This window comes from Seriola aureovittata, chromosome 10 (genome assembly GCF_021018895.1).
Source record: "Seriola aureovittata isolate HTS-2021-v1 ecotype China chromosome 10, ASM2101889v1, whole genome shotgun sequence".
In the NCBI taxonomy this organism is placed as follows: Eukaryota; Metazoa; Chordata; class Actinopteri; order Carangiformes; family Carangidae; genus Seriola; species Seriola aureovittata.
The window spans coordinates 6,739,042-6,883,220 of record NC_079373.1 but is presented as its reverse complement, the minus strand read 5'-3'; the positions used below and the strand labels follow the sequence as shown (position 1 = coordinate 6,883,220).

Below are 144,179 nucleotides of genomic sequence, written 5' to 3'. Positions count from 1 at the left end.
AAACCGAAGGGAATTTCATTCATCAAAATCACTTTCCTATCCTAGCTGACATTAAAGAACAATTTAGAGCATGGGAAATCAAACTATGCCATCTCTCCTCTGACTGTTGTTCAGAAATTAGGTTCTCCAAATCATTACACCAAGATAGAAACAGAAAATATGAGGGTTCTTTCCCTCAAGGGTGGAAAAACATGTTATTTCTTTCCTGTTCCGTTTCAGTGTTTTCATACAGACTGGTGACCACCTCTAATCTTTTGGTTACAGAACTGAACAAGTGCCTCAGGTTAAAGAGGAAAGTAGCTCAAACAATGTAATCCAGCTGTAATCTAGACCAACATCTGCTGCTCTCTTGATGCACCCAGACTGGAAGAGTACTAAGCGGACAGGCTGCTGAACTCTTTAACACCCTTCACTCAACCCATACGCAGTCGGGCAATTTAAGTTGAGGACGGCGCAGGGCATTCATGTAAAAATGCATGTTATTAATACATGGCATTATGCAACAGTTGATGAACATCAGTGTTCTTATGCAAAAAGAGATAGAAGAGAATCTGTAATGTAACGAAAAAGAAAAAAATGAAATTGTGGAGCATAGACATTTTGTACATATATTTATGTAATTTTACAGTTAAGAGTATGTGATATTTTGTACTATGAAATCTCAAATTATGATTTCATCCTTTTGGTACCACTTTCTAAAGAGCCAACTTTCCCAGAGGATTCAATTGTTGCAACCGATGGCATTGTCAAATGTTAAAGATTACGTCCACTCAAACAACTGTTCTCATTTTGCAAAATGATGTATGTTCAGAGTCTGACATCAGGCTGAGAAAGTTTCTTTGTGTAAAGTCAATTTTATCCACAAAGGTCAAAACCATAAAGCACAAATTTGTCTCAGAGGGCTTGTGCTCACCTTAAATCTGATTTTAAAATGTGTATGTACAATCATGATGCTATGACTTGTGCTCCAATATGCAAATTAAGTGTAAAATTCGTAAGCCTCCAGTGCACATACACTAGCAGCTGTCCTATTGCAAACATTAAACAACAATTACTTTTTCAGATAAGCGCCACATTAATAATAATTAATAAACCACAACAAAGAATGCCTTATTAGATATGACACATCTTTTAATATTCTATATGCACAAAATTGTCCAAATGTGTGAGCAGCTCCACAAATGACATTTTTAAAATCTGATCAACTATGATGGTTCGACATCAGTGCCATCTCAGTTTACATTTTGAGTAGTAGCAGTTTTTCAACTGAACCTACAACCTTGCGCAAAAACTTCCACAGTATCATATTCTTTGCTTAAGCTATTTTTTCTACCCGCATAAGCATGTAAGTCCCAGGTGCAAAAACCACTTTAGCTGTGATAAAGGCATTAAACTATTTATGAGTTGTGACAGTTTTAGGACATGGGTAATGAGAGGAATGAAGAGGCAGTGGAACATTATGCATGTGTGTGTGTGTGTGTGTGTGTGTGTGTGTGTGCATCTGTGTTTGTGTCCACGTCTCCAGGTTAGTTATAGGTATTGCATTTTGCAGCGTCTGAGCTGGGAGGGTGAAAAATGTAGTCTGACCTAACTACTTTTGTCACCACGTCTACCTGCTGAACATAAATTTGCAGTCACAGCTGCTGTGGTCTTTTTCTCTTTTTCTTCCTTGTCTTTGTTTATGAGCCAACTGAGACTCAATTAATCGTCTTGTCATTCCTTTCGCAGACATCAGTGGCCAGGTTTGCCTGTCGTCATGATTAATATGGTGCATTTATGATGGCTTTTGTGTATGTCTGTTTGTACCGGCATGCATTATGTCTGACCCTAAGACATTTGTACTATACGCCTGTGCATGCAAGAATGACTGAGCATGGAACTGATTGATGTATTGATCTGTTTACAAAAGCAGCAAAGATCTCTTCACCAATTTTTAATGTTTGTGTGTTGGATGGCTCTGTCAGTGGCCGTGCCTCTTCTTCTTGCATCACTATGAGATTGACATTTGCTGTGAATGAAATGTCTTACAGTGGCATTTTTCAACACAAAGGATAAAGAGTATGATTTGCCTTTTATAGTTTTACTGTTATCATTAGGATCAATGTATTTCGTCCTTATATGAAAGGTTTCAATACACAATAGTGTTAAAATGATAAGTCATGTGGTGTCTCTGGGATCTATAGATAGATAGATAAATAGAGTGTTATTTTTTCCAGTGATAAAAGTAATTGCAGTGATATGCAGCTAAGCACATTACAAAGAGGTTTTATCCAACTTAGTTGTTAGAAATGTGCTTTGTGTGCACATATGATATGATTGCATTATCACATCAAATCCCTTGGCAAACACAGTATATAATCACAGCTAATACAACCAGTCGCTTGGCCCAGTTTACTTAATGATATTAATTGATTTAATGGATAACAGAATGGGCAGGATTTAAAAGCCCAGGTGGGTAGAGGAGCGCTGTGTTTAATCTATATAATTTGATGTAAAAAGTTTTTTTTTTTTTTTTCAAAAAGGAGATGAAGTATAATCTGAGAACAGCAAAAGAAAAAAAAACCCTCATAGATAAAGATCTTCTGAAGAAGCAGTGGCAGGTACTTTCACAGTGGGGAAAGGCTTTTTGCTAGACAGCCGGATGTTTATCTTTTTACAGCATGTCTGGATCTCTGTGCACACACACACACACACACACACACACACACACACACACACACCACACACACACACACACACACACACACACACACACACACACACACACACACACACACACACAGAGGGAGAAATGTGTTTGTCATTTTTAGCAGTGCTGAAATTTCCAGGAGGCCTAAGGGAAAGAAAAACACAAGACTAAGGCAAAACTTTGTACTATATGGCTGGACCGTGTGACTATGGTCAATGTGTGACGTAGCTGTGGAACTACTTTCAATGCAAAGCAGCTAAAGCCTGCTGGAGAAGTCGTTAAATGTCGCCAGGTAACGTAAGCTAAATAGCACATTCATAACGTCATTGCATCATATTTTAATTTTTCTTAATGCCACTAACTGAACTGAGTCGACAGATGTGCCCAAGGTTTGTCCAAAAAGTCAACAGATTTGTCGCTTGGTGTTTTTGTGAAAAAAAAAAAATTTACGAAAGGGGTCTGAAAATGAAGACGAAAATGTTAAATCATTTTGAAAAAGCAACGGCCAAGGGGAAAAACTTCATCACAAACGCAATGCACTCACTCACTGACGCAGACAGACATTTTTTAATTTCCAGTGAAAACTTATGACAAGCAGTGGTAAGGCTCTAAGATCAAATATTCAGAGTGGAAGAAAGAAATGTCCAACCAATAATATGATCCAGAAGTTTTGTGACTAAAAATGTTATAATTTACATAAACTTTCTGTGTATATACAATACATAAAAAAGACAAAAAACTACATTATAGGTCTGTAGATTCCTTACCGAGTTTTATGCTCCTTCAGATACTTTCTTTTAGTTGGAGGTGAGCCATGCTCATCTCCTTGAACTGTTCTAGAACAAGTGGCGAACAGTAATTAATACAGTTTTCCCCTTTTGTTTCATACAGTTTTACTTCAACGCTACGCTGATATGTTTTATATAATGTGAATGGTGACACTCATTAATGACAAACCTGCATAAAATTATTACCAAAAGGATTTCAGAGCATTTAAGTGTGCTTTGGTTCATTATTTTGGTTTGTGCACCACACCTTTACTGTTTTGGTTCACTCTTTCCGCTCTCATCATGTTTTCCAGCCTACAGCCTGAAAACATAAATAAAAATGATCAATAAATGAATAAATAAGTAAAGCTCCAATAAAACATCTGTATGCTACTCCCTCAACACCAAATGGCAAATAGATCTGATTAACATTGACAAGTATTTAGCTGCCAATGAGTCAGACCTTTTTCTTAGAATTTGGCAGAATTTGAAAACAGCTAAAATTGGACTGAATATTGGATTTCAAAAAGTGGCCAGAAACACAACTCCAAATAAATGCTGCAGTTAATGCATGATGAAATACTTTTACCTGACCTGTACAAGCCAAGAATTCATATTAGCAGACAGAATATGTTAAATAAAAGTGTTTAATCAACATAATTTGAGTGGAATTTGTTTTCTCACTCGGCGAGTCATACGAACAAACCAAATGATCTGCTGAATCGATGAGAGTGGAGAGCTCAAGGGAACATCGCTCTTCAAAGTGGAACACTTTAAAAGTTGAGGTGCTCAGGGATGAAAACAAAAACATGTGGTACACACTCACACGGACATAAAGCATGGCACACAGAGTACAAATAGTTTCAAAACCATTGAAAATAAACAGTGTGGTTACCTTCCTCCACTGGTCGAACACAGACACTAGTGCACTCACTTTCATTCTCTAAAATGAGTAAACCTACAGTACTTGATGTGAGCGACTTGTATCATATTGAAAGGTAAACCAAGGGCTATTTTAATCTATGAGGTAAATGTGGTAGCCAGACATTACACTATGAAAGCTAACGAACACTTCTGCTTTGTGTTTATTCAGTGTTCCCATTTTGTTCATTGGCGTATATCCTGTGCAAATACATTATGGCAATCTGTGTTGACATTGGGAATACACAGAGAGGGGAGGGCATTATTTACCTAGTTTTAAAAGGTCAGCTGAAGGTGCCACGTAAAAAGAACCACAGCAGGCTTCATCAAGTTATGTCTTATAGCACAAATACAGAAAATGCTTTTAACATCACAAAAAAGAATAAAGGAGGGAAACTGAGATACATGTTATAGCCTGATACTAAAATACCATAAAGAAAATATAGTGTTGTCATCATGGCTATTGTTAAAATGATGATGGCCTTTACATGTCAATGAGAAACTATGAGAAACTCTGTGGGTATGTTGATTTTTTATCAATTCATAGGAATGTTGGGTACGCAGCACTGCCATCACTTAACACATTCTTCTTTCTTGTCAAAACCTAAAGCCTACATTACCCACAATGCAACCCGGCCACCGGAATTCAGGCAGGTGTTTAACGGTAGTGGTGGCTAATCTAGCCTCAGAGATGAGAAGCAGCCACATAGGTCTGCTGAACTCACTTCTTTCTACCTCCACACCCCCAGATTTCTTCTTTCTTTCTTTTTTTTTTAACCAGTAGTGAATCGTCTTTGACTCATGTGATCACTTTATCAGATTTTCAGATTTCACGAAGCTCCCTCCGGAGCCACAAAAGGCTTTTTCCACATATGAGCCACTGCTTCCCAAGACCTGTAAACAGACTCTGGCGTGTAAGATCACATGAAGTTCCCCTTTAATTTAAATATTACTGGCTGCCGTGCTTTTGTTTTGCATCTTGTGGTTGCTTCTTTTTGGAAATTTAAACACAAATGTTTTTGGTTTGGGAATTCAGCGAAGCAGTTTTTACTGGTAGCTGGCTTAATGATAATGAGAAACTGTGGGCTCTAGAAATCCACTAGAGACCACTATCTCAGACTACTGACCTGCCTATCCAAAGGTTTCCATCATAACTTTACTTTTTAGGAGTTTTTCCTTGTCTTTTCAGAGAGCCTGGGGTGGGTCAGGAAGCCATGCTGTTGTGGGCCTTTAAAGCCCTTCGAGACAGTATAAATGAAACTGAGCTATACAAGTAAACCCAGACATGACTTGACTACTGCCTGTTGAAAATGCCAATGCGCAGGATATTTAGGCAAAGCAAGGCAAATGACAAGACAAACAGCACATTATCATACACAGAGGTCGTTCAATGTAGTTAACAGAAAATAAAGGAGGCATAACAATGGGGGTAAAAGGCATAATAAGAAAACAGTGTAGTTCTTAGAGACTTATGAGTATGTACAGTCAATATATTCATGTGAATATGTCATGTCATATGTGTTTAAATGACCCAATTTAATTATCTTGTTGACACTATCTTTTTTTAATTTTTATTATTAAGTTTAATATTATCTTCCAGACCGTTCAGCAGGGAATTGCTTTAGTTCTATTCTCTGTTGCTGCTTCAAATTTCTTCCAATTTAAAGTTTAATCATATCATGATTGCTACATTTGCCATTTTTTTTTTCTTTTTAATCATGCAATCATAGAAGGTTTTACATCCTGAGGGGTAGATAATACAAGGGAATGTACTTTTATTTTTTACTTTTCAATATTTGTTTCTCCACCAAGTGCAATTTCCTGCTCTGCTGGAATTATGCATCAGGTCCAATGAATAAAAAGAGATATTTTTCAATGTCAATTTTATCATCCAGTGTTAGCGACCTATGTTATATTATTAAACATCTGCTGTTCATGCTACAGAGAGTGTTCTGGCCTCGACCCTAGGAACGCACCGCATTAAAGCAAATTCCAGCAAAACATGTTTAAAACATGCTCTGAATAAGAATTACAGTAAGAAAAACAACAAATCTGTCTGGATGCCATTGACCACATCCATCTGCTCTTGTGTTTAAACTCTCTGAAATGTATTGACATCTCAAGTGAAGTGCTTAATTGCAGTGTTTATATTAAAGCCTTAATCCATGAGTACCTATTCGTCCACTTTGCTTGTCATGTGGCGAGACACACCGGCTTCTAAAATTTCAGATATGTAAACTGAACCCAATGTTACAGGCTGCAGCTTCCGTGCCATCAAACATTTTTTATGAGATGAACGATAACATGACACACTTTAGGAAAGCTGGAACCATATGAATTTGGATGACCTTAGATTCAGCTGGAATACTGAGATCTCCGAGGACTGAATGTGAAATCAAACAGGATTTGTTTAGTCAAGCTTTCGGATATACAGTAATAGTGTGTCAATCTATCTCCAAAAATGTCCCTATAAATTGCTGTGAGGCCCCTGCTTTTTTTTCCTGTCTATTCAGTACAATGTGCCAAAATTTGAGTTGAATGGTTGTGGAAAAATGACCCCCAAACCATTTATTCCATTTTATTGGCCCTGACCAGTTCATGAAATATCACAAATGTCCCACACACTTCCTTCCCCCTGGGCTCTCGGTTCCTGTGGTCAAAAATATAAAAGGCACCACTAAATCATGCACTTGGAAAAACATTTGTAACCCCCACTGGAGGTACAACAGACAAGCCTGAAATCAAGAGATTTGCATTAGAGAGATTGCAAATTTAGCAAACACTAGCTTTCCCTTCAATATCACATATTAGTGCAAACATTTTCCCTTGAATACCCAGAAATCATGTATCGTAATCTCAGAGTAGTGCACACATGCTCGTGTTTTCCACTCTGGCAACTTGACAGAGAAAGCTTACAGTGAAGATGTTGGCAAATTCATACAGAGTCGCAGGTACACTCAGAGCCTCAAGGTGGATGATAAAAGGCGGAGTTTTAGCTTATACACCGGGAGCAGCAATACCAGTAAGGCAGTGATGGGTTAAGCACAATGCCATGCTTAAAACGGTGCGTTTGATGTATTTTGTGGCAGAAGAACATGTGTGTTGGGCACTTCTTGGGGACAAAGAAGTGTGTGTGTGTGTGTGTGTGGGTCTGTATTGTGATCTTTGTGAGGACCAACTTCAGTTTTAAGCAATCCTAGTGAGGCTGATTCTGCATTGTGAGGACATCTTGGCCAGTCTTCACTCAAAGTACTGTGTGAAAAGATTAAGACATAGTTTTAAGGTTCAGGTTAGAACTGGATTTAGGTTAGGAATCTGTTCTTAGTTGAAATTGTTTAAGTTAGGGTCAGGGTTTGAAGAATACATTATGTCAACAAATGACTGTTTGTGTGGTATTTACAAAGACAAAATGCATAGACACAGTACCAAACAAAAGTAGATCTGAAGCACGTGCAAAAATGATTATTTGGATATGTCGGCTGCGATAAAATAAAAAGTGCATTGACATTTTTTTTAACCGCCGACTCTCCTAACTGGCAGTGCACTGATCTGAATCTACTGCAGGTAACACACCAACTATGCGTGACTACCTCACACAACCCGAACCAAAACTTTGATTTGGTATTCTTGACTTGAGACTTGATTTAGACTTGAGTTAGATCACTTGACAGGACTTGACTTCTTCTTTTAATAAATATTGTGATTTTTTCAAAAAATTTTTAAAAGATACATTACATTTAGTTTTTGAAACATGATTGGGTGATTTCTAGTGCAATGCCTGCAAACCAGCTATCATAGGGACGAGCTAAGTCCAAAAACAATAGAATTTGGATTGCAGGAGGAAAGAAAACAGCATAATGCAAGTTTCACATAGGGATGTATAGTAGTAGAATGGCACTCAGTAAAGCACATACATGCCAAGGCCAAACAATTCTACACATTGAGGGAAGTGATAACATTTCTGGATCTGGATGGAAATTTCCTTGGATCCTCACCAAAATGTAATGAGTTCTTCCTTGGCCCATGCTCATCCCGCCACCAGGTTTAGGGCAAATTGGTTGCGTAGTTTTTGTGTAATCCTGCCGACAAACAAACACAGGTGAAAACATAACCTCCTTTGCAGAGGTAATTATAATAACAAAATTAAAAATAATAATTGTAGCAGCGGCTAGTAAGATTTATGAGGTGTGATTTGAGTGTGGAAACTGGGGTTGATCAAAAAATGTGTATAACTTTGTCACTTGCTTGATCTGCACAGTGACTTGTCATGCTTGACTTACTGCAGGGACTCGGCTTGCTTGATTCCGACCACAGCAACCTGGGACTTGCATGAGACCTGAAGGTTAACACTTGAGACGTGCTTGTGACTTGTGGCATTATGTGTGACATAACTCCCACCTCTGGTATTTAGGTGTTGGTATTATTAAAGAGTAACAGTAAAGCTCAGCCAACCTGCTCAGTCATCTCGGGGAAACGTGGCTTTTTGTTTTATCCAAAGGTACCACCAGAAGAATAACACAGGTTCAAATCCATCCTTACTTTAAAAGGTGTCGCGAGTCTTTCAGCTGAACTGTTGTGACTGTTATTGTGTCCCACACAAGATGAGAAAAAAAGCAGCTTGTGACCTTTCCAAAAAAATATTTTATCTTCAACAGCTTCTTTCGTGCATCCATCGATGGTGTTAATCATCAAGGCACAACAACACAACTGAGATGCTCTGGAGCCCCATGAGAATGGTCAATCTTTTGTCAAAATTCAATAAGCTTGTCCTTTTTTGTTGCAGATCTGCGGGCTAATGACGGGGGTTGTACACACAGTCAGGTTTTTGATAGTATCTCATTTGTTGTCATTAAAGCGGTATTATTCCAGGGCATGTATGCCTTGTGATAAAAGCTATAAATAACCCAGATGAGAGCAGCCACAGACAGTCCCTTGTCTTTGCAAGAGTCAGTGCTGCTCCTGTAATTGATCCAATCAGTTTTCATTACATTTCCAATATGAGGGCTGTGGAGGACAAAGCGTGTTTTGTTAACAGTGTGGCTGAGCGTTACTTGTCCTGCGCTGAATAGTTTCTGCACACATTCATCTCATGATTGTCTCACTTTAGGAAAGCTGGAGAGACGGCAGGTTACTCAGCCAGGGTTTGCATTCGGAAATGCTGAAAAGTAAGGATTCAGAATTCATTTAGGATGAGCACTGACCAGTGTGTCGAGCAAACAGAATCGTGTCGTTGATGACTAAGCTACTACATGATTGAACAGTCAGTGTTTTGTGGAAGAGTGTGAGCGAAGAGTAAATTAATCGTCTTGTGACTCTCAGACCGGCCTTCAGATCTCAGACAGACAGTGTCCATGAGCAAGAAACTCTCTTCCAGCTTCAGGGCCACTGCTGTATAGCTGACACTATGACTTAATTTAAAACTTAAATCTTAATGTAGAAATTAAGATTTAAATTTTCTTGATCTTTTTTATTTTAAGTGCATGGTACACACCTGTCACCAGTCTTATCAATAAACAGACTTATATTGGTTCCTCTTATGCCGGATTTGCACAAAATAACTTATCAAGCAATTTCACTGTCACAAATTTCCAGTGTTAGAATAAAATCATGGAAGTTTTGCTAGAGTTGTGGCGGGCTCCCATCATTTCAATCATTTGTTCTTAAATCTTTTTTTGTGTTGAAGATCCGATAAAATCAAACACTTATATTTCCCTAATATTATTGTAAGTTTTCAGTCTTGGCTCATTCAAACAGTGACATTCAGTGACGCTTTTTCCAGCACCAACAGGAAGCAGCAAAACGAGTTGATAGTGAGCATGGAGGTGAAAGAGGCGCAAGAATGTGAGTCGTTTGGTGCCAGGCCGGCATTAAATACATAAGGGAGGCAAGGGTAATTGGTCACGAGGAAAATCCTTTCAAAATAAAACAGGAAATAATAAATACAAAGCCAAAACAAAATCATTATAGTGGCAGATCATGACAATTATAGTGTTGCGTTACTAACTTTATGCAATAATAATATTCATGATAATAATGATAATAATGATGTATAATAATGATGTAGAATGTCAAACAACAAAAAGTCTGGAAAAAAAACACTTGCATCCTGTAAATTTCCACCAGAGCATGATGGGAAATAATCTCAAATAATCTCAGTTTTTACAAAATTTTAGAGTGTGAGACTAAAAACTCAGTGATATATGACACATTGTCTTTAGATGTGAGAGGGTGTCAAACTATAGTCTTTTAAAAGTCTTTCTTGAAGTCTGCTGTGTACGGCAGGCATTCAGTACTAACATGTGTGCACCCAAAATAAAACCACATGAAGTAATCTATAACTTTTATTGACCTCCGCATTGCAACAAAATCAACACAGCCCGTCTTCGGTTCAAGTCATATTTTCACAATACTGATGAGAAAGCCTGAGTGAAATATTGTACAGCAGAGACCAAGCCCCAGGAAATCAGAAATATCTGGTGATATTTCTCAATACAAAAACACTTAAAAACAAAAATAGATTTTGTCATTTGCTTCTTTGGCCTGAGGACACATGCGTGACACAAGTGTGCTTCTTCCTAACACAGAATACAAGCTTCAAAGTGAGTACAGACAGACAACACTCTCTGCATCTGGCAAAACAGTCATTGCGTCATTGCTATTGATCAATGACAAGGAACCCTATTAAACCTTCACCAGTGTATTATCATCTGCTCCTATGGGACAAAGATAATTCTTCACAGCTTCCAATTTACATGGTCAGAAATACTTGATTGTCAAATCCACGTTGAATTTCTTTTTTCTCTTTGAAAAAAAATCATCAGAAAGTGGCCCTGGATCGTTTTTGCAAACCTTTGTAAAGAAAAAAAAAAATCATCATTCAGGCTCTCTTTGACAGATTTACTATATTCTCATGGAACATTCGGCAGACAAAAATTATATCTGCTACCAAACTGCTGATAGATGAGAGGCTTAACCAGAACCAGATTTTTCATTAAAAATGCCAAATTTCACTTCTGGTTTTATCTTCACCAAAGTTCTGTTGTTCATCATCAACACAAGCACAAAGAAAGTGGCGGGTAAGTTAATAATCTTTGTTTTCTAGGATAGTCAAAACAGAAAATAAACTTCACATCTAATCCTTGAAACAGCTTGAAGCAATCTGAATACTTTTAAAACTTTATTTCCGTGGAGTTCCCTGGATGTGCATGATGTTGTTTAGCGGTAAACTTCATAGTCACTTGACCATTGACTGAACTCCTCTCCTGAGCATCGATTATCCACTCATAGTCTTAGCGACCACAACTGTGCACAAGAGGCCCGTCAAGCCGTAGATTTCCCCACATGTTGAAGCAATGTTGTAACAGCGATGCTCTGTGATGCATTTAAAGGGTTTGTCGGGTGGTCCCTTTCTCCTCGCCTCTCCAAAGCCAAAAACATAAAAAAAAACAAATGTGTAAGGAATGAATGAAACTGTTTTCTCTTGCCTTATTTCCATTTCCTCTGCACAGATCATTAACTGGTGAGACTGATGCTGACTTTAACCGGGGACATGCAGCTTCAGCCTCTTTAAGCGTGATATCATGTGCTGTATGTAGCCACCAAGTGCTTACCCTCTTTTAAAAGATTCACCCTTTTAAACGAGTTGCATTATGTGCGACCACAACATAGCAACAGTAACTACAATACAACCACTCTACAGGAGCAGCTGTGATTTAATGTTCTTGGTGGTACTTCAACAGAGGTACTGATTCTATTATTTCTTATATTACTTTCAAGTCCTTCCACACTTCTTCCCTATACAGTAATAGCTACAGGAAGAGAAACTGATGAAATCTTGTTTATTTTAACTGTACAAAATGGTCACAAAATTGTTGCTGCCTGAACTGGCGAGTGAGCTTGAATATCACTGTATTCTGTATTTTACTTCAACAAGCTCAGACAGCAGAAACTATTAGATTATATCTGCATAAATGAATTGGTTTTGGTGGGCTGTGAGAAGTTTTTCCAAAGATCGTTTTTGGATTGTACGTAAAAATCAAATTTAAAAACTACTTGCCGGAGCATCTTTTTATTTTTTTTATTGACTGTAATAAATAAAAGTACTTTCTATAGAAGTCATGTAAAGTTCTGCTGCCCCCTGCTCTCTGTGTAGTGTATATTATTGGTTTGGAAGAGGTATAAAAGGTACATTAGATTTGGTAATCAGTCATAAAAATTGAATGTTTTGTAGATGGATTTGCAAAGGCCGTATGAACATCTGTCAACATGTGACGCTGCATTTGCACACATCTCTCTTTGTATTTGCGGTCAAGTTCTTTTACAGTCAGATAAAAGGCAGAACTAAGTGGAAACATGCCTCGGATGATGAAGTAGACACCAAGATGGCATGCCATCCTCTTCACCCATAATCCCCCTTAATCCCCCGGCCTCCTCAAGTCAAGCCTCATTCCAGATGAGCTGTCTGGAGGAGACAGCAGCTGTCTTCAGTGTAACAGGTCTGCCTTCGAGGCCCTCGCATCAGGAAGATTTCATGCCCATCACCTTCCTGCGTCTACCGCACAGTGTCAATTTACTCTTATTTATATGATAATTGAACACTGGTTGGGCCAAATTCACCAGCGGAAAGAGCAACAGACACATTTCATATGGTCCTAGTGGGATTTGAACTGGGCTTTTCTTCACCTCCTCTGAACGTTTGAGCCCCACAGGAGATGTAAATTTGGGATATTGTGAGTTTGGTGAGTGAATCCTGGACCCTGCGCTGGTATTGCACAACTCATTTTGAAACATGAAACACGCGGGAGGCCCAAATAAAAAGGTCAACGCAGGTTTGGCATAAATTGATGCAGCGAGAGGTAATCACACATGATGTGAGTTACCTGACCTGCTGTTTTAAATATAGGGACCAGCCTTCACTCGCACACAGTCACTAAGAACAAAGCATGTGTGCTGTATCATCTTTTTTTCTCAGTGTTTCTCCCTCTGTAAGTAGTGAACTGAAACCAGAAAAAGGGCGGCTTTCTCATTGACAGCTGCAATAAACAACTTGTTTGCCAGGTTTCTGGTATCGTTCTCCCATCTACAGTATTTAGCAATGTTTTGCAAGAACATGAAATATCATATATTATTTTTGTCGGCTTGCCAAGTTTTGACCTCTTTATCACACTTGATCATGATCTGCTGGGAGAGATAATGGAAGAATCTACATTAAAAAAAAAAAGAGCTCTCCTCTCCAGTCAAATCGTCACAAAGTTCAGGAATTATATAAAATACTGTTTATCCCACTCCTCTGGTAAAATAATCAGTTGATGGCAGAAGTAACAAAGTATACTTATTATTTGTAATACATTTATATCAGATTACAGAAAACTATTTTACATGCAAGACAAACAAGTTCATAAAATACTAATTAGGTTGAGTAAGCAATGGCTACAACATGAAAATTGCTCCTTACACATTAATGAATCCATAATAAACACTTTGAGAACAGTGATTTATTTTTTTCATTGTTTTGGCACATTAGATTTGAACGCAAGCAGTGACTATGAGGTGTAAGTGCCAACTTTCAGCTTCCATTTGAGGATCTTCACATTCATAACAGCGCGGTGAACAGCGTAGGACTTAATGTAATTGTTTTTATACAAAATCAGACAGTTTTTAGGACAATGTTCCTAAACATACAGACAAGTCATCTATGGGGACAGTGGGATCTTCACTGGCCAAGTCAGGCCTGGTAAATCACCACCAAGGAGGATATCAACAACCTGTTGTGACTTCAGATAGCAAAGAATTTGCAACCATTCAAATATATTTTAGTTTGTCAAATTATCATCTTTTCCTCACATTTGTGGGACTAGGTATAAAAAGGGCTACACATATATATGCTTACTTTTTGTAATGCAGTGCAGAGGTGTTTTTGATGACTTGAAATTTTGAATCAAACAATTCCTTGTAACATAACAAAGGCGACTTGTATTGCCTGAGAATGAATCCATCTCTGCAGCTCTATGCAGCTTTTAGCTCATAGTTTTGGTTTTTGGGCCCTCACATTTGCTGTGTGTTTGAATGTCACTGCTGTCATCAACACACCCATTTAAAACAAAAGGCTGATATATATCACCGCACATGTATCAGTCCAGAACACCGGTAAGACATGTTTAGTTTATCTTAGCTCAAGGTCAGAAACAGCGGATCGATCATGTGACCGAGTTCATGGTTATTGAAACCCGACTTCTCTGACTTGTCACACCTTTTGCATCCATAGGCCGGTCACTGATTCTATCTGGCAGCTGCTCATCTGACTGTGGGTTTAATAGAAAAAAGGTTTCATGGCTGTTTTGTGAACCTTAAATGTGGTCATGTAGGCTAATTTCATATTTGATCATCTCTAGAACATCGACTAGCGGTCCACTGCTGGACTACTGAAGTCAGTCATGCAGTGGACCAGCAAATTATAGATGCATAACAATCAATAATATCTAAATAAACATGAAACCGCAGAATGTACAGTTACTGAAGCGAGCAGTTTCAAGACTCAACACGGTGACCTCGTTTCCACAGCGCCATTCCAGTGTTTTCTGTAAATAGCTTGCATAAATGGATTACATTAACATGTCGGGCATTTACATTTCACCAGCTGTTAGAGCAGCTGAGCAGATGAGAGGAATGTTGGTGGCAAGAGAAAGCCTCAGTGGGTCTGAAAACACAGAGACAATGTGGTTTATTGACATCCTGTTGCTTAAGTGCTCAGGGGTGAAAGGACTATTGGCCGCTGTGTTTTGTTTGTCTGCGGTCACTGAAGCCTCAACTGAAGCCTCAACTTGGGATCTACCTGTGAAAGTTTTGCTTGTCTACGTCTTTCGAAAAAAAACAAAAAAAAAAAACAACAGTCAATCAATGCTCGGGGAGCGATATGTCTCTGACCTCTGCTCCGCTGTTGTCACCACTTCATGGATGGTTGCATGGATGACACATGTTTGTTGTTTCCTCAATGGTTTCATTGCTGGCTCTGACGAAATGAGGATTACACACTTGTTCCATTGAAGAATTAGTTGTATTCTTTCCAGTTCAATGAGCGTGCCAACAACATTTTCCCAAAACAATAATTCAGGCAGCGTGACTCTCATCTGTCCGTTCACAGCGGTAATCTGCTGGGAGCTGCTCCTTAGTGAATACCAGACTGATGTGCCCTTATAAATTGTTTCTTGCCATTCCCGAGCAGCTTTAATTTGCTCCAGAACAAAATGGATGCTGACACAAACGTGGGACTTTTGTAATTCACTCCCCTCCGCGGAGCTTTACGTGTCTGTGTGACAATGGCAGGACTGATTCTACCCTTTTGTCTTGGTTTTCAGTGAAAGTAGCAAATATTTCACAGTGCTTGATCATTTTGTTGGCATGAGTGCATGTGATTACTGTTTGAATCTAACAACAGTTGACACAAAATTTCAGGGTCTGCAAACACTCAGTACAACTTTTTTTTTTCCCAGAAACAAAAAAGGACATTATGCACCTATAGAAACCTATACGTGCACATGTGGCCAAAAGTGCAGTATGCTCACATGTGCACATCTCTCTCCACATACTTATATATACTTGGGTTTGTTTTTTATGGTTTCTTTTTTCTGCTCAAGTGAAATATGAACAGAAGAAAACAGCATACTGCAAACGTTGAGGCAAAAGTTTGGGGAAAAACCTTCACAATGCCACAGTGCTCAAAGTGAGCTTCATAAAGAAGGTATTTTCCACATTTGTTGTGGAAGAGCTTGACTGGCTTGCACAGACCCACGACCTCTGTCACTTCATCAGAAAAAGAAAAAACAGAAGTTTAAACAGAGTGGAACAATTCAAACGCAGCCCACATAGCTCATCCTAAAATGTGTTGTGGCTACAATAATTCTGGATTCATTTTCTATGACAGACGAGGCGAGGTATCTAGTCAGACAGCGGACCTGACTCTTTTAGGAGGTATTAATCGTTTATATCCTTGTTTGTATAGCTGGACGGCAAAATAGTACAAGCAGCAGAGAAGGCTGCTTGGCTCCATGTGAACTCCATTCATTCGTGGTGGCTCTGCAGCCTCACTTGAGTGACACGTTAATGTTACACATAAGTTGCATTTTACTGAGACAGAAAACAGATGGACTGTGAATTGTTGGAATGCCCCCCTGTTTGAGCACAAAGCACAGCTGTGGTGTGGTGGATAGTACTGTCGCCTTAAAGCAAGAATGATCTGGGTCTGAACCTCCCAGCATGTTCATGGATGTGAATGTGACAGTGACTGGCAACCTGTCAGGGGTGTGAGCCGGGATATATAAACTCCAGTAACCTCCAACTCTGCAGAGGATAAGCAGCGGGTATAGATAATGGACGGAGCCCTGTCCAACAGCTTTTGGGATGAACTGGAATGCTGACGGCAAGTAAGACCTTATCCCCTATTGGGTGTCCACGTACAGTATTTTTGTGCCATGTTGTGGTGATATGTGTGTGTGTATACAGGAAACAGTGCATATCTTACAATTATCCCCACTCAAATCCAGTGTGGGAAAATATATTTCCATCACCTAAAACAAGAAAAATATAATTGAAGTAGGGGTAGCAAAAATCGTCCTTGTTGCTCAGCTCTTTTGACAGTTTCTCCTTCAGCTTCCTGCGATTTAATCCTAATTACACTGTCTCTATGTTTAAGGCTCGGGAAACATTTTCAAGTGTGGATGCCCACCAGTCTCTTGCTGTGCCTCTCAGTGTTAGCCAGGCTGTCAGTGTTATTAGTGGTAAAAGAGGCCTGAGCTGAAGCGAGATGGGGCAGCCTAATGTGTCCATACCTCAGGAAATGTCTCTCTAAAAACAAGCTCTTAAATATTTAAACCAACTGTTTTGATTTCCTTCGGTTATGTACATTCGAAGTGAGTCTTATGCAATTTATGTCCAAATATTTTCCAATTATGTCTATTAAATATACATTTTACAAGGAAATTAGTGTCAGGCGTCATGCCAAACTCATTAATCTTCTATAATACTGTAGGGCTTAAGCCAAATATGTTATTACCTCAGCATGCCTGAGATTGTTGTTTCAAGTAAAAAGTAGGATGCCAAACTGTTTTTGTATTAAAAAAGTGTGTGGATTTTCATTATTAGACAATAACAGAAATCCTCTATAATAGCCACTGTTTCAAATTACAATAAATATTAGGCATCTTCCTCAAGAATATTGTATCCACAAGAGGAAAGCCTGGATCATCTGCCGTCTAATATGGTTAGATGGTTAGAACACATGCCACAAAAACACAATTAGGTGTGTGTGTGTGTGTGTGTGTGTGTGTGTGTGTGTGTGTGTGTGTGTGTGTGTGTGTGTTTAATGATAGATGTCCCATTTTTCATTTTAGTACAAACTTAACCCAGGAGCAGATGACTAATTTCTTCGATCCATCCTGTCACATCAGATCTTCACCCTTCACTGATATAAAAGACATCTCACAGCACCATTTCCCAGCACACTGGCTGCCCTACATGCTGTTTAATCCTCAAGTGTGTATTTTCCCAGACGCGTTCACACTGTGTATTCTAGAGACTGGACTGTGAGGTTCTATAGCAGATTAGAATGGCATGGAAGTGATGAACCGGCATGTGAACTTTCATCTCAAGTAAAAGAGAAAATAGAAAAAATGGTAACTCAACTATGTGTTACAGGTAGCGGGAGATCCCTTCCAGGTCACCATGGGGTTTAGTCACGCCTACTTCCTGGTTTTAATTGTTTGGGGAAGGCTATATATTTACCCTGATGCTGCTGCGTGGTGATCCTATAGAGTGCTGTCTCTGCGCCATGTTTGTTCTGTTTGGTTATTTTGTTAGTTTAGTTATTGTGTTTTAACTGTCTGTTTAGTTAACGGTTTTGCTTAGTTTTGTTGCTTGATACAGTGCTTTGCACTTAACGTTTGGCTCATTTGGTGTTTTGTTTGTACGCTGTTGGCCATCCTGGCGTTGATTTGGTTATTTTGGTTGTATACCCCTGCTGTGATCTAATACGTGTTTTTCTGTCCCTGTACGAGTGCTGTAGATGCAGCAGCGAGCGTGTCTGGCCCGACGGTGGAGGGTTTGGCAGTAGAGTTCCTCACCTGTGCTTCACCACCCCCCATAATAGTGTGTTTGGTAAATTTTGCACTTCCTTCACTATTTGTTTGCATCCCTTTTTGTTGATTTGCTGTGTGAGTGTGTAGGGCACTGAAGTGTGGTGAGGTGCTCTATCCCAGTGTGAATATTCTCCCTTCCCTGTCTGTGGCCACAGCTGCTAATCCTACAGCTCTCTCTCTCCTTTTATTCATTTAAACATTGGACAGATTAGTTCTTGAAGCACCTTTTTTACAATGTCTATAGTTTTGTTTTTTTTTAATTACCAACTTTAATAAATAGTTTTTACATATTGACCTTTTAACCTTTTTCTTGAATAAGTTTGTAATCTTGGGGGAAATCCTTGTCTCAGTCCATTTTCTTTTCGTCATCTGTATCATTAAGGGATCTGTGGACTAACTGGTTTTACTGGGGTATTAAAGGGGTCAGTGGCACCTAAATTTTCAGTTAAATCTGGGCCTTGCCACGGCCCGGTTGCATTCACACTGTAAAAATCATTCAGGATTTTTGTGGAATCAACTAATCTATTCTTGTTAACTCAATATAATTTTGTAAGTTTTGTTAATTTCTAGTTAATTCAATTTAGAATCTCTAGTTTTATTTTTCAGACTAATTAACAGCTGTTCTAATTTATGGTCTTTTGACTCGAAAGTGAGGAGTTCACTCAACTCATTAAATTAGGTTTTTAAAGAAACAAATCCAGCACAGGAACATACTTCCCAGCATGCATTGCTTGAGAGTACATGATGCTGTTTCATGAATGTTTCTTTTGTCTGTCATGAATGTCTTTTGATAATAATGAAAACAGTGCTGCTAACCTAATTGTCCACTGTTAGTAAACATAAGAAATAAAAACATTAGTCCATTTCATTAGAAAACCTCAGTTTAGTTGCTGCCTTAAAAACATTAGTAAACTTAACTTGAAATGACAGTTGGTATGAAAAAGTTGACCAGATAAAGACTTGAATAGATAATGTAACATAATGGTTTTAACTCAGAGTACTAAGGTTAAACAACATATGATCATGAGTTCAACAACTTTTATAACTTCCCTTTTTTGAGTTGAAACAAAGCTGTTTTCAACCTGAGTTGACTGTGACTCTTAAGGTGGCTGTTGAAGTTGAATCACATGGATTATTTTTTACAGTGTACCATGACTTTTCCAGGTCAGGAAGCAAAATGCCTTTGAAGGATGATGTCTCTGATGAAATTGCAGTTTGGCAAGGATGCTCAAAATCATTCTGGTTCTGATAACAGAGTTTCCATTATTGCCTCAGATGCTAATAAATTTTATTAATGAAAGTAACTGAGCCTTTTATGCCTGACTACACCTGCACTCCCTTGTTGTTTGATGATACAGAAACCCATACTGAATCAGAATCTGACCATTTACGTAATATTGCCTAATATTTAAACACATTTTGAACCAAAGTGTTAACTGTCAATTTTGTGTGAATTTTGTGTGAATGTTGTGCTCATCTGTGCGCTCTCGGGTACATCGCATTTGACCTGGCTGATAACTTTTAGTCTGAGAATAGAGGGGTGATTTTGTTGGTGCGGGTTTGGCCTCCCAGTGAGACTGTCTGGCTTATTGATTTGTTTGGATGAGTCACATCCTCACATACAGATCTGTGAGCTTCTCACTTATAGAAAGAGAAGAGGAAAAGAAAAGTTCTGTTTTCCAAGTCAGTGGACCCAGTATTAAATTCTGATGATTTACTCCTGGCACTATCTTAACCACAAAAGCAGCCTTCGTACATGATGGTAAGTTAATTTCATTGGTGAAATTGAGTTGTGGGAAGAGATGCAGTAGGTGAAGCAGACCACAAGTAATCATAGATGAGGCTCAGACTTTCCTAATTGCTAAATAATTTATCTTATGACCTCAAGCAAATATTGCACATGATTATTTTCAAATAGAGTGCATGAGGCTTATACTGCTTTAATTAACTTATCTATCTTTAAAAGATACCATTTAATATTACACAATGAGCACAGAAATGTAGCTGCTTGAAAGTAACACCACAGTGAACATTTACCAACGCTGTCTCATAGGTCTGACATTCATAGGCAGTTAATTTATTGGAATCATTGAGCTCCACAGCAGGAAGCAGCGTGGCGCTCATTCAGAAGGTCACGACTGAAGTTTTGAGTTTTGTATTGCATTTCATACTTTCAGTTAGTCAGAGTTTACTTTTTCCAAATATTTAACCAAGATCGCAATCGTCATCCCAGCCTTAAAGGAAACTCTTCTTTGAGTATCAGAGACTCGCTGCTTGTAGTCTTTTAAAGTTGGTTTCAAAAGTTTGTAGCTTGCCCATTTGTGAAGGACAGCAGCTCTATGTAATATGGATTCTCTGCAATTGCAATGGATTCCAATGGCAACCCAGTCAGTCATGCCGAAAAAAATTAGCAAAATGTCAAGTCCTCCAACCGGAACAGCCATATAGATAATTTTTTTTCTACCCTCTGATACGACCCATAGGAGCGTCTTTTGAAATGGCACCCCTATGGCAGCAGGTGTACCGGACCTCGGTTGTCATGGTTTCAATAATAAACATGCTGACTGTACAAAGCGTATCTACTTTCATCAACATGGTTACTATAGTTCATGGCTTAGGTTTAGGCACAAAAACTACTTGGTTAGGTTTAGGAAAAGATCGTGATTTTGGTTTAGATAAATACTTCCTCAACATTAAACGATCTTTGTTGTCATGGTTACAAAAATAACCATGTGGTTAACTTTGTGGAATGCTCATGGATAATTGAACGACATGAACTGCTGGTTTTATCCACCCAAAACTCCTCCAAACGTGGACTTTGTCGCTCTTCAACTGCATTACCGCACTTTTCCCTTTGTTCCTGTCATAAACAACAAAACATAACTATGGGTCATAATAACCTGCTGCACAAACAACCTATGGGCTTGTTTTTTACAGGACAGTCTCAGAAAAATGATCAAAGAAACGTATCAAACCACTTCTGCATAGTAATAACAGTCCGCCTCTCTGCCATTAATGCATATATTCAGTATGTTCCAAACAATCACTGCTTTCTACATTACTTCTGAAATGATAGGAGGCAACAACATCAGAAAGAAGCAGTATATTTAAATATGTTTTAGAGCAACTGTATTTGCTTGGACCATATAGATCATCCAGCCCAAACTAATTACACAGAAAGAGTACAGACCGACCAGGATTGCGACCGCTTACTGCTTCACCACTGGTTTCTCCAAAACCTGGGAGCAAGGTCAAGGCAGCTTCAAGTTCTAGTTTGTTGTTCATACAAATATAGCCACCATCAGCTTGCTACAGCATTGCATCACATTCATTATTGTTTAAATTCCAGCACTGTTCATTCTGGGCCTTGCCTTGCTCTATCAGGTTATGCAGGAGTAATATCCAAACAGGTAAGGTATGATACAGAATAAGATAAAATTGCTTCGAAAGTATGCACTGAATCCATGCATGACAGTATGTTAATCATTGCTTTCCAGTGTCTCCAAGGGTAACTTTGATGTGCACATACATAATACATGTATACTTTGTGGGGATTTCAGTTGGCTCCCGTTTGCTAAGAGAGTTGTTGTCTTCTTCCATTTGTTCTGATTTTAGTCTGTTTTTGCCACACAAATACAGACTGGCAAACTGGTCTCCAAGGAGAAAATGTGAGGATGAATGGCTCCTACACTGAGCCAGGATTCTCACTATGAATGATTCCCTGAACACTCTGCATAACAAGTGGAAACAGTTGGACTTCATCAAATGTGTTTATGTCATGAGGATATTAAGTATGATTTGGTTACCAGGGATATACTTTGTTTCTATATTTGTTTCTAGGAATCAGTTGGTGGTTGGAACATGTACACATTATTATACAAAAAGGTAACATTCATGTCTTGCATATCATGCGTGTCATGCATTTTTTTGGTATTTTTTCCTTTTGGAAACGATGTGGTTTAATTTTGTACATGCACGCAGACACGAAAGAGAAAAGAAAAGAAAATTTTTACACTCAAAAAAGTGCTGGGCTGTTTCTGTGAACTCATTGTCGTTTTGATTATGCTGGTTCATAATTCATTTTTTTTTTTTTTTGGGGGGGTATTATTAACACACTGTTGGGTTGCTCAATCTGGGTCAAAGGGGTTCATTCACAGCAGAGCAGCTCGTTGGGTTACTTTGACCAAACTGCTCCTTCATTCAAACTAGCTACAGTAACAGCTGCTAATTCCAGCAATTACAAATTCAATATTGATATGAAATGAAACACTGACAGTTACTAACCTTCCAGCGTTGCCTATGAAAAAGTGAGAAGTATCCTTTGGACATTAGAGGGCAAGCATGAGCTGTTAACTTTTGGACATCTCAAGGCTAATACACTTCTCCACTTTGTTATCTTGTTATTTTATTTTAATATGGTATAGACAATTCATGTTACAGTGAAAACAAATATTCACTGATCAAAGAAAGTAAGCATTTATCATAAGTTGTCCATTTAATCACAAGTAAATGCATGTATAAAAGCAAAAGGGATTTCACAGGCAGGTGAACAATCAGAAACCCAAGCACCCCTTTGTAACAGCTGTAGGAATTACAACACCCAGCAGCCTCACTACAATTCAAATTTCTTTTCTCTGTCGTCTCCTCTTGTATTTTCACATGAGAGACACCAAGGAGAAACGTTTCAGAGAGGGAATCCCAGACGAGACAGTGCTTTGCTGAGAAACCTGTAGCTGAAATTGGGCTGTAGTTGACATATACGTGTGATTTTGGGCCCTCTGTTAAGTAGCTCTAAAAAATGCCACTAAATGTAATTTTCAAATTAGCAAAATGTCCATTTTTTTACGCTGTTATCAGTACTCTGCTACCCTCGGCCCTGTCTACTTTTCTCTCCTTGCTCTCTCTGCACTCATCTCTGTTGCTGTTCCAAAGCTATGTCCTTCAAACAGCCTATGTAGCGTCAGCAAACCAACACAGTCCTTTTGAATTTAAAAACCTGGCACATGGATATTCATTGTCAGTCACTTTACCATGATGAAATAAAAAAAAAAGCTTAACTTTCTCTCTGGCTTGTTTTCTCACTCACTCAGCAACAAATATGTTATTTTATAAATCATAAACAGAATCTGGTCCATTGTGAGACGTTAATGCAACACTATGCATTATACTCAAATTGTTTAGTTGCAAAAGGTGAGCGAGCCCCTGAAGGTCCTGCTAACGCTGCCTCCACATCCATCTACAAGAGAGGAGGAAAACTCTTCAGACCCACCACTGAGGAGTCATTTACTGACATCCAGCTTGTAAGTTTTGCTTTACTCTTTCTACTTCAATAAGGGCGGACATGTACTTGTACTGCTTGATATGCTTGACAAATAGCATGTAAGTATATATGTTTTTGCTTTCAAACATTCTGGCTTCACATAGGGCCAGAATGTTAGGATGTAAAGCCAGGATAAAGGCATTCATTCTTATATTTCAATATCCATTATCATGGATTAATCATATGAGTAGAGAGGGTAATGTATTTAATCGCAAACAGCTTGTTGAGCTGATATTAATTGTCCTGCCCAAATCAAATTAAGCTTGCAGGGTGCAAAAGGCTGAGACCTGGTTTACCCTGTTCACCGATGCTCTCTGTAACTCCTGGGAGACCCCGCTGCTCTGTTGTGCTTTAACGTAGTTTCTCATGGTCGCTGTTGACTCATTAAACATTAATGGTTCCACTGAGTAATTGCATGCGCATACACTCCTTCCCACCTCTTTGATTCTCAGCTGATGTGACTTGGGGTATTGCAGTGTGGTTTCCTGACTGCAAGCCAAGGTTCCCAGGCGAGCAGACGATGAGAAACAGACAAATCCTTTCCAGATGTTCCAACCAATGGCCCTCATTTATCGAAAAGTCAGAAAAAACAGGGATGATTTCCTTTCCTCCTTACAGCAGCAGGGCCCTTCTCTGGTGTCCCTGGCTGGCGGTGAAAATATGGCCATAGTTGTGGCCTCATTCACTGACCCCGTGGATGCCTCATAAATTGAAATAACACCACCCCATCAATCCACAGCACTTAAAATGTACACCACCAGCAGACATTGTCTACATATTGAAGATTGATTGATTGATCAGATTGAGCCTTTTAACTGCATGAAAGGAATATTGTTTTAGACTCAACCAAGAAGCCTACTTTATGTTATAGAAAAATAAACCTCGATTTTGTGGCTCGCGCTAATGCGGTTTCAGACATCTGCACCAGCTGTGTTTGCTCGTGTTACTATTTCCGGCCTTTTCCTACCTCACTCATGCTGGCCACCGTGCTCCTGTCACGCAAGAGTGTATAATGTTTTCTCATAATGTGCATAATGTTTTTTCATGATGTAAAATATCATATTGCTGATTTTAATGTGGTTAAAACTCTAAACCCTATACTCACTAGAGAGGAGTTGAGTTAATCAAAGGAAAACAAAAAAAATTAGCTGTTTTCATATTCCTAAAAAAAAAAAGGAAAAAAAGAAAAGAAAAAAACATATAACTGTTACACAAAGAAGATAGGTATGAGCTGTAGTGGTGCTACCCTCCCATGCAAAAATGGCAATTCACAAATCACACTTCTGTTGAATCCTGTAAACAGCTGGCATGTGCAGAGCCAGAGGAGCTGTGATCCAGCTCGGCTGACGCTGCTCAGCTGTAGGGCGTTACGGGCAGCTCCACAGTGTGTTTGTGTGTGGTGATAATGGTGTGACTAAACATATGAGTCGCCTGAGATTGCTTTGTTGTTGGTGTTATGCATTTATATTTGCTCTAATGTAACAACAATCAAGTTGAACCAGTCTGACACACACACACACAAACACACAAACACACACACACACACACACACACACACACACACACACACACACACACACACACACACAGTGTTTTATGACTTATTTGAAACATTCTGTAATTTTTCAATCAAGGCTGGATTACAGTTGCTGTAGATTTCCCAGGGGCCCCCAATGTCCCAGGTTCACTGCATGTCACTTGGTTCTGGTATGTTGATTTGTCACATATTTTGTCCTCACTAAAGAACAATATCAATTAAGGTGGTTTCTGCGTCATTAGCTTAAGTTGTGGCCATGTCTTGTGGACAGCCCTTTTAAGCCAGTTCTCATAACAAGGCCCATTTAGTAGCTGTTCTGGACCCCTTTGATCATATCACATGATCTTCATCCCAGGCATCATGGAAACCAAAAGTGAACATTGATTCTCAGCTTTTACACGAGCATGTAGAAATAGTCTTTGAAGTGCTTAGAAGAAATGGTAATTTTAACATCCACAACTCCATGACAAATGAGCAAACACCGCCTGCTGATGAAGATCTTATGATATGATCAAAAGCTCCAGAACAGCTACTTAATGAACCTTTTGGTAATATGATTTTCTCAACTAATGTTAACAAAATCACAAATGAACTTTGAACTTTAGTTTCAAGACCTCATTTTACTTTAAATGGCGCCAGTATTTTTCCAACATAGACGTACTGGTGTCTCGGTGTCTTGGCATATAATAAAGCTGCTACATCAGTGTGAACTGTAATAAGAACTTGGAGGAGTCACATACACAGAGGTTGCATGTTGTAGCCAATTTAAGTTTTGTATGCACAAAACAGAGTCCCTAGATACGGCTAGGTTTAGATCAAGATGTTCCAGAAGGAATTTGCTTGGAAGTGGATCAAAGTCTCTGAATGCGTCTCCTCATTCTGCAGGCGAAACCTCCTACCACCCAGCGTAGCTGCTACTGGTTCTCATCATCACTCTTTAGACAGCCTCCTGAAGCCTTGTGAGATAACTCAGCAACACATGTTGTAAACACCATCCGTCATTTCTACTCCATGACACCGTTTCAGCTTCGCCAGCATAACCTTTGTGCAGCCTCCAACCTTTTTTACTGCATCAGTGTTACTCAGTTCAGTCCCTATCTTTCTTGTGCTTTCACTAATTAGTGAACTATCAGTAAACAGGGTTTCATCAAATGTTACCAAACAATCAAAACAGAGATTGCTCCGCTTGACCCCAGTCATGTGAATCGTACTTTCAATGCCGGGTGTGTAACAGGAACAAGAACAAATATCTGCAGTTAAAGAAAGATTTTTTGTGTCAGAGCTGGTTGAAACTGGTTTTTATGGCAAGTCTAAACAAAGCATGTTAATGATCTTTGACTGTGACGTCGCAAAGATGTGCTTCCAATCTAAATACAGGATAACAAACGTTCTCATGACTTTTACCTCAGGCTAACTCTACTTGCTGATGGAGCAACTTTAACTTAAATTTCTTAGTTTTCTATTAAAACAACAGTCAGCACAACTACGTACCTTGTGACTATGAGGAGGGGGTGGATAAAATTATCTATCCAGGTTTATAGCCTACTGGTTATTGTTGCTATAAGTTTAAGCTCTCTGTAGAGCATCTGCAGAGTCTTCCCAGCTCCAGGTTTTATACCTCACACATGAGAGATCCAAGTCTAAGTTTATTGCCATTTTATCTTTGGAAAATAGCTGCTTCTGCCCTGAAATATTGAATAAAATATATCAAGTAAGATGAGTAACATTTCAGTTCTGCCCTTAAGGTAATGCCCTTAAAGACAATCATATTTCAGACTTGTAGTTTGTAAATAATATCTTGAAAATTTTTTATTTTTTTTATTTTTTTTACTGCATTTCACATTCACAGGTTGGCATTAAATTCTGTCATTCCAAATCTGCATGCACAGTGTCACATCGGTTTATTTTTTCTTAAATAACTGTTTGTTTGGTTTTTTTTGCATTAATAACAATTGGTTTGTTTATGCTGATAATTGATTTGTTCGGAAAATGAACCGTGCAGTGTTGGGACTTATCTTGGGAATGTAGTTTGAATGCCTTTTCTGTCGAGTGCTCAGGCAAAGAAAGAAATACACCCCTGTATGAAGAGATAACTCTGCTGACAACCTACTTCAAGAATCCAAGCATGTTTGACAGAACGTATGAAATCAAACCCTGCTTCTGTTTATTCTTTTAAACCACCCATTAAGGGAAAAGTAAGCTTTGAAAAAATGGTGTAATAATTTATCAACAATTATATGCAACAGAATGTTTAAGGAGTATGAATGCGCAGGTGAACAAGAATTTAGGTGTTTGTTAACATACCACACCTGTTTGCTTTACTAATAGAGCTTTTAAGAATTTTCCACACCATCCACTTTACACTATATGCACCAATTCTTTTATATCATTAATTATCATTGCAAAAAACGAACATGAACGAACATTACAGCAAATGTGAACAACAGCAACCTAATGTTTAGGTTGTACTTGTGCATTCATGCTCTTAATGTTGATGTAATTTACTTCCAGATGAAACAAGATAGGCTTGGAAGAGTGCAGTGAGGGCAGTTATGCTGCTGTTTTCACAGTCAACACCGTTCGGGGTAGACAAGTCAGTTCATACAAGGGTAGACAAAACTTTGCTCTGCTACTGGGGCCACAGGGAAAGGTCAGGGGATTGTAAAAATCTTTTTTTATTTATGTTGGGTCCTAAATGCACATGGGATATTGTTTGCATTCATCACCTAAGGCTCATTAGGATTAAGTCATTTCAAAAAATTGGTAGCCTGGTGATGACACTATTGGAAAGGTCACTGGGTTTCAAAAGTCAATAGTTTTCTTAAATGACAATTTTTGTCATTAAAACTTCAGGGGGTAAGTTCATTTCAATATTGATGCTTTGGTTAATGTCAGTGCAAGAGGAAAGGTCATAGGGTAACTAAAAACCTCTTTTGGCATTTTCATTATACTAACTGGATCATTTATTATTAAGATATGTTGGTCAAAGACAATTTACATTAAAGTAATTACATTAAAACCAGTTCTTTTTTAAGCTAATGTGAAATAGTAGCAAAACTTGAATTGGCCAAATTATTTAAAGAAAATGTGTTTATTTTCTTCTGATGAAAAATGTCAAGTGAAATGTTTTAAAGAGCTTAAACTGCTTTATCATTGGGTGCTTATAAGTATATTTAGCGTTTTTGAATAATAGTTAAAAATGAAGGACTTTAAGAAAAAGTTGTGGCTGAAGTTTGTTGACGTGAAGTTTACGTGAAAATGTTTAAATTAATTCAATGGCCAGTTCAAGTGTTACACACTGATTGGAATAAACATATCAGTTGAAGCGTAGGTAAAAAGGAGCTGGTGTGTCAGTGTCAGAGCTGTCGCCCGGTCCTGTCAGGTATTTCCTGTAGTGTAAGCAGTAAAAGTGCCACTTAAGTGTAAGTGCTAAAAGGAGTTCAGAATAGTTTTTAAGAAGTCATTTACAGCTCCTCTCCACAAACCTGGTTCAGCCAGGATCAGATGATGAGTCGAAACCGGGTTTTACTATAAGAACTATAAAAACATGGTGACTCATGCCAAAAGTCTTTACTCTCATGTACAGTTACAGCCTACACAACCGGACTACTGTTGATCCAGAAAGCCTAACACCTAAACAAGTTTCCCTTGGGGGTCAAAGACAAATTTAGCACTGAAAACAGCATTTCAGCATTTCCCAGGAAACACATTGATGCAACTTTTCCCTTGCAGCGCTCTGCTCTAATTTCATATCCAGTGTGCCCTGTAGTTGAGTCTTTGCCCTGAATTTCACCACATGTCATATACATGAGTATTCATAGTATATCCTTCCATGCATTCTTGGGGTCCGAGGGAGCACAATAAGAGACAATTTGTGGAAGGGGATATTTCTACATCCACTTCCTTAAAGCTTGCCCCATCCTGAGCTAAAAATGAAGTCGCTTGAACTTTAAAGCCACTTGAGATGTTTTAATTAACCTTACCACAAAATGCTTCTCTAACAAGAATGACATCAGCTTTTGGATGAAAAGCAGATGGCCCAGATTAGGGACATCATTGACTTCCTGTTTTAAACCCGGTAAGCTCAGCCCAAAAGGCAACTTCATGGGAATATTGTGCCCCTGTTCAGTTCCCAACTTCCAAATACATCATTATGACACTTACTCACACTCATGCACCACCAAGGAGATGTGAAGCATGTAGCCCAGTAGTTGCTGGCTGTTAAATTGCAAGAAACATAAAGATCATGTGACATAACAAAACATTTTCTAGTTTTAAGGGAAACTTGAGAGTCAGTGCCCCAATGAATTCCTCCGAATAGCAAGCAAGATGATATGAAATTAATGCTGTAAACATTAATATTGAATATGGCTCATTAGTGCTCCATACTCAATCAAAGATGTTATTTCTGAGCTGCATTTATAGGCAATCTGCCACTGATACAGGCAACCTGAATATGAACCTGAATTCATATGTGAATGTTGTTTTTCCTCCTCCCCCTCAAGGCTCAAAGCCACCATTAATACGAACACTTTTCACAGCTAGAGGGACCATTTGTTGACTGTCAGTCAATTTGATGAGGTGCTGATTAGCTTCTTGTGAGAATAAGCTGAGTCTTGTGAGGCAGTGCTAAGGTCCATCAGTGCGGTCAGTGTTTTGACAGGAAAACACGTGCACGTTCCCATGACGTGAACAGAATGGAACTATGTTAAATTAATGTTCATGCTGTTTTCTGTGCAAACACTCTCAAATCAATGGAATAGCCCAAGTTGTTTAGGTTGATTTATAAAGAAATATAATTGATATTGGCATATACAACCACCTTCCTGTCCTGTCCTGAAAAGGCATGAACACGGCATAGAATTTATATATTTTGCATTGAATTTGTTTAAATATGTTAAACAAAATTTTGTGGTTTAATCAGACAGATTCGCACCAAAGAGAAGTGATCTCATATTTTCCTTTGAGTCATACTGAAATTCCATTTATCATGAAACTCAACAACTGCTGGCTGGATTGCCATGAGATTAGATACACACATTCATGTCCCCCAAAAAGGACGAATTGTAATAACTCTTGTGATCCCCTTGACTTTCTCATCTAAGTGCCATCATCAGGACAAAGTCAACAACTCTCCTCAGTGTTAGACCGGACACCTGCAAAAATCACCATCAGTCTCAGTTGCACTTTTTGTTTTGTGCTAATTACAAAAGCATGCTCACATACCAAATTTAGATGGTGTACATGGTGAATGTATTTTTAGCATGCTGATGGTCACATTTAGCTAAAAGCATCACTGTGCCCATGTCCAGCCTTACCTGAGCCTAAGCCTTGTAGACTGTGAGTCTTGTTAAACTGTTCGTTGCTTGCAGATTATAGGCCTATAGGTCTTAAAAGATATACAGTAGTCAATTATAATTAAAGCTGTTATGAAGATGGATGTATGCTTAAGTCTACTGATGAAGAATTACAGTGAGTTAAATATTAGTTAGCGAGTGATTGCAAAGAGTGGCCAAATAAATCACATTACAGAGCTAAAACCATGTAAGCTTCAATTTGACTGTTGGAATAATTAAGATATTTTCTGTTTGTATTAGGACAAGATGAGAAGGTTAATAAAACCAAGGGAATAAATAAAGCATGCAGAAGAGCCGAGAGGCAAGCAGCAGTGAGAATGTTGGACTCAGTCCTCTGTGATGGAGTGTACAAAATATTCTTTGGGATTATGGGGGATGAAAGCCATTTTCTACACAAACTCATAATGGTGAGTGACATATTGAACACGAACACAATAGCAGACCGATGCTTGTGGTCACTCATGGTATCTCCTTCATCCTCCTAGGGTTCAGCAAGCCTTATAAGAAGCTGAATCTGAGCAGTTTGAGGGGTTTTCATAACTCAAGTGTAAAAAATAGTGGATAATGGTGAATTTTAGCTTGATACCGTCAAATCACACACCTTTAGTGAGGGTATACCAGACAAAAAGGACATCAGAGGATAGCTGGATGGCTTTGGAACAAGCTGCCTACAATTTGAGAGCATAGTGATTATGGAAGAGGAGGTTGAGGAGTGAAAGTATAGTTAGTGCAGCTGCAGTAAAAGAAAAGGGGTCCCTTAAAGAAGGGGAGATTAGAGACTGAGTGTCCCATAAAGAATAATGACAGAGTGCAATAAGTGCATGGACTTCATTCTTATGACTGCTCCACCTGCTACACTTTGAGACATGTAATTGGTCCAAAGAGAGCAAGTGACAAGTTGAACAAGAGAGTGACATTAATAACTACTTCCTAAATTGTCCCTTTTTTTTCCAGCAAAGATTGGAGGCTTAGACAGTCCAACTCAGTATATTACATCAAAACGTATCCTTTGCAGTTGCATAAAAGGTTCAAACCAGGATAATTGATTGTCATCTATAATCCAGACCTACAAAGACATGAAAAATTGCTGGAGTATCAGATGTTTTTTTAGCAAACAGAGAGAGAGCACAGATTAGTTAATATTGTTCTGTTGCTTAGAATTTCCCACCAGTAACTTTCTAAATCTATTTTTCTATTAAAAAGATATTAAGTAACTGACCAAAATCACTAGCCAATATTTAGCTAAGCTTAAATGAATAAGGATATCTAAGAACAAAAGCTTTCTAAGCACAGGTGGTTTTCTCATTCATAGCCTATGAGTCAATATTTGCTGTTGCGCTCCAACTAAAGCACTTTGATTTACAGGTGGATTCTGGGGGATTTAGTGTAGAGTGGAGCCACGTCTTTGACATCACAAATAACGTCTTGTGACATATAACATCAAATTTAATACTGTGAAGGGTCTCAGTGAATTACATTATTTGTCTGTATGTTGCATAAAAGAGGATAATAATGAAAGTATAGCGCCAACACATCTGTTAAAGGAGCTATTTTTAGTTTTGCTATTGTTACATAGCTAACGTTAGCATTAACAGGTGTTTACTTACCAGTTTAGAAGAAACGTTATGAGTTCAGCAACTTCAGTCCTTTACTTGCAAAGAGCTTTCTCCACCAGTGGAAAACCATGCAAATGTTAACTCTGGTTTCAATAAAGTCTTTTCTTTTACTGAAGTTAGCATGCTACCCAGGTGGCCCAGGCCTGTATCAGCGATTCACTGTAGCCTCCAACCTGTCCTTAAGATGTAGCGCTACTAAGAGGGTGTATTATGACCTTTTCTATTATAAAGACAGGGATTGTTGAAGCTCTTGTCAAGCAACAATCACCACCACTCACTCCTGGCAAGAAACTATGTTGAATGGCAAAGAAAACTTACAAATAGTCTCTTTAAACAGAACTGAAGGCTTTAAACAATAGGACTGAGTGATTTGGAGCATATCCAAATCTAGCTGGATGATTTGAGACAACACAAACATATAAAGGTATTTTTATATCTAAATATAAAAAAAGGCAGTGTTCAAGAGCTTGACAACACTTTATTATTAAATTGTGTTCTCATATGACAAAACAGAATGACCATACTTTATGGGTATTAACTAAAGTTGCCGCAGAATCATATTATTATATTTTTCTGAAAGAGTTTGATGGCATGTATGATACATTTGGCATCTTGATATTAGGTATTCAAGTATGAAATCCTGTATTGTATTTCTATATGATGAAAATATGTTACTGAAAAAGAAATACATTTTTTATTACTATTTATTTCTATTATCTATTTATCTAATTTGTCTAATCCAAAGCTTTCTGAATCGTATAAGTTACAATATCAATTTCCTCTCTTGAGACAATGTACCATCGCCTGACAACACGGCACAATGATTTCATAATGTGAAATTTCTGACAGTGCTGTTACAACACATTCTGCTGCAGTGCTAAGCTATTTTGAGCAGCTGTGCTCCAGTGGCGTTGAAAGAACTTGATGCCAATTTAATGATTTGTATCACAGAGCTCTGTGCCACTATAATTGTAATTAAGCTCTAATATTATACAGCACCTGAACAAAGCCAGTAAGGGATGGCTTTTACTTTTAACGCTGCTATGGTTACACACTTGGCTGCAAGTCTCCAAAGAACAAGTCACAGAACATAAAAACAGAAAGTATTCCTTGTGTAATGTCACACGATCAAATGTGGACGTAATCTACATGAATATGAGATTCAACAATATTCTTCTATTTGTTTGGAAATAAAAAAGCTCTTACAGGGATTGATTGATTGATTTATCATATGCAATGGGCTTTTTGGCAAGACAGTAGCCTACAGGTGAGGTTAAAATGAATTATTTGGTTTTCTGGAAACAGTGATACCCATGTGGCCTTGTGTTTTGAGAAAACATCTCAAATCACAGTTTAAAAAGCAAAACATTAGCTAATGGAACCATGAGATTTTGGATCCCTGTCTTCAAACATCATCCAAGCATCTACTGAAGGTTTGAGATGGTAAAAAGCACTAATGGAATTCACTGAATCCTTAATGACTTACATTAATGTCCACTAAAACATAATTAGCAGTGTTGCACATACAAAGAAAAGATTATTTTATTTTTGTCAAGCAAACACAAGATGTCTCTGCAAAGTTTTACCTGGAAAAGCTCAACACAAAACATTTGAAGCATATCAGCATTAATAAAAAAAATTTAAAAAATTGGTTTCATTTGAATATGTCTAAAATGTTTGTTTCCTGTAGGATGACACTCAGAAGTATGACTTGGCCTCTGAAATTAAATTTTAGTTATAAGCGGTAAAGCCAAAATTTCTTGCCACTAGAAAAACATGTTAGGTGCCTCAATACTGCCAGATGTACGATTATAATCACTCTTTCCCCCATAATGGTTAAGCAGAGGCAGGCATTAAGTATAAAGAAGCCTACAAAGTCTCAAATGACAATCCAATTAACATATTCTCTCAATTATGCATATGCAATTATGCATTAGCCTATATATGGTCTTCATTTGTCCACCTGAAAGACCTTACAGACTGACAACATACTTGAACCATCACCTCTCTGGCACAGCCTTGACAATAAATTGTAAGCCTTGCAGAAGTTTATTGCTGAATTATTGCATTTGGTTTCATTATTTTGCACAGGTGCTCATGACATTCACTTACTGTAGGATCTGAGCATTGTATTGCATCCCACATCAAAACCTACTCTTCATATTTAGAGGTATGATTTCCACCTCTCTACTTTTAAAGTTGCTTACATGTGACTCTATGCCGGGGTCTAAATGAGGATGGGTCTGTTTTTGCAGTAAATAATCGGCACTATAATATCAGTTAGGGTTATATCTCGATGTAATGTAGCCTAATTGAAGATTTGGAAAATTATATATCTGAATTGCTTTTGTCTTTGTATGTGCCACAGGTCTGAGTCATCCCTTTTGGATTCAGAGTGTACTTTATTATTATATCATATTTTCCCCTCATACTACATCCCCTCAATTCACTTTAGATGACGGATCGGTTTGGAGACTTACAGGTTAAAGAATAAATAAGTTAAAGGTGTGCCACAGCCATAACATTTTTGTCTGTTTCTTTTTCTAAATGACCATTCGTTAATTTCTAATTTATTAGTCATAATAAAGTTATTCTACTCTATGCCAAAAACTGAACAAGGGTACTGCAGGTCCTAATGGGACTGGCAAACATGATTCCAAGACAAATGTCACCATCAAGTGGTAAAGTTTTGACATTACTCATCAAGGCTCCTCCGCTGTTAAGTAGACCTCTCAGTGGCTTGTAAACCAAACTTTTACACAGATTGAAGCCGCCTATTGGTCAGTGAAAGCAGTCGGTAACTCGAACTCATTTCTGATTGGTTGGTCGAAAACCCAACAGTCAGCATGCGTTTCTGAGTATACACTCGTTAGCTTTAGCTCTGATAGTGGTCTGAGTCCGACAATCAACAGGTTAGTGTTTGAGTTAATACATTGTAGTTAGTATTAATTCAAATGCTTTTGCGAGTTATGGTGGCATACTCTTACGTACGTCATTCGTATTCAATTCAAAGTTATCATTTCTTAGTAACCTATTACCCATCTCAGTTTTGATTTTTAGCTTTTGCTAATTAGCATTGAGTTAGCAGGGTTAAGTTTGTTTCACAGAGATTAGCGTTAGCTAGCGACTCCTGCACACTTGTTGGGAGGCACAGGATCTTTGAGATGAACCAACTTTTGCTAATAAGCTTTGCTGTTTGAGCGCTGTAGAGACAATCTCTGCTGCACTCTGCTCTGCAACAAATCCAGTTTAAATGTGGCGGTTTGCATCATTTGTGAAATGACGACGTGGGAGGCGCAGCACGGAGCCAACTGAAGGTAGGTTATGTTGCTAGGCAACAAATACTCCGGAATATAGCACAGTTTTTACACTGACCAAAACTTAAGTCTTTTGTTTTAACATAATAACAATAGGCATAGTAATATACACGACATACCAGCGCTAAAAACAATGAGTGCATACAATGTCAACATTAGCAAATTGGAAAACCTCTGGCAGCTACGTTAGCATATAATTTGTACAGTCAGTTACCATGGTAACACGCCACAAGATATAACGCTAAGCACTTTCATATAAACAACACGGAGTAACGTCTGCTACTGTGGACATGTTCGGTTCTGTGCATCTTAATCGTTGAACTAATGCAACGTTGAAATGCTCCGTCAAACCCGGGTGCTAAAAAACGTTCTAGAGGACGTCCTATAAGGTATGGTCAAGAAAATTAGGGAACATGTAGCTTAGCCTATCCTGAAACGCTGCATATAGCATGACAGTTGTGTTTACCGTCACCTAACGCTATTTTGAAGTAATGAAATACTCAACGTTATGCGTAATACCTCCCTATATATGCAATTGATCACTATGCTGTATATGAGATGAAGCTAGCGTTACCTCACTTTATATAACTGTGTGAGGAACAGTATTTCTGGTACTTAGTTTAATATGAAGCAAAACCGCAGTGAAACAAAACTGCACGGCTTTATAGGCGTCTAATCCGCTTTGCACGTCTTATTTTTAGGGATGGGAGAGGAGCCTGCGGTGATCCTCCAGCACCAGATGAGTGGCAGGTAGTGACGGTGCAAAAGCAATGTTGTGCTACTGTGTACAATGAAGAAGATATTCAGCTTTACTAAGAAAAAGAAACACCCATCTGGTACCCCTGACAATGGGAGTGTGCTTTCTGTTGGCTATGAACTGAAAGACAAGGACCTCGGGAAGGTTCATAAGGCTGCTTCAGTGGGTGATTTGGCAAAGTTGAAGCAGCTTGCTAAAAAGAATGATATCAACCAACTTGATAAGGAAAACAGGTAAGTGGGTTTAAAGCATTTGTTGTCATATCCTTAAAAGTGTTAGTATTTGCTGGATTAATTGCTCTCTACAATATATGTATGCAGGAGTGCATTCCATGTGAATAGTTTATTAAAATGTCAGAAACTTAAACACATTATTTTGGATCCACTTTTCCACTGAGACTCCACTGAGATATAGTTACAGACCTTTCATTAATGCATTGTTTGACTGATGAAAAAAATTTGGCAAATTGTCCCCCACAGATAAATGCATCTCTTAAACATATTTATTTTTAGCGTGTTTAAAATAATGAATATTTTTGCAATGCCAGAGATAAAATGATATTGTGGCAGCCCTTGTATATTGTTGAGTATAGCATGCAGTGTGGAATATGTTTTGCATAGCAAAGCTGGCTAGTGGTATTGTAAAACGAACTGAGAACAGCAAACTCAAACAGGTGTTTTAAGCCCGAAGTAACATGTACGTAACACCAGTTGTTTCTTTTCTACTTATGTTTCAGGGTAGGCTCAAGTTAGCATTTATAATTACTATGTGTCAGAAGTAACTGAGTGGTGTAAGAGGAGTGCATGAGGCAATTTACAGAATGGCTTGTAATAAAGAAAAAATAGCAGCTGAACTTGTCAAAATCTGTAAAATATCCTGTTATTTATCAGCTCATTTTAAAGTAAACTGTACACATTTAAAAAAAAATTTTTTGTAATTGTCAGTGGAAATGTTTTAGTAAGAATAGGAATACTTGCATATGACAAACTTTCTCCTTTACTATTACAGAACTGCACTTCATATTGCCGGTGCCAGTGGACATGTTGAGGTGGTGCAATTCCTTGTGGAGAGCAAAGCCAAGCTTAACCTATGCGACAATCAAAATAGATCCGCCTTAATGAAGGTAATCCTGGATGGTGAGACTCGAAATCAAAGTGATTCTTAATTTAATGTAAAATATATTGTGATGATCATAGTCGGCTACTTTCTTTGTACATTGTGTTGAGCTTCGTTTCAGGCTTTGTTCTGCATTTGTGTCAATTCTCCACAATATCAGGCAGTGCAGGGCCAGCATGAGCGATGTATGAACATACTGCTGGAGAATCATGCTGACCCTAACCTGGTGGACATCAATGGCAATACAGCCCTACATTTAGCAGCAAACATCCCGTCCATCTCCACTGCTATCCTGCTGCTGGGGCATGAGGCTAACATCAATGCCCAAAACAAGGTAATTCTTTCTTTCCACAGTACCAAAGTACAATGTCTCAGCTTTAGGCCAAACATCAGGACAATGTTTAGCTAATGCAAACTAAGGCATTGTCATGTTCCCAGATATATTTGAATTGTGAGTAGATCCAGCAAGGACACTAGGGGATGGAAAATTTTCCCTGTATCTTAATCAAAAAAGTATTCATCACAGCTCATATGATCATACTAACAGTTTTTATTGCAATAACCAATTATGGCCATTAGGGGAGGACCTCTTAGTGACTTCTGGTTTTGAACCACAAATGGTACGCTCAACACCAGACACCATGAAAATAAAAAATTTTGCTGTGCAAAAGATGTATTTATTAAGTGTCTGGATACATCTTACACATTCAGTGATGTGTGTCAGTAGACTGCTGAAAAAGTCTTGTAAATAAAGAAGGCTATTCAGAAATTAAATATCAACATGGTTCTGACATCTATGATATTCCACGTAGAACGACATGTTGTTATTCTGATAACACTTGTCCATTGCATGAGGTTGTTGACTGTAATCCAATTTTTTAGGAGGGATTCACACCCTTAACTGTGGCAGTCCGTGAGGACCATATAGAGATGGCTGAGTTTCTCCTCAAGGAGACTGCTGATGTGAATTTGATGGGCCAAGACCAAAGGTAACAGTGACACGTTTGTGATACACATCTAATAGTTTGATGTTGCTGAATTCATTGTTACCAGCCATGACAGCATGTGGCTGGTATTATTTTTACCTTGTGAGTCAATCTGTCATCATGGCAAAATGTGGTCCTGGAGACATCTACTGTAGCAGGAACTACCACAGAGGTGGTCTTGAATACTGATACCAATACAGATGTTTATGTGTCTGTTTGTCTGTGGACAGATTTTTGTCAGCACAACAGTGTCATAACTGTGCAACAAGCTGTCACAAAATTTTTACAGGCGTGCATTTGAGAACAAAGTTAAGGCAGAGTTTGAAGATGAGTGTGGTCCGACCCATGATTACTGAGTACTGATGTAATAATGTAGTAATGAGTACTCACGGATCAGAGAGTTAACAGGTTGACAGGCATTGTGGTTAGTGATTCCACCACATGACGTATTCTAATTTACAGTTGGTTATGTTGCTATCATTGGTTTTGTCTGCAGGTCCCCATTAATGATAGCTGCTGGCAATGGACAAATCAGTATGTTGCGGCTACTCTTGAAGTTTAACGCAGATATCACACTAAAGGATACAAAAGGATGGTCAGCTGATGACTACGCAGTAATGAATGGGCATCATCCGTAAGCTGTTCTTGTCTTTGCACTTATTTTCTTAGCATTTCATGCATTTCTTTATGACTTATGATTTTAATATATTAATTTTTATTGTATTCATTAGAAAATCAGTTTTCTACAGTTATATTATTCCTTTTTTCTTTCAGATCACTGTATATTCTCATGGCACATTTGCACACCTGAAATCACAGGAACATATAAAGGCCTATGACACTGAAATTTTCTGTCTTGAAATCTCTTTTAGTTGCTCCCTCCTGATCATTGAGCACGGCACCCAGAGGAACGATGGGCCGTCCATGTCACATCTAGGTCCGGGCAAAAACAAGAAAAAAATGCTGTTGGGCAGTCCTTTCCAAGACGTTGAAGCGGGCTTCTCTTTGGGAGGACCAGCCACTGACAAAGATGGTAGGGAAATCACTTTGCAGTGAATGACAGAAGTGTGAGGATATTATTCTGTCTATTCATTATTGACTTTGATTATTTCATTTATTCCTCATGCATTACCCCTTGACTGGATCTAGAACATGGAGCAAATGAAGCAGGGGGAGGTATAACTTTGCTTAGATGAGCTTTCTTTGCAAAATCAGTCAGACGCTGTCAGTTTCTTGTCAGTGTAGATCATTAGCTGTTACTAAGGATGGATATTCAACCTACTCCTTTTAGGAAATGCATTTTTATGCTGCCTAGATTGTTGTGTTTTATGTTAGTTAAGTTAAGTTAAGTCTTGTTTAGCTGAAAATAAGTTCCTCTTCTTTTTTGCAGATTTTGAAGACAATTCTCAGTCAGAGTCACTAAGTCGGTGAGTACAATCTTCTTCTCATGACCTTCAACCTAAAATTTAAATTTACTTCCTTGTTTAAACCACCCTTCTTCTCTCTTCAGGGTTTCAAAAAGTGCTGCAGATGAATGGCCTTCATCTGAAGATGATGATGAATCTGTTTTAATTGAAAAGGTTGGTGCTACTCTTTTTTTTTTTTTTCCTTGTAAGTTGTTTTTTTTCCTACATTTTTGATCCAACCTTGATTTGATATGCTGTCTTTCAGAAACCACAGAAAGTAAACCTAAGGAAAATGATTGCATCAAAAAAGGGAGAAGGTACTGAGAATCTTTCAGCATTACTCACTGTCCCTAGTGTCCCTCCATAGTTTGTGGTTTTTGCTAGTAACCTTTTATCCCCGCCTGCCCTGTAGCTTCTGCACTGCCTGACAGATCCTTGAGTGGCTCAGAATCTGAGCCAATTGGTGAAAATAGAGTTCAGAGAATCCCATCCCTCCCAAAGGCTCTACCATCCAGCAACGCTCCGCAGCACCCAGTACATCCTTCTCCCGTTTCCTTCCTTTCCAAAGCACCCCAGATGACTTCCACCCCTCTTCCAAGCTACAGAAAGGTAAAATATTTGTGTTGAAGCTTTGTTAGTTGCATTTATGTGATGTCTTTCTCTCTGTCCATTTTTTCTTAAATGACCAAACCAAGCAGACAGGGCAGCTGAGCAGGGGAAAACCAAACACTCAGAGCAGCCGTCAACTAGTAAAGCAAGATCAGAATCTCATGAAGGAAGCCCAGAAGCAGAGGACTCTGAGGAGGAAGTTGGAGAAGAAGAGGAGGAAGAGGAGGAAGAAGAAGAGGAGGAAGAAGATGATGACGATGATGATGAAGATGAGGAGGATGAAGAAGAAGAAGAGGACGAGGAGGAGGAGGATGAAGAAGAAGACGATGATGAGGAAAGTGAAGATGAGGATGGGGAAGAAGATGAAGAGGAGAATGAATGTGAGGATGAGGAGGATGACAACTATGTGGCTTCTGTCGAGGCCAACGCTATTGAATATGAAGATATACAAAAACCCTCTGTCACTGCTGCCCCAAAGATTATTGGAAGTGCTGATACTCAAAACATACCTGGTACTGACAACTCTTTCAATAGTGGAACTACTCCTGTTGATGAAGATGTCTCAGAGAAAGATGCCAAAACAGAGACTCAAAATACTGACCTTGTCTGCCCAGCTGAAACAGCAAGTTATGCAATGCCAGCGACATTAGATGTAGAGGAGGATTGTGTCGTTTCAGCCATTAGAGTAGAATCTAAGTTTTCTGATGAAGACGATAGCCTTGGGAAGGAATGCATATTGCCATCAGACCAAAACATAATTTCAGATCAGGGTTCAACAGGAGGTCGTATACCATCCAGGCATGGCACTGAGACTTCTTCACCTAGCAAGGTTAAGGAAGAAGAGTTTGAGGGAGAAATGGAAAAGGATGATAATGACTCCTGGAGTGATAAACAAAACAGTGGTGATACAGTGTGGAATGACAGTGATTATGAAGAGGATAAGCAAACAGGGGGATTCGGTCGCAATACTGTACTCGCTAAGCACAAAAATGTTTCACCTGAGGTTGGTGCAAAAACTACGGATGGTATGTCTGATGCTGAAGATGATGCTGGATCAACTGAAGAAGTCCTCAAAGAAGGGAAACGCAAGTCCTCATGGGGCTCTTCATTAGAAGACAGTGACACTGACCTACCCAAAGAAGATGAGGTCAAAGAGGAGATGCTTGATGAGAAAAGTGATGTTCAAGCATCAGATTTACAAGTAGAAGCAGCAACACTGCAAGAGAAAAGCACATTACCGCAACCAAACGAAGACCTCGCGGATACGTCATGGGATTCTTCATCACCAGTGGTACCATCTCCAAAATGTGTCTCGTCTTTAGGACTATGTTCAACAAGCTCTCCTCAGTCCAAAAACAGACCAGACAAAGCAACAGTAGGTGAATCAGAGTGGGATTCCTCATCTGAAAATAATGACCAAAATGATGAAGCCTCCTTCACTAAAGGTGAAGTGGGGTCACCAGCTTCCAAAACAAATGTTGTAACAGCAGACCAGACTGGAGAGCAGCACTGTTCCGATGGCTCTTTGGAAGAAGATAAAGAAAGTATTGAGAAAGAGTCAAATGACCCCTCGCCTGCAGTGTCACCAGCACTTGAGGATGAAAACACAACCAGAAATCAAATACAAGATAATGATGGTGTTGAGTCAATTCGTCAGTCATCACAAATGGAAGGAAATTTAGATTCAGATGATGATGATAGTAGCTGGGATGATAAAGATGAAAGTGATGAGGATGATGAAGTTTTAGAGTGCGGTGACGTCTTGAACACACAGCTTTCTACCCCAGTCTATTTACAGTCACCAAAGTCAAGGCCCACAAGTGCAATGGACAAGAAGTTAGAAGAAGAAGCTAGAGTAGATGATATTGATGGCGTTGAAGACAATGAAGAGGTTCCTCATTCTGTTATTGATGGAAATGATGAATCAACAGATAATAACAAGCCAGAGGAAGAAGAGTTGGTGGATCTTAAGAGTAGCAATCCCAGCAAAGATGATGAGACAAGTGAGGACTCTGACAGCATGCACCAAAAAGTGCAGTACGATTTTGCCAGGGCCACAGTCAAAGTGTCTGATGTGGGAGGTGATTCAGATAACATACAAGATGGATGCCTGAGTGGAGGCGACAAGCCAGATGACGAACATGAGGCTATATTAACGGCATATGTTCCACTAGAAAATGAAAGTGCCGGTGTTCCTCAGACAAGAGTGTCATCAGATGAACTTGATGAAAAACCAAATCAGGAAAATATTTTTTCCAGCCCATCCACCAAAGAAGACATCACTGTTGGTGAATGCCATGATTCAGACAGGAACACAGTTTCTGATGAAGTGTTACCCCAGACTGACATTGATAATGTAGATTTAGACTCACCTGATGAAGCAGAGAGCGTAGTCATGAGAGATCAACAGCTCACAAGCACTGAAGAACCTGTCATTCAGGTAAAACAGGAACACAACAGGTAGCTCTTAGTTGTACTTTAGCAGTTTCTGTAGTTTAATGTGGTTGTTCAAAGAGGCCTTTAAAAACACTCTAGCTGTGCCAACAGCTTCATCATGATTTTCAGATGGTTGTTCTTAGCTTGCGTAGTGCTTTTGTGCTCATCAGATATCCCTTGTGGAAATAAGATTTTAAATATGACTAGCAATGTTTTTTACACAGAAAGAAGATTCCACGGAGGATGAGGATGATGAGGAGGAGGAGGAGGAAGATTATGATGATGATGACCATGGTGACAAAGAGGAGGTAAGAGATGATGAGGAGGAAGAAGAGGAAGAAGGAGAGGTCTCAGATGAAAATGATCAGCCTGAAGAGAGTGGAGAGTCCCTTGATGCCATTTCACCTGTTCCTGAGACAGAAGTCTGCAAAGATAAAAAAAGAGGTAAGCAGCAAATTGTTTATAAAGGATGAGTTCAATGTGTTATGAAGAGCTACATTTGCATCACTGAAATATTGGTCCACCAAACTTTACAGTGACCTCAGTGTACAGTATTTATAGGCAGTGTTTTCATTTATAACACCAGCACAGTTCTGCCCACCCTCATAGTTGCTATGGCTACTGCGAACACACTGACAACAAACATTGTGGCACCCATTTACCCCACTTAATATGCTGTGTCTTAGTTATTTTAGTTATAAAATTGTATAATTTTAAATGTATTTCAAATGCTCTTGAACAGTACAATTATGATTTGACTCAACCCTAATGGGAGGTCACTTCATTATTATTTGTGTTATAGACCAAAAAACAAAACAAAACCTGAATTCAGAGAGCTTCCCAAGAACTAGCTGCAACTCTAAGTAGTTGTCATACCTCTGTCTGGTCAGCTACTGAAGTGACTGAGGTCACATTCTGCAGGAGAAGTTGACAGTTTAACAAGATATCAAGGGTTGTGACTCACTCAGTCTGGTTAACAAGATGTTAACAAGCAAGCCAATTTACATCTTGATGTTGATGTGCTGGTATTTTCTTGCTGAATGAGGAAATAATACAATATAATTATTACCATCTATCAAGAATTTGAATTTAATAACAATGTAATAATACAGTAAGATAAAGTAGAGAAGTCAAAAATAAACTCGGCATGAATAAAGATGCATAAAGAATTGTTTTGAATTGAAAAGTAGCACCAGGAATTGAAATCCAATAAAATTTTGAGAGACTCAGAGAGTGAGGTGCCCTTTCCTGGGAGGTATTTTTTTCTATATCTGTTGCCCCTGTTGAATGTATCGTGTACTGTTATGCAACCATTGCTTCTTGTCAAGTGTTTCAGCTTAATTGATTTGCATCTGTTAATAGATTTCTTGTCAGAGCTGGGTCTAGAGAAGGGAGAGGAAGAGCAAGATTCTTGGGACTCTGAGGTACAGCAAGGACAAATTTTTGAATACCACTTAAGATCAGATGTTTGGCATACACATTGTCACAGACTGATTTTCTCTTTTAAGTCCCATTCTGAAAACCCCAATATGCCACATGAAGAGAAACAGAGCCTGCAAACTCAGGATCAAGAGGAGATGTCCCCTATTGAAGAAGAGATTAAAGAAAGTAAGTCTCTGTTTCTTTATTTGTTGTTTTTGTTTTTTTAAGCAATCAAGTCATTCCAGGCACCATTTCATGCTGCAGAAAAAGTGTGACCTTATTTAATGATAAACATAGAAAACTGCTTTTGTGAAGTAATGCATGCATTAATTTTGTCTGTGAGTGATGATTGAAGCTTTCTGTTTTTAGTCTAAATATTGTGTAGTATTTGCAATGTATTATGATTGCCATTAATGTAAACAGTCTTTCCAACAATATGTTACATTTCTTTTGTAGACTTGTTTTATATTCCCTCTTTTGTAAGAGGGGAAGGAGGCAATAGGATGGCAGTTCTAGTGCCTCGGAGGAGTGTAGGCAGGCCGAGAGGCAGCCAGGGACAGGGTAAATGAATGTCTTGTCAGAGGTCTAAGGAACAGCATGTTAACCATACCAGAGGCCTTATAATCACCTCATGATCACCATAAGAAAATGCATGCAGCATACACTACTCCATCCTGCCTGCCACCCTTGAATGTCCTTTTCCCAAATTTGGGACTTAAAGGGCCACAGGTTCTACTTTGCTTTCTTGGTTACTGTATGTTTTTGCTGAAATTATAATAATAAGCGCCTACAGCTCTTCTCAGCATTCTTGGCTGACGATGAACTTGTGTCCCCATAAAATGGAACGAAGAATCTAACGCCCTTATCAGACCTGGCATTAACATGGGTGATCTGACCTCAAGTGGACAGCTCGAAGTACTTCAGTTCACACCTGGCATTGGAATGCATCTCCACAAGTGTCTTGAGTGACCACTTGTGATAGGATCTTTCTTTTACTCACTTACTTCTCCCAGCCAATATAAAAATAAACACGTACATCATTTGTGTTTGTGTAGAATGCGTTGTTGGTTTTAGCCAGTCCAACTATGACGGATGGGTCCATTGTTCATTATGAAACTGTGTATGAGACTGTGTTAGAGGATGTCAGTTAAGTAAGTGGTCCTTCAATGTTGCCCAGGGTGCATTTGCAGCATTTCATATTGCTAAAAGAATGTGGCCACATGTGGCCAAGACCACCTCCGAACTTGGTCTAAGTGATCGGATCTCAAATGTATCTTCAATACGCCCTGGGAACATTCACACCTGTATTTAGAGCTGTTCACTTGTGATCGGATGACGCAAAGCGCACGGTAATGCTGGGGCTGAACAGGTCCTAAAACCTTGTCTGATGCCTAGCCATGTTACCTACACGCTGATTAACCAGAAGCACATTTGCATGGGAATGCTTTTTACATTGTTCTGGCAAACTATCCCAGCTTCCTCTGAATATTGTTTCGTTTCTTACAGAAGTTAATTTGTGTTGTGTCAGACATAACAGACATGTCTTGTCTCTTGCAGTTGGAAACGATGATGATGAAAGGGAACATGCTGCTAAAGATGATACTACACAGAAAGAGGTACGTTCAGCAACTAAAGGGTATACAAGATAAAAGATAAAATTTGTGACCTGTTGGAATCAAATTGCAATATTTTTCCTGTCCACCAGAGTGAGAAGGCAAAATGGGAACCACTTAGTGTTTTGAGCAAACTTGAAGGAGATAATGAACGAAAGACAGGTAAATGGAATAATCCAGATTCTCATAATGCCAAATGTTGGAGAAGTTATGTGAAGCAGAGCTCTGTGTCTTATTACTTTGTTTCTCTTTACAGATGTAATGGAAGATCTTGGTCTGGGAGACGTTGATGATCTCGAAGGTAATATGACATTTAATCTACTCCTTTTTTTTTTTTATCTGTAAATGGACCAAAATATTTGTTTTATTTATTTTTTGCCCCTGTTAAACTATGAAATGCAAAATATTTGTGATTAGAGGGTGGTTGCTTTTGATTCTCCAATGCCTTACACAAACGGATTGTAAAAGCTGGGAGAGCAATGGCTGCTGTTTATTGCGAATAAGACCTGACTTTGCAGCTTAGTGCCCCCTGCTGAGTTCAACAAGTGCCCAGCAACACTACAGGGAGGAATTGAAAGGCTTAAATGTATGTTAATATCCTCTGATGCTGTGAGAGTTGTTTACTACTCCACTCCACCACACGAAGGAACAAAAAGTTTGGAAACAAAATTGCCAACAATGATGGTGTATCTGGTGGCTGCAGATATGCAAAAAACTACTGTCCATTCTGAGCACAACAGATTCATGAGAGGCCAAATACTACTTTGTATTTGTATGTGTGCGTGTTGTAATTCTGCCCCTAAACCCAATGCATTTGCATCTTTTACACTGTTGGTAAATTGCCTGGTACTTAGAGGGTGGCACCCAATATCTGCATTATTAAAGCTTCACTTTCAAATGTGTAGGAACTGCTGTCTTTTTTAAGCTTTGTGATTAATGTGGTACATCTGCTTGCAACACTGACTTTTCCACCCTTTTTTATGTTTCTGTCATCACACTTTTTGAAAGCTCAAAAAGCAGGTTGGTAAACATAAAATAGCTGATTAGATAAGTTGAACTTTATTCACTAGTAACTATAGTTCCTCCTTTGAGACCCCTGTTTGATAGAGGGCATCATATAATAGAGGCACGTGTACTCAAGGTATATATATCTAATGATTATCCCAGTGTAAACTGACTACCCTCAGCAATGTCACTGTTGTATTTTGTTCATTTAGTTACAGTTTCTTGTGTTAATGACACAGATCCATCAGACTGGGACTCGGCCAGTACAACCAGTAAGAAAACCCTACCTGGCCGCAGAATGGCCTCCCCTGGACTTGAGGAGTTCCCAGAATGCACCGATCCATCTGTTAAAGAGCAGGATGAAGATGTTACTCCAGCAGCACCCCTGACACCTCACAGGAGCATCAGCTCCAACATGAAACTGTTCAGCACACCCCCTCAACTCATACCCCATCCTCAACCTCGAGCAAGGAAGATGGTGCTTCAGAAACCAGAGAGTGACGAAGGTAAATTGTTGTAAGACTGTTCATGTTCTTATTAATGTTGTCAATGCATGTTTATACCATTCAAACAAAGGACATAAGCACATAATTTTATGTTTCTCTCTTTGACTTGCTCTCATCCAGAATCAGATTGGGAACCAAACAATTTAACATCTTCCAATGCAGCCAAAATTGACAATCAGCTTCAAGACATAGCTGAGCCTCAGTCAGTGGTTAAACCAGGTAAGGCTCACTGGTCTTTTTAAATAGGCCTTTTTGTGCACACATGCCCTCTACTCTGGATAATGACTTTGCCTCCTTAGGTTTTCCCGAACTTTCATCAATGGCAAGAGACAGTGAAAGTAACAAAGACTGTGACGAGCCTCAGCATAAGGTGAGAAAAACACAGAAAATACCATCCTTACCACAATTTTAACATCTTTTTCATCCCTCACTGAATTTGGTCCCAGACAAAACCGTACAGCATCATCCATGCTTTCCCAATCAAAGGAAAATAGAAAAACTCATCATCATGTCGTATAAAAATGTGCATGTTTCCAAGTGGATATTGTTCTTGTAAACATAGTTTTTGCCCCCTTGTCTTCTAATTTGTTTCAGAATTCAAATTATTTGGTTAGCTTCTCTTAAGGTGAATGTTAAAATGTTCCAATATGAAAATGTAATGTAATTTGTTATAATAAGTAGGAAGTGAGTATGAAATGTTGTGTCAATATTGTGTATTTCATTTAAAATCAAAACTTGGTGTTTTGCATTTTTGTCTTGTTTGTGTTGTGTTTTTCCTTGTCCACCCATGCCACCAAAGGAGAAAGATGATGCAGGAGATACATGTGAGTTAGATATAAATAACCCATGCCCATCTGACCGTGTGGGCTCTGACAGAGGAGAAAAGGATAATGACTTTAGAGATCAACACAGTCCTGAAGAAGGAGGTGAACTGCGTGATGATGTCCCATGGGAGAAACGTTACGAGAAGCTCTGGGTAGAGGTGGAGAAACGGGAGGTAAAATCCACCTTCAAGAATGTTGCTGGTGAATTAAAAGAGAAGTTTGGAGAACTGTTTAAATCAAGATGCCCTGCAGAAGATGTTGCAGAAGAACAAGCCACAGCTGAATCTACTTCTGCTGAAGAGTCAAGTGATGAAGAAGAAGAAGGGGAAATCATTGTGCGCCCAACAGCAAGAGCAAAGAGCACTGTCCTTCTCACCATACCTGAGCAGAGGGAGTCTGGACTGGAAGACTCTGTGACAGACTCAGCTGACAACTCTCTGTGTGAAGACAAGATGCAGGTCTGTCAGCCTCCGTCTGTCAGTGACAGCAACATGCTTCAGGAGCCAGATCTGCTCACTGATGATGACGAGTCCAGGTCTCCTTCACCACAACTCGCCACAGCACAGAAAGAGAACCACATCGACCATGCTACCACTTCTTTTACTGATGATCGCACCGTACCCATTTCTGATGTTGACTGTAGCTCATTCTTAAAAGATGAGAGGAAACTTGGGCCGTTCCACAAGCAAAGGATGGACTTAATCTTGAAGGACAAAACTGCTGATCTAGGTGAAGCTGAGAAGAACAATGTGAGTTCAGAAGAGGATCCTGAGGAGATCACCAAGTCTTGCCGCCCCTTGCTGAGCAGACGTTCAGCATCTGTCCCAGGTGTCTCTGATGAGGAGCTGGAAGAGGACATGGAAAGGTTTAAATTTGAGGTAGGGATGCTGAAGGTTGTCTTCCTGGATTTGGAGAAAGAAAAGGCCCAACTCCAGAAAGAGGTAGAGGATGGCTGCCTCTTCCATAATCCCTTCTTGATCTCCTCTCTTTCTTTTTTCATTCATGTACTTAATTTCAATTCTTTTTCTCAGCTTTTTCAGAGGGGCTTAACTGGCCACACATCATGACCTCATCTTATTTCTGTCTGTTAAATGTTCACTGTCCATGTCTTAATATTTATTTTCTGTAGGTTTGAATTCAAGTAGAAGAGCATGTTTCTTCCTTCATTGTTGCATCTCCTTAACAAACCTTAAAGACGTGTAGAACTGAGCAAACATTTTGTTGAAGATCATTTGCTCTGCACTCAAGAAGCCTGGTACTGACTTACAGTTAAAAGATTGTTTGGCATTCTTGATTGTAAAAATACTTAACATTCAGTCTTCTGTGTTCTTTAGTCGTGACTTATCTTTCATTATGCATGGATTTGCATGTATCTTTATGCTAAATTCTGTTGTATAAACTTTCAAAGTGACATAGTGTTGAGATTGTATAAATAACAGCCTTCTTTGTGCTTAAAAGAAGTGCAGTTGTGATGATACTTCCTGGATTTTTTTTTCTTTTAATGCATGCTGTGCTTAAGCTAGTCTTTTTACATGTCGGTATTTCTTCAAATTGAGGAGACTCTCCATGGGATGAGTAGATCTACTTTTTGGCCAGCCTTTTGAGTTCTTGGGGGTCTCTGTGGACAGAAAGCAGAGAAGCAAATATTAATTTTGTACTATATCTTTTCTCCAAAATTTCACATGTTAATTCACACAGAGAACAACTTCTAATGTCACTGAGATGACAATGTAAAGAACAAACAGCTCAAGCTGGTACAGATGACACTTTAAGAAAGTAATAGAGAGAGTGTTGAAGTGATGTGGGATTAATAAAGAACCTAATAAAGAATTATATTTTCTTTAGATTCTAGTTGTAGTTTTGGTAAGATCTCTATTAGAACGCTGTCATTTAGTTTTTGCATTGTACCATTCATATCAGGCTAAACATTGATTAGATTTTTCTTTGTTCAGTTATTGAGAATACCACAGTGAGCATTGCAGTGCAGAGAATTGTGCATCCTTACAGTTAACTGAAAATATCGTATCAAATAGAGTAACCACACTAAGGTGTTTGGTCTCAGAAGGGAGGGGTGACACTAAATTATGTATGACAAAGTGTACAAGAACCTGCGCCAAATTGCATCTTAAAAGGCTGGCCCCAACTTGTTTCAGTTAGTATGAATGTGACAAGGCAACTAATTAAATATTATCCCTTGTCTTTTCAGGTTGGCAAAGAGAAGACAAAGACTGCAATGGAGGTGCAAAAATCCCATGCATCCTGGAATACTGGTGGAACGACATTGGAAGAAGTGGGTACTGAGAAACCTGAGACCAGGTTAGGAAGCCTGTCAAGTCAAACTGAAGCAGTTCACCAGGAACAGCAGCCTGCAGCCACCAAGAGGTATGTATGCTCTAGCTATTGTGTATTTGTAGGCCCTGAGCAAATTTCAATTATTGGTGTGTGTGTGTGTGTGTGTGTGTGTGTGTGTGTGTGTGTGTGAATATGATTTTTGTAACACTCTTGTTGAGTTGCTCTGAAGTAAATTTATTTTTAAAAGATGCATTCAACAGAAAGAGCCCAGTCTAAACTTTCTTTTACTGATTGCATTTTTAGACCTCTTTCTTCAGCAATACCACCAAGTTCCTTAAGGTGTAGATGACACAACTCATTGATTGTCAGGTTTATTACTCTTTATAGCACCAACAGGGCACCAGCGCAATCACATCTCCCACTCCAGCTGACCTACAATAGCAACAAACAGGAGGGACAAGCTGTAGAGGAGACCTTAAAGCTGGAGCTGGTCAGAGGGGCCCGGCACAGCAGAGCCCCTCAGACCAACACCCATGTTAACGGAGATCCTCTCTCTGTGTTTGACGATAGCACTTTAAGTGAAGTGTCGGACGATGAAGGAAGGTATATATGCAGTATGCCACTTATGTGTATCAATTTCACCTCTCTGTCACTAACCTGTAAGGTGCTTTCAGACTGAACACAAAGTTAATTATACAGGCAGCACAACAGCACACAAAGTCAATAGAAAGAAGGGAGTGAATGAGAACAGACACAGATTTGGTTAAGGCATCTGTGCAAGACTGAAATGTTTTAAACTAAACAAAAAATTCATGCTTATCCGAAACCATTCGTACTTGACTTGATTAACATATAAAGAAACAAGAAAAAAGAGAGAAAGAAATGAGGAACATAAGAGAAATTACTGGAGTTGTTGGTAAGATTTCAGATCATATCTGTGCATTGCTTGGTTGTGACAAATAAACTTCTAAGCTAGACTTGTAAAACACTCCAGTGGTCAAATTTGCATCAATAAACCAAGGTGAAAATTGGCTTTGCTCTTCAGTCTGAACAGACCTTTACAATACTGGTGGTGGGTGATGATTAGGATGCAATACTCCTTGATTTTAATTCTCTGTGTCCGTACATAGTTGCATGACTAACCATTGACTTTCCAAAAATAGAACTGTATACTGCATTATACCATTACACTTCCTATAGCACCTCTGTGCAGCTCTTAAGATGCACATCAGTTTTCCAAATAACCCCTATTTTTCTTCCCTGTGTTTGTTGGGCTCAGGTTGCCAACCAGTGGACAACAGAAAAATGAGGTAAAACTTATGTCAGTAACTGGAGTTAAGTTAGGCTACACACAATACAGACTGAGGGACTGAATAATATCAAGACCACATTTTGTTTCCATGTACAGAATCCCGATGACATGGAGATGGCAGAAGACTTTGATGAACTTACTCAGTCATCAGACACAGCCACAGATGACATCGACTCTCCTGCTTCAGGCTATCGTCATGCATCCCTCCTCATTCAGAACCTGGACTCAGCAACTTTAGGTACTGACTCAACAGATTCAAATGCTAATTTATACAGTAATATGTAATAATTTTTGATTTTTGGGTCTTCAATCAATTCATTCATTTATTTTGCAATATACATGTACACAATCCACCTTTGAAAACAAGATCTGTTGTGTGCTCATTAAGTGGTGAGACTTGGACTCTTATACTCTTTATACTATCTCGCAGACTCGAGAAGCATGGTGAAGCTGCAGAACATTTTCCACGAATATGAGCGCTCCATCCAAAAGGCAAGGAGTCGCCACGGGTACCTGGCAGACAAGGTGAGCCAGCTGGAAATGGAGAGAACGGAGTTAAAGAGCTCTCTAGAGGAAGTTAAAGATGTTAAATCTGCCTTGGAGCGCGACCAGCTGGAATTACAGACTGAAGTCACAAACCTCAAGTGAGAATTACTTCCTTTTCTTGAAAGCAAGAGTACTCAGCACCCCTTTATTGACACTGTCTTGGTCTCTTTTCTTATATTTTTGATTGCCTAATTTATGGATCTTTTTATTTTGTATATTTTAGATTTCAGCTGAAACAGGAGCAGGAAAATCGCCGCAATGCCACCATGATGTACAACACTACCAGAGATAAGCTGAGGAGGACGGAGGAGCAGCATCAGTTAGAGGTTCAGGAGAGACAGAAGGTGGAGCTCACCCTCAGGAACCTGGAGCTGGAGATGAGAGCACTGGTCAACAACATGAAACAGGTACAGCCTTTTATATTTGTTTTTCTGTCCAAACAAAAGTGATTTTGCTGTGCAGTTTTCATTGTATTGATATTGGTTGATGTTCTATTGATAGTTATTTGTACGACTGGTAGAACTTTGAGTATTTTACCAGTAGTTGTTTTGTGCAGTTGTTGTTTGCTGTATATATGATTGTTACATTAGTTGGTTGTATGTTAACCACCCAGCTTGAAGAGGACCACAGTGAGACCCAGAGACTGCTGGCTCAGGAGCGCAGTGCAAGGACACTGCAGGAGAATCTGCTCAACAGCCATCTCCGTAAGCAGCAGGAGATAGAGGAGGAGAACAAAAGAAATATTAGCAAAAGCAATGAGGTAATCCTGGTATTTATCCTGGTATTCATCGTTCTAGGATATATCATAATATAACAGTGATACAGTATGGTGTTGCAAGTAGAAGATTCATATTAGTATCTATTACGTTCTGGGGATAAATAATACATTTTGAAGACAAAACTGTATAAGAAAACCTGTCAACTCGAGGCAATATTAACATGTTTTTTGCTGTTTTCCATAATAGGCCTTGTCTCAGCTCACTGAGGCCAGTGACAGGGAGAGGGAGTTGCTACAGCAGACTGCCACCCTACAGGAGCAGCTGACCATCCTTAGAACAGAACTCGAGCGTTCGCAGGCCAGCAGCAGTCTCAAAGAGAGCCACATTTTAGAGGAGAACGAGGCCCTCAAAGAACAGCTAGAAGATGCTCATCGAGATCTCAAACTCAACAATGAAGCCCTGACCCAAACCGTCTTCAGCTGCAATAACCAGGTGACCACCCTGAAGTCGGAGTTAGCTATGGTAACAACCCGCCTGGAAAATGAGCGACAGACTCGTGAAACACTGGAGGTAGAGGTGGAGTCCTCTCGTACCCGCCTGGCTGGTGCAGTTAAGGAGGCTGAGCGTTGCCTGGCCGCTCACACAGACACAGAAAAAGCTTTGCTCCGAGAGAAAGAGGAACACCAGCGTCTTAAAGACAGACTCACAGGTTAGTAGTGGTTGAAATGGCTGGATAGTTCCAAGCTCAAACTTAAATAACTCACATAAATGTTCCTGTATTTAAAACAAAGCCACTTGTACTTGAGGTGAAACTACACAGAACCAGTAATACTCTTTACCATGACACTGAGGGGCTGTTTGATGAGTTGCTCTGTGTGAGCCAGTTCTGCCTCCTACTGTGGTCTACATTGGCTATAGTGGCTTGTATTTCATTTTGTTTTATGCATCTTTTTGTCCACAATCTTTTTAAATTGAGAGCTTTTTTGTTACTCCTAATACTTTTATTTCTATAGGTGAAGCAGCCAGTCAGCGTGAGACAGTCAGCAGCCTGTCCCAGAAGCTTTCAAAGGCAGAGGCTCGTGCAAACAGTATGGAGAATGAAGTTCATCGGGTCACACTACAGCTGACAGAGAAGGGCCTACTCCTGGATGTCCTACAGCGGGAGAAGGACCAGGCAGCTGCACACGTCAAGGAGGTAGAATTGGCTTTGCAGGCCGAGAGGGAGCTGGTCAGTCGTTCTGGAGCTCGCCAAGAGGCCACACAGGAGCGGCTAGCCCAAGCCCAAAGTGAGGGTATGTTATTACGGCAACAGCTAGAGGAGGCCCAAAACAAAGGCGTTGCAAAGGAGCGTGCTGTGACTGATGCCCAAGAGCGCTTCAGTGACATTCTGTCCAAGCTGCGCTCCGACTGCGAAGAGAGAGTACAACTAGTGGAGGAGAGAAATAAGGAGGTCGCCAGTAAGGCTGCTGATCTCCGAGATCAGATCTACAAGTTAGAGGAGGAGAAGAACGAAAGAGAGGTAAGATTAGAGCTCTGCAGGGGGTAATAAGATTACCTAGCCTCTTCCTCCAGACCCACTTTTAGCCTTTCTACCAAACGGCAGGTAAGGATATCCCTTTATATCTATCAACCTGTGCTTTCTCCGGATTCTGTCTGAGCGCAGACTAGTCTTAGGCAGCTGCAGCAGGAGCTAGCTGACTCACTCAAGAAACTGTCAATGAGTGAAGCTTCCCTGGAGGTCAACACACGCTATCGCAATGACCTGGAGGAGGAGAAGGCCCGGCTCCTCAAAGACATGGACAGGCTTAAAGGAAAGGTAACAGCAGCGAACACTGACACCTTGTGGCAGCATATTCTCACCACATCTCTGATGCCAGCTGTGTTAATGATTGTGCAGCAAACACCTTGAGTTGAAGCGGAAATTAGATGGCTTATTATCACTATTTTAAGGTGATACAGTTGATCAGAAGAGGCAATAACTGTCAGTATGTATATTCACTGAATTGACAGTTAAGTAAACTGATAGCAGTGCTGATGAGGTGGATGCTCTGTCTCTGTCTAGCTGGAGGAGAGTGAAGACCAATATGTGCAGGCTGAGAGACGTATCAACACTCTGAAGAGCAGTCTTGATGAAAGGGAAAAGGAACTCACCATGGCTGCTCAGAAACTCCAGGAGGCGCTGTCTGCCTCAGCAGCCTCTGATACCACCATCAGACAGCTGGAGGAAGCTGTGCAGAGGTATGTACAAACACATGCTGTCCACACACACACACTTGGAGCTGAGAGATTGATTAGTTTATTTTCTTTTATCAGATACCACATATACTAAAATAAATAATGTAAAATGAAGTTTGTAAAATAAGACAACTCCATATCGCAGAAATAACTCTGTTCACTACTATTTAAAAGCATTTTCAGCCATGAGTCAAACTATGTTTCAATATACAGTATATGAATGTGTAATGCAGAGTTTCAATGTAATGTCAAATTAGGCTCGAGATAGAGAATGCCAGGCTGGAAGCGGCTGCAAAGCAACAGTCCAACAAAATTGATGCACTTCAGAAAGGGGCTCACGAAGCTGCCATGGTAAGTGCAAAAAACCTAATCCAGTAAATTGCACACACACATGTACACAGGATCTCAATGGTGCCATATCTACTCCTTCCCATATCTAGCATTTACAATATGTCAGAAAAAGTATAGTGAAATCTCTTATGTAATCAAATAAATAAAATTATAAAGTCTTTTATTATATTTTAAGGTATCCAATCTTCTTCCAGCTATCTGACTGCTCACCTGGAGGAGGGGTTGGTATTATGGATGTAGGCTTAGTTTCTCTGTGTGGGTTTAACTCTGTTTTTAAAAGAATAATATAAATTGACAATAATCCTAAAATCATACTGTGTGCATCTGCAAAATCAAAAGCACTTGGGCTTTGTGGGTCTTTTTGTACAAGTCGGAATCCAAACTTAAAGGGGAAGTAATAGCTTTGTGTGGGTTTGGGTTTTTCTTGGTGACGTCAAAATGTGTTTTCTCCCTTAAACCTTAGTGTGTGGGATCTTTCACTCCTTTTCTCAAGCTGCATGATGCATGTTACTTCCTTTAGTCTAAAGTGTCCTTTCAACTTTCTAAAATGATGTATGAGAAATAAAAGAGCAGCATCACAAACACCTTCGTTTATAACTTTTTACAATGATCTTCTTGTTTCTGTAGGTCAGAGGTCATTTGGAGGACTTGGTTGCAAACCTCCAAAGCAGTAAGATGACTTTGGAAGACCAACTCAGTAGAGAGGTTTGTGACATATTTTGTTTCTGTTCTAAGAAAACCTTAATCTTAGATTTTCCTTTTCTTACTCTCATCCTATTTTCTAGTATTTGTCTATGTAATTAACCTCAGATCAGGGAGAGCAGGGAGTTTCTATATTTTTCAGTTGCCAGCCAAATAAGAAAAGTAGCCCGTTGAGGAATATTTGCAGAAGAAAAGTATTTTCCTGTCGTTGTTACCTAAACTATCAGACATTTGTAAATTATAACCTGTGTTTTTTTGAAATACGAAACAATTTTGAATTCAGGCCTAAAACAAAAAAGTAGTAAAAAAAAAAAAAAAAAGGGGAAGCTTTGAACAACATGTTTCTTGAGGCAGTGCAGTGTACAACAATATTAATAAGAAAATAAGAACCAAGTACATTTGAGTCTTCTCAGATTTTCTGATACTTACAAATTTAGTAATAAACACAATATCAATATATTTTCTGTAGAACTAAATTCTAATTCTGGTGTAAAAAAACAAAACAAAACATGATCAGGTTAAATGAGAAAAGGGCCACATTGTTCCAGCATGTTTGAGACAGAGTTTCTCAGAGGTCAGATGATCAGTTGGATGTTTAGCCAACTGATCAAACTGAAATTTGATCATTGTTACAAGCTGACTGGAGCTTTAAATATTCACAACTTTATCTTTAATTATCATTGAATTATTATTATCATTAATTATTATTAAATTATTATTATAATTTTAATTGTAGCCTCTGCCTTTCTCTTTCTTAGGTCCAGAAGCAAAGCATGCTGTCTCACACAGCCCAGGACTCTCAGGCCTTGTGGGAGGAGGAGCTGAAGAGTCGCTCTAAGTTAGGACTGCGCCTGGCAGAGCTTGAAAAGGAAAAAGGAGAACTGAGCACCCAGGTGATCATAGTGATGCATTTGCATGCACGCTAATATTATTATAAATGATAAATTACTTAGTCTCCCCTCATGATAATATATCATGATGTTCCAGATGACAATCGAGAAGAAGAAAGCCAAGAAAATAGCAGAGCAGAAGAAGGCTGTAGACACTCGTCTGGATCAAGAGATGAAGAGAAACACAGAGCTTCAAAAAGAAATGTACAGGTGACTCCTGTCCTCCTCCTCACGCCCTCCTCACCTGTGGCAGTGCCTTCTCCTACTATTTAGACACAACTAGGATCCAGTAGAGTGCAGTCTTTCCTGGCTTATGTGGCTGTGTCACACTGATGTCTGTATTTTTTTTTTCTCTTAAACTCTAATACTATTAATGTTTAAGTCATTGTGTTTGTCTAGTGTTTTTGTTTTTGTATACTCACTTAATTGGGACTGATTTGTTTGTTATTCTTAGATTTGACCTTATTTTGTTGTTGTAAGTTTTTGTGTCTATGTGTTTAAGGCTGCGTACTCTATTGAAGACTGCAAAGAAGAAACTGCGGGATCAGGATACTAGTGGAGCTGAGGTTGTTTCTCCTATGAGCAGTCTAAGGATGGACCAGGCCAGACACAGTCAGGCAGAGGGTGGCTTTGGTCGAATGAAAGAAAAGGTTTGTCTGTCTGATACAGCACTATGATTTCTGAATTAACCCCCAAATAATAAACCACTAGAAACTTTGTCTTTAGCGACCTCTTGGGTCCCTTACATGTAGAGTGTAGTGTCAGCTGTTAGACAATGGCCTCAGACCTTTCCTCTGTCTTAGGTGGATGATCTGCAGGTGCAGCTGGATAAGGAAGCGTCTCGTCGCAACCAACTAGAGAGGGTGAACGGGGAGCTTAAGGATCAGCTGGCCTCTCTGAAGAGCTTCAGCCGCAGTACGGACCAGCTGGAGAGGAGTAAGAGGCAGCTGGAGGAGGAGGTCTTGGACCTGAGACGCCGAATGGAGGCAGCACAGATGGAGCAGAACCAGGTGGAGCAGTACCGCCGTGATGCAGAGGAGAAGGCCCGTCAAGAGATACAACAGAAATTGGAGCAGGTCAACCTCTTCCTGCAGGTAGGAATTCTAATCTGGAAATTTCGTTGGTTTCATGACACTGTCAACAACAGTTACAGAGTGCACAGTGGAAACAATACAAAATATAAATTAAGTCTAAAATAGACTTAGTAAATAATAATACTGACTAAAATGATAACAAGATGATAAAATAAAAATGTATTTAATAATTCATTTGCTGTGCATATAAAGTATGAATTACATCATTGCTATGAAAGCTACTATATGTACATGTCTATTAAAGCATCACTGAGTCTGATTGAATATGATTGTGTCTGTTTGTGTTCCAGTCCCAGGCAGCATCCCAAGAAGCATTGGATCAGATTAAAGCGGCCAACGAGGCTAACCTGCGCTCTCAGCTGGAGCAGAAGATCCAGGAGCTGGAGGGGGAACTGGGCCGCACCCGCAACGCCCAGCAGGACAGCCTTAACCAAAGAGAGTCCACACGCACTGAGCTGGAGCGATACCGCCAACTCTACTCTGAGGAGCTGCGCCTCCGCAAGTCCCTGGCTGCCAAACTAGAGAGGTGAGACCAGCTTGTTCCCCTCAACTGATATCGATCAGTTTTAATGTTAATATAAGTGCCCGATTTGATACAGATCAACACTTGTGTAGTATCATGGTATAATTCGACAAAGGCAACAAACCTGTATTGTATCAGTGATCTTTACTATGTTTTCATCCACAGGGCCAACAGTCGACTCGCAGAAGCAAATTCCAAGTTGCTCAACGAGCGCAGCAGGTCTCTTATCACCAGCAGCATTGCAAATGGAAGCCTTGGAGGGCCCTCACTGGATGTGGGCGCTTTGGCTTCACCGGCAAACTATGGGGCCTCACTGGGGCCCCTCAACAGAAGCCTTGGTCTGGGAATCTCCCTTCTCAGCCCTGCGACTGAGGGACAGAACAGCAGGGTGGAGGACTATCTGGCCAAGGTCTGTACAGTCATTAACTGAGACACTCATTAGCTCACACAGATTACAGGGGAATATTCTTTATATAGACTAGTTCTTTTAATTTGGGCCATTTTCATTTCCATGGCATCATGGTTGTCAGCGTTGTTATTGTGTAACTGGTGGCGTTTTGTTCAAAGATGTTGCTTTTTATAGAGCAGTTAGTGTGTTGTTATGTTGTCATAACTACAGAAGCGTATTACTCTGTGGGTTTTGAGACATTACGCATCAAACATTTCAGATTGTGAGAAAATGGAATTATAACAAAGATAGATATGAAACTGATGTGATGGCTTTCTAAATTCTCTTAAGGCCTGTCTTCCCTCTCCAAAGCACCCTTCGGAACTCAAGTTATTTCTAATCCTTGTATTATTTTTTTTCTTCCTCCTACACATTGTTTCTTCTTCACTCTATCTCTAGTCTTTGTGGTAGTGGGACTTCTTCTAACTTATCTTCTATTTCTGACTCTTTTAGCTTCTAGCTCAAAAGTCTGTCTCTCATCTGTCCTCTCTTCAGCCAGACTCATAACCAGGTGTGTAGATGTGTTAAGCTCAGTGTCTGATTGGCTGCTGTTCCCTTCACCCTGCTGGTGGGCTCATATTTATAGCTCTGTTCACATCCAAACCATAATGTTCCCAATTTGCACAGTGAAAAAAACAGATTGCAGACCAGCAAAGTTACGGAAAATTCAACTGAGCTTTCCCCAATACTGCATTCAGTATTTGTTTTTCACATGATGAAGTATCAACCTAAAATTACAGCCCTCTTATCAAATTAATTGTCTGAAGTAGAAATGTAAGCAAGAAAGCAAGCAGCACTTTATAGCACATTTCACTCTAGGTGGAAGCACAATGTGCCGCACAAAGCATGAATTATCATGCATGAATCAGCATGAATGTACATGAAAGTTATTACTATTCTTTTAAATTTCTGTTACAGTAGGCCAATTAATTGCAGAGCTATTTCCTGGCTCGTCTTCCTAGAATTACCTAATTAAGGGATGCGAACAGTCAAAAATAAGTCAAAGTTGCAAAAATAAAATTCAGAAAGTAAAGAATAACTGAATTTCACAGCTGAAATGTGCAGGATTGCTGGTTTTTGCATTTTGTGGTTAGCAACATGACTGACTGCCAGCAGCAATCTTAAACCCTCGTCTTTGATTCTCTGCTTTGAGTTGACTTTCTTCATGCTCCAAAGTTGACTGGTACAGTAGAGATTATGTAGCTCCATTCTGTCTGTTGTAACGCTAATTATAGTGGTGAAGCTTAAACACCATGTATGTGTTTGATCAAATCAAATCTGGTTCATTTAATCAGACAACTCCTCATTACAAGCACGTGTTAAAGGACTTAACACAAAAACACAACCTACCTGGATTGAATGAATAAGCAATCAATAAAATGTGGTAATCTGTTATCTAAGACAACACAGGAGCGCAGTGCAACACACAAGACAGAGTGTTGTACTATATATGTATATAGGAGAGACATGACAAGCATATCTGCATGATCTGTGAACATATCACCAACCATGCTTAGAAACAACAGTAAAAGTTTAACAGCCTCATTCCTGACTTTGTACCTTTGACGAAGAAAATGTGAAGAGAAAATTCATTACAAAAATGAACTGATAAAAAAGAAACTATATAATGACATATAGTAAGAAACAAGAAGTAACTGTACCATCCACAAAATTCCATGTCTCTGTGTTTGTGTACATGCATGCATATGTATATAATGTATGTGTGGGTGTACAGGCACATCTAATTATACATGTATAACTCTATACATACAAATCTGGAACAATTACAATTTATATGTTGCATGCACATCTTTTTTTGTTTTACATGTCAGATATCAAGAACATGCATTTATCATTAGTTTAAATACATCTTGTACAGACTATTTGAATAAATTATGGAGGCATGTGACTTAAGTTGACCATACTGACATGCTTGCAGTAAGATTTAAAAGGCAACATCAAAGAGCTCGCAGAAACTCGACACGAAAGCAGAGCTTGCATGTTTGGCATGTCCTGCTGTGTTTCACATAATAGTCCTGATTTCTGTGCAGTGATTTTCCACTGTTCAAGTGTTTGTCATTAAATGTGTTGCCATTTACCATTGTGTTGTGTTTGGTGGTGAAATATCATCTGTGCATCCTTTTTTAAAATGTTATTTTATGGTAGTATTTTATTCAGTTTATTTTAGCTCAAGTCGAACTGCAACTTTTTTCTTTTTTTTTTTCCAGATGCAGAGTGAGTTGGATAGAAACATATCAAAGGAATTAATCAATGGTGAGTGCACAGCAGGCAGAAACAAATCCTGTCAGTCTTATAAAGTCTAATGAAATAGATGGTATCAGTAAATGTCTTATAGCAGCAGCTTCATGTTGTGGTCTCTCTCTGGTCCTCAGCCACAGCAGAGCTGGACGTCGCCTCGGCCCGTATGTCCCCGGTAGGCTCTGCCTCGAGGGTGGAGCTGGATCCCGTCAGCAGGGCGACGCAGCAGTACTTGGAGGTACTGAAGAAGAACAATATGATCTGACCACATATCACAGCTGCTTTTGCTCAAACTCAAACATTTCATTTCAGCCATTTAAGCACCAACTTTAAGGCCAAAGCCACAGCCCAGTCGCATAACTACAAGAATCCAACTTTGTACGTATTTACTCCTCTATTATAAAAGAAAGCAAACATAATGCACATTGCACTTAACCACTCAGGAACAGGGCAAGAGTCATATATATATGTTGCATTATTGATGGGTACAATTAGAGAGAACCTTGAAAGTATTTGTTCCTTCTGACTTATTCTGTTCAATCTGTAGCTGTTTTGTTTCTATTAGCACAATATATATATACAGAATCGTGGTTTGGATTTTTTTGTGAATATTGGTGTTGCTAAATTTGAATTTATAAGTATTTGACGTATGCATCATTAATCATTTTTGCCAAGATATTACATTTGGTACGTGCCATCAGATGGTGCAATGTCTGTCTTGGTCTCACTTTATTAGACTCGTTGGCATATTGTGTTAATGTTTATTTTATTTATTCATTTTTTTTAATGAACTTGATATACTTGAATAAGACGTGCTAGAATAATCTCTGGCTATTGAAACAGGGTGACTGACTGCATTTGTACAACTGTCATTTTAGCTTTTGCTTGGCTTGTTTTTAAGGCCACCAAAAGTGAAATACACTCATTTTCATTCATAAATACTGTAACAAAACACATAAGAAAACCTTTATGATGCATGTACATTACAGAAGACTCTAAAGTTGTAAAATAAAACTGTAGAAAACCCTGAACTTGAGTGAGATTGATGTTGGGATACTTAGCGGACATGTGAAACTGGGTTGCACTAGCCTTTGGTAAATCCATCACTTAATTTGTGTGTAAATAACTTTCTAAGTTCTCGGAGGTTCTAAAATAGATTGTTAAGACTTTAATAATGTCCAAATCGGTTGCCAGCAATTTATAGCACTGTCCAGTCAAAAGCAATTAACTATGTAAACAGCAGTTCACTATAACATTGCAAGCTGTTACATAACTGCCAAGAATAAGAGACAATAAGAGGCCAATGTATATGAAATTAAGTGCCAGTGTTTTTTAAATGTAGATTGACTTGTTTTATTTATATACGCATACTTGAGGAAATATGCGTGAGAGTTAGTCAAAGTCATAATGTTTTAGAGTGGGTCCAGATTACACTAACCTCCTAACACCATTGGGTCATTCAGTCTAACATTAGTGACTTAAGTTTTTGTAATTTGAGGTATAATGTGTTATTTTTATGAAATATAATCTAAACTCAGGTTCACCCAGTACAATTCCTTGGTTTTTTGCATGAACTAGTTTGTGTGGTGCAACCCATTTTAGTAATGCGTGAATCTTCCCTTGGTAAAGATTTGCCTTATGACTAGGCTAAGCTTGAACATATGACTGGCAGGAAGGGCCCAAGAAGGACCTCTATTGTTTGGTTGTGTAAAATGATGCTGTAGATCGGTCTGAAAATGTGACTGATGCGATCTGATGTCATGTCATAAAACAACATACACAAAACACTACTTGTCCATATATCAACAAAACAAGACATGGCATGGACTTGCATAGATAAATATAAAGATACCAATCCTAAAAATTTTATATACATTCACACTTCTGTCCCCTTTTTTCCATTTACTTTAATGAGAGTTTTTACCCCTATTTTCAAAGCCTCTAATAGAGTCTTAGTGTCTAATCAGTAACAAACAGGTGATGAATGTTAGAAGTGATCAGATAATTACAGGTCTGTGTTGACTTATTAAATTCATTTGAGCTGTAGAGAATATATTTAGTCCTGAACTCTCTTATGCTTGAATTACTCCTTATCCTAGTTATGTGCAGAACTTACATAGATTCCAGGTATCTTATATTCATGATAGAAATGCAGCTTGCCATTAATATTTCATGCACACCCATTTTTAACCCAACCCTCATTAGCTATGTTTTGATGCACTTCACTTTATTCCCTCCTCCCCCTCTTCTCACACACCCAAACACATTAAACTTGATGGTATGCACTGGTTTAGAAACCATTCCCCTCACTTATTAAAATGAGACAATGTGTTTATGATTGCCCCCCCTCTGGTGTGTCTCTCCTCCCTTTGATCCGTCCTCTCTGCGTCAGCCTCAAATGTTAGATATTCAAATCTGGTTACATTTATTTTTGTTTCCTTTACAGGAGATGGGCACATCTGACAGACTGACTATTAGGTGTTATTATTTCCCCTTATTTCAGTAGACGCCTCTTCATACACTACACATAAACCTTATTTTGATTGAGTAGGTTACAACCATTGTCATGAAGCTTTTGAGGAAGGCGAGAATACAAATAGACAGATGCAGAATAAAAAAGTGTTGAAAGGGTTGTTTTTTAAAAAGCAACTCAGGTATAAAACAAACCACTCCTCACTCGGTCATCCTCCGTCTGTGACGCCCAGTCTTGTTCTCTCCGACTGCCAGTCCAACAGCTGCTCAGAAAAACAAGGGGTCGATTTTCAACCTCAAGCCTCTGACGCATGATGAGGTTGTCAACTGAACAGGCCATTTTATTTATAAATCTTTCTGCAATGATACAAATGTGCGAATGCATCTCTCAATCTTCGACTGTCACCCGAATGAACGCATGACACAAAATAACCATACAAGAAAAGTCAAACATTTGTAAAGCCAGATCAATAACTTTAGAAAGCAATTTCAGAAAACTTTGACCAAGACCTAAGAGGCCTTTTTATTTTTTCATCGAGGTTGAGAAAGTTTCATAACGCTCCTCACTTATAGTTTTTTTTTTTTCCATTTAGATTTTTTTCCAGTCCCAGCCTTATTTTAGCATTATGACTTGATTTTCACAAAGCTGCAAAATCAGAGCATGGAAAGTGTCTCTTCATTTGACATTTAAAGGTTAATATTTAAAATAATTTAAAGAACTATTTACACCTAATTGCCCAAGCTGTCAACACTTGACCCAGAGCACTTTGATTTTTCACAGTGTACGTTACACTAATATGTCTCTTTTATACCTAAAAGAGGCATTGAACTGGGGGACAGCAGACTGAGGTGAACAGGTGATTAATTTTTCATGAGTTTGATATGACTGTTTCCTGCATTTTCCAGGAGAAAGTATGTGGTAATGCAACTTCAAACGAGATTACTAACCCTGCGTAGCAGTACGAGGTATGGAGAGGAGAGAAAAAGACAAGCTGCTTAGTCTTAGCGGGATTACAGCGTTGAATTGACCAAGAGCAACCGAGCCAATGGAACCCAGGTAGTTTAGGTTTGAGACTGTGTGTAAATAATGTTTTCAAACTCTGGTGGAGAAATGCTAAAATCTTCATTTATTTAACTTTTATTTTAACTTAAATTGAGTCAAAATAAAAAAACTAGAATCAGCTTATAAGTTTTTAATTGAAGTTCCCCCTAGGTCTCTAAAAACAGCAAAATTCACAAAAACAAAAAAAATAAAAATAAAATAATATGCCCTATTGATATATATATATATATATATAAAATATAATATGAAAATAAAATTCCCTCAGTGTCGTACATGGCTGCACAGACAAAATATTATTGTTATTATTATTATTATTATTAAATAAAGAAATAGGCAATAGTGTTAGTTAATATTATCAAAAATCATCACTTGGGCAAATAATTTCTTTTAACTAGTCACCAGTTGCAATTTGATTGAGTTATTTTATGTTTTCATTATCCCTTTTTCTACATGTGCTATTTTATTCTATTATTCATTTACTAAAATTAGTATAATCATACATTAATTATTAATGTGCCAATTATTTTTTCAATTAATCAATTAATTATTTTGTCATGTAAAAAATAGTGAAAAGTTCCCATCAGAATTTCTTGTTTTCTCCGACCAACAGTTCAAACAGCTTTAATTCATCATCACATAAGACTTAGAAAGTGTTTGGGAATGTTTGGTAATTTTGCTTGTAAAATGACTCATACATTAATTAATTAACACAATTATCTATTAATTTTCTGTTGGTCAGTTAATCAATTAATAGAAAGAACATTACAAAAACCTTTGCATTCCCTGTGGCCTTTGTTTTTCTTTTTCCTTCTATAAAATGCAAAATCATTGTAAAGAATCTTCTCTGGCGTCATTAACATCATTTATTTTAGTGGTGATTTCAAATCAAAACTCAAAGGCAAATGAATGCATGCAGCCATAAAACAGTGCATTGCTGTGTAGCAGTCTGAATTCACTGACAATAGCAGCTGTTTGTGATCTGTGGAGGTAGACATCAGCTGTGGGTAAAGGGTATAACAAATTGAGGGGGACAAGTGGAACAAACCTGAGTGTTTATTTGTTGGTGTATGCTCGCCATGCTCTAAATTAGACATCACCGCTGTGTCTTGTCACCGGCACAATCCAAATGCGTTGTGGGCAAAAGAGATATTTAAATCCGATTTATTCGCTCTAACGTGATTTAAATGAGCCTCTTGGCTCGTCCGGACAGATTGACAGCATTGTCTTTATCGCCGCTTTGTTTTATTTTTGGCTGTTTACTCTGCCTCTCTGCTGTCATCTCACATGATGACTTTAAAGGAGCCTGCTTCAATCTTCCAAGATCTAGAGAGAATAAGCCTCCTTTTATGTTCTAAGTGCTTTATATGACGAATATGAAAAGGGATTCAAGGGAGGGATGACAAGTTTTGTGTCGCCCTGCTCCTCAGCTGCAAAGAGCTGCGCAGAGAGAAGTCAAACCTGCAATCTTATAACATGAGAACGTGAACAAACGTGAGCAAAGAGGTAAACCCCTCTGGTTCAGGATCTTGCTGGGTCAAAGTCATTTAATGCAATGTAATATACAAACAAAAGGCATTTCTGTAGAACAAGCCCTGTATCTTGGATGTAATGTAGTTTGTATACGCTTCAGTGTGAGTCTTTCTGTGCTGTTTGTGCCTCTTTATCAAAAAAAGACCACTTGGTTTTGCTGCTATGAACAAGAACAACACTAGAGTATCAATCAGTCCCACACTGGCTTCAGTTTTATTCACCCTGTCAATCTAAGGATATTTATTTATTTATTTTTTAAGACATAGCAAATCACCTTGATAAATTTCTTTTAATATTTCAAAAGGTCCTTGAATCTGTTTTCCAAAAAATCACCTCAGAGATAACGCATCTTTTCCTTCCTCTTGTCAGCTTAGTTGGACTGTTGGAAAAAAAAAGGAACAAAATCTATACAGCAGAATCAGACGTTGTGTGCTTTTTATTTAACACATTCCTCTTCCTTGTTAAAATGCCTACAAAGCGCCTACATTATCAACAATGCAATTTGACCACGACCGCTCATTGTGGGTCCGGATGTGTTATGCTATTAGCAGCTAATGTAACCTCGAGCTGCTACCACTGAAACAGGGACGATATCAGACACTGCAGCTCTCTGGAGTCACAAAAGCTTTATACAACTTTTTTCACATGTGCGCTAATACTCCCCAGGACCTGTAAACAGACTCTGAGTCACCCTACTGTTCCCCTGCTGCTAGTATTTATGCTAAGATAAGCCAATGACCTCATGGCTCTAGTCCCAGGTATCAATCGTCTCATCTAAGTCTCAGGAAGAAAGTGAAAAGAAATATTTCCATAAATGTCAAATTCCTCTTAAAGGAGCTATTTGTAAGTTTTGCTATTGCTACATAGCTAACATTAGCATTAACAGCTGTTTACTTACCACTCTAGAAGAAACGTGAGTTCAGCATCAGACTTCATTCCGTTACTCACCAAGAGTCTCCAGTGTTGGAAAGCAACCCTCTGGTTTTGTTTCTCGTTTCGATTACTTCTTTTCTTATACTGAAGTTTATATGCTAACCGGCTAGCTCCAGTTTGGCAGGCCAGCCTCGTCATTTTCTGATACCGAGTCACAGTATCCAGTCTGCCCTGAATAATTAGCACTGCTCAGAGGACATTATAACCTGTTGTCTTGTAAAAGCAGCAATGACTGAAGCTCTTGGCAAGACTGATAAGTAAACAGCTGCTAATGCTAATGCTGGCTATGTAGCAATAGCAAGATTTAGCGCTTCATCTGGCACATAAGCAATATTGCCCTCACTGAAGAAGAGTGAGAAGCCTTGAAGTCAAATCTCCACTTAATCATGTGAGTTGGAGTTATTATTATTTTAGCAGCAAATGGTGTAAAAATAATGAGTAAAAACCTTGGTGATCACATAGAATGGTAGCTTGTGTTGTTCACACCTTCACACAAGCAACATCATCATCATCTCCACACGTGTCTTGAAAATGAATCCACGGGCAAGGCGGTCCAGCTGCTTCCTAACTGTGGTGGCAGATCTCGCAGCACTCCAGACAAAACTCGAGAAAGTCGATTGGCTCGCAGCAGGACTCGAACAGGACCGAGTGGCAGTGGGCGTGGCAGTTGAATTCCTCCACGGGCGCCTCCTGAACGGCCGAGCAGCAGCGGGCGCAGGCGTGGCAGCAGCAGGAGCAGATGGGGTGGAGACAGGAGTAGCAGGCCTCCAGCAGACCCAGGGACAGCAGGGAAAGCTCGCACGACAGGCACGCCAGCAGCAGGTTAAAACAGGTGTCTGTGGGCATCACAGCGAGGAAACAATGAGACGGAGAAGTGATTTAGCTTCAGGTATCATATCTGAGGTCATGAAAAGCTGTTGTATGTTCTAAAAGCCTGTCAGACACCATCAAAAATGGGGATTAACGACTCTATTAACCCCAAATTAATCTCTCACGTGTTTGTTTGTTGTGCCAAATGGAACTTGAAAGAGAAACTACTCTGCTGCAGTGATCAAGTGTGATTGTGTTTACTTAATAACAGAGGTTCGTTCAGTCCTCCAGGGAAAATAAAAAAGGCCATAGAGGCTGTCGGTGATGAACAACAACTAGGAAGAAGCTGTCACAAGATAATTGCTCTCCTAACCAAATTAGGTGCAGATGAAATTGCATACATTAACCTCGCCGGCGTGTTATTGTGCATCTCTCGCGATCCTAACCATGTATTATTACTCAGGTACCGTTTTCATCCTCACAAGGACCAGATAGTCAGTGAGCTCATGCAAATCAAGCTGTTTTATCCTGTTTACTCACGGAAGTAAATGAAAAGGAGACGGCAGAATTCCCTGGGGAGTGGGGTTCAGCATTTTCCTGCTTAACTGCTCGAATTATACACCCCCCACACATAACTTATGCTAATATCTGTGTGTAGATGAAGACGGAGCATTATCTGTGGCTACTGCATTGATTTAATGCGTCGCTTCATAGAGATAACATGAACACAATGATAAACAAAGAGTGGCCCCCCACACGCTTTGATAAAACTGGAAGGAAGTGCAGCAGTTGGAAAGTGTCCAAGGCAAACTTTGTAGAGCTCCATTTGTAAAGAAAGAAAAATCGCCTTTGGTGGTGACAGAAAAATCATCTCAATGCACATGTTTTTCTGTGCTCGCTAAAGATGAACGACTGACCAAATGTTTCAAATTGCTAATTATTTGAGAATTCTCATCTGAATTAAATAAAGTGCCTTAATTTCATGGAATTAAACTGAGAATAGACACAACAAGCATAGATCCATTTGGGAACTCCTTATCCATTGCATGGGAGACAGTTGTCTTCCACTGAAAACTTTGGGTAGAGAGAGAGATGTTGTTGGATCTTCAGAGGTATTTTACGTGATCTAACTGATGTCTATTGTCTCCCCAGAATCACAAACTGTTTGCCAGGTTCAAACTGTCATTTATATTCAACCTTTCCACAGACTGAGTTGACCACGACCTGACCCGGCTGCCACACAGTGTTTGAAATTGTTGAGTTTTAACTTAAGTTTCACCTCCAGAAAACTTTTTATCCTTTGACAGGAGACATCTATAAGATCACTGTTATATCCTCCGTCTTGAATCCTTTTGTCTTGTTATACCCAGGCATATGGCATATGGCAATGGCCCAAAAACGCATAAATCTCACGTTTGTCATCTTATTTGAGTTTTATTTTCAAGTGCGACTGGTCTCATTGCTGCCCCTTGTGGCTGAAGGGGGGAAAAGACGCCTTTTAAAACCGGTATGGTGCAGGTTCTCACCAGCTCTCAAATTTTCCCAGCCACAAAGGGCTGTAGGAAGTTGCCATACTTGAAAAAAATACTCGGAAAAGCCGCAAAAATTTGACTTTGGCTTTATTTGAAGTGTTTTTAAGCAGTTGTTGGTCTGACAAGTGAAAAGACTTAAAGGTCACATCAGTTTAATTTCTCAACTTCCGCTTAAGTACCACACACAGGCGCTTCACTAAGCTTTTCACTGAAAACCATCAAGCCGGGCAGCAAACAGACAATGACATTAAACCACTGTTCAACCAATCATTCAGCTCAAAGCTCAGTCAACAGGTCTGTACTGTCATACTGTCATTAATCCAGAGAAACATGAAAAAGCAGACAGGGAAAGGAAATATCATGTATTGATTGTACTGACTGTATTTACTTACTATCATTATTTATATACATGCGACAAATTATCATGATGCGTGAAGTCCTAATGTTGTACCTACCACTTAGTGTAGCTGCAGGTTGATGTGAGCTGGCCACACTGTCCCTGCTCCTGTTCCTCCTCCTGCCGCCGCTGCTGCTGCTGCTGCTGCTGTGCACCAACAAGCTGGAGCCCTGCACTCGGCTCAGGCCGGGGGGAAGAGCGGGAAGAGGGTCTGGGACCGTGAGGTCACATCGTGGGCATGTAGGCTTCTGGGGGTCACACTGAGGCCTCTTCAGCCCTGCTGCCTCCTGTGAGGCAGGCAGAGGCTGGGCTGGGCACAAAGATTGAAATTATAATTACTGTAGAACAGGAATCAGGTGGAGACTCCTTAGTGATAAAACTAGCACAAAGCAAATTCAAGCTCTGATCTAACATTCAAAATTAGAGTGCACACGGTATTATGGACACACTCATGTATCGATCACAGATGCGTTATCAGACAGACAAGAAAGCCAAGAGTACATGTTAGTAAGGAGTCTGCTGGTGTGAACATTTGTCAGTTAATAGACTTGTTAACGAGCTGATGAAACAATGAATCGTTACTTTCCTTCTCACTAACTCGTCTTCACTTTAACAAAGCTGATTTGTTTTACTGTTCATTTTGGTCACTGTGTTGTTTGTTGTTCAGGTCTGGGGGTTTCCACTTACTGCTGATGAGCTCAGTGGGGATGGCATTTCCTCTGCTAACAGGGTCACGTGCTGAAGGGATTTCCTGTGGCGATTTAAAAGACGCACCACCTTGAGACACATCAAAATAAAGTTCTGTTAGCTAACGAAAGATTCCTCGCTGACCACACATGAATAATAAAACCAGGACTTTTTTCCACTTGTTTTTATATATGCGTGTGTTTTGGAATTGAATATTAATCTATCAAATTAAATCTGTGCAGACTGATCCTCCCTTAAAGAGTTTTCTAACTCTTGCATGATTCGATAAGCTGTGTCATTGGGGAGTCTCAGTTTCCCATGATGCCCTCCCTGCTGTTTCAGGGGCTCTGGCACTTTTTCTGAATATAACGTTTTTCAGGGAAATACTGAAACCTCGCAGTATTTTTAGCAACTGTAGCAGCACAAAATATTATCCAATCGGTTGAAGCTTAAAACAAGTGGCCAGAGCAGCGGTGTGTATATATTTTAATAAAAGAATAGACTGGTCATTAGTACTAACCTTTAGTCTGGTTGCTCTCGTCTTCCTTCTCGTCCACAGGTAAATGGTCTCCAGGTAACATGTCTGACACTCATGACTGCTCAGGATCTCCGTTACACTTTGTTCACCCAGTCCCCTTCTTCATCCTCCTGCTTCTGTCCACAGCAAGAGGTCAGGAAACCTCCAGCAACACCCAACATGCCGGCCTGAGTCACCGCTCAGCAGACTGTGAGCTGTTAGTGTGTGTGTGTGTTTTGTTGTTGTTCGGGGGACTTAACAACACTCCCCTCCCCAGCAGATCTCTGGGTGGCCGCTGTGAACGTGCTGATCGCAGACCAGCAGAGACCGCTGAGGCCTGGATGTGTGACTCCAGGTTACCTTCTCTGTTCTGCTTTTAGTCACCTAACACAATGGAGACACATACCCCACAAGTGTGTTAGCTGAATACCGTATGGATGCAAGCTCTCTCGCCCTCTTATGCTCACACGCCCGTCAATGTTTTACACTACGAAAACCAAAAGAAAATGATCAGTTTCACATTATATGTATTTATTTTCAAGTTACATATTTATGAGCAACATTTCAAATAAACACAAATGAACAGAATCATTATTATATATAAGCTACATATCTTTGAACAAAATCTCACGGTCTTCTGTAGTGGATGGAGTTTGCAAACACCATCTCCGGCCTGATATCTAAATGAGGTGTTACCTTTTGACGCCCATTATCATGTGGTAAAATGTACGTAAAACACTATTGTTTAATATAAAGCGTAATATGAGAGCACAGTTGTTTGTTTTTCCCATGACTCCCTGCAGGCTCCAACAAAGCCCGTTGTGCCATGGTGGTTTATATGAGATTGTCATGTCACTTCATTTTTTTCTCCATGTAACTACAGCCTCACTCAGACACTAGTGCGGCTTTAGACCTTTATTCTTGTTTTCAAATGGTTCAGCTCAAGGGATTCGATCCCTAATTCAGAGTTTGTATTTCAACCTCCAAAATTAAAGACAGTGAGTGACATTGACTGTTTATCTTGGTATGTAAAAATATAATTTTCCCACAGACGAGGTCTTTTTGAGGAGACTGAACACGTTTGGCGACAGCATCATCGTCACACGCTGATGAGAAGACGAGCAGAGACCAGCCCTTTTCTGAGGGGCTGTTGACTAAGTGCTGTCAGAAGTGCTGCGTTGAAAAACATGTTGACTTGCCCGCCTCACGGTGAGTATATGGCACATCAAAGCAACACATAAGTGAAGCTGTTGAAGTTGTCTAGCGCCATGCTAACTTTCAGTCAGTAAACACGCTGCATGGAGAGGCAATCAGAGGAAAATGTCATCTAGTGGGCTGACAGCGAATCAAAGGAAGCCCTGAGAGGCAACAGCAAACCTAAAACGAACTCGTTATCAGCAAAGACAATTACTGACATTAGTCAAAACACGGAACTGAAAAATCTGAGGCCTTTGTTCTTTCATTTGGTTGTGAAGTCTACAGGAACGGCTTCTCCTCACAGTGTTCATCAGTGGATGAGACGATGCGATCCAGTTGGGACTGTTTGTCCATGAATTTCATTATTAATTGAATATTTTACACATTGACGTAGTAAATTAAACAGGAGAGTAAACCCCAACCTTATCTTAGTGATCATCAAGAGACAAACAACCATGAATATTAACAAAAACTGTGTAAAAAATGAATGGTTCAGAAAAACAAACTACCGTTCCCCCAAACCTTTTCATGCCAGAACATTATTTTGATCATAATCACTACAATGTACAGTACTTAGCATGAAATTGTGCATAGGTGTACATATGAGTGAATACACTTTATGTCAGTAACTACATATGACACACACTGCTAATGAAACATTCAGGATTACATGGAGGATTTCCACTGTGCCGTACAGTAAATCTAATGTAAATAGATTTTGAATGATCGACTAATATTTCAGTTTTTTTTTTATCATATCAGAAGTAAATGATCTGAAATGTAAATGCATTTACTCCCTGGTTGCTGATGAGATACATGTTCAATAAAACATCATTTATATAAGACAACCAAAGGCCATCAATTATTCTACAACAGTCGAAAATCTGAAAAATGATTTTGATGCCATATGTTGGGAGTATTGATGAGCACCGAAGCTAAACAATGACCAAACAATGAGTAAACTGACCCTGCAAGATCTCCTTCAGGGATTGCAGAACTTGACACTACTAATGTATTTACTCAAGAAAAGTAATTTATTCTTTTCTTTCATAAAAAAGAAAAGAAAAGAAGAAGCTAAAAACAGCACATACAGTTTCGCAGGGTGCCTTAACTTTGCCAGATCAGTGGGAGCACACGGTTTTAAGTCTGTGAATAAACCGGTAGATAACTGAGGGCAAAATTTAACAGTGTAAAACATTTAAATTAGTCCAATTAGTGTAATTTACCACAATTTTCATAGTAATAAAGTAAACATTAAGCCGGTTTACATATATTTATTTCATTTGAATGAGATACGGTGGACATACAACAACAGACAAACACATGTTTATACATAACAGATTGTTGTATGTGCTCAGCACCTGCTCTGACGGGCTTATAAAAGAGGACGGCACAGCGTTGCTTATTTTCTGAAACAAAAGCATATAAAACCCACTTCATCAGAAAGAATCTTCACATATATACAGTACGTAACAATACATTTCTATGTACAGAGGAAACCAAGAGGAGGAACAGCACAGGCTGTACAGGTTTTTAACTGTTTCCATGACGAACACAACATCTTTTTTGTAACAATGGGGTTCACCCTCGTTATGCTTTACTCCGTTACTTGTAGACAATCACAACAAATAAGCAAAACATTCATTTTCTACATCATAACTAATTATTTTGTCAATCATTTACTTTGGCCTTGAAATATATTTACTTAAAACATTAAAAATGAGAGGATTTGAAAAAGAAAAACATATTTCCCCCAAACTATCAGATGCTCATTGTGTACACTCTTATATATCACTTGACTTTTAACGTTTATGCTTGTCGTGATGAAATTTTCTCCCTTGCAAAAGAGATTCGAACATCATTATCTGAGTAAAAGAAAATGTTGAAATATAGAGGATCAAATATGACTGGACTTTAGCACTAATAAATCATTTAAAGCTCACATCTTACAGTCAGAAATGTAATCTCTTTGACCTATAAATTAGAATATGTAAAAAAAAAAGGTGGTATTGATTTAAAACCACAAGTGTTGCTATATTCCACTTTCCTTTGTTTCCTTTGTGTGAAAAAGTGGAGACATTTAGTCACTGACAGACACATTTTTAATGTATATGAAGATATGAACCATACGATAATAAATAATCAAAATTCCAAATAGCTCAGTGTATATGTTTAATTGATCAAATATTTAATACTGACTCTGGTGAGAATTTCAGGCCACCTGGCACCACATGGAGACACATAAATGAAGTCACAACGGTACTGCATGTACTGTAAACTGGCCTACGTCCCTGAATGCTCAATGAAGGCTCGCTTGACTGCACTATCATTATTTATAGTCTGAGACCAATCCAGTGTTAGGGGTCATTCAAGGTCGAACAAGTGCTCTTCATCATTTTCAGTCACGTCACTCTGCAGAGCGGCTGGTGTCGGTGGTTTTTGCTGTTTCAGATTCATCACTTCGTCTTTGAGGAAAAGAGACCTGCAAGAGGCGAAAAACAAAGACGTTTCAATCCATTATTGATACACATCGGTCATTTCATTGATCTTTGGAGTTCACTATAAACACAACTGACTGCTGGACTTGTAAAGAAATGTTTTGGTCGCTGTGGCCGTTTGTTGCGTTGCTCTCCTGTATCTGACTCCGGGGGTTTCTGCTCACATTCTCCTTCTTGAATCCCGGCAGCGACGCCTCGGCCAGTGCCATCTACAAAGATGGATAAAAAAAAAATCAAACTATCACAACCAGCTCAGGCTCCTTTCATATCAAGAAGCTGCACTCAAACAACATGCGCTCACCTGTAAGCTGGCGTTCAGAGCGGTCCCGAAAGCGAGGTTCGAGGACACATTTTTGATCAGCGATGGACTTCTGAGGAATAAGAAAGGTTACAGAATTTCAAAATAGACATAATGCATGTCTAATTCACGGCAAGCAAATCAATGACTTGTATATATTCCACAAACCACAACATGGTAAACAGCAATAGTTTGAGGCAAGGTCGGTTATGATGATAAATAATTCTTTGGAATGATTGATCAGGAAAAGGCCTCGTATTAGTGCCTGTCACGATACTTATTCCGGTCGTATCTATCAGTCATTTATTGAGGACTATAATAAAAAAAAAAAAACTAACACGAGCAGTGCTGTAGATGCACTATGGAATCAATTCAGGCCTATTCTGTAGACGGGGAGAACACAGGACAGAGCGGTGCACAGAACCACCAATGCATTTTTAATTGATGTCAGTCAGTGGGCTCCAGGCTTTTCTACCCTGTACACAAAGGTCAATTAAAACATCTTAATTTTTGTTAATTAAATTCAAGGTGTAAAAATGACTTAAAGAGGGTTAGTATTAAATTTGATCTATGGCAGACAGGGCCGAGTATATACTGGATCTGTCCAGTCTTTCACTCAGTTTTATGAGTGCTATATATTTTACAATAACAAGGATTTATTTGTATTTTAATTAATGATCCATGTTAAAACCCAGAAGATGACATGGCGTTATTTAATGTTTTTGGAAGTACTAAAAATGTTTTAAATATCGTCATATTTGAACAGAAATACACACAGACACCCTGATAACAGCGCTGTGACAAACAGGAAGTCATCTGCTGTACCCTGTGATCTTCTGAGATCTCCTCCTCTGGTACTCCAGCTCGTCCACCGTCCACACGGCACCTTTCACATTCTCCACACGCACGAAACACTTGTGCAGGCTCAGGTTGTGGCGCACCGCGTTCTGATCCAGAGAAAATCAGAGTGAAGGAGCTGTTAAGGAGTACATGCTGCATACATCAGGTGTGACACACACTCTGGGATCACACAGTTAATTATCTGCGGGTGCAATACCTTCCAAGTGGCAGCGTTGCGTCTGAAATAAGCGAACGTCCGTGTGAACCAGTTGTAGATCTCGTTGAGCGTCAGCTGCATGTCTGATGCTTCCATAATAGCCTGCAAATGGAGAGGGAATAAAAAACTGTAGCACATTACAGGATCAAATTAAAGCCCTGACTGTTTCACCTCTAATCCAAGGAATGAGGGGAAAGTCTTACTCTCATAACACTGAAGCAATCGTTTTATTTTTTTACTTTTTATATTACCTATTGTAGGATTAAAGCCATTAACCTTCTAACTGACACGTGTAGACTGAAATGTAGGGTTATTTTCATGATCAGTTTCTCTGGAATTTATTTTATTGATTAATTAAATGTTTGATTTACACAATGTTAGCCCAAACAGATCTATTTAATATTCTTTTTTTTTTTGTCCAATCAGCACACACTTAAAGATATTCAGTGTCCTATCACAGAGCACTAAGAGAACCAGCAAATATTCATATTTAAGAAGCTGGAACCAGGAGAGTTTGTCATTTTTGCTTGAAAAATGACCAAACTTATTAAAGATTTAAGCTGTAGATAGTTAATTTCAATGAATGAGCTCACATGGGAATCATCGAACCCACAGAAAACGCAGCAGAACAAGAGGTCATTTTTCAGCAAGAAAGGCCTCCAATATTAAAATGTTCATATTCTAGAGAACAGCGAATACAAAATAGAAAAACACAAAGGAGAAGAAAATCTGGATTCTTAAATACCAATAGCAGTATTTAAGATTGCAAATAATATAAATATTCTGTATAAATATACTGACTCAAAGATTGTACCTGTCTTATCAGAGTTGCGTAGGTGAAAGGTGGTCTGATATCAGTGTTCTTGTAGAGCTCATATTCATTTTCTGGAAGACGATAAAACATAGTAAGTGGAAAGTGGAGTAGAAAAATGTGCTATGAACTGTTTATTCTCTGTGTGAACATAATGTGACCACAGTGTTTGGTTTACCTGAAGACAGCGAGTAGACCAAAGGGTGGTGACGACGCCTTATGGCTCCAGCACATTCTGTATGAGAGGGGGACTCCTCTTCACACCCCTGGGATGGAGTGCCGCCAGGGGCCAGAGGCTGGGGGGGGGCTTGTGCCGAGTCTGAAGGGTTCAGCTTGTTGGTGACGCCGACTGAGCTTAGCTGAGAGCCACGCAAGCAGAAGATCCAAGTTAACAAAGGGACGAGTGGAGTGAAAAGAGAAACAAAACAGAGAGGGAGATTTTCAACAGAGTGGAACAGAGCGATTTGATTCGGCTCTCCAGAGGTGATTCCACTAATATCACAAGAGGGGAGAAGCCAATTATTGTTAATTATAGGGTGAAATTGTTTGGTGAGTGTTGTGATTATGGTGCAATATTTGCAAGATTAACAAATGATTAGCTTCCACATTATCAGAGCATATCTGACGTCTGAAGACACAATGGCAGCCATCTGATGTCAGCAGCTGGGCGCCAAAAGGAAAGGAAATGCCCAGGACACACATGGTGCAGTGGGAGTTTTGAGAGTTCAGGTAGAAAGCCTCACAATAGTAAAACTTTTTTTTCGGACATGAATTTCTCTGCAGGTTCAAATGTTCAAATTCGAAAGAAAATAACAACATATTTTTGCAACTCATCCAACTGTAAAAATTCTCCAGGTCAATTGCAGGCTGGCGGTATATTCATCAGCGCTGGAGAAGATACGTTTTTTTGCAGCCAGACACGTGTTATTTCCACCCTCCACCACATATTTGGAGTTTTTGCTCACAGCTCTGAAATGCCACACAGTGTACGGCTCATTTACTCCGGCCGTGTTGGTCACACAGCTATTACCGCACACTATCTACCTGTAGGCCGCGCAGGTCAGCAGCTGTATCAGCCTGTGCCGACTGTAGACTCGCGGGTGCAGAGAGCGACTGAGCCTCTAAAGATGGCAGATGCAGGTGAGCCATCATCGCTCGCAGACGCTCCCGTTCTTTGCAGAGCTGTTAGAGGAGAGAGGGGGAAATCTGTGGATGGTGTCCCATCAAAATCACTGAGCACAGATTATTGAGATGGAAGGCAGTGAACCTGACACATTCTTTGCAAGGTGCAATCTCTTGCTGTGTCAAACATCAGGAAGGAGGAGATGTTGGTTGAAATTACATGAATATTTAGCATGAGCTGGAAGGTGTTTAGATGGTAAAATAAGGTGAAATCTCAGGGAAAAGAATTCAGTGTTGCAGACAAATATAGCTTCTATGAATACCAGGATAGACATGTTTCAAATAAATTTTTTTTTTTTAAAGTGACAGTATCATATTGGCACAGCCAAACGCATTCAAGCAGCAGCTCTAACTTTTGTTGTTGGACAGGATTTTACAGGACTAGTACACACCTGAAGCTCCAGCTGCTGAACCACCTGCATCTGGACTCTGCACTGGGCTGTGCTCCTGTCATCCAGAGTGTGTTCACTGCCTATGTGCCTGAAACACACACACAGGTGCATAAAAGCAATCTTCCTGTTAAAATCTATTCACTGAGTATCATACCCCCCCCCCCCTCTGAATTAGCTCTAAAAGAAAGTGTTGTAAATGTTTCGTAAGTGCTGTGAACCAAACTCCACCACAGCTCGCTACTTCTCCATGAAGCACCAGGCTACAGATGTTTTTAGCCTAAGCTTGTCCTTACTTTCAAGTCACAAAGATAAGCATCAGTTCCTCTGAAAAATAAGTCCTAAGTGTTCTTTAAAAAAAAAAGAGGTTGTTTAACTACAAACTTTTGAATGTATTTCCCAAATCCTCACAGACTCTTCTGTCCATCTGCACAAAACAATACTCACTCTGCTGCATGTTAAATATGATTCTCAACTTCTGACTATTTCCTATCCAAACAAAGATGGATGTGTCTTTTCAGAGTTAAGTTAAAAGGTTTTACTATCAGGTACTTTTTTTAATCTATATTAATGCTACTTTTCCTTATTTTATTTATTTCTTGCAAAAATAATGTTGATATTTTTCTTGTGTTGTACAAAATGAACAAGGAGATGTGTAATTTATGGCTACCTCGGTTAAGAAATTTTAAAATTGCAGCAGACAAAATATTTTTTTATCTACAGGGTTGAAAGAGTCCTTGACAATTCTGAGAATATGCAGTAAGTGCTGGGAACGGACTCTCTTGGTTTTTCAAAGAAAGAAAAACTGATGCTTAGTTCCGTGCCTCAAATGTAATGATGTTCCATGAGAGGCACAACCTGGGGCTACAACCATTTCAGGGGGTGAGTTTCTTTGATAAGAAAAGATTTTCAGAAGACTGTTCCTTTTTGTCCTAAACAGAAAAATTGCAAAAGAGTCAGAAAGTGAAATAAATTAGGATGGAGTTTAGAAACGTACTTGATAAACTGGTTCAAGTTTTCACAGACTGACTCACATCCGGGCCAGTTACACACACCGTGACTGTAGAGAACATGTGCAGCGGCGCGATCAGCACTAGGCGAAGGGAGAACAGAAGCAGAGTGAAAATATTGTCATGATTAAAAGCCACAGCAGCCAGACAACAGACAGAACAACAGAACAGAACGAGAGCAAAACAGCAATAAAACAGTGTTTTCTTTTCAGGTGGCAGGAAATTACACAGAGAGGTGGAAGGGAGCAATGAAAAATAAATGGAAATCTATTTACTTTTGATTTTAGGACATGTACTCATGTAAACTTTTTCTTTCTTTGTTTAACCACTTCAGGTGGTAGAACACAAAGCAAACAAACAAAACAAAATATATCGTCCCGAGGGGAATTAAAAGTGAAGTCTTGCTGCAAAAGCAAACCCCCCCCACCACCACCACCACCACCACCTGCACCTTGAGAGGAAGAAAAATGTCTACAGATGACAAGTCTTTGATGTTTACAAAAAGGCAGTATCATTTGAGTTCTCACAATCTGTATACAGCACGAGACAGATCTTACCACTCTGCCCTGCGAGGAGAAGGAGACTGCTGTTCGCCGGCCCGTCTCCCTGTGACTTTTGTTGACATTATGCTGTTAGCAGAACAGTCGTGATTGCCCTTAATTGTGGTTTTCTCCTCAGTTATTCCATTTGTGAGCTCTTTCCATATCTGCTGCATCTCTGCAGAGCTGAAACCAACTAACACATAAAGAAACAAACACATATACATTATTCTTAGTGGTTTTTTTTCACATTGATCATTAGCTATTAATAAATTATAAATTTGAGGAATATGTATGAAAAAGATAGATAGATAGATCGATAGATCAATAGATAGATAGATAGATACTTTATTTATCCCCTAAGGGAAATTTATGTGTCCATTAGCTCATTGTTGATAATAATTAAAACAGTTAATAATAAATAAACAATAATGATCAAATCCTTTGGCTGAGTTTTTGTACAGCCTGATGGCAGTGGGAACAAAGTATCTCCTGAACCTCTCTGTTCTGCAGCGCAGTGAGATGAGACGTTTGCTGCAGCTGTAGCTGCTTCTCTGTCCTGCCAGAATGTTGTGGAGAGGACTTGCCCCTTTTCAAGATAATGATATTAACTGAGCAGTGAAGGGTCATTTTCTGCGCTTCACATTCACGCGGTTCATTCCGAGAAACAGGGAGAGCAGCTCTTTCTCATGAGCTCATTGCCACTTCCCTGTAATCCAGGACAAACAGCTACAATATAACTAAAGATGAATTTTCTACTTTTAGGTTTCATTATCGTCTCTTTTGAGTTTGGTGCAGTTATATAACTGAGCGTAAAATCAACAAGAAACTAATCGTACCAGATGCATGTCCATGTTTGTATATTTTGCTGTCCTTGTGATATGATACAACATATTATAACAACTCAACTATCAATTCAATCTCACATTTGCAAACAATGCTCTGAATTACAACAGATACACAGATTCTGTACTGACAACTGAAACACAAAGGACACTGGAAATGATAACAAGGTGACATCGCCATTGTTCTTCACCGATGCTGCTCCACAGAGGGACAAGAAAAGACAGTAGTAATGTAAAAGCTTGGTGATGCATGTAAAGAGGAGTGACCTGGAGAGAGGGCAGGAGAGGACAGGACCGGTCTCTGCACCCGGAGGAGCTGCTGCTGCTGCTGCTGCTGCTGCTGCTGCTGATGGAGCTGAAGGAGCTGCTGGAACACGAGCTGCTGTGCAGGGAGCTGGAGGGCAGAGAGAGAGAAAACAAGACAGAAAAGCGAGGTAGTATTCATGTGAAACTCTGCTCACACTCTGCCTTCCGAAACAAACCAAAACACAAATACACAACGCACTACAAATCACTATTTACCTCTTTGGCTTTCTTGCTTGGCTGCTGTTGAAGCAGCTGCAGGTGAATCTGATGTTGTTGCGTCTTGTAAAACTCTTTCAGATGTTGCTAGAAAAATGGTGAGGGATCATTGCTTTAAAGACATTTACATGAAACAGTGCGAGAAAGGCAAGTAAAGTCACAACCAACTGTAAAAATATTTCCATGTCCTTCAAGTCTTTCTTTTTTCAGATTTGTGGTTTGTAATTTTTTTTTAAATTCAGGAGTAATTAGACTTTAATGGAGGCAGAAAATATATATGATTTAAACCAGGGTCAAGTCAAGCTAACTAATTACTGCTGTAGCTGTAGTAGATAAGATTGTTTACCGTAGCTGTAAGATATCTCAATAATATATTAGCTGGGTGAAAATTAACAGGTTTCTTAAAGTGTGCTTTTCTGTTAGCTAGCTAGTTTGTCTTAGCAAACTAACTTAATTAACTTAGTTTAACTTAATTGACTAGTTAGTTTACCTCTATAGGCCAATTATATATTTATCTTACCTCAATTGCTATAAGATAATATTGCTTGAATTTGGATGGCCAGCAAGGCAAACTTCATATTGCATTACCTCACCTCATGTTATATTGCATTTATTCCTTTAGTTACAGTTGCTTCAATCCAGTAAGTATTTGCATGCAAGAAAAAAACTAGTCTACTAGTCAGCACAGGTCCAGTCCAGTAAACCAGAATATTGTGTATTATTATCAGTAGCACTTGCATTAGTGTTAGTATTGAATAAATACCTGCTGGAGCAGAAGGGCTTGTTGCTTCTGGTGGATCAGAGCCTGGAGCTGGTTGGGGGACAGAAGCTGCTGCATCTGCTGCGGAGCCATCATAGCCAGAAACACCTTTGGGAGGAAGAGGAGGGATAAAAATGATGCTGGACTACAGTCTACAGAGTGAAGGCAAGAGGACAAGTATGCGAGACGGCAGGCAAGTGTCAGGTGTTAAACAGTAATAACCATCCAATGGGAATCTTTCCAATCCAATTACAAAACAGTCCTGTCAACCTATTGTGAACATCATAATGTTGGCTCGTGTCACTGACCCTAAATGAGATGGGAGATAGGCTGACCGGTTAATTAGCAACACAATTACATGCTTGTTGTGACTCTTAATAGAAGTGTATGGGTATTAATAAAGGCAAACACTCACAGAATAATAACTGATCTGCACTGCTACTGATTGAGTGACAAATAACAGAGTGATTGTCTCCTTTTGTAGTCAAACAGAGGCAGCAGCAATTGCCAAGACTGCATTTAGAGACAACAAAAGGCACTTACATATTTAACAGATTGTATTACAAACAATACAGAACAGTTAGTCAACAGTTTATGCCACTTTCTCAAATGTTGAATATCTCCTTTTTTTTTTCTCCACACAAAATGTCATTTGCTGTACGAAGGCTGTGACCTGATGTTCTTCACAGGTTTCAGTGAAGCCTTATGTCTATATTGGTGTAATAACTCGGATGTAATGAAAGAAGAACACATGGGAGATGTCAAGTTTGTCATTTTTGTCATCAGTCCTTTGAGATAAAACCTCCGGTGCTTCAACCAGACAGATGAGATAAGATAAGAACATTAAAAACAAGTTGAGGAATTCTTGTTTTTGTGTATGGATCTGAATTACTTGTATGCATGTATAATACCTTATTTAGTGCCGAAACAACTGCATTATTAATTGACTAGTTGATCAAAAGAATCAAAATCAAAAACACTTTTACTGAGTTATTCAGTTACGTCTTTTATCAAGCATTAAATGTGAGGATTTTATCCATTTTATCTTTATGAATTGAATGGTTTTTTGACTACAGGAACTAATTAAACAAAATTTACTAAACTTAACTCGTCCAACTTAACTCTAGCGCTACGTACAAACAAAACACTGAAGTTATTTACATTGTACTGGGTGCAACAGCCAACAAACCTAATGTGTAAAAAAAGTCACCCACATGTACAAAAATGTGCAGGGTAGCCTAACTTAACCCACCACATATACCTCTTCAATTTCAATTTGATAAAACCAGCAGTTGTTTTCTGACAATCCATAAAATGATTAAGGTAAATGATCAATCAATGTATCGTTAAAATCAGAATAGCTGCAGCGCCAGTCTTATACTCTTTTGAGTGCAATTCGAAATAAGGTGCTGACATCCAGCTGGCTTCATTATCAGGCTTTACAAATCACTGGGTCACCATTTGTGTGCCATGTGGATTGGATGCTACACGCTTTACAATAGATATCAGATGGAGGTCCTTCTCTTTTATGAGAGAAACCCAGTCTTCACTGTAAATAGTCTTCATTTACAACATTTTTAGAGCGGGCAGGTTGAAAAACTTTCATCTCACAAGTCATTATTATGCTTTGAAGACTGGATTCACACACTGGCAGACAGTTGCAACAGAGACATTATGACATTGTCACTTACTATAGTCATTATGTTAGCTGGAAATAACAAAAAAAAAAAAAAGTAACACGTTTAAAAAATTCACATCACACAGATCCAGTGCTGGCAGACCATTTACTATGGAGAGTACTTATGTTTTTTTTCTCATATTGTTCAAATTCTTTAAAGGCCACTACAAGTGCAGATTTTGAAAATGAATTAAGAGAAAAGGGCAGAGTGAAACTGACAAGACGAGAGAACAGTGGGAAGGAAGCGGTGCTGGACAGGCATTCATTATCTTGGTTGTTTCACTGATCCCTTAGATTAAGATTCCCAGGGATGGAATCGTAACAGACAACCATAAAATGATGTAGGGCCATGCTTATTTGCCTTTCACTTGCATCTGTTTGGCCAAGGTGTGTGGACAATTATTCCTCCCTGGCTCTGACTCACAAGCTAATAATGAAGGACAAACAGAGTTCTGCGTGTGAACTCCCAACTCGGATCAGATTTCATATGAAATCCCTGTCACTGTCAACAGAGCTGCAGGCTCTGGGTTTGGTGTCCTGTCAGAGGATGTCTAATATGGAGCTGACTTGCGGTATTTCTCTTGACATCTGTTTGCCTAAGCCTGTTCTATTTCCCGCTTATGAAGAGGAGGAGGAAGAAATGAAGGAAGAAGGAGCGGTGGATGAGGGGTAGGAGGAGAATGAAGATACCTGTTTGTGGTGGAGACTCTGCCAGTCTTCACCTCTCACTCCACTGCAGGAGTCCCCATTAGCTACTCTCTCTCCTGCACCGGTGTCTGTGTGACTGAGGAGGCTGCTGGCTGGGTTTTGACGTGCTGCCGTGGGACTGAGAGGAGACTCAGGCATCCCAGCTCAGGTCCTAAAAGAAGATAGCCAACAATAAATAAGCTGCAAGAATAAGACGCTGTAGATACATTTCAGTGTCACTGCTAAATTACACCTTTGTGTGGCTTTGCAATAAATCCCACATCAGGACAGAAAACTAACTTGTGAATTTTAAAAGCAGACGAAGACGGTGGTCATGTACGTCCTATAGTAGGACATATAAAAAGAAAAGAAAAAAGAAAAATACAGTGAGACAATCCTCTGCACAGTTTGAGCAAACAATGCAGGGTTTCAAATCCAATGAAATGCTGTAGATTTAATTTACAGAACCACAAGTTAACACTTATAAACCAGAGCTATTGCCTCTAAAACCGAGCACAAATAGGAGTTTCACTTCAAGTACTAACTCCAGAAAACATGCAAGAGGAAAAAGCTGATCACATGCTCATAATATAAAGCTCTGTGATGCCTTTATTTCTACCAGAATAGCAATAAACACACGTACCGTTCAGGTGAACAGTTGAATTCAGAGCAGCCAGGCAGGAGTTGATGTCTCCAAGTCATGCAGTTTGGAGTGAGGATGGGGGGAGAACTGCTACAGTTGTGTGTCTACCTGAGGGGGAGGAGTAACGTTATCACTCAGAAAATTAGACAGTGAGAATAGCAGTTGATTAGCAGGTTGTGAAAAACAGGAAGAAGAAAAAAAAAAACGGTTACAAATCAGCTAGAGCAGATTGATTTTATTTTAAGCTCAAAAGTAACAGTGAGTGAGGATTTTCCTTCTGCATTTTAAAAGGATTCACACTAATCAGTAAACATTATGTCTATATTGCAGTGATGTACAAATACAACGTATATTGTAACATGATAAACAGAAAAAGACACGATTCTGTGATTTTCAATAAGAAGCATTTTTGCAGGCATTGCTTTTCTTTGTTGATATTCATAGACATACACAATCCAATAACGAATAACATTTTTTTTAAAAAAAGCAACAAAATGCCTCAATACAAGTATCATTTATTGTGTTTCATGGTTAAAACAAAGGGTCCGTGTCTTTGAGAAAAGACAAGTATAGTTGTGTGTGACTTTATTTAGATATGCAGTATCTAAGAGTTTTGAACAACAAAAAGAGCTGAACTGTCAAACTGTTATCAAAGAGCTATTTACAGTCGTGTCTGCACTTTCATTTGAATGGCGCATCGCTACATCTATTAAAAACAAATAAAAGTGTTTTAATTTGGGCTGCTGATAAATACAATCTACCCTCCAGTGTGAAAGTTCAACACAGCTACACTGACAAACAACACCTCAAATGACTGATGTAATAAACTCAGTGCAGGACTTTTCTGCACTCTCTCTCTCTCTCTCACTCTCTCTCTCTCTCTCTCTCTCTCTCTCTCTCTCTCTCTCTCTCTCCCCTCTCATGTTTTTTAGCATTTGTGTTCAGCTTCTTTCATTCTGTTGCACTCTTTATTTACTCTTTATTGTATGTTACCTTCTTTTAAGCATGCCAGCTTTGTCACGCTCCTGTTAGCCGTTTCTTTTAATGTCAGCTCTTTATTGCAAAAACATGTTTTATAGACCGCAAATGCACGATGAAGGAGGAGGAGGAGGAGGAGGAGAGGCAAAGGCCAGGCTGCTGTAACATCAATAGTTGTTGTCCTTTGGTGAGACGAGATGGAAACAAAAAAACCTTGAATATGTGATTTTATTTTTTATTTTATATTTAAATCTTTCTCTCATGGCGTGGCATAAGAATGAAGACATAACATGGCATACATACGAATATACACCAAAATAATGTAGACGAGAAACTATTAATACCATGCAAATTAGTGTTGTGCATTTATATAAGTGACAGTTGAGCAGAGAGGTCGAACAGATCCTCTCTCTGCTGTTAAAGCAGGACAGACTTGAGAGAAATGAATGATTGAAATGTAGATATTGTTACCAAGGTAACTTTCTGCCACCTACTGGATTGGTATTTATCTGCCCTGCAGGAAGAAAAAAGTAACATACATTTGTTCTGTATATTTAGATACAGGAAAAACCTTCTCGTGTATTTTCCACCTTGTTTTACTTTATACTTTAATGCTCCCGGACGGTTCAGAGGTGAAATTAAAAGTTGACTTTGTAAGGCAAAGGTTTTATTAACTCTTTGACGACTGGGGGCATACACCAGCAGCCAGGAAACCTAATAGGTTGCGTTGGTGGTGTCATGAACCTGCTGTCACGTGACTCCTTCACGCATTTCATTTCTGGGTCATTCGTCCCCCAACAGTGCAGTCTGGAGGTCAGGGGTTTACCGGTGTGCCCTCTCCCAGCTGTAAGACTGCTACATGTGTTTAGTTGGCAGTAATGTCTCATCCAGCTGGGGGGCTGTACCCAGCCAACATGGACACTCCAAGGCTGACAGCATGGTTGAGTCCAGTCCAAAGAACTCATCTGATACCTCCTTGGTTCCTGCAGAGGGCATCGTGGCTCCACCCAGCCCAGAGATCTACTCTTACAGAGCTTTCCCAGGAAGCAGCTGCTCTCCATCCAAGCCAGACACCCCGCCACTTTGTCATACGGCTCCTTCTCCCTCCTCCCTCTGGCCTTCCTGTACTGTCTGAAGTTCCCCTGCTGAAAGTCTCTGAGGTGAGCCTGGTGGACCCCCCAGTGATGGCCCCGACCGTCCTCGCAGCGGCTCACCTTCACAAAGCAGTCATTCACGGACAAGTTGTGCCGGACACTGTTCCTCCAGCCCGGGCCGCGGCTCCTCAGGTAAGGAAACTGCTCCTCCATTGCTCTGTAGATGGACGCCAGGTTGAGCTTCTGGGAGGGGGAGGACAGGATGACTTTGGCAATCAGGGCGATGTAGGAGAGCGAGGGCTTTGAGAAGAGCTGAGCCTCCTCAGAGGAGGGGTTGTCTGAGGAGGTCACCGTGTTATCTGGAGGGTGGGCGCCGACAGCATCTGACATTGTTGCAGCCTCATCTTGTACGGCAGTTTCTCTGCTGCTCTCCTCTGTCTTAGATGCATTTGTGAAGCTGCATCCTGCTTTTTGTTCTTCCAGGTATGGATTGTCCATTCGATGTTGTCTTCGTCTTTTCTCTCTGTTCATTGTTTATTTTTACAGCAACTTCTACGTCCTATAGCAACTGCAGCGTAATTTAAAGTATCATGCCTGAATCAGACCCCACATCCTCCGGACGCAGACATTATCTACCCTGACAGCCTTTACATGCTTTTATACCGTTCATATCCAACTCAGGAGGTGGCTCACCATTCTTCAGCTAAGACACAACATTCTTACCCCGCTGTTAAAATATGTATTTTTATTTGCTCAGTAAGATTAAGAACTAACCGCTTTGGTTACGGGCTTGGGCTGGACATGGCACTCTGTCACAGCTGTGAGATAAACACAGGAAATAGTACAAACACAATGCGTAACTGTAAACTGTGTAATTCTGGCATCCGCAGATAAATGCTGATACGGGATAAGCAGATAAAAGAGTGAACTTGTGTGGAATGGTGGAACCCACTATCAGGCTTTCAGAGCTATTGCACCATCAGAGAGTCAGCGAGTGGTCAGTGGAACTATAAGTTTGTACAAAATAAAGGGCCATTTTAGATGTCATGTCACCCATTGTGGGGCCAAAAGCAACAACAGACAAATAGCTGCCCAAGTAAATCTCATGCTTGTTGCAAATATCATTATAACTCTCCAGGGAGCAGTTAGTACAGATAAACAAGAAAGATGTTTACAAAACCTTTGGATAGTTTTGAAGTAAGAAAATTAGATTAGCATTGATCTAAATATTTAGATTACATAACGCAGCCTGACAGAGCGTAGAGGATGATATTTTCTCCTCCTGAGTTTAGACTACTGTGCATAGTTTAAGTCTCTTCTGGCCTATTTATAGTGTTGGCCCTTGCAACAATGTCATCTGTAACTCGACTCCATCTGTTAAGTCAGAGCATGTTGAATGTCAGTTGCCAGAAGCAGAAGCACTGCCGTTCCTTTTCCCGCTGACTCTCTCACGGAGAGCCCCATGGAGTTTGTGGGACAACCAAGACTTTCTGGGGCCTGTAACCTCTTGGGAGTGCCAGGCCTCAGCTCCTTGGATGTGGACGATGATGAGGGCGAAGTGGTCATCGGCATCAGGCCCAAATCTTCCCCTCTCCCACGGAGAAGGAGCTCTGTCTCTGACTCGGACTCGGACCCTGGGCCGCCCATCTCTGGCTCCAGGAGAGTGTCCTTTGCGGACGCCAAAGGCCTCAGTTTGGTGCAGGTGAAGGAGTTTGACACATGGGATGTGCCTCTGCTGCCAGGGTGTGACTCCTCTGAGGGTGAGGGTAAAGAGGCAGAGGAATATTTCCTCTCCCCTCACACGTTCTCCCTTCCGTTGTCTACTGAGGAGCTGTGCGTCAAAGTGCGGGACCAGAAAGTGGAGTTGGAGACGGTCGAGTTGCTTCCCGGGACCACAATCGTGAAAGGAGTGATCCGTGTCCTCAACATCTCCTATAGTAAGGCAGTATACATCCGGACCACTTTAGACGCCTGGTCCAGCCACTTTGACCTCCTGGCAGAGTACGTCCCCGGCTCCAGTGACAGTCTGATGGACTGTTTCTCATTCAAGCTCACCTTAGTGCCTCCATTCGGGGAGCTCGGAGCCAGAGTTGAATTTTGTCTGCGGTATGAGACTCCCGTGGGGACGTTCTGGGCCAACAATAACAACAAGAACTACGTGCTGTTCTGTCACCAGAGAATGAAATCCAAACCGCAGAAGGAAAACATGAACAAGAAAAGCTGCCTTAAGACTGCCAGGTGAAGATGTGTGAAGTATTTTACTGTTAAGGATTTTAAATGGTCAATAGTGATGATGTTTTTGGAAGCAATTCAGTGGATATGATTATGAGAATCATAGATGGAAGAGTAGACCAATTCTTGCCATTCAGGTTTAGAAATATTTGCTATTCATGAACCTGATATAGTCACGTTATAGTTTATTAAAAGCCTTGCTCTTTTAGAGAAGGATCAAACTACATCAAATTCTATATGTAGAGCAAAGGATAAACTAAGCAGGTTTATTTTAGCTTTATTTAAGTGGCGACTATATGAGGTCTGTAGACATTTCATATACCATGTGGAAAGATCCTCTGTCATATTGTTAAAGAAATGATTTGATGATAAAACCGTGGTGAGGTGCAGAGGTTGTGCAGTGAAATGTTTCTTAATCAAAAGGACTAATATATATATACACAATATATATATGTTGCCTCATGTGGTTGTGAAACTATATGTGAACCTATATCAGATAGACATGAATGAAGTCTGACTGTTCACAATCTTATTAATTCACAGTCACAACTTCTCGTCTGTGGAAAACATTTCAGCCGTGGAAGCTTCGTCTCAGGAAAATATTTCAGCAGGTGAATATTTATTTTTCTGATTGTGAAATGAGGAAAATAATGACTTTAAAGAGCATACATCTGTAATAGTGCGGCTGCAAAATAAACGCACAAACGTCTCCTCTTTTCTACAGATGTGTCAAAACACGGAGAGGAAGTGAATAATGTGAAAGCCAAGCAAATGTCTGATGGGCAGTCAGGAAGAGCAGAGGAAGATGTACAGAAATTACAGGTGAGTAAAAACTCACCTTTTCATTTTTATTAGTCATAAACCAAAACACAACAGTCCAGTTTGCTAAGACATTTTATAGTTGACGTCAGACTTTCTAGCTGCCAAATATGCAATAAACAGGTTACATTTCTGCTGCCATACATAATTGTATTTGCAGGTTAAGTAAGTATGTTATGTCCTGTGATTGACAACTTACTCAACAAATATAATAATAAAATAATTGATAAACCATTAAAACCATGCCTTATTTTCAGACTTGATTTGACAGGTTTGATGTATTATGAAAGGGTACTTGAAGGCACCATGGTGTGTTTATGAGGTACAGGAGGAACTGAAAGCTTTGCATGAACCCTGGTGCACTTTCTGAGAGAATGTCACATGACTGCAGCTTGAGTAGCGCCAGTGTAACATCACCTCAAGGACACTTAGTTCATGCTGTTTGCAGTTCTTCAGTGTCTCATATTTTGTCATGTGAGCTATTATATTCTTTTGCATTAAATCAAAAATGCAGCCACATACAGTATTTAATCTTAGCGTGTTAGTGTGTGATATGCAACTTCACATGTCAACCCTCTCCCTTTTCCTAAAACATCATAACTACTGTGTGAGCGAGCTGAAATGAATCTATTCCTGTTGTTGATGCTCAGGTCGAGAACAGACGAAACACCAGCCGAAGAAGTCGCAGAAAGGCTGCACGGATGGCCCGGGTGAGGGACTACTTTGCTCAAAGAGATAGGGGTGCGAGCGACACTGACAGGGATGAATCACCTCCAGAAGCAAAGCAGGAAGCACAAGAAGAAGGCCAAAGCCAAAAGGAAAAGCAATCAGATGTGCGATCACTTTCCGAGGGGAGGAGCAAATCAGAACGTTCTGACATTGTTTCTGAGGCGCGAGAAACATGCAGCGAATCCCTCTTTGGTGTTCGACATGATACGTCACCAGTACATGAGAGCATATCTGTCTGTGAGCCAGAGAAATCTGAGAGCAACGATTTGGCTGACTCAGCCACACTAACAGGAGGTGAGAGTACCACAGATATCCCAGACAACCCACAGCATTCAGATGATGAGCCCGCCCCCGCAGAAAGCAGAAATACCAACAAGTCTGTCTCCGAAGCCGAGGGGGAAAGTCAGAAGCAAGGCACAAGTTACGAATGTACTAACAGCACTGCAGATGAACCGGCTGACAGTGTTATTTCAGCAGTGATCAGCGAGAGCCTTGTTAGCCAGACAACCAGCTTCACATTTGGTACCGTGGTGGCTCCACTGTATCATCAGATGTTTGGCAGAGTGGGAAGTGAAAGTCAGAGCATAGGTGATGGGGGAAATCCTAAACGGGCTACACTGAATACTGGAGACTTAACTCAACATTATCCTTATACTGAAAGAAGAGAGAGTAGCAGCACTGCTCCAACAGATGTTAGAAATGACAATGTTCAGGGAAATGTGATTGAGATGCAGGAATCGAAACAAGATGGCGGCTCAGATGCCACTCTAAATAGTCCTCCTGCCGAGGAAGAACAGACAGGTTTGAGTGCAGGTGACATCCTGGACCGCACAGATACTCTGCAGGATCCAGGTGAGTTTATACAGTCAGAGCACAGATGCACAAATTCATCTGAAGTTCTTCAACCTCTATCCGGAGATACAGAAGTACATCCACACCCTGTAGACATTTTACATGCAGATTTGTTGAGTGCAGATATACACACTCAGAGTTTACATCTCCAGGGAGAAGCACAGGAAGACAATCTGACCCTTGACCCCCGAAACCGAACAACAGCAGAAACAGAACAGGCTCAGCTGCCGGAGAATCTATGTTCACGAATTAAAGCCAGTCTAGATGAAACACTTTCACAAAGTGAAGCTCAAGAAGTCATGGCCAGTCTGGACACGTCATTTCTGCCACTTGAGCCTCCTCAGAGTGTATTAGAGGATGTTAATGATGAGACAAACCAACAGTGCAGCGGCGGGGGAGAAAATGAGTCAAACATGGAGGATGACAGTGGCGAAACCATAACAATATCAACAACCACTGCATCTTCAGAGGCCCACAGCCTTTCACAACCTTTACATGGTTTGAAACCCACAGAAATCAGTGATTCAGCGGCAAAAGAAACTGCGAGCGGCTACATTTCTCATTGTGAAACTCTTGAGGAAAAGGACTTCTCAACACCCGACACATCTGTGGAAAATCAGGAAGAAACTAATAACGCGGAAGAGCAAAATAAGTTGACTAACAATTCATACGAGGATGAAACAAAACATTCAGCTGAAATTGAGGTTAGTGATGAGGAAGCTGAGTCACTGACAACAGAAATGATGAGTAACTATCACGTATGTGATGACATATTTGCGGAGTTGAAAGGCGAAGACGCTTTAAAAGATGAACCAATTATTGTCTCGGAAAAAATAGAGCATCATGAAATGGAAGCAGCTGTCTTAAAACAGGAGGATTTTAGTTCAGCAGACAACGCTGAAGTAAAAAACTGGGAGATGATGGTTGAAGAGGAGGAGGAGAATATTTTAACATTTGAAGAGGAAAGCGAGACAATAAGTTTAAAAGCAGATATCCATGAAGTGGAGAAAGACCAAGGAGGTCAGTTGGAGGATGCAGGGGTAGAGACGCCATTAGATACAACAGAGGAGGAAAAAGAGAAACCACAGGAAAAACCAGTGGAGGAGCTCACGGCTGCAGGAGAGAACGGGACCAAGGCTGAAGATGTCGGGGGGGTAGAGGACGAGGAGAGGGCTGGAGAGGAAGAAATGTGGGAGATTGTGGCCAAAAAAGATGGGGAAGCTGATGAGAAACAATTAGAAAATGTTGAAGCCACACAGAAAGAAAAGACAGCTGCAGAGGAAGAAGTAGCTGAGGAGATAGAAGTAGAGAAGAGAGACGAGCAAGAGGAGACAGAGATGGAGAAAGAAAAAGACTTTGCAGAGATACAAGAGGTCAATATCAAAAGGACCAATGTCCAAGAAGAAGAGGAAAAAGAGGGAGAGGTAGAAATGGAAATGGATTCAAACGATGGGGATGAAACTGGTGTGGTTTGGGGGCATCAGGTAAAACCAAGGGAAAATGCAGAAGAAGAAAATCCAAATAACAAGGAGGAAATTGTAGTTGATGAAGCAGGAGCCTCAGAGGTCGTAGATGCAGACTCAGAGGGAATGACAAGAGAGGACGGGAAAGATGAAGTGGAGTGTTTTGAAGAGAGGTTAGACATTACACAAAACAAGGCTGAGGATGGTTTATCTGCTCCAGTGAGTGTGCAGGACAAGAGTGTAATTGACAAAGAGCAGAAGGGGGGAAGCGCACGCATCCCGACCGAAATGCATCTTTACAAAGAGGAGGATTTTCAGAGCAGCGAGAATGTTACACATGACCGATCAAAAGCTGACAACGAATCCCTCGCCGCAGAGGGAGACTCGTGCGTTTTAACAGATGAACCTGAAAGTGACCAAACGAGCCATGACAGCGCCTCGGCAGACTCTGACTCAGACGATGAGGTGGAGTTGTACATGCACTGTCTGAGGGCTGTTCACGCCGGGGCGCAGGCCGCTAAAGACAGAAACAAAGATACAGGGTTTAGTGTGGGCAAAAGGCCCTCTGTGAGCAGAAGCAAACTGCTCTCCACACGCATGCCTTCCATCAGTGAGTCTCTGGACGAAGAGCAACACCTCAGCTGCCTTCATGAAGACCAGGACGTAGCAGATCTCCAGCCCACCTCTGCAGCTCTGCCACTGTCAAGTGAACAGAGAAGCGCCAGTGGAAATCTTTCATGGTGGAAAAAGACTTTTTCCTGCAGCAATATCTCAAAAACATTGTTATACACCACCTTGTTAGTGGTATTTTTGGTTGTGGCATACCATTATGATTTTCTTGCCTGTTTTGGGCTCTACTTGATATCAGTGGTTTGGCTCTACTGTCAAGGAGAGAGACCACCACCAGCTAAGAACAACAACAGAATTGGTTGAATTAAATTGTAAAATAAATGTTTCGGTTGTGATAATGTCTAATGTGGACGTCTGAGGCTTATGAGTGTAGAAAATGTTGACGTGATACTCACAAATATCTGCAGGTTTCCTTTTTTGCTACATGCCACTTGATATTCCCCTATTTAGTGTTGGTCTAAATAGAACAATTAAAAAATAAAACAGTTAATAAGAATGGGCATTGATTTAAATATATATGACACATATCAGAACAAATGCTGTGTATTCCCTATGGGAGGACGTTAACTCTCTAAGAGTATGAACCAATTTTCTGCTTTACTGTACATAAAACTTCGGACCATGGGTCACGCTGATCACTTCTGCAGAGTTCATCTTTGAGGTGTACATGAAACTCATCAGTGTGCCGTGTGTGTGGATGAGTATTTGTGTAGGTTGCACTTAGTTTTCATGTGTCTGGAATGAATAAATTGTACAATACACAAATAATTCAGTGTGCTCAATTACGTTTTATTCATTAACCATAGTAGCCAGCTCAGTGTGATTCAAACTAGGAGCAGATTTCATTTGAATTGCTGCAATTTGTATTTAATAAAGTGGACTGCACTTAGATTTACTCACTTACAAATAAACAGCAGAGTTTATATACTTGGAATAGATTTCATTTTCCTCTCAATGTCTGCAGGTTAGTAATAGATAATCCAACCCCCAAATCTGTGCTTTACAAAAGGAAACATGCCTTCAGGGTTCATGTTATGTCTGAGATCTGCAATCATGCCCTGAAAGTCTATAAGAACACAGAAACCGGATCCTGATCGGACAGTTAGGATTCTTATTTGTGTTTCTGGTGTGTTGAAATGTTTTGGGTTTTTTTTTTTATCTCGGGCTGCATTCTGATCAAATCAGGCATCAGTTATCAGCTTTAAAATATGTTTGGCATCAAGCTGAAGAACACGAATATTAACCTAGATGCCATGTACGGGCTTTTCAAGGTGCAGCCTGAAAGTCAATATTTATGCAAGAACAAACGGCTCCTGGGATAGAATAGACGGAAATTTGAATTATTCCTCATCTTGTTCCATGCTTCTTTTCTTATTTTCGTCTGGGAAAGAATGACAGGCTTCTTTCCAAGATGAAGTTGTTCCAAGTAGAGGACAAACCTTGAGCCAAGGCCGTGTGCATTTCTGACATAGTGTTAGTCCACAACAATAAATCTAGTAAAGCAGAGTACTCCTCTGACAGCTTCCAGCGCCTGTCCAAAGTAATTCAGTAATTTTGTCTCAAGATAAATGAATAGAGAGTCAAATCAAGTGCCTTGTAGCTATAGCACGTAGTTCCTGCTCCCTGTTTGAACTCTGGCTTTTAGCTGTGTTTTGAGCTGAACACAGCTGCAGTAATGTACTCGCCAGGGGATTCCAGGGCAGCCCGCTGTGAGGATTACCTCTCTCTTTTGCCAGAAGAACATTTTTAGCCACTCAAAGAAACAAAAAACATTTTTGACAAGTCGGACATACAGAAGAGTATATCAGTCTGTTTCATAGACCAAATTTAGCCCCCAGGGGCTTGTACCCAACACCTTTTGCAAGTGTCCTTTTGTTTTTATATAAGTTGGAAATCTGTGACTTGACATGGGAAGTTTGGTTGCTTTTTAAACATGAAACCATCCTGTTTTTTCACCTTAAGTGATACGTATTGGCCTTGCAATAAAACCCATGAGAGCAATAATTATTAATCTTTATGAGCTGTGGAGGTGGAGCTTACGTTGGCCACATATCATCAGAACATGTTGGCTGACCCCTACACCGATTGGACTACATATTCTGATAATGAGTGTTAATAGCTACTACTACAATAGCCACTACAGACAGCGGTTTGCCAACTGTCTTAATTTTCACATTAACAGATGCCTGTCTGACGTATTTCCAGGACTTTCATGACTCGACTGCAGAGATAAATCAAATGTACTGTGAGTATTTGATTCAACATTTGAAATCAGGAAGTATTTTTACCAATACGCAGTAGTGCAACCTTCATAGAGACATTTCCTGTCTATTTAATGAAATATTCACATGGAAAATGGATGATTTATTATTTGAGCCACAATGGAGCAGAATCCAAATTAATACAATACAGATAACAATGACATAAATGATCATTTAGTAGGCTTATGTCACTTTGTTTCCTGTTTACCACTAGTAGCCTTTATGTAAGACCTCACATGATGACGCTCCATTAAGACTCGCTAACACTGAAATAGTTGTATGGTGTAATTACATCCCATCCATGACAGTATCACATTGATATCTGCAGTTAAATAAACAGTGCAGTAGCCATCATGTGGTACGTGTTATTTTGGGGAGAGAGGAGTAGTTATACTCTGTCAAGGGATTTAAAAGAATTTATAACTACAGTCTGGAAAGCAGAGCTTCAGATACACCCATAATGTTCCTTATTTCACACTGAATTCAACTTTTAAATCAGGACAAAAGCAGTGAAGAAACTGGAAATTCATTTATGTTTTGCAAATTTACACGTCTTTATAGCTGTAACAACTGAACCCCTTTAAACTCAAGCCTGTCTATCTTATTAAATATTACAAATGTAAACTAAATTTTAATTGTAATTGTCAACGAACTACAATTATGACTAGGACAAGGTGAATAACACTGTAGTCGGTGGCACAATATCCGCAGTTAGTACAAGTCAAATTGGATGCACAAAAATGTAATATAATACACATTTATGGGTTGTTAATTTCTCATACTGAATGTTAGATATTTGATACAACTGTTGTAATTAAAATCCCATTATTTTATTGCTGTTTGTTCATTATATTAAATACACTTGCATATATTTTTTTTAGTGGAAGCGTTCTACAGCATTCTTGAGAAGACATTACCTCAAAATCTTAAATAGATAGATAGATAGATAGATACTTTATTTATCCCCTAGGGGAAATTCATGAATTTATGACTGATTGTTCAGTGTCGTTAATAATGGGCTGGGCTTTCCTGTAAACAGCAGAGTTAAACAGAGTATTCATTAATTTTGTTGGCAGCTGAAATGTTTCCCAGCTGTTTTGACGACAGTGGCTTGTTTATATTAGTCGTAGTCAGGTTACCATACTAGACTGAAATGCTCACATCCCTTTTTCCAGAGCTTTTTATTTGATGTAAAAATCCTCCAGTCTCCTAACTCAAAATAATCTTTATCTTTACTCATGTACATGGTTTTAATTTCTTAAGGTATGTTAAGACGATTCTCTCTTCATACTGTAGATTCGAGATTTCTAATGCACCACCTGTATAATCTGCACTGCAACTTTATGCTGATCTCTCTCTCTCTAATTTTATTTATTGCGGCTTTCCAAGGGCCTCACTATTTCCCCTTTGCACAGATAAAATATCATGTTCATGTCTAGTCAAATGTTGTGCTGACTACATCCCATTTGTGGGCCTAATCAGATTATCTCACTTGCTGAGAGAGTTAGTCAAAGGTCTTTTCTACGGTGCAGTATCTGTGCCAAATCACTGTAGGTTGTACTGAACACTTGTATGAGCATGTTTTTGGACTAAACTATTTTGCAAGTAGACGAGATAAATTATATGGTTCATATGTGCTGAGTTGTAAAGGCCTTTAAAAACATTGACATTAAGCTCCATTTACAGTGTGGTGTGGCACAGTTGTTTAAATAAATAAATAAATATTTAATTTCAGGAAAAAATAGCTTAATGATGGGGTCCAAATCCGGAAAAATAAAGAAATAAGTAGGATCTGTTGAATTTTCCAGCAGCTCAAACAACTGTTCAACTGTTTTTATATTATTAATGAAAAAAAGAAAACATTTAACAGAAACAACCTAATTTTCCGTCATGTCATGAGGTGTTGAGATAACTTTAGGAATTGTGGGGTTTACAAGATGCACCTAAACGCTCCACAATGCGCACTCGAGGCTCAGGTACGTTTCCAGGCCTGTGATTGGACGACGGGCTGTCAGTTGTGTGGCGAGCCTGTCAAAGTCCACCAATCAGCCTGCGTGTTGTTGGCCGGTGCGCCGGTTCGCCGGTCGGGTTGCAGCTTGGAAAAGGGGAAGCAACTGGCAGAGGCAGCATCGGCGGTGCGGTGCTATGGACCCCAGAGACAATGTCGAGACAGGGGAGACAGAAAACCACCCGGAGCTGTTCTACATGCCGATCCCATACGAAGCACCGTGCAAGAGGGAGCAGGAGAAGTTGTCAGGGGTCGTCAAAAACGTCCACAGAAAACTGCGCAGGAAATACAGAGAGGGTGAGCAGCCTCAGTGGGCCCCTCTGTTTGTCTGTGGCCCTGCAGCCGAGTGGCTAACACTCAGCGTGAGCTCAAAAATACCAAATTAAATCGTTTCCGATAATAGTTATGCTAGTAAACATGACTCACTCTGCTTGCTAATCCTGCTAGCTGACGGTGGCGTTTTGAAGCTGGCTGTCTGTTGTGGAGGCAGACTGCAGCCGACAGCATCGAGGGTTGCATTCAGCAAGCAAGGCCTTTAAAGCTACTTAACATTAACATAACATGCACTGCAAATGCTGCTGCTTTTTGTAATCTTGTGTCTCTGCTGTAAACATGTATGATCTCTCTTCCAAAACCAGTGTGCTGCCAACTGAGGCCTTTATAGCTTACTAATGAGAGACATTAACACAGCCTGCCTGTTGACAATGAATGAATTTCAATTGCCTCTCTATTGCCAATAAATGATAACTGTGTGGACTGAGCAAACATTTGGTGCAACTTTTACAACCAAATTAGCTTTGTTTCTGAGTACTGGGATTAGTCTGCCAGACAACTTCTCCAAAATAAGTAAATATTTCTTACATAAAATGCTGATGCAGGCTTTAGTTTGCTGCTAGGGGTGGTAGTTTAATGTAGTATAAATTGTGGAAAATCTGAGAAACCTTTCACAGACAAAATAACTGGTTGTCTGTGTCCAGTGAATTGAATAGCTGACAAATCAAGGTACTACACAGTCTTGCTCATTGATTTGCAAAAATTGCCCACAATAGCCACATTTGACCACAGAGATTATAGAGCAAAATCTCCTTTCTGTGCTATGACGGTGTATAACCTAACCCCGTCTACTGCTGTTCCATGCTGTTACCTTTCCAATACATGGTACTGTATGGCAAGAAGTCTGGCACCATGTTAGTGAGAGTTTGCACGGTGCTTACAGAAGGTAAATCGATTGCTCATGGCCGAGCGAGCCGTCTTTGTCTTGTTTCCTATTATGAGTCAGTCTGGATAAGAGCATGTAAAATGGGAAGTTTGGAAAAACCCTTTCACAACTCATCAGCACTCACAAATACTATCTGAGTGTCTTCATTTCTTAGAAGAAGAAACTGGCATTTCTCTTCACAGCACTGACAGAGGGGTTTATTCCAGCTATTAGTTTGCAGTTAAAGACTGTTTTGTATTTTTAAGTGCCAACCACAAATGCTGAAGTGGCCTGGATTTTAAAAACTTGTTACAATACCTGCCCACACAGAGGCTTTGTGTTGTTATTGTCGCTACGCTCTGTCTCGTTTTCTCTTTCTGAGGAAATGCACAGTTTTTCTCGAGACTGTGTAGGAGGGCAACACAAGAAAAGGCAAATTCACGGCAGGTGCAAAACCTTTATCTTCAGAAAGGAAAACTTAGCTTTAGTTTATCTTTCTCTTGTAATTCCAGCAGAACAGCACAACAGTTTTTTAGGCTACAGGATTTTTTTTTTGACTAAGCAGGTGTAAAAGCCACAAATATCATGAAGTAGCTCTTCTCCTGCTTGAATGCCTGACTGGGTTGTTTCATTTGACTACCTCTGAATTAGAAACATACATTTGAAGGTTTCACTGCTCTCAAAACTCAAAGGAAACAACAGAAAGAAATTACTGAGCACAACTTTTAAAGCAATTGCTTCAAAGTGGCCACATTCTCTAGTATCAGTTGTGTAGTAAGCAATGCACAAAAAGGTCAGGTTTTGCAGTTGTTTGTTTAGGTTCTGCCTTGATTGTCCACCCTGAAAAACACTACAATAACCATGATTGAAATCCATGTTAAATCAGAAAATATTCAGAGTAAGAGACTAGCTGTTTGTTTTTGGAGACGGCAGAGAGAGGTCATCCTGCTAACAGACCTCATGATTGGTTAATAAGTAAAGCATGATCTGGGAGGCTTGGCATTGAATCACACTCAGTAGTCATGCTTTCAGAGCGACACTGTTTACCACCCCTCCTCTTGTTGTCCTTTCATTTCTGTAAATCTGATAAAAACAGTTTTTTCCTGTGGTCATGGGATTTCTCCCTTATCAGTGTGTTTGCCTATGCTACAGGCTGTAAACTTCTGAGAAGCTGTGAAGATGTGCTGAAGGGAATTTTTGTGGACATTATTATTACTGTGAAATGGCTGTTTGAGGGTGTTTTTTTTTTTTTTTTTTCTCCTTTTTTTAAAAGAGAGAAACACACCCACTTCTGTGCTGGCTGAGACGAGTGAACATGCAGGCAGTGTAGCGGTAAATGGTTTTTCCAGAGGAGTGCAATCATGTTTTGGTGCTAAGTTGGGTGACCAAAGTTGGCAAGTAGGTTGTGTATTTTTGCTACTTGCTGTACATGTAGGACTAGAAGAGGAGAAAAGTAGGACTTGACCCGTCATAAAGTGGATGATACCAGTAGCTCAAGCTAACTTTGAAAGCATTCATTGTTGTGAGCTCTGATTTTATTTTTTTGATTAGTCTTTGTTTGTTACTTCTGTCCTGATTTTACTTTTTCTTTCCCCTTAGTGGGCGACTTTGACAAGATCTGGCGCGAGCACTGTGAGGATGAGCAGACCCTGAGTGAGTACGCCCTCGCCATGAAGAATCTTGCAGACAACCACTGGACCAAAAACTGCGAAGGAGAGGGACGCATCGAATGGTGTCGCAGGTACAGCTGTCTTCAAATGTCTTTCAGCTGCGGCCTTAGACCTCATGAGGGTGAATCTGACTCATCCAAACCCATAGGATGTGACAAGTCACTCTCATGTCACAGGAAGGTTTATGTAATCTTGTGATTCTACTTCCACAGTGTCTGTCAGGAATATTTTTTGGATGGCGGGATGAAAAGAATGTTAGAAAAGGATGAGAAGAGTGCCATGCTTGGCATGGGTCTGACGGCAGCATCTGTAAGTGCCCAACCGTACAGCACCATCCCCAGGTAAGTTATATATTTTATATAACATATTTACAACATATTTATCTACCATAAATGTAGATAAAAGTATATAGTATATACCAATCTTTATAGTATCCTGTTCTTGCAGATAATATACAAGAGATTAACATACTTTATTGTTTTATAGTAACGTAAAATGGTCAAATATGTGCATAGTCTGACATCAATCAATCTAACTACAACTTTTTAAAATTTCACTGCAAATTAAATTCCACTAAAAGAAAGTGAATGTTTTCAAAAAAATTACTGCTTAGGATTTTTGTTTTTTTGGACCTGGTGGGACAATAATAGTACTGTGGTTCGACAGCACGCTCAGTGTTTTTATGGATACTTCATTTTTACCACGGTGAACACACTACATCCTCGGACAGCTAAGAATGAATATTTAGAATGGATTGGCAACACATTTAAAAAGTGCAAGAACGAGAGTGACTAAACTCTCACCCATCACCCAGGAGAAACACTTGCCTGAATATCTATGTCTTTTTCTAGTTTTTTTTTTCTGTTTGTTTCAGTTTCTACAAATGTAAGTTATTCTTAAACATATTTCACCCAGTAAATCTGGAGAGGCCTGAATTATCAACATTAGATGAATTGTCATGTTTTGTTGACTTTGCTACAGTTAAAGTTGTAAAGGCCTCCTAGTGGCCAATGCAGTCTGCAGTGTATATTCACTCACATTCTAAAGGTGCAGAATATTTAAGCATACTTTTTAAAGTATGCTATAAGTTTATAAAGTTTGAGTTCATCCCTATGTAGGGGCGATGTTTGGCAGAGCAGAAAGAGAAGTATATTAGTTATATTAAAAGTCTTTATTTAGCAGGCATTTAAGTTTGAAATGCCTCTTAAATCACTGCAATTCAGTGTTAATCTCTGTTTAACACTCTGGCGCCCCCGTGGCTCACCTGGTAGAGCATGTACCATAAACGTGTCTGTTTGCTAATAAGATTCTTCTTTTTAATATGTACAAATAGTTAAGCACGTTATGTGTGGGCAAGTTTTGCTACAGTTGACACTTCTTTCACATTTGTGTTGCAGTTCAATCTCCCAGCTGGGGAAAATGCGTCTCCTTGATGTGGGAAGCTGCTTCAACCCTTTCTTGAAGTTTGATGAATTCCTCACAGTTGGTATTGACATAGTGCCTGCAGTTGAGGTATGAGTGCGTATTCATTCTGTTCATTTTTTTGTTGACAACATATCTGAAATAAAATGCAGGAGGTTTTCCTGTCTGGTGTCTTGGTGCTGGCATTACAGAGCAAAACAACACCAGAAATGACTCATGCAGGAGTATTGATGTTGCGGTTAGGGTCTATGTGAACAAATTCAGCAGAAAGCAGAACAAAAAGCGCTTCACATTCTGCAGCTGCAAGTACTGAAACTAAATGAGTGGAGTGACATTGATAGTGGGTTTAAAAGATCACATTTGAACTGTGATTTATGCAGATTTCTTTTTTTTTTTTTTGTCCTTTTTTCTCCTGAAGAGTGTGTACAAGTGTGACTTCCTCAACCTTCAGCTCCAGCAGCCCCTCCAGCTGGCAGGTGATGCGGTCGAGGCCTTCCTCCGCCAGCTCCACAACCCCATCGACGCTCTGCCCGCTCAGCTTTTCCACGTGGTGGTCTTCTCGCTGCTCCTCTCCTACTTCCCTTCACCATACCAGCGCTGGATCTGCTGCAAGAAGGCTCACGAGCTGCTGGAGTTGCACGGCCTGCTGCTCATCATAACGCCCGACTCGTCCCACCAGAACCGCCACGCCCTCATGATGCGCAGTTGGCGCGTTGCGGTGGAGTCGCTGGGCTTCAAGCGCTACAAATACGTCAAGTACTCCCACATGCATCTCATCGCCTTCCGTAAGGTGTCTCTAGCAACCACCAGCGACCTGGTGTCACGCAACTACCCCGAGATGCTCTACATCCCTCAGGACTTCCACTCCAACGAGGAGGAAGACTGTGCCGACGTGCCCGTGCAGGTGCGCTCCGACTTTGAGGATGACCAGCTGGCTTGGGGCTTCACGGAGCTACCTGACACGCCCTACGATTCAGATTCTGGGGAGAGCCAGAGCAGCTCGGTGCCTGGCTTCCATGAGCTAGAGGACCCCATACTGCTTCAGAGCTAGGCTAAACCAGCTATCCCCCTCCCACCCCCACTCCCACCGTAACTGTCACCTCCCCTTCAACTGCTGCGCTGCCAAATCTAACCTGCTGCATTCTTCTCCACCTTTTCCTCCCTCAACTCAAAACAATGCAGTTTGCACAGTGTGAAAGAGAGAAGTTTACAGATTATTTTCTCATATCCACACTCCCTATGAGAGTGCATACACATACACACACACACCTATGAACATACACACACACACTAAGATGGATATATTTTGATAAATAGCTAGGTTTTTTAAGAGTTGGAAAGTGAATTCCCTTAAGATCCCTTAACTCCCCGCTCCTTGATTTCCATCCCATCTTCCAATCAGCTCTCAATAACAAAAGTCAGCTTGTCTACATTCTGTACTCAGTCTCTGTTTGAATAAGCTAGTGTGGCAGGCTGCTTAGTTTAAAAGCCAAATACAGCAACCCGAGCAGTCTGATAGGAGTTTGATTGCACTGGAGAGACTGAGGTGGAAACGACTGGACTTGGTACGCTTGCTTCTGTCACAGTCATGCAGCTAGACTTTCTGAAAATTCTTGATGTGCATTTAGTTTTCCAAGACAAAAAAAAAAGAAGTTCATTGTTTTGAAATATATATTCTCAACAGTCAAAACATTGGTGTTGTCCAGTGTAAAGTGTGGCAATGCCATTTTAACTTGGCATCCTCTGAATGATTTGTGTATCTTTTACAAGAAAGTGGTATTTGTAGCATTTTAAACATTTTCAGAACCATACGGTAGGAGTATTACTAGGTTTACTAATGTGAAACTGTAACTGTGTTTACTCATTGTGTAACAAGGTACGAGTGTTTCAAAGTAGGTATTACACTTTTTTTTCTCCTCTCGTTGTCCTCACAAATATTAATGACAAATTATCTCCTGTTAGATTTCCAGTACATTTTTTTATTCTCAAGCAGAGGAATAGTACAACACTGCAAGTCAGTGATCCATATCAGATGGACTAAACAGCACCAATATCCTTTGACACAATTTTGTAACTTTGTGAGAATACAGTTAGGTACTCCGCCTCCAAAAAATATCCAGATCTGAGCTCCTCACAGTCAGAAAATTCACCTCGACAGAAGAGATTTGCACTAATTTACCGTTTTGTCATACAGGTGAGATACTGTAGATTTTAGCAATAGCAAGCAAGACCAGATCTGAGGATACTATATCCTGCGGGGGGAGGTTTTAGCTAAAGACACTACCAGGTGAAATGTCAGTGTGTGTTCCTGCCTGTCCTGGAGCAGGCCAAATGTGTGTGGGTGTGGTTGGATTTGTCAGTGTGAATGAAGGACTGAATCTACATTGTTTTTTGTTTTTTTTTTGGTCTGTGGCACTTTATCATTGATCTCAAAGGGTGTCACAAAAAGTAATTATTTTCCTATGATGACAATTTTACAACCAATATGATGGGCCCATAACATTAGTAAGTCTTAAGGTGCCTTCTTTGTTCATATTTATGTTGCAAGCAGACTTTCATGCCCTTGGAGGAAATGAAAATCATAGCTTTTAACAAAAGATATCAAGCTTCTTAGGCCTGACAGTACATACAAACTATCCAGTTAACAAGAAACATTTCCAGTGTTGATGTAATGCAGTGTGTTGTTGCCATTCCCATATCATTTTCCAGTAATGCACATCTCTCTGCTGATATCTCCTCTGTTTTAACAGAAAAAATAACCAGTACCATACATATTCAGACTCTGAAGAAGCGTGTTTTGTGACTGATTGGTGCATTTGTCTTCCAGTGTTTCTTTTGGCCCATTTGCATGAGATGGTTCATCTTCATTATCAACATTTTCAACAATGCAGAACAATGTGTGCTTATAGTATGGTTGTATTTCTCTTTTATAAATGAATGTAAATGTAAAGTGTCTGTGAGTTTTTTTGTGTGTGTTCTGCCTTTGTTTTTGAATATTCAAATACTTCTGTTTACTGCCTATGAAGTTATGAAGGGGCATTTGTGACTCGGGATATAAACTGGGTAAATTAATGACCCACTCAAGCAGGGCTTTTTGATACACTGAAAATATTTAACATCAGTACAGGATGAAAACATGAATAAAGCAGGGGCCAGTATCATGGGGCAGGATTAATTTATTACATATAGTAATATTGTACATTATGCCTAGTATACTGGTAACATGTATTATACCTAGCCTTTAAGGCCCTTTGGGCACAGAGGTCATGTCCTCTGCATTCTTTTTTCTGGAAACATGTAGATTTTAGAGACCTGTGGGCATAGTTATTTGGAAATAAATAATCAATAATATCAATAAATCAATAATAAACCGAGCTGGTCCCCTTGAAATCCAAACATTTTTGAGTGTAAAAGTTTGTTCATGACCCTTAAGAAACTATCTTAACTCAAGGTCGGACGTCGCCAATGGATTATGAGAACAGGTAAAAGACAGGTAAAAGCCCCCACCCCCAATCCTAGAACCCTCAGACTGTAAGACACACAAAACGACTAGAAACAATGCAGTTGCTTGTAGTTTGGTGACAAACAAGAAATATCAACAGCCACTTCATAGAGAGACTCTGGCCCAGGGGATGCCGGCATGTGCCTGGTTCAGTAAAACATCCATCCAAGGTTCACATGAGATGCCGTTGAAAGTTCTGGAAAAAAATCAGCTCATAGGTGAACCTTGAATTAAAGTTGTTTAGGTTAAAGAAACCGTAATTGAAAGTATAAGCCAAACCAATTTAGTGTGAATTAACAAAATATAAGATGGAAAAACCAATATACAGATTGCTTTTTCAACGTTGGCGTAACACTTATGACCCTTAGCACTTGCCGTAGTCGGAGCCAGCGTCATGGCGACTGTCATCTGACTCAAAACTTTTGACGTGACAAACTTTTAGAACTGATATGTCTTTCACACTTTTGACAGCTAGTTTCTGGGCGCTCCATCTTATACGATTTAAACTCGTATCGGACACCAGGTGAACAGAACGCGAAACAACCATCTTCAAGATGTAAATGTTTATGTTGCTAAAGGTTACCGGTGCAAAGATGCATCGCTGATAGCTAAAGGTAGCTAAGCTAGCCACTCAACGAAGTTAGCTCAACTTGGTGCCGGTGTCGCGGGATTTCAAATGTTATACCAGGCACTTAACCGACCATAACACATCAAAGTGCCTGTTTCTGGCTTTGGACAGGTAGTTTTTCATATCAAAATGTGTCGTTTTCTACGCTACTGTGTCAGTCACTGCCTTCATGCAGCGATGACCCGGCTGGAGGAGGTCAACGGAGAGGTGAGCATGTGGTCTTCGGTCCGGTGGCTGGGCTACCTGTCCGGTCTCAACTTGCTGGTCGCCCTGTGTCTGGGGCTCTATGCCCGGTGGGAGAGGACCGCGGAGTCCAGTCTTCTTGTCATCTTCGTGTTGGCTCTGTTTGTCCTGGGGATAGCAAGTGTGCTGTACTACTACAGTATGGAGAGGATCAGCCTCAGCCTCCTCCACCTGTGGTTCGGCTTTCTGCTGGGTCTACTCTGCCTCCTCAACAGCCCCGCCCTGGAGGGCGACGTGAAGGAGCAGGCGGCCAACTACATGCTGCTGGCCAGTGTGGTTCTGAGGACGCTGTGGGCTCTGCTGGAGAGACTGCTGGGATGCGCCAGATACCGTCCTGCCTTCCTCACCTCGGCAGAGCGCCTGGAGCTGGCGGGCTTCGCCACTGCCAGCACGGCGCTGCTCATCCAGAAGACAATGAGCGTGATGGTGCTGGTGGTGGCGCTGGCGACGGTGATGGTTGCCCTCCGGATGAAGGCGGTCCTGGCTCTTCCCAACTTGGTCTGCTTCGCCGTCATCACCGCGGTGCTGTTCTTCAAGTCTCTGAACATCACCACCAACCCGTTCGCCCTCGCCTGCTTCTTCAGCCAGCTCATCTGCGACCCTCTGCTGGATGTCTATTTCAGTGGTCTCTCTGTGACCGAACGCTGGCAGCCTTTCCTGGTGTGGAGGGGCCTCTGGCGCCGGCTGTCCCTCCTGCCTCTGCTTGTGGTGGAGGTGACTTTCATCATCCTGGCCTCTCGGAAGCTGACAGACCTGTACCAGTGGTACTTCATGATCCCAGGATTTGTGGTGTGTGTGCTCTTCTGGTCCATCTGCCACTTGGTGTTTGTGATCACTGTGTGGGGCTTTCATACCAAGCTCAGTGATTGCCAGAGGCTGTGCTTATCCCAGGGGTCGGGCATCAGCGGGCTGGACAAGATCATGGCCTCAAAGGGGATGAGACACTTCTGCCTCCTCTCTGAACGCCTGGTGCTCTTCACGCTGTTGACAACTGTTGCTGTTGCTGCTCTTTGTTGGCAGGTATGGGCAGCTAGACGACACAGTACATTTGTGTCATACAATCTTTCACAGAAGTTTTATTCTTGTCTAAACCAGTATTTCATTGACTCAAAAATGTGCTCCACAGGCCTCCAGCAGCATCTTTGTGAGCATGTTTCTGCTCGTCCTGCCTCTGGAGTGTCTGTTCCATGGACTTTTCCATGAACTCGGGAACAGCCTGGGAGGAACCTGTGTGGGCTACGCAGTGGTCATCCCCACCAACTACTGCAGGTACTGTGTAATGCATAACCATTGGCAGAGTAGGACACAATTACAGCCATATTTAGATAGGCCATGTCACCCAACCAGGATATTAGTCAAATAAAAAATTGTCAGTTGTAAGAGCTTAATGTCAGAATATCCCCCTGGTTAAAATCGATATTTAGTGCATTGTGTTTTTTGTGTTTTATTCCTGATATTGTTGTGCATCTTGCCACAAATCAATAAGACAAAGCTGGACTGGATAGTTCCTGTACAGAGTATGATTCAAATTAAATAACAGCCATAAAAGATCTATAAGTTTTGTTAGCAAGCAAATACTGCATGCAATAAGCTCTGGCAGAAAACTTATAACTAAGGAGTTGTAAGCCAAAGCTATGTGGATTCTCTGGCCTGCGCTGCTTGACTGATGATCTAAACAGACATGATTCATTCACTTCAACTGCTCTAGTTTATTTGTGTCTGTCTTGTAGCCCTGACGGTCAGCCCATGCTGCTGCCTCCAGACCAGGTGCAGGAGCTGAACAGACGCTCTACAGGCATGTTGAACAATGTTCAGCGTTTCTTCGCCCAACACCTGATTGAAACTTTCGGCTGTGACTACTCCACCAGCGGGGTGACTCTTGAGGCTCTGCAGGCTAAGATCAAATCCTTCTTGGAGCTCCGCACAGCAGACGGGCCTCGCCATGACACCTACGTGATCTTCTACAGCGGTCACACCCACAGGACTGGAGAGTGGGCGCTGGCAGGTGGGAGGAGTGTCAATTTTTTTGTCAATAACTGAGTTTAATGTAACTGTATTTTCTATGTAAGGTTAAAATCTTTTTATTTGGTTGCATGCTGTAGTGGCATGATTATCATTGCAAAGTCTAGTTATTTTTAATTAGCCCTAAAAGTAAAGTCAGTTTGCTGTCAGTTTAAAATGCTCCATTATCTCTTATTAATGAATACTCCTGATAAATAATTACATTTTCAATATTGAGCATAACGATCAGCGTTATTATTTTGGCCATAGATGTGCAGCCCTGTTGTGAGGATGTAGTGTTGCCAATGAATTTATTGAGCTTAAAGGTGTTTGAAACAGCATTTAGACCAGAGGGCACTGAAACTAAATCAAGTCTAACGATGCTTTAGGTGAGGTTTACAGCCGCCATAGTCAGGATGACCTTATCCTCATACTGTATATGGTGAGAGAAGGTCTGGGACACATTATTCCCTTTAAATAACTCATTGATGTACAAAAAACAAATCCTGATTCCTACAACCCTACTAACATATCCTTCAATTGGTAAGTTAAAAACAGTACAGTTCAATATAGCTGTGGTAAAAGAGGAACAATTCTTAAACAGGAAGTGGAAAACAGATTTCCTCATTTCTGCTGTTTAAAACTAGACCAAAAATAGTCAGATAAGGAATATCTACAACCTTAAAGCATTTCTTTTCATATTTCTTCCCTCTTACATGATTATTGTGTGGCCACATTTTGAGCCTTACCCATTTGTTATTGTTGGTTGTAATTTTAATACAAATGTTTTTGTTGTTTATTTATTGCATCAGATAATCTTCATCAGTGGAAGTAGCAAGCTTATTCTACTCGTGCACTTTTTGTCAGTGTGTTTTGTAACGTGCTGCTCTGTGTGTTCATCATCAGGAGGAGACACTCTCCGCCTGGATCACATCTTGGAGTGGTGGAGGGAGAAGAACAGCAGCTTCTGTTCACGCCTCATTCTGGTGCTCGACTGCGAAGACTCGTTGCCGTGGGTGAAGGAGGTCAGGAAGGTGGAGGGTCTGTACGTGGCTGTGCAGGGAGCGACATTAGCCAGAGTGACAGACGTGGAGCTGCAGGACCCCCCGCAGCTCGGAGACTTCACCTCTCAGTGGGTGGAGTACAACTGCAACTCAAACAGCAGCATCCAGTGGTCGGAGAGGGGCAGGCCGGTTTCTGCCGCCTACGGCATCTCCAGACACTGGAGTGACTACACGCTGCACCTGCCAACAGGAAGTGATCTTACTAACCACTGGAGCATGTACTTTCCTCGGATGACCTACCCGGTGGTCTATCTGGCGCTGTGGTGCGGTAATCTGAACCTGCTGTGGATGTGCAGCGTCTGCCTGCGATGTCTGAAGAGAGTCAAACTCAACTGGTTTCCACCAGCGATATTGGACACTGGCCAAGGCTTCAAACTGGTCAGATCTTAGAAATATGACCAGCCTATTTTTATTTTAGAATAACTTCCACACATACCATTTTCTAAAAGTCATGTAAAATAGGCAGCTACTGGATCATAAACTTATCACTAACCTGTATCATTTTAAGTTACTGCAAAAATAATCACTTAGTTACTGATTGGTGCATTTTGTCTTTTTAGTACCAGTTTTTATACTCTTTGCAAATTGTTTTTGTTTAATATGTGTTGTTAGCTTTGATTTCGAGATCTTAACATCCCTGTCAAACATGTTTATTTGTGGGATGATACTGAGCACATTTAGACTATTTGCACATTTTTGCATTGTATTTACATTTGCATGGTGCCTTTTACCATAAAATCACCAAAGAACATCACCGAAGAGGCTGTGGTACATTTTCAGAGGAAGATCTCAGGCATAAATTATATCCTAAACAGTCAGTTCTTAAAATTTGATATTATATTTTTTTTGACAGTGAAATGGTTCCTCTTATACTCCTCTGTACTTTACTATGCTTTTTATGCTGAAAGAGTTTTTTCTATGCACTGCTTTGTGTTTGTTGCAACGGTATTTTCTAATACTTCTGGAGGTGATGTATAAATCCACTCCAGCTGCTTCAGGGAGCCCAGAAAGAGTTTTAACTGTACTGATGAATACAGTAGAATACAGTGAGAACTACGATATTTATGTAACAGTAAACGGCAGAAATTCACTACACAATGAGATCTACTTTCTCTCTGGGGTTTATTGCAGTTTACTGGGCTATGCAAGATTGTTCTGATTGATTCTATGTGTATGCGGGGGGTTGGTTGTAAGGAAATCAGATGAAGAATTGATGAAACTGCAATAAAAGAAGTTGGACTTCACTGCTCAACTTAATCTAATAGGCTTCTTTTACTCCTCACTGGATACATTCTGCTATAAACTAAATGAAGCAGGTTAATTCATGTGTCAGACACTAAGAGAATGATAAATGTCTGATATTCCTTTCATAAAAAGTGTTTGGTCTGCACTAGGGTAACTGTTTAGTAGTTTAAAAAAGTTATCTCTCGAAAGATCTGCTCTTTTTAAACCCAAATAAATACAAATTTTAATTTTCATATATACTGAATTATTAGCTTGCCTATAGACAGATTGCACATTTTCATCTGACCTGAATAAGTGCCAGATTACATAGGTACTTCACAGGAAACTATAAGTAATTTAGAGAGCACTTTACAATGTCTCAGATAAAACTGGAGGCAAATTAGGGGTTTAGTGTCTTGGATAAGGTTGCTAACATGCAGACAGATGGAGCAGGGGATTGAACCAACACCAGTCCTACTGTGTGGGCAACTTGCCCAGTGACGACGAAGGTGGTTGGAAAAACAAGCAGCTCCAAAATGAAGTAATGTCATTTGACCAGAACAAAACTTTTTTTCATGTATCACTGTCGGTATGTGTGAAAGAAAAAAAGGCTGAAGTTGCTCCTGCTCAACTTCAAAGTGGAGACAAAGGTTCAGTGGTTTCATGACAATCTCATCTGCTTGATCTATGTCATGCTGTTGTCATGACATCACGCTGCATGACAACAGCTATTCCTGTTAGCTGAATCATACAGTGCCATAGAACTATCAGAAAACCACAATCGATGAATAGATGCTGTTTAAAAGGACTTCAACATTTAAACTCATACTTACCTCTTTGTGATGTGATTTCTTATAAATGAAGCAGAGACTGAGCTCGATTCAGGTTTTCATTAGATTTTATTGAAAACATTATAAAATTCTGTGGTGCAGCAGCATATTTCAGTTTATGATCTTTAACATGTTCACATTTACACAAACCAAGTTGAAAATGGCTTTTACAGCAAGTTGCCAATGATCATTGTCAAGGAGACAATAATGCAGGGCAGAGACAGTAACGAAACATCTACCGCCCCCATGTGGCTGCAAGTGAAACTACACCGAAATTCAAACACACTAAAAGGAAAAGGTCCTATTTTTTCTTTTTTGGCCAGTTCCTATTTCGTTCAACAGCTCACTTATGAGTTCAGTCTCTGAATTCACAGTTTTGTGATTTCAGAGCTGATGTGCAAATTCATGACTTGGGTTGGCGTAAGTCTACAGTGATTTCAAACCAAAGCACCTCAACCAATCCATGGCATGAACACAGGTACACAGTGAATCCCCCAGGCCACATCTAAAATGCTTTCATTTTAGAAAGGAGGGGGGAAAAAAAGCAAACTTTCTGAACTTCTACCAAGTTCTCAAGCGACTGAATCAGCACAGCACAGAATAACGAGTACAAAGTTTGACATATCTGCTAAAGGTTTTCAGGGTTTTAAATTTGCACAGCAGTCTCTGTAATTCAAAAAAGAGGGTGAAATATGCAAACAGTTACAGCCTGGATAAGCATGAGAATGAGCATTGCATAAATGACAAACGTCAGGGCTTCAGCTTAGTGTTTGTGGCAAAATAAACTGATAAAACGGTGAGCAGACCCTCTCATTTGAACAGCAGATTCTGCTGGATTACATTCACAAGAAAAGTACTATAGTATCTTTAAACACCAGCCTAGTTTACAACAGGAAGATCTGGAGCTAAATTCACGGATGTTGTCTACTTTGTCATCAACAGTGCCGTATGTAGCCACTGGGACACGATGAGTAACACACAGTAGTATACAACTGACTCTCTGACAGCCACGAAACCTGAAGAGGACAAAGACTGAAGCTTTTTTGGAAACAGTGTGAATATCCAGAAAGACTGGATGTTATTTTCAGTTTAACCATGTTGGATTTTTTTAATTTTTTTCCAGAGTAAAGCTTATTTTGTTGTATCACTATGAAAAGTTTGGATCATTCGTCTAAGATAGCAACCAACAACTAGTTTAATTATTGATTAATCTGCTGATTAATTTGTTGAATAATCAATTTGTCTGTAAAATGTCAGAAAATAGTAAAGAAATGGTTGTTATAAGTTTAACAATCTATAATTTGTTGTCATCAAATTCCTTGTTTTGTCCGACCAGTAGTCGAATCCCTAACCTATTCAGCATCACAAAAGACGAAAGCTGCTACCAGAGACTGTTTGCTGTATTTGACTGAAAAATTAGTTAAACAATTAACCGATTATCAAAATAGTTTCCGATTTATTTTCTGTTGATCGACAGATTGATTAATCGTAAAGATTACATTTAACTTTGAAACTGACGAGAAATCAAAAGAAACTAAGATGATTTTACATCAGAGACACCCAGTGTTACAGAAACAAGGGAGTAGGGGGTCTCCAATTTTTGACATACCTTCACTGTCCAGGTACATTTGGTGTCAACAGCCTGACCTCCAGGTGTCAATTTCCGTTTGTAACATAGAAACTGTATGCTGATGTGACCCACCCCAATGGCTTTGAAACTGTTGAGATTAAAACGAATCTAAAGGAGGTTTAACAGCAGTTTGAGCGGCTCAAGTGTGTCTGGGTGGCATTTATGGCTTAAGCAAGAATGAGATCTAAGCTTTGGCTGATTGCATGTGCAATATGGCAACCCTCCCCCCACCGAGCTGGAAAAGTTGGTCCTCTTCCCAAACCTCAACACAACTAACCCCACAGTAAACCTTCGATTCTCCCTCTCAAAATAAGGTTGGTTCTCATCTTGTTTCAGCTAATTCAGGCACTGCAGAACATGAGATATTTAATAAAATTCAAAACCGAAAAAAAAAACAAAAAAAAAACTTTTGGCATAAAAAGAGGATATTAAATTCACATTCTGATGTGACTGAATGAGCCAACGGTTGAGGCGAGCCTTAATTACAGTCCTGTCATGGCGGGGAAACATCCAGATCTGTGCTGCATGTGAGCCAACACGTCTCCATCAGATGGAAACTGAGCACAGCTTTCTGTCAGTGTGATTGTCGTGGAACCAATCATTAGAGTGCTGCAGATTTCTCAGTACCTCATTTACAATCTATCGTTCATAATCGATTCACCCTAAAGAAATAACAACGGTGATAACAAAACATCCACAAAAAAAAAAAAAAACACCCAATCTATAGCTCATTTAGCTTGTATAATATCAGCAGTTAAATACCTAGAATATGGTACAGCTTGAGTTTTTTTTTTGTTTTTTTTTTTTACAAACTCTTTCTTTTCAAGAACAAAGTGTGAGAAGAGAGACCGGCTTTGGCCAGATTTCCTCTCCTCTCAGTGGCTGAGGGAGGATCCCCAGCAGTTACAAGGTCCTCCAGGCTCAGTGCCTCCAGGAATCAGAAACCTGAACTGTAAATGAAAAGATGATATTGTCTCCAACATGTAAACAACATATCAAAAAGCCTGGGACCAAACAGAAGAAGAGAGTACTATAAACTGTGAAAGTGCAAAGGAATCAACAGAAATAAAAAGGTGTAGTTTTAACTGAACGAAACAGAAATGTGTCATTATTAACCAAGCTTGAGTTTAACTGCTGCTTGGCAGTATTGTGGCCAAAATCCTATCGATACTGAAGACTGCACAGCAGTGGACAATGAACGGAATCCAGATCAGTCATTACATCTACAAAACCTGCTCTAAACACTCGCCGTTTTCTCATCTGCACTGATGCGACTGCACAACACAGAAGAAAGCATATTTACAGTGGCGGACATGTTCCTGACGCTCTCTTCTTGTCTAAGACAAACTGCTGTTGATCACCGTTCAAGACTCTTATCTACTTCCCTGGTCACCTGTATCCCTGCTTCCATTCGTCACCCTCTTTTTGTTTCAGCTTTTTTCTTTTTCCCCCCTCATCACCCGACATGTATAAATAACACAAACATGTATCTTGTCATGTGTATAATTCTCCATACGCTATTAAAAAATAGAATGAGGTAAATCCCTGTAGTATGACAATAACTAGACAATGCACCGAATGAAAATTGCCCCTTCCCTCCCTTCGCCTCTCTCGAATGACTACTTGGTTCATGTAGGCACAAAAACAGTCTACACAGCACATACACGTGTCCATCTGTTTGTCTCTACGTGTGTCTTTGTGTCTCGATTCTCCTTCATTCGTCTCATTATTTCCCCATCAAACCTTGTCCTTTCTCCTCCAGCAGCTGCTGACCGACTCACATTCCCCCTCCCACCCCCCCTCTCTCAGGACTTCCTCTGCCGCAGCGTCTCGGAGCTGCCGTTCAGTTTGCTGCGCCCAGAAGGGGTTGCTGTGCTGCCGTTGCCCAGAGGACGGTCTCGGTCAGCGGGGACTTCCTGTTTGCGTCGACGGGTCTCTTTGTAGCGGAGCGTGATGTCACTGTGAGAGGATCAAAGGGAAACAGACACGCTATTAATAGAAAATCAGCCTTGGGAACTTTTCTTCTCAGCTAGTTTCTGTTCCTCTCTTTATTGCTCAATGTCTTTTCTCACAGAGGGCTTTCTGAAAAGTTGCACCATGTTCCTGAGATTTCACCATCCATTTCCATGATTAACAGCCATCTATCATTACACTGGATGATAATTTCAGACCTCATCATTATAAGAAAGAGAACAGTGATTATTTGTTAGCAAGAAACAACATCTCCCATGAGTTGTAGACAAAGATTTGGTGTCAAAGCAAATGAAATAATTTTTTTAAAGTGGTCTTCGCTATCCAGAACAGAAGACGTCTCCAAGGAAATGTTCAAAATGTTCAATGAGAAAACCAGTTGTCTTACAGAAGCTACTGCAATTTGGGAAAGTGGAGCTGGACTTTGGCTCAGACTTTATATAATTCACCTAACTCAGTTAAACGCCATGTGTTTGACACTCTACCCTGCCGTGAGGCAGATGTTAATTTGTAAGCGTCAGGTCCCATCCAAGGGATATTTCACAAGATATTGCTGGTGTAATTAAGTGCATATTACTATACAGCTCTCGGATAATCATTAAAAATGGCTTTTGTGGGCACCGAGTATATTTGGAGACAGAAGGAGAACAGTTTGACAGCAGTCAGTGACACTTCAAGCTGGAGCACCAAAAACTTTAAGGCTTCTATTTTCTTAGTCAACTTCTTAGAAAGAGTGATTTGCTCCTAAATTAAATTTTCTGCCAACGTTTGAACACTTTTATTTCACTTGAGAGATTGCTGTTTTTCTTTTCCTCTGTGCTCTTCTCAGTGGTTTGAAGTAGGTGGAGCTCAGTTGGGAAAAGGCAACATTATAAATGTCTGTGCACCAATCAGGTTTTAGCAGCATGGAATCAGCACCTTGTGAAAGCTGATGGGTTGTTTAGTCCCTGCCAATCAAATCTGGCCAAACCACACAGTCCCAGTGATGCAGATCAGCTGAGTTTGAGTGTTAAACTCTTAATAAAGATTTTTTTTTAATAATGTCATGATTATATACTGTAAGAGAAATACTTAAGATGTGAAGTTAAGTTTCCAGTGGATTTAAGCAAAACAGCACCATAATACTCACTCGGTCTGATTCTAAAGTGGTGTATTAAATAAGGGAGATGTGATATGACACACCTGAGCTCGTTCAACTGGGTCAAATAGTATTTGCAGATATTTCTTTCCCATTTCTACTTTTGTTTCATTCTGCTTGGAGCGGCAGACAGTGAGTGGGTTTTCTGCAGCTGAATGACTTGGATCAAGGAGACTGTCAGTGAAAGTGAGGGATATTATATTACATTATATTAAACAAAATGCTTCTCTTTGCATCTGCAACCAAAGACAGCTTTAACAAACCATGAGGATTATTTGCAAATATGATTTCACCCAGGTCTGAGTAACATGGCATGCTTTAGTGTCTGCACAGTATGACTGGAGGGAAGTGCACCATGACAAGTGGTGGAGCTGATCTGATTGGCTCTCATCAGATGATGGACAGTTCAGTCGGAGGGGCTGGGGTGCTGATGGGCACATAGTGTGTGTGTGTGGGGTGAGCAAACAATTCTTGTGTGTTTCATTCAATGAGCCCTCTTGTCCCAATGTCCATTACTTCTACACTGTCATCTTATGAATTGTTGAACTGACTGCAACTGAGAACATAAATGCTGTGAAGGCAAATACTAAAAAATGATGATGATAAAATTTACCACAGCAAAGTGCCATGCGGGGGATGGATCCGTGAGGAGCGATATCTGTGTTGTCAAGAGGATCCTAAAGATCCTCTGAATATAATTATGGATCCAGATAGTGATGTATTAGAGAAAAAACACTGCTGATAGGAGGGAGTGGATGGGGCCAAGCAACTCTCTACTATACCTACCTCACCGGACATGGACATTACTGCATTACTGCTGAGCATGAGCAGGAAGGGGTGGGAGGTTTAGGGAAGTAGGGAAGGAGAAAAAGCGAGGGATGGAGGACGGGGGGAGGCAAGGAGGGGGAGAAAACAGACAAGAAGCTTAACATGCTGGGGCAGGGTTATGTCTAACAGGAACACTACTCAACAGAAGGTAAATCAAACCAAAAGTAAATCTAAAATCATATTGTCACATGAGGTCAGGAGGAAAAACAAAATCATTTACAGGACCAACTGCTAAAACTCATGTTTTAGCAACGATTTACTGAACTACAAAACAGCAGCAGAGCAGCTGAATGTGTCCTTATATTCTAGTTCCTTTACAAAACTACACATTTTTAGCTCAATCACCTCTTCCAGTCTTTGGTATATGTTCCTGTTTTTTTCCCCAATTAGAGAAGGAGCATGAATGTGCACGCTTCTGCAGACAGTAATTGTTGTATGTCTCAATTCCCAGTTAGAACCCTAATTACCCCATTTACCCCGACCCAGTGACCAACCCCACGTCTTACCGGATGAAAAACCTCCAGACTGTCCAGATGAAGATGAGGAGGATTCCTAACAACCAGCACTGCATGATGAAGAAGGGGATGGGCAGCATGATAGTGTTGGGGTCATACTTGACCACTATGAGAAACTCAGTCACTGTGATTGCTGCCACCAGCCACGCCTGCTGACCGAGCTTCTTGTGGAACTTCCTGATGGGGAAATTGCACAAGGTGTTGTTATGGAAAAGTAATATAACGAAGGATGTTGTCACTGTTTATGGGTAAGCTTATCAAAACCATAACACGTATTAAAATGTAGTACTTCAGGTCACTTAAGGTCAGTGTGACTCTGTGAAAGCTGCATAAAGCTTTATACACAATGCTCTATATACAGCGGGATCCAAAAGCCTGAGACCTCCAGTCAAGATACTGCTATTTTGCATTTGTGTCAAATGTAATATTATTATGTAATAACTTTAGAATATCTCAGTATTTGGTTTGTCCCCCTTCTGCTTTAATGGCAGCATGCACTCAAGTTGGCATTGACTCACAAGTTTGTTCAAAACCTGATGACCCATGTTATCTCAGCATGATTTGACAATGTTCCAAAGAGCTTCTTGTGATGTTACACAATGCTCAGCTTTCTCAGTCTTCAATGGCGCCCATAAATGTTCAGCGGTGCTGAGGTCAGGTGACTGTGGAGGAAAGACTTCAATATTCTCACCACCATGTTCCACTGTTGATTTGATTCACTGTGGTATCATTCTCTCTGCTGTTTGTTTCCTTACATACACCCTCTGCTATAAATCAGAAACTTGGATTCATCAGTAAATAGGACTATTTTCTACTCACCCACTGTGAAATGCTGATATTTCTTAACCCACTCTGAGTGTTTGGCCTCATTTTCCCTCCTCAGAAGTGGTTTATAAACTGCTACTCGTCCTCTGACACCACAAGACAGCCTTGTTTTGACAGTACTTTTGCTGATTGGAGTCTTGTGTTCTTTATTTAGGAAATTCTGTATCAGTGATGAAGTTTTTCTATCTCTGAGGGAACTAAGCTTGATGTACTGATTTTCTGGTGGCCTGTCCATGCATGGCACCTAAGAAACCTTTAGTCCAGCCATGATTTGACACTAAGTTTGCTTAGAGCAACAATTTGACTTCTGACACTTTCACTTAGTTCTGATGCCATTTTTCCCATCACAATGCTAATTAGTGAGCAGTGATCTGCTGGAAACTTGAGGAACAGCCTTATTTAAAACAGGTGAACAACGGCTGCAAGTTGAATTACTTGAACGAGCCTTTGAGGAGTACATCAGTTCCACCTGAGTGTCATCTGAACACACGCTTCAATGGAAGACGTACAAAAGAGATAATCTGCCCCAGTTTTACTTGAATTTGATTGCTGATCCAGAAACAGTGCAGAATCTTAAATAATTCCTCTTCACTTTACAAAACTTCAATGATTCTGAATCCAACTCTCTGATTGGTTCCAGGTTTATGTGAAAATATTAAAGATTTTCAATGTGGTCTCAGACTTTTTAACCCCACTGTAAATAAAAACAAAATTGCTTGTTTGATAAACTGCCTGAAAGCAACAGCATGGTTATACCCATCAATTAAGACAAAGCTGCTGAGTGCCAACATGTAATGTAGAGCTAACTGGTATATTTATAGTCCAGCTTCCCTTCATTGGCATCTGAAACCCAGTCATTATGCTACAGTAAGTTCCACTGAACTGTTTTCGTTGGACTCTCTTACTAGTAATGCCATAGATGTGCTAGTGTGTGTTAAAATGGAAAACCTTCCTCGAAGATGACCCCACTCCACTGCATTGAAGTGCTGTCTGTTCTTAAAGGCAATGCAATAGTGTTTGCATATTTGTCAGACAAGCAGAAATGCTTGCTTTTCGTAGGCAGATGTGATAAGAAGCCAGGTAAATACACTCACTCCTTCAGCTGATCTAAGGGTTTGCCAAATAACAACCTCACATGCAGTGGATACTGGTGCATGATTTCTCCCTTAGCACTGATCTGGAAAAATAAATTGTAATAGCCTACAGTGACCAGCAGCACAAACTGAATGTCCACATATAACCACACATAGCTATCAGTGAAAACGTTTGCTTAATTGGAACTATCAGAGCTGTTAGAGCAACAACACACAGCTACCGGTTGTGTAACACGTTCATTTATTCCCTTCCTCTCCATATCGTGCTTATCATCTTATTTCCTGCCTGACAAGCTCCCGTCCAGTCTGACATATGGAAAAATCGGCAGCAAATACTTCAGTTAAATCTGGTTTATATTACGGTGATATTACAGTTACATGGTGAATGTTCTTTGCACAGTACTTGAGACACGTGTGTTATGAATCCGTTCCGGATACTGTGTGCCTGACGCTAAGTTTTTACTCACTCCATTTGTACATGTGATAAATGTATAAGCTTCAACCAACCCCCCGCTCCCTCCAGCAGTCAACGTCATGCTGCTGCTGCTGCTGCTGCTGCTGCTACTCACGGGTCATCCATGAAGTCATAGATCTCCCTCATGGCTACACCTCCCACATTCACGAAAAAGACTAGACGGAGCAGCACCAGGTAGTGCTCAGGAGGCATCCACAACACAAACTTCAGGTAGAAGGTGTTCAGCTCTGCAAGGAGGAACTGGGGCGAGAGAAGACAAAATAACACAGATGAGCAATGAAATGAGATCCTTTTTGACATGCTTTGCAGATATCAGTCTCACACACTTTGGTGTGTGGTGTATGTTGAGGATATGTATGATGAGGGTACATGTTTTAATTTCAATATTTTCAGTGGTATCGTAATCTAGTTCTTTGTTGCCATTATGACCCAAATTCCACCTTTTTATGTCAATGAAATACGCAATATTTCCTACCATAAAGATGATACCTAACACAGCGAGCCAGCGACGAAGGTTTGAAGCAGGCTTCCACTCAAACTTCACCCAGCTGTATGGTGTAAACTGGAATGCTATACGCTTTATCTTTCCCCTGGGAGGCACACAGCAGAGATACGGTTAGAAATAAACATGCATAAACGTCTGACACTGCAATGTTGAGGCTTCTGTAATTCAAAAGGCCAAAACCAACCTGTTAATTAAAGTTATTTCAAAAGGCAAAGAAGTAGTTCTGTCAAACGCTAGACAACATGTGTAAATGTGAACTTTATACCTTATATCTGTCACACACCAGAGACAATACGTGGACAAGTTGAAGACATATAAAATAGTTTAAATTATGTGGTAGAGTTCTGAAACCAAATCCTGGTTAAGAAAGGTTCTCAGTGTTTAGTGCCTGTTTAGTGTGGAAAGTCATACTTGTATGTAGGGATGTTCCACAGGCCCTGCCACTGGTAGGGCTTCATTGACAACCAGGCCAGGGTCTTCATACCGCAGTAAATCCCCAGACCGTTACACACCAACACATCCATGATCCACTAGAGAGAGAAAACACAACATTTCATCAAGGGCTAAAAAAAGGGCCGGTGATGCACCAGTGATGCACAACCATGATCCACCTACTCAAGTTTGTGAGATTAGACTTTTTACTCATGCCTGTGTGGGAGTGTATACAGACAGAGCTCCACTTAAATCTCCCTCCTTCTATTAGTTTTGTTACAAACCTGCGGGGTGGTAAAAGTCACTCTTTTAAATTCCTTTAAGATTATGGAGGTTGGTGACCTTAGAAAACCTGACAGGAGGTTTGTCAGACAGAATGACATCATTGTGTGTGTACAGCCTCTGAGGCACCATAAACTGTTTTGAGAACTGTTTCTCTATTTTAAAGCGTATATAGCAGATATTTATGTCTTTTACTTTTACTTTAACCGTTAATGAGCAGTTGCTTGTGTGACAAATTAAATGGCCGCCCTTACTTCCTACTGACGCAGTCAACTTAATACGTTTTTTTACAGTCAGCAGTTTATCCTTATATAATATCCCAGCTATTTGTCTGTTTACACTGTATTCTGTTGTTTTCTTGCAGTGTTGACTTGGTTTCCCCTGCTATCATTTGTGCTGCTTAGCCTGCAGAGTTTCACACTAGTATAATATAAGGTTCTTATATTATAAGCAAATGAGGATTTAATTGCTGTCATAAATCTCTGAAATGAAACAGCTTTAATACTGCACCAGCAGGCATCAGGTACGAGGATATTAAAAAAAAAAATCACAATACTTCCTCAGCTCTTAAAGTAGGACACTGCTACACACTCTGAGTTTCACCTGCTTATGCACAGAATTTACAGGTTGGCTATGATTATCACAGTGTGTTCACAGCACTTATTTGTACCAAATATATTTAAAATTCAGCCTCATTTCCTGCACCTCCGGTCCTATGCTTTATCTGAGTCTGCTCAATCCCTCTGTTCCCGTGGTGACTCACAGGAATCTCCATCTAACACCAGTCTGAGAACATGCCAAACTTGATTTAGTTTAGACCGCACTGCCAGCATCAAGTCTGCAGCAACCACAGTTAGTGTCTGCTGAAGTCTTGATGTTGTGAACAATCTGCCATCTCTAATACGTCACAGTATCAGGTGATTCTTTACTTTAGTTGGTCCTGAGTGACCAAACACTTTAGGTTGCATTTTTATATCTAATTACTTTCTGTTTTTAGACATCACTATCTTAGCGACAGATTTGTCTTGAGGGAACACATATTCAACTTACTGTCTCAATGAAAACTCTAGCATAGAAAATACAAAGATAATAACCAAAGGAAAGTGAAAGTGTGTAGCACAGAGGCATATAAGTAAGTAAAGGACAAGAGCAGCAATATATATGTAATATATATGTACATACATGGTCCCACCAGCATTCAGAGAAGTTGGGTAACTGGTGCTCCAGGCTGTATTCCAGGAACTCAAACATGACACTGATTATCATACACATCCACCAATCCCGGATCATCAGAGTCTGAGGAAGAAAACAGAGCAAAAGAGGAGGATGAGGAGGAGGAGGAGGAGAATGGCGTGGAGTGGGACGAGGTCAGAAGGACAGACCATAGAAAGTTTATATTGTACACTGCTGAAAAACACAACAGAGAAGAGTGGTGTTTTCGATGTGATTCACATAACAGCTGACTGAAGACCCTGATGTCAGTCTACAATAGAAAAGTGCAATCAAGTTTTAAAAGAAGAGATTTTTTTTAACATATCGATCAACCACTTATTATCAGACCGTGAGATGAAATTGAGATGCTTTAAATTATTCAGCCTCATCTTTATTTGTAAATAAATGAATTCTTTTATCCCAATTTGTAATAACATGAGTTGAATTTAAGTGTTTGGAATCTCAGTAGGTCAGATTTATGAAAATCTCTTCCTCTTAAATGATTAAATGCGTGTTATCTGTAATTATTGACTAAGAAACTGGTCTCACTCTCAGCATGTCAACAGGACGGATGACTGCAAATAGACTTTATCATCTTTATGTCACATGCTCAGCTGCACTCATGGTGAACCAAATGGGAAGTTTGCTTTGTTTTATTGTTTGGGCAGTTGAAGTGGTGATTGGCTGTTCTTTAAACAGCCGCTGCACAACAACAGCCCACTTAAAGCCAGTCAGCTAGAGCACCCTCTGTATATAGAGTTCAGACATGTTCAGAGCATTAGGCAGCCTGCTCCACACTTACCTTGATATACCATCCCAAGAAGTGAGCTGGAACAAAGCCATCCATCTTGTCCTGCATGAACAAAACAAACTAGTTAATTTAACATGTTCTCATTATAAAAAATATAATTAAGCTTCTGACTATCATGTAAAATTCAGTCTTAAGAAAAAATTACCACAGTAATACAGTAATGAAGCTCTGTAGCGCCCACCCGTTACATCATCAAGCTAAACTTTAGCTTTGAAAAGGTTAAACTTCACTTTGTCAATTGATGAATGTCAAAGCAAAAACATGACATGTCTCTGATGTAACTTAGCTTTAAAAAAACTAACACATATCCACGATACACTCTTAAAGTGGCTATTTTTAAGTTTTCTCAGCTGCCGAACATGGTGGTGGTGATTGCTGCTTAACAAGTGCTTCGGCCACCGTTGCGTATACAAGAGGTTATAATATATCCTCTGAGCAGCACTACGTCTTCAGGGCAGATTGGAGGCTACAGTGAGTCGCTATCAGAAAGCGATGAGATGCGCTGGGACTAGCTGGTTAGCATGCTAACTTCAGGAGATGAAAAGACGTGAAAAAGAGAGTTAACATTGGCGTTGTTTTCCACTGCTGGAGACAGCTGTTGGTGAGTAAAGGAATGAAGTTTGATGCTGAACTCACAACGTTTCTTCCAGACTGGTAAGTAAACAGGTGTTCATGCTAACACTGACTATGTACCAATAGCAAAACTGGAAAACAGCTCCTTTAACTAAAGCTGCAACAATTAGTTGATTAATAAATTGGTTGATTGGCAGAAAATTAATAACAAACCATTTTGATTATCAGTTAATCATGTTTGTCTTTTTTAAGTAAAAATGCCAAACCACCTCACTGGTATCAGCTTTTTCAATGTGTGGATTTGATGCATTTTTGGAATATATGATAGTAAACTGAATATCACTGGGTTGAATAAAACAGGCCATGTGAACACGTCACACTGGGCTGTGAGAAATTACAACAGGCATTATTCACTATTTTCTGAAAAAATAATTGGGAGATTAATCAATTACGAAAAGAGTCATTAGTTGCAGGCCTGCTCTTTAACTAAAACTGTCTATGTTCTAACAAAGCACCACATGTAGTTCACACTGGTCCCAACCAGAAATGAGCACAATGATTACTGGGTCACTGAATAGGACAATGCTTGGCTGGGCATCATAAAGCACAAAAATAAAATACAACCAAAACCAGTTCTTCTTTATTATGTTTTTTCCTTGTTTGTTTGTTTGTTTGTCCTTCAGCCACAAAGCATTTGTATTCAGTTATTCCTGCCTAGTAATTTAGCACGTTTTAGTCTTTTCTTCTTTTACATACAAATCCGAATCAGTTTTATTTTAAATAAAATTTATTTCTAAATATATTGTCATAATTTGACATTTTGAAAAAGATTTTCTATAGATTGACTATAATTCAGTGGCAGGTGGTTTGACCCCCCCAGAGGCTGAAATCAGGCCAACAGTGGAGACGGGGCCTGGTAATGGCGGCAGCAGCAGACTGTCTCCCCAGGGGACGAAGAAGACCTGGTTCTAACTGACGGGCTATAGTCTGCATCAGACACAAACCTCTGGAGCCAGTCATCACACATGCACACTCACTGTGTGTTTGTATGTGTGTGTGTGTGACAGAAAGCAAAGGAGAAAGAGACGGGGAAGGAGAACTAAGGGAGTGTGAGTGTGTGAATGGATGAGTGAAAGAAACAAAGTAAGAGGGAAATAAAGGATTCTCCCAATTTGACAGCAGTGTAGAGAGATGTGTACGGACTCATTTAGGCTGCCACAGTAATTGAGATCTGGGTCATTTCCTTATTAGTGATAACACGAAGGATACCACAATATAAATAACAGGACCAGGTCAGAAGTTTGAATGGTACTGCATATTCAAACAGAAATACCAATACAAACCATCACAACTGAAAAGACTGTTTGCACGGGTAACACAAAACAAAATACTATACTACTCACCCAGATGTTGTGGAAGGGGTCAGTAGTGTTGCCTGGGTCATAGATAAGGCAGTTTCCTCCATAGTCGCGCTCTGGCAGCGGTACTCCCAATTTGGGGTCAATGTACTTCATGAACTGTCGTCCATCGTGCACTGTCTGGATAACAGAGTTTACAGGAGACGTATAGAAACTGTCAGCACTTAATTCTCCCTGAGAAATAGCTTCATGTTGTTACAATGAACCATAATAGAAAACCGACATATTCCGCATATTGAAACGTTTTCAAATTAATGGTTGCTGTATTAATCATACTGGCAAAGCTCAAAACAGCTCAGCTCCACAAATCATGTCTAATAATTTTGATTACTAACCAACTGACCACAATTTATAAATAAAAAGCAAATATAATTTTAGCAATAATTATAATATAATATAATTATAATAATAATGTTGTACCTGTGCAGCACTATAAAGGAAATAATTATTCTGTATCCTTTTGTTAACACTGCATATCAAATTTACAGTGTACAATCAGTTTTCTATGCATTCTCATTGTTTGTATTGTTGCATAAATAGTTTTTAATAATTTCACCTTTTTTAGATTTTTAATTTTCCTTGAATAAATCAAGAAGGCAGATGGCTTAAGTATTTAAACTTTTTTACCAGTGTCCAGGCCTGATGAGATGCATTTTGCCAGCTGTAAAATGTTGTTATTTATACAGGATCTGGTTTGGCTCAGTGTTAAGACATTTTAATTAAACCTAGAGAGAGAAAAGAGGCTTCCAGGGTCCCAGATGTGGGACCAGATGACAGCAGATAAAGCACCAGTGATTGGAGCAGGACTCTCAACAAAATCTTTTATTTTGGCCAGAGTTTAGGCGTGGTTTTAAGATTCCTTTATGGACTCCACCGCATGGTTTTTCAGGAAGTAGCATCATTGCTTTGGTTCCTCTAAACAATCCAAGATTTAAACCAAAGGTCACTGTGAACCTCAAGAAAACGGATGGCTGTGTCAGCGCTCTGGTGCCTTGTTGTGGGAGCAGGGACTGCATCACCAAAGGTCAGAGTTCAAGTAAACGATCCAAGAAAGAGGTGTACACCTTATAATTGAAATACTTTCAATACACATGTGGTTGCTGTATGTTTTTTTCCTTCCACAATGTATTTGTATGTGCATATTTTGATGTATGCATACCCATCTGAATGTTTTATTATTTTATTTTATCAGTGTTTCAGCCGATCAAAGCAGAAAGATCATCAGTGCACCCACCTGGAATAGGATGAAGATGAGGAAGAGCTCGTAGACGACAGTGACACAAAGCCAGAACCGCCAGTAAGCTACAGAGAGAGAGAGCGAGAGAGAGAGAGAGAGAGAGAGAGAGAGAGTGATGGTGGTAATTATAGCAACAATTTATAACATGCTGAACTCATCAGACAGAAACACATATCAGCTGTGTCACTTCCAAAAAATAAAAATAAAACAAGTTGAATCACATCTGGGAATTAATTAACTTCAGTTTTAAGCTCTCTGTAGTTTAAGGGGGTAGATTAAAAATGATGTACCTGTTATACAGTGTGCAATCATGCCAAAGTATTATTCTGAGATGTGATTTAAATTTTGCTGAATTTCCCCTGAACTGTATCTAAACCAATCAGTTATATATATATATATATATATATATACATATATATATTTAGATATATATATCTATATATATACATGAATTATAGTGTGTTTTTCTACTGCCAAGGATAAAGTGAAATTCTGTAGTAATATAAACTGTGGTAAAAGCCAGGGGATATCTAAACAGCACCTTGAACTAATTCCCCACACAAGAATGAAGAAACTTTTATTATTTCAGCTGTTACTGTTATGCTACTGTCATAGCTTGTGAATTCATATTTATAAGCTCAGTTTGCTGTGACTCTCCCAGCCGGTGATCCAGTGGGAGTTGCAGGTTGTAAATCTGAAAACCCCTGCGGGTCTTTTCCCAGGATACAAACCTATGTTGTTTCAACCTAACTGCAACAATGGGAACAACAACTCAACCTACTTGGCTGGATCAACAGATCAGTGTGTATGACATAGTTACTCAATGCACACACAACAACAAAACCCCCTTGTCTTTCAAACAATAAAAGGAGGGGGCAAGAAGGCACAAGTAATGCAACAACAGCGGCACAAATTCTTGCCCGGCCACTTCACGCCTCCATCAACCAACAATATTCAGTATGTGCCTCAATCTGTCCTCCACACCCTGTTATCTTCCTTCCTTCCTTCCCACTGGAGTTAGTTGTGTGTTGTGTGAGAGACGAGATGTGGCTTCTACATGAACAACCTGGTTAAAGCCTAAATAGCCAGAGGTACATAGTGTCATGGTTAGGCTCATATACTCAGCCTCACCAAATACGGTTCAACATGTGATATATGACCTAACCAGTTTGATGAAGTCTAGAAAATAATCACATTTTCTTAATACACCACCTGATGCTGTCAAACTAACAAACAATAAGCTTAAACTCTAAAGAACCACATTCAGTAATGGTGCAGACTTATGAGAAAAAGTTCTGCCACAGAGTTTCTGCTGCATTCAGCCAATGTACAGTTTAATTTCTGTGTTTACCTGAACCACAGCATTTATCCACTGCAACCTACCAACTAGGTAGTGATTATAGGTTTACAATATGAAGTGCTAAAATAAGCCTTCCCAATTTCTGTGTTTGTGGAAACATTGGGTGTGTATGAGTAGAGGATATTATCCAACAAGTCACTCTTCCTGTCTCCGTTCCCCCTGCTGCAAAATTACTGTCGCAATTACACAACTCTGCAGAGGGCTTTTAATTTGAAACAAGGGCTAAAGTGGAGACACCTGGCTGGGGTAAGGGGGGGGAGAGGGAAAGAAGAGAAAAAGAAAGAAGAGAGAGTGGCAGGTAGCGAACATTAATTTAGATTGATTTATGATCTATTGATATTCACTCTGACTGTCGGCATACTTCACACATGCACCACCCAGGTACAACAAAACCCAACTTGTTCGTCCTTGCTCTGCACTTAAACAGCAGCACTCTGATCCATGGGAGAAGTTTATGTGTTTAGCAGGACTGAGTATAGCCTGTTAAAGTAAGTGCATCATTTCCATGTTTAAACTATACACCATCCTTGAGACATCACTGCTATGAGCCAGGAAAGACTTCGACTAACTAAAGGTTTTTACCTGGTGTGGACTTTTGCCTCTGTCTTGTTCTCTAACTGTTTTGATTGGACCTAACCCATGCCAGGAAAACATCTCCCCTGCTTTCAACAGAATTCGGCATTTACTAATATGTCTCTTTTACTTTGTCAGTTATATTTAACTAGCCTTTGTGTGTATTGATTCCCAGCACTCACAGGATCAAAACATCATATTAGGAGCCAACATGAGATTCTTAGATGCTGCTATTGATCGATTGAGTGCTAACTGCTCTCAGGTTCTCTAACCCATCTGCACAGGAGAACACAGGAGAAAAAAAAAATCAATGATTCAGTACCCGGGCTTCTACTGATAATATCATGCTAAATGAACAGTGCAAAGTTCCTGTAAATTATTACATTTGATGAATTTTCAACAGCTCAGTTTGTAAACAAGTGCTTTTTAATGCTTATGAGGCTGTTCATGGATGCCCTTATCTGTAAAGTATACACAGGGCAAACAAATGTCATTCTGACATATTTTGGATAGGATTCAGAGTGGAATGTTCAGCATTTTACCCTTTGTTACACAGCTGATAGTATTCAAAGAGACACAATACAAGGTGGGGGAGTGAGGGTATGATATGAAACAAGGGGTCCCCTGATATGTGACGAATAGTTGTTTAGTTAAGATGGTGACTATTTAGCTGCTGTACTGGAAGCCTCAGCTCTGTAACTTTCAAAGACTGAGAAAAAAGTGCTTTGACTGAGATTTAGGGCAATGAAATTAAGGAATTCTGAGAAAAGCAGGTTTAGAAAACATTGGTTTGTTTATGTGGTAAATGTTCTCATCTTACCTGGATGTGGTCTGGTGAATGGTCCATCTTTGGCTTGTGTCACACCAAAACAGAGGAACACCAGGATGCTGGCTACTATCCCCCTAAAAGAGCATAATCGGAAATTGAAATGGAAATTAAGCTCACGTTATACTACATAAAGCTTTAAACCTTTGGCTTTTCTCAAAGATCTGTGATATAAATGGTCTAAACATATGTGCAAAGGGAAGGAAGGGGAAAGTAACGGGGCATAATTTGATATAACATGAATCTGGAGGCCTGTCTCAGCAGCTGGCATGGACAATTACTCCTTATCACCATTTCTGTGTTTACTTAGACATGAGGCCAGTGTTAACCTGTAGGTTGTGTTGCCGTTCATTGCTGATGTGTTGAGATCTGAAAACCCGGAGACCAGACGCTCTTCTGAACTTACAAATGAACAGGGGAAGCTTAGACACTGGACATTGACTGGAATGAGATTACAGCTCGTGCTTGCCAACAAGTGTGGGAGCATGAGTGTGTGTGTGTGTGAGTGTGTGTGTGTGTGTGTGTGTGTGTGAGACTGAATGACTGATTGTGCATGTGTGTGTGGGTAGGACAGTGAGTGTACAAGTATGTGTCAAAGTGAGGTTACATGTGTGTGAACTAGTGAGAGTGAGCCATTTGTCCAGTTTTTCAAAATGAGTGTGAGAGGATGAGTGTGCCCAACAGTGTATGAATGAGTACGTGAAAGAGATTCGGACTGTGCGTGTGAGTGTGTGCCGCTGCCAGGAAGAAGATCTAGGGTCTTTATCCCGACGAGCCGGACTATGCTGACTGCAGCAAATCCTGTTAAGAGCAATCCCACAATCCTTCACAAACCCAACCTACAACCACTCAGTCTCTGTCACAAACACTCACATCATTTATGCAGCTTACTTGTGCGTGTACTATTCCAATTAAACTCCCACAGATACAGCCCCACTGCTTCAAAGAAAATGAAACTTAAAAAATCAAAGTAGCTCATTATCATAAGTCTCAAATTACAGAACGTTTTTCCACACTCTTAGTCCACATCATCCATTAAACTAATGGCATGTTCTTGTAATAATTGAGTCTCCAAACACTCCCGGGTCGTTAGTTAATACAACAGGAAGGAGCTCAGATGGCCGAACCACCTCAACTGGCTCATTTTGACGTGAAGGAGTGATGGCTCTACTCCGAGGTCTCTCTGAATGTCTGAGCTCCCTGTCTCTGGCTGAGCCCAGCCGGGATTTCTAACCAAAATCATTTAATTTCAATGTATCTGCTGAAATCGGTGGATTCGCTTGTGTTAGTAAATGTGCGCTCAGTTTTCACATTAGAGTTCTACTTTGGTGAACTTTGACACACACATCTGAGTCTTTAACCAATCATAAACCACCATGAGAGTTCAGAGAACAGAGGAAACCAGAAAGTTCAAAATACAAGAAACCTTGTCACACCATCTAATTTTATGAAAGCCCGCTCTGCAAAATTAGAAGCAACACTAACGGAGTCAGTAAGTGGCCACAGCAAAACTGTATATTTGTTATACTGTTGATATATATATGAATACAATTCACCAAAAGGTAAAGACATGAGGTGACTCTTTGCAATTCTCAAGTGCTGCTTTTTTTATTATGCTGTTTTCAGGAAGCGTAGACCTGTCAGTACAGTCACCAGCAAGCTTCTAGTGCCACTGACTTCACTGTGCGGCACTTTCTGGTATGATTGGGTACTACTAAGAGAAACTGGTTCACTCATTTTGCATTTATTCAAGATTGAAAGAGTAAAGAGTAATAGTCACTTGCCAGTTTTTAATCTAATCAAATGGTGACCTGGTGTCCATGCTCTTCTTTTTCACAGCCATCAGCTACACGTGGCCTTGAAAGAGGGCCAGCTGCACTGAAAAGAAATTCTACTGGTGTTAAATGGTGTTACATATTAGAACTGCTATGCTTATTGGCTGGTTTTGTTCTGTGACCTATTCAGTGGTCCTTGAATGACAACGTGACATGACCCCAAAGAAGCTGACAAACAAACACACTTTTGCAACTTCCCAGCATTTTACATACAAAAAGGTAAGTACTTTGTACATCAGCTGGTTCCTCACACTAACAGAACATTACTCTAAGTTAAAGGTCCCAAAGTTACACTTTTCCTGTGCTTTATTTGAACTTTTGATATCCATAAGAAGGTGTATTAGTGGTTTTAAGGACCAAAAACCTAATCAAAGTAGTTTTACATCTCCTCTCTCAGGCTTCTCTTTGGAGCTCTAGTAACTGTTTCCTGAATGATCATATAAAAATATAGCAGATTGCAGGTCAACACTCAGAGAAACCAAATCCAGCAAGGCTGGGTGGTGGGTCCGGGTGTGCTGGGTTTGGGGCATGGCTGAGGGTGGTGATTGCTTTGTTGTGACATCACAAAGTTACAGAAGTCCTGGCGGCTTGTTTTAAAGCTCAGTTTCTGAATACAGGCTGTGTGCATTTCTCTGTGGACTGAGCGCTTTGATACTTTCAGAGTATTAATATAGAACCTGGACCTGCTTTATAATAAAAAAAACATGGAAATCTCACTTTACACAATATGGGTCCTTTAAAGTGGCTGTTAAAGTCTTGTTGTAATGGACGTAAATCGACATCTAAACCTGACTCAACATTAAAAAGTAAAAATATAGGATAAACCTTGAAATCACTAGAGATTCTGATGACTTAGAAAAAAAATGATGCCAAAAGTATCATATCAAATTTCAGTCCAATAAAAATGCCCCAGAGGATTAAGTGGATTTTTTTTGGGCAGCCTGCTGGATTGTGCAGAGATACAGAGGAAGTTACGAGCGCAGCGTACTGACCTTTTAGTGTTATAGGCCGTGTCCTGGGGGGTCTCCTCCAACAGTGTGACGTAGACCAGAGCGCAGGTCAGAATGAACAGCACTGTCACAGTATGGGCTCGCCTGGAGAGAGAGAGTGGGGGAGAGGAGGGACAGAGAGAGGGATATTAATACAGAAAATAAACAACAAACAATAAAAGACACTGGAGGAGAGAGAAAAAAAAAACCTGCTGATGCTATCTGACGTCACCAAGGGATCATTTTTAGCAATATTAATGCACTGTAATTTGAGCTAAGATCAGATTTGTGATTACTACACAAAGTATCTTAACAAACCTTTTAGGCATCCTGTGCTTGTGACTGAAAAGTGTTTGTTGCTGTTGATCAAACGTAAATATAGGGGAAAAGTGAAATGGAGATGTGTTGAAACAAATTTCTGTTGGGAAACTGGATTACTTCCACCAATAATAAATAACAAAAGGTTATGCAACAAACACAAAAAAGAAATAACTCCCTGACTGTGGACTGTGAAAATCCTCAGCAGTTTGTATCTGGCCTGTTAAACTGATAACATTTGTACACTTTGGTTAAGCAGTTGAACTTGAGTTTGAAGGCTGTGATGTTGGCCATAGGCTCATATCTCCCATATCACCCCATGGCAGGAAAAAAAAACCTTGGCCTTTGCCGTACGTAACACACAGTAACACACAATAGTAGAGCAGATATAAGTCAGTGCTATCTGTGGGATTTATCTCAGCTGAGGGGGCAAAGTTTTATTTAACTACTTGCTGATAATGTACGAGTCAAAAGAACATACGGAAGGTAATGGATAGCCCCAGGAATTCTCAATTAAAAAGGCGGAAAAGGATTAAGCAATTAAATTGTGTTTGGAAAGCTGACAAGGAAATAATAGTAATATCATTCACAGAGAGAGTGAGAGAGGGAAGTGAGGTGAATGGTGGGAGTATTGGTAGAGTCATGGTTTAACACTAAACTAGAGACGCTTAGATTGACTGAAAGGACCTTGGAATCAGCCAGTAATCATTATTATTCAGGATGGACCAAAGAAATCAACAAAATCGGAAACAGGGCCGATCCAGTCACTCTTAAAAGTCTGACCTATTGCAAATCCTTTATTTGTTCAGGGTGTGCAGTTAAAAACATTGTCTGATACCAAACAGCACTATAACCCAGTGAACTGTGAAGTTCATTGTGAAATAAAAAAAACAGCAGCCAGCAGTATCCATTTGGCTAATAATAGAGCAACATCCACCAATGAGGCCAATGCGAGCAGTGCCCTTTCAGTTAAAGAGAAATAAAAGGTAGCTTCACTGGAAACTTGTACAGGTGACACCTGTAAACTGTTGCTTGACTCTAGACTTTTGTTCCACTATTCAGCACCTGTCGAGCAACAAGCAACAACAACAAAGTTATCAAGTTCTTGTGGCCAATTAAGTAGTGACAAGTTAACAAAAATCTGATAAAGCTATATTTCCAACATATAACAAAAACAAATATTTAAGCTAAGCATTCCATAAATTTTGTTCCTTTTAAGAATTGTGACCAATACTTGTCATGTGCAGAAATGTCAAATAAAAAAGTAAAAGCTGATGATATCAGTGACAGTAAGATCTTGGTCAGGCTCTGGTTAAGACCCAGATATTTCCTCATAAGCAAGTAGAGGCCAAAATAGAGCTAAAAGGAAAGTGAATATTGGACTTAACATTCAACAGGTGGCCAGAAACACAACAACATTTGGAGACCTGTCCCAGCAGTAAGTATAGCAAGTGTGTCTTAACAACTTTTAAACCTAATGATATGCAGTGGCTGTGTATCTGTCAGTTTCTTTGGATGTTGTTTTGCTCCCCAGAGGCCAAAAAATACAATTAATGCAGCTTTTCATGATAAACACAGGAAGTGTAATTTGCTCCTGTCAGCTCATCGAAACCAGCAAAGCAATGCATAAATATTGAAACCGTATCCTCGAGTATGCTCAAAGATGTCTGCCTGACAAAGCTGCCCTCCAGACACTGACGGTGCAGTCATGGAGTTGTATAATATACCATCAATGTTTGCTGTCATAAAGGAAAATTAAAGAAAAATGTCACCTTGTGCAACAGTGCGGCTCCTTCCTGTGTTTTTAATAGATTTAGGACAGCAGTGGAGGTCAATGGGACTGAGGTATGAGCTATATTCCTATAAACTCTAATGAGATTGTACCTACACAGTCAACAGGGGACTTTTTAATAAAAAAGATAAAACAACGCTGGTCTTATCATTTAATGGATACTGCATGTATAGCAGTGGCTTAAAAGCTTCATTTGTATTTAGATCACTGCTGTCATCCGTCAAACTAAAGAATGTCACTCCCTCTGCCAGCCCTTTGGCTCAGAGTCTGACTCACAGAGACGGCACACCAGGTGTCATTCGCATTTTCTCCCTGTTCTACCTCCTTATCCAACCTGTTTGGCAGGAGACACAAGGGAGGACCCAGCTTCTCTCTTGCCTGACAACCACATAACACCACCGGGAGTGAAAAGACGCAGCGGAAATGCCAGCCTGGTGACAGTGAGAGCCAGGCTAATCTTAGAATAAAACTTGCCACAAAGATTGAAGCTGAGCATCCTGATAAAACAAGCCACTGGTTGAAGACAGTCTGTGACCAATTGGAACATATGCACAAATATCCTAATGTTGTCCTCAGGCTGACAGTGGGGTTGAATAACGCTTGACATATACAGTTTGTGACCAAAAAATTGGACTTTATTTAATACAACATGCTGCTCATGCATTTGACAACACCCTCTGGTTTCCATGATCTAATTTTGTTATAAACCACAAATTTGTTGGCCTCGTGACACTTAGATAACATTAAATCCTGTGCTGAGCACAATTTTCTTTTGAGTGATGTTACTATCCTAAATTTAGAGTTGTTCTCTTAAATAACATTTAAAAATAAAACACTTTCCATGACACCATCAGAAATCTAAATGCACAAAACAATCTCAGAAGTCTCTTAGAACTGAAATGTCTATGCAGAAAATCTATTTAAGGAAAAGCCTGAAGTAGCATTGTCAGCACAAAATTTAGCCTCATCACTCTGAGTTCTATATAAGGTCCATCCACACAATTCCTCTTTTCTCAGTAAGACAAAACATTTCCCCAGCTCCAATCTGTGCTAATAAGCTAGGTCACAGGGCACATGGTTACCCTCCTTAACAACCAGAGGAAGCTACCATCATCAACAAACAGCTCTTAGCAGTAACTCTAACCTAACCTAGGAGACTCACACACATACAGCTACTGTGTGTCTGTATTGACTCCACAACAAGCAACCAACTTTCACTGCTTTTATTTGGTTTGGTTAACACCCAGTTTCTTCTATGTAATCATGAGTCAGCTCTCAAACTCATGGTTTCATTTGAGAAGATTTTGTGAAATTTGTGCATTTTTAAATAATATGAATTTTATGGCGACTTCTGACCAGGAAGACTAAGATACTACACATTTTTGTTTCTTGATTTCGATGCATTTATGCATGCAATACTTGGCCGTACACATTAAATTCTCTATGTCATATGTTTTACAATGTTCACAGGTTTTCAAACTCAACCACAAGGTAAACAGCTACAAAGCCATTCATTATCAGTTCCCCATTATGAGAAAAATGGGAGTGCCAACCAACCCCTGAGAGACCAAATTCCATTACAGCAATCACATACATCACAAGCAGAGTGGGTCATTTTGTCACCGAATTGAGTTTGCACTTAATCAAAAATCACAACACTTTGATGCTATATTGCATCTTGATATTTGTCTATACACTCAGCTGCGAGTTTATTAGCTACAGCTAACGCAATCTAATACAACAAACCCCATAAGAAATCGTACCTTCAAGAAAGTTATGATGTTCAGAATCTGTTTAAACGGTTTTAGAGAGGTGTCGATTTAAATGTATGGTCATTTTGTAGGATGTAGCTTGTGATTCTTTCCAATTTTACTTCCTAAACTAATAGGTGTTTCCTGTATTTAGTCTACTCTAACAGAAACCCCTCTTTATACTGCAGGGATGCTGCCGCTTTAATTACTTCATTATACAAAAGTATCTTGGCGTCTTAACTCCTTTTTATCCCTCCAGTATTACAATATCAGGAAACCTTGATTCCAAGGCTGTAACACAGTAATGAGAAAGTCTCATTAAGGTTTCTCTCTGGGACGACCAGCTACCTCTGCTGCCAAAGACACTGGATAGCTTAGCAGATATTTTACTGCCCCTTGCTGTAAGCACAAAGCAGGGCCGAGACACACAGGAGCGACAGGTTGATGGGGCCATAGTAGCTATAAATTAAAAACGGCTGAGGAAGAGAATGTCACTTTTCCAGACAAGCCTCATACCCTTACCAGAATACACCTGCATTCTGTGTGTGTGTGTGTGTGTGTGTGTGTGTGTGTGTGTGTGTGTGTGTGTGTATTTGTATGGGTGCACACAGAAGTCACTCCTCCAGTTTACCGCATGGACATGAGTATCTGTCTTGGCTTCCAGCCTGTCATGGATCTCTCTCTGCTGAAGCTGCAGGCTGGGATATTAGCAATTCTCATGTCAACAACAAGCTCATAGCTTGGATGTGCAATGTAAGCACCCATGACAGCGCTGGAAAAATTAGCAGAGCACCTCTGAAACTGACACCTTGTGGAGTAACCCTTGGTGATTCCTTCCTATCATTTTATGTTTGTACAATTTCACCAAAACACATTTCAGTTTGACCTCAGGCTTTCAATATAAATCACTATACATTTAAAGATTTGGAACAAGGTCACAGTATTTGTTGTGATTAATGGAGGTCACTTGGGCCTGTCTTTCAGTTCACCTTGAAACCTATAACACACCCTGCTGTCACCAAACACATGCATCTTTCTGCAGAAATCTGAATTGGAAATATTTCCATGTATGCAGTGACAGAACAACCCCATTACTTCAGATGATGCAGCATTCAGTATTTGACATGTACACTGTTGACATTGGCAGACAGTACTCACCAGAAAAAGGTGTTGGTCCCGTCGTCGTAGACTTCGCACTCCGTGTTTCTCCGGTGCAGGCTCTCCCTGGAGGTCTGCTTCATCACCTTGGCTTTGATTGGTGTGCTCTGATCCGGACAGCCCGGTTCAACTGAGCCGTTGTTGACTTGCTCGGCGGCCGATGACGCTGTGGCGCACTTGCCGGTAGCGTTGATCGCGGCCACTCCGCTTTTCTTCGACTCGGGCTTGGTCATGGCTTGTCGGACCAACCGCTCAAGATGCTTTAAAATAATCCTGTGCGGTTTGGTTTATCCCTGAGCTCTGCTCCCGTGTGCTGTCATCCGCGTCAGCCCCACCCAAGTGACTGTCAGCATCCTGGGGTGGTCGGAGGAAATGAACGTTACGAAGACAAGGGCGGAGAGAATAACCTGAAAATCACGTCCTGCGGTTGTTTTGGCGGTTGACTCCTGAATACCTCCCCTGACTGCTCAGCTCTCTACAGCACAGTACAGTGCAGTGCAGTACAGACGTGCAAATTAAATATGTAGTCAAGACTTCTTCCCTGACGCCGCCTACTCATACCAACCAACGCATTTCTTCAAAACTAGAAGAGGCAAGACTGTCATGTGCCAGCAATGGCGACTACTTTTTGGGATAACCACTGTACAAGTATAAAATTTAAGGATATCAGGTGCTAAACAAATCACTGTATCTGCACAGCTATGTATGTCAAGCCTTGATGTCAGACTACTTGGCTAGCTGCGTTAGCTATTTGTAGCAGGGTTTTTTTTTACTATGTGGCCATGCTGGCAAGCTAAGTTCACTGACTAGCTTGTTAACCATTCACTGACGTGAAACCATCATCACTCGAGACTGTGTTCCGTAATTTATGAGTAAAATAATTTCTTTGCGGTGTTAAAATGAAGATAACATTACTTACCAGTTGAATTTATGGGATTACTGACTGCAGTCCGGATAAGTTCATGAGCTGCTGACGCTACATCAGTACGAACCCTTGAAATCCGCTTTGTAAATAGAAACCCATTTAGCGGTTGGGAACCACTCACGTTGAGAACTGCTGTAGCCACAAACAGACAAACGGCTACAGATCGAGGACAGTACAGTCTACACACTCCAGACACACACATCACATGGGCATGGCGTCGCTTAGCGTCACAGTAACAGTAGTAACAGTGCTGTATCCGGTCTATCTCTTCAAATTAAAATACACACCTAAAACCACAAATGTAAATTGTTTTATTTTAAAACCAGATTAATTAATAGAGAAGTGTTGTCTCTGCTACTCTCCGCTATTTCTTCAAATTGACAGCCTGACCTATCTGGCGGGTTAAATTGAGGATCATCCGTTTATACGTTTTGTTTATAAACGCGGATGAGTTACAGTTAAAGCTTTAAAATCCCATAGTAACAATAGGTGGAATACAAGTAAATCCACCATAATGCACTGTTAAATTGAAAAAACATGGTATAAAAAGCTACTTACTAACATGTTTTGAGTATTTTATTTATGTCGTCACTTCCGTATAACCTACGCATCTGACTTCAGAAAATAGCAAAATAAAATCTAGTTATCTTTATAATAACAAACAAATAAATTCGCAAATAAAGACAGTAATTGTTATTTGTGGTAAATGCTTATTATGAGCTTATAGCTTTTTTGATTATCACACTTTCACGATTTTGCTGTAGTCAAAATGTTAGTGCAGGATGGACATGACCAGTCAAGGATTTGCTAAGATGAGCAGCCATTAAAAAGGGTTTATCATTTTTAATTGAGGGCTTTATTAATAATTACTTTTTTCTGATGTTCTGTGGAGCAGTCATAACCACTGATAAAAGTAACGTTTGGGTTGTCAAGTTTTAAAAAATCTCTTAACAGTTTTTTTTTTTTTTTATAACCAAATCCATTGAAAAATACCTAAGGGTTCTCACTCTAATAATCCATCAAACACTTTTCAGTCTCTCTGCTACTGGGGCTATACCCTAATGTTTCAAACAAAAACATCAATCATGTGGTTGTAAGCTGTTAATGAATGGTTTGTGGTCCACATTCCTTGCAGCACTTTTCCAGAAGGTACTCAAGTCAAGTTGTCCATTGGAGGAGACCTCCTGATGAAGATAAACCGAGTACCATGTACAAAGAGCATCAAAACCAGCCAAGTTTTCACAACCTAGCAACCCCAATGTTTCTCTTATTAGGGCATATTGATATGTCTATACTGTATATATTTTAGTTACAGATTATGAGACCCTCGTGGCTATTTTACTTTCTGGAAGCTTTATGTTTACAGCACTATAGCACTGTAGTTACATAATTTATTCACTCAGGAAATACAGGAGTTCGAGGACTGTGGTTATTTTAACGTAGAAGAGTTCATATGTGTCCACCAGTGTCGTGTAAACTCCCCCAACAGCCATCAACAGCTTGATTTGCCCACAGATGGAGACACTGTCTTTTCCTCAACAACTGAGACTTGCAGACGCTTTTAAGAGTTTTCCAAGCAGCAACTGCTGAGTTATAGGCCTAACCTTTGCTTGGAGTACATCATCAGGTTTGGTTTGTCAAAGATCCATTCAGGACATCCTCCTCGAGATGCAATGTGGTAGCTGGAAAAAACCCTCAACTGATGACACATGGCAAAACCACCTTTAACTCTCTCTTGCATAACCAGGAAAAGTTTATACTTTCACTCAGCTGTAGCTCAGAGGATATTGTTGCACTTTTCACTTCACTACATTTATCTTGGGATTATCCACTGGGCCGAGTCGACCGGTGCCCGGGGGCCTCTGAACTGTAGGGGGCCTCCAAACCCACGCCAACTGGGGCCTAATACTTGCTTTTTGTTTTTGTAAAACAAACATTGGAGCGGTCAAACGTCAAAGACAGAGGCGGGAATTCAGAAACACAAACTATCTGTATGACCTATTGTGAAAAGTCCGCTTGCTAGCATTAAGAGGACGATGCTAACACGGAAGAGGAGGAGGACAGTAACAGCAGCCACTAACTTTAGTTCAACAGAGCATCAGCGGGAAACAGAGGCAGAGAGCAACAGTCCTGAAACACACACCTGCTCAACTGCCCCACCCTCACCTGAGCCCGAGCGGATGGCAGAGACCCAGCGGCAGGTAGGTTACCAGTTTGACTGCCCCTTCATTCATCTATTACTTTTAGCTATTTCAACCCTTCAGCTGCGAGGATGAAGTGACTGAGGAGGGCTGTTAGAGGCTGATAGGGAGCATTGTTTTCATAACAAAGTCCAGTGATTGAACAGCTAACTAACAACAACATAATGTCTCTGGCAGAAAAGTATTGGCTGTGATTGGATATATTTGATACATTTAATATATATGGAAATATTTGGCTGTTGTATCAATGTGTTTTCTGTCAGGATGTGTGATCTGGTGGAAATCCTGTATGATACAGATTACATATATTATTAATTGTTATAGGTCTACCTATGCAGAGCTGTATGAGTCGATTAGTGTGTGTGTGTGTGTGTGTGTGTGTGAGAGAGATGGAAGAATCTGAATCATACATCTGTACTGGTGGAGATGGGCCAGTATGTGCTTGTGTATGTAATTCAGCTGCACACTGTAGGCTCATGTGTTGATAGTGTTGCTGCCATCTGAGGAAAGTGTTGTTGCCATCACATAGTATAAATCCTGTATGAATACATCTACAGGTGCTGACATTGTCCTTCAGGTTGTGATCATCACTGTAGCCTGTCAGTGTACATCCTGTTCAAGCTACAGGTGTTCCCATTAGATAGTAGCCTCCACTGATAACCCAGAATTAAAAACCTGGATTGCATGTGTGTGGGGAGCGAAGGGGGGGCTCCAAGATTTTATGACCTGGAGCCTCTGCATTCTTAATCCAGGCCTGTGAAAGATCATATCCTGTGATCAGTTGGTGATTAAACATCATGTTAATGCATCCATACGTTTAACCCTCAAGGAAACTTTCTTTAAATTACTTTTAGTTATAGATTAGTGGGATGCCTAATACCTCTGTACATTTAACTACAGTTTTGAAAGCAACATTCAAATGTGTTAGTGCTGTTTTTAAAGGATTCAAGTGTTTTTTCAGCCGCTGCCCAAAGCAGCTGACTTAACCTCTAAAATATTTTTCTAATTTGTGGTCTACTTTGCACATTGGTTTGTTATTAACTGTCCCTCTGAGTTTATTTTGTAGAAAAATAAATGTGTGTGTGTGTGGGTGTGTTTGTGTGTGTGTGTGTGTGTGTGTGTGTGTGTGTGTGTGTGTGTGTGTGTGTGTGTGTGTGTGGGTGTGTGTTTAAAATGATTGGTATTGTTGTACCCGCAGCCAAAGGCAACATTCCCCACAGGCTGGATGAGGCCCACTCAGGGCCGAGAAACTCAGTGGCCACTGTGGATCATAAACTGTGAGGAGAGCGGTTTTGTAATTGTAAAGGTAAATGAATGGCAGGAGTAGCCCCAGGCTTTTAGTATTTCTTTAAACTCAGTTTATAATGTTTGACTGCATGGCATATAAAACAATTTGCATTCAAAAACAAAAAGCCCCTTGAGTGATGCTGCTCCTTTGAAGACATTCATCGTTTCTAACCAACAGATATTATTTTAATACAATGACAATCTCTGATTCAGAGCACGTACCTCTTTAACTCCTACAATTACAAACTCATTTAAAAACTATGAAGCTTCCAACGTCACAACTCTGACCTTTACAGACTATGAAATGCAGCTGGAATAATGGAGAGGCAGAGTTCAAATCTAGGTCAAGGGACAGGAAGACAAAAGCACACAGCTGTAAAGTGTCATTTTGAAAGGAACAGAACAACTTAGGTGCAAGCGATGCATGACTGCCTTTTCATCACGTATTTTAATTTGGTTCTTTGCCTCTGCAAAAGCATTATGAAAACATTTCAGGAGCTATTTTTATCTCTGCACAAGATGTTCTTAAAGCACCGGGCGCAGGTTTATTTCAGTGCATGTTTTGGCTGAAACATCAACCCATTGCATGTCGGACAATGTGCCAACAGCTTTTGCAGGAAGCACTTTCTGCTCTATTTTTATTGAGATATTAGTGAATAAAATCAGTGGCAATGACAGCTGTTGCTAATGAGCAGTTCTTCAAGGTTTAAAAAAAGAGAACCACAGACGTCCACAAGGGAGCCAAGATGTGTCCTTATCAATACACCCAGACTTCAGCAGAATTTGGTAACACTAAGGTAGCCTATACGAAATCTTGAGTCGTCACCAAGGAACAGAATTTAATGAAAATAAAAGAGGACACGCAGAAATGTAACTGCAGGGCTTTAAACTCAAGAAGCATTTGCATCAAATGATGACAGCATTGCACACCTCATTAAACAATATATGCAATGGATGAACTGCTTTGGTTTAGCTTTCTTTCACGAAAGTAATCACAAAATAACAGATCACATAGGGTGTTATTTAAATGTATCAGTTGCACAGCTGAAGTTTCATCCTATAACAAGACATAATTAAAGGATCACATCACTGCGTCTGCACTGCTCATTGCTGTTGAGAAGATGCCTGTCTTTGAAGTTTCTGACGAGCTTATAGACACATACATGATTTGGTGGAGCGGGTCGTTACGTAGGAAACAGTTCCTAACTCATCCAGGAAATGGTCCCAGCCGGGTGTGTCAAACGATGGCCACCTTCAAGCTTAAAAGGCAGCATGCAGAGAAAGCAGTTTTATAGGTGCCACGTGGGATTGTGGGATCGAGTGACCATTCATCCTCCTTCTAAAGGGCCCCGCGGTGTTGCCTGCAGCCCCTCTGTTACATCAAAAGGATGAGTTTGTTCAGGTGAGTGGTCTAGGTGGGGGTGGATGGCAACACCTTGGAAGCGCCCCCCCCCCGCCCCTTTTTTTTTCTTAATGCCTTCATAAGTCAAAAACAAAAAACACTCACCCACAGCAGCCATGACAAAGAACATCACAAAACACTTCAATTTGCAGACAAGAAAAAGACGTGGTTCATAAGTGTTAAATAGGTTAAATGCTGTCAAACATA

General features: G+C 40.0%; 6 protein-coding genes across 18 annotated transcripts; 4 read left to right on the top strand and 2 right to left on the bottom strand.

Annotated features, from left to right (window-relative positions):
• Window positions 1–35,207: 35,207 nt before the first annotated feature.
• si:ch211-272n13.3 (ankyrin repeat domain-containing protein 26) lies at window positions 35,208–62,735 on the top strand. 12 transcript variants are annotated; one of them, XM_056387437.1, is made up of 45 exons: window positions 35,208–35,653; window positions 36,355–36,643; window positions 37,419–37,533; window positions 37,687–37,860; window positions 38,409–38,515; window positions 39,009–39,146; window positions 39,385–39,545; window positions 39,662–39,688; window positions 39,903–39,939; window positions 40,023–40,092; window positions 40,184–40,235; window positions 40,331–40,527; window positions 43,188–43,407; window positions 44,326–44,387; window positions 44,472–44,571; window positions 44,842–44,946; window positions 45,943–46,001; window positions 46,091–46,160; window positions 46,255–46,299; window positions 47,243–47,509; window positions 47,630–47,728; window positions 47,809–47,879; window positions 48,309–49,274; window positions 50,540–50,715; window positions 50,995–51,228; window positions 51,905–51,935; window positions 52,034–52,175; window positions 52,368–52,581; window positions 52,707–52,890; window positions 53,097–53,243; window positions 53,449–53,911; window positions 54,216–54,721; window positions 54,866–55,018; window positions 55,265–55,440; window positions 55,695–55,788; window positions 55,983–56,009; window positions 56,416–56,493; window positions 57,249–57,383; window positions 57,478–57,590; window positions 57,883–58,030; window positions 58,184–58,474; window positions 58,765–59,000; window positions 59,163–59,406; window positions 61,674–61,719; window positions 61,839–62,735. In XM_056387437.1, the coding sequence occupies exons 2-45, from the start codon at window positions 36,444–36,446 to the stop codon at window positions 61,967–61,969; spliced, it is 7,311 nt and encodes a 2,436-aa protein (XP_056243412.1). In that variant the 5' UTR covers window positions 35,208–35,653; window positions 36,355–36,443; the 3' UTR covers window positions 61,970–62,735. The 12 variants fall into 12 exon arrangements, 10 of the variants coding, with proteins under 10 accessions (XP_056243412.1, XP_056243414.1, XP_056243413.1 ...); XM_056387438.1 differs by lacking the exon at window positions 35,208–35,653 and adding an exon at window positions 35,888–36,042; XM_056387439.1 differs by lacking the exon at window positions 39,662–39,688.
• Window positions 62,736–67,187: 4,452 nt separating this feature from the next.
• Window positions 67,188–71,867, bottom strand: LOC130176483 (myoD family inhibitor-like). The gene is made up of 4 exons (XM_056387603.1): window positions 71,649–71,867; window positions 71,129–71,218; window positions 70,500–70,751; window positions 67,188–68,538 (listed from the first exon to the last, which is right to left on the bottom strand). The coding sequence occupies exons 1-4, from the start codon at window positions 71,707–71,709 to the stop codon at window positions 68,267–68,269; spliced, it is 675 nt and encodes a 224-aa protein (XP_056243578.1). The 5' UTR covers window positions 71,710–71,867; the 3' UTR covers window positions 67,188–68,266.
• Window positions 71,868–89,093: 17,226 nt separating this feature from the next.
• Window positions 89,094–95,326, top strand: ppp1r3ab (protein phosphatase 1, regulatory subunit 3Ab). Its single transcript, XM_056386778.1, has 4 exons — window positions 89,094–90,071; window positions 90,609–90,676; window positions 90,790–90,887; window positions 91,535–95,326. The coding sequence occupies exons 1-4, from the start codon at window positions 89,230–89,232 to the stop codon at window positions 94,859–94,861; spliced, it is 4,335 nt and encodes a 1,444-aa protein (XP_056242753.1). The 5' UTR covers window positions 89,094–89,229; the 3' UTR covers window positions 94,862–95,326.
• Window positions 95,327–98,887: 3,561 nt separating this feature from the next.
• Window positions 98,888–106,067, top strand: bmt2 (base methyltransferase of 25S rRNA 2 homolog). The gene is made up of 5 exons (XM_056386781.1): window positions 98,888–99,124; window positions 101,625–101,766; window positions 101,908–102,036; window positions 103,093–103,207; window positions 103,536–106,067. The coding sequence occupies exons 1-5, from the start codon at window positions 98,965–98,967 to the stop codon at window positions 104,166–104,168; spliced, it is 1,179 nt and encodes a 392-aa protein (XP_056242756.1). The 5' UTR covers window positions 98,888–98,964; the 3' UTR covers window positions 104,169–106,067.
• A 132-nt stretch (window positions 106,068–106,199) lies between these two features.
• tmem168b (transmembrane protein 168b) lies at window positions 106,200–111,819 on the top strand. The gene is made up of 4 exons (XM_056386780.1): window positions 106,200–108,510; window positions 108,617–108,759; window positions 109,221–109,495; window positions 110,398–111,819. The coding sequence occupies exons 1-4, from the start codon at window positions 107,377–107,379 to the stop codon at window positions 110,943–110,945; spliced, it is 2,100 nt and encodes a 699-aa protein (XP_056242755.1). The 5' UTR covers window positions 106,200–107,376; the 3' UTR covers window positions 110,946–111,819.
• Window positions 111,820–112,659: 840 nt separating this feature from the next.
• ptdss2 (phosphatidylserine synthase 2) lies at window positions 112,660–139,334 on the bottom strand. 2 transcript variants are annotated; one of them, XM_056387517.1, is made up of 13 exons: window positions 139,077–139,334; window positions 138,158–138,511; window positions 133,142–133,243; window positions 130,309–130,391; window positions 127,553–127,620; window positions 126,304–126,438; window positions 124,319–124,369; window positions 123,487–123,600; window positions 122,002–122,120; window positions 121,561–121,675; window positions 121,180–121,325; window positions 118,683–118,868; window positions 112,660–116,198 (listed from the first exon to the last, which is right to left on the bottom strand). In XM_056387517.1, exons 2-13 carry the CDS (start codon window positions 138,388–138,390, stop codon window positions 116,045–116,047), a joined length of 1,506 nt encoding a protein of 501 aa, XP_056243492.1. In that variant the 5' UTR covers window positions 138,391–138,511; window positions 139,077–139,334; the 3' UTR covers window positions 112,660–116,044. The 2 variants fall into 2 exon arrangements, with proteins under 2 accessions (XP_056243492.1, XP_056243493.1); XM_056387518.1 differs by lacking the exons at window positions 127,553–127,620; window positions 138,158–138,511; window positions 139,077–139,334.
• Window positions 139,335–144,179: the final 4,845 nt, after the last annotated feature.

What these genes read in the sequence shown, in the direction of transcription:
- ppp1r3ab (XM_056386778.1), top strand. Translation starts at nt 89,230, where the DNA reads ATGTCAGTTGCCAGAAGCAGAAGCACTGCCGTTCCTTTTCCCGCTGAC. An exon ending in AGCTGCCTTAAGACTGCCAG is followed by an intron (nt 90,072 to 90,608) that starts GTGAAGATGTGT and finishes ATTAATTCACAG; the next exon opens with TCACAACTTCTCGTCTGTGG. An exon ending in TCAGGAAAATATTTCAGCAG is followed by an intron (nt 90,677 to 90,789) that starts GTGAATATTTAT and finishes TCTTTTCTACAG; the next exon opens with ATGTGTCAAAACACGGAGAG.
- tmem168b (XM_056386780.1), top strand. Translation starts at nt 107,377, where the DNA reads ATGTGTCGTTTTCTACGCTACTGTGTCAGTCACTGCCTTCATGCAGCG. An exon ending in TTGCTGCTCTTTGTTGGCAG is followed by an intron (nt 108,511 to 108,616) that starts GTATGGGCAGCT and finishes TGTGCTCCACAG; the next exon opens with GCCTCCAGCAGCATCTTTGT. An exon ending in TGGAGAGTGGGCGCTGGCAG is followed by an intron (nt 109,496 to 110,397) that starts GTGGGAGGAGTG and finishes GTTCATCATCAG; the next exon opens with GAGGAGACACTCTCCGCCTG.
- si:ch211-272n13.3 (XM_056387430.1), top strand. Translation starts at nt 41,162, where the DNA reads ATGCCAGCGACATTAGATGTAGAGGAGGATTGTGTCGTTTCAGCCATT. An exon ending in GAGAGGCAGCCAGGGACAGG is followed by an intron (nt 44,947 to 45,942) that starts GTAAATGAATGT and finishes TGTCTCTTGCAG; the next exon opens with TTGGAAACGATGATGATGAA. An exon ending in AGGTCAACCTCTTCCTGCAG is followed by an intron (nt 58,475 to 58,764) that starts GTAGGAATTCTA and finishes TTTGTGTTCCAG; the next exon opens with TCCCAGGCAGCATCCCAAGA.
- ptdss2 (XM_056387517.1), bottom strand. Translation starts at nt 138,390, where the DNA reads ATGACCAAGCCCGAGTCGAAGAAAAGCGGAGTGGCCGCGATCAACGCT. An exon ending in ATTCACCAGACCACATCCAG is followed by an intron (nt 127,621 to 130,308) that starts GTAAGATGAGAA and finishes CTCTCTCTGTAG; the next exon opens with CTTACTGGCGGTTCTGGCTT. An exon ending in TATGACTTCATGGATGACCC is followed by an intron (nt 118,869 to 121,179) that starts GTGAGTAGCAGC and finishes TTTCCCCATCAG; the next exon opens with GAAGTTCCACAAGAAGCTCG.
- bmt2 (XM_056386781.1), top strand. Translation starts at nt 98,965, where the DNA reads ATGGACCCCAGAGACAATGTCGAGACAGGGGAGACAGAAAACCACCCG. An exon ending in GCGCAGGAAATACAGAGAGG is followed by an intron (nt 99,125 to 101,624) that starts GTGAGCAGCCTC and finishes CTTTCCCCTTAG; the next exon opens with TGGGCGACTTTGACAAGATC. An exon ending in ACATAGTGCCTGCAGTTGAG is followed by an intron (nt 103,208 to 103,535) that starts GTATGAGTGCGT and finishes TTTCTCCTGAAG; the next exon opens with AGTGTGTACAAGTGTGACTT.
- LOC130176483 (XM_056387603.1), bottom strand. Translation starts at nt 71,709, where the DNA reads ATGTTACCTGGAGACCATTTACCTGTGGACGAGAAGGAAGACGAGAGC. An exon ending in CGAGAGCAACCAGACTAAAG is followed by an intron (nt 71,219 to 71,648) that starts GTTAGTACTAAT and finishes ATGTGTCTCAAG; the next exon opens with GTGGTGCGTCTTTTAAATCG. An exon ending in ACCTGCAGCTACACTAAGTG is followed by an intron (nt 68,539 to 70,499) that starts GTAGGTACAACA and finishes TGATGCCCACAG; the next exon opens with ACACCTGTTTTAACCTGCTG.